We start from the raw sequence: 129,061 nt of genomic DNA on the forward strand, positions 1-129,061 counted from the left end.
GAATGTTGCTACTCTTTGGGATTCCGGAATCTTGCTACTCTTTGGGATTCTGTATGGAATGTTGCTACTCTTTGGGGTTCTGGAATCTTGCTACTCTTTGGGATTCAAAAATATTGCTACTCTTTGGGATTCTGGAATCTTGATACTCTTTGGGATTCCGGAATCTTGCTACTCTTTGGGATTCCGGAATCTTGCTACTCTTTGGAATTCTGCACAGAATCTTGCTACTCTTTGTCCTTATCCCTTATTTGTCCTGTTTGTCTTGATTAGATTGTAAGCTCTGTTGAGCAGGGACTGTCTCTTATGTGTTCAGTGTACAGCACTATAGAAATGATAAGTAGCAGTAGAAGTAGGCTTGTTGTGGGCCAATTCGGCACTACCGCCAGGCCTACCACAAGAGCCAGGTGATGGTTTCTGCCCCCACCGTGTGCCATTTCCAGTGCTTGAAAAATATTTTTAACACTGGGGGCTTACCCAGCAGTAATGCCTTACTGCTTCCTAAATAGGTGACGGTAAGGGCTCCCCCAGGAAATGGCAACACAAGTATTTAACTTGCCACATGGCCATTTCCTTAAAAAAAAAGCCCTTTATCCACTGCGGTAAAAGGAGGCCACCAGTTGGGTGGGAGGTTTCAGTTTTGGGGATGGGATATTTAGTACTTGGTTGTACAATTGTCATGGTTCTATGTGCACTCTTTGGTGAGTTTGAAGGGATACTTTTGTCATTTGCATTGGAAATAACCCCCCTCCCCCCCCCAAAAAAAAGGATGCCACCGCAGGGCCCCTATTACCACAGCTTAGTAAAAGGGGAGCTTAGTAAATCATTTCTTAGTGCATTCCATGTAAACACTATTACAGTAATCGAGTTGTGTAAAAATATGCGATTGAATTAAAAGCTTAAATCTGTTAAGAATGAAAATAACTTCTAATTCTTTGAAGATTTGTTAGCTTACAAAAACATTTCCTGGTCAGAACAGTTATCTGTAGATCCATAGTTAATAACGGGTCAAGAATAATTTGTAACATTCTCAAAGATGTCTCAAACGAGAAGTGGCTCTACTGATTAGAATATGCGAAATTTGAAGAAGCCCATTCAGTTTCCTTGGCATAAAATGAGCTTCTTAGCATGTGCTAATTTCACTAGGGGATCTTTTATAAAGCCACACTAGCGTTTTTAGTTCATGGTGAAAATCAGCTGGCAGTAAATGCCGAGATGCCCATCCCGATGATCAAAGGTAAATGCAGGGGCCAGAGGCCACTAGCGCTGGAACAACACCTGCATTTTACCTTCGCACACAAGATCATTGGGCAAACAGCGCTCGCGCCAGGCAGTAGCACAGAGCTCACTTAAATTAGATTTAAATGAGCTCTGCAGTATTCCACCCCTATGATCAGAGAACAGCGCTCTGATTGTAGGGGCAGAATAGCGTCTTAAGCCTACGTCAGCTCAGAGCTGGCGTTAGGGTTAAGGCTCTGTTCCCGTCTCCCCCCTCTACATCAGAGTCAGCCTAGGTTGGACCCCCGTCATTGCTTTAGCCCCTGGTGGCCTAGTGCCCCCCCCCCCAGACAGGGACATGGGGGCTGATCTACAGTCCCCATGACCAACCCCTGACACAGGGGGCCCTTTACCCCCCCCCCCAAAAAAAAAAAAATCCCTGGTGGCCCGATAGGCTGCAAACCCAACCCCCCTCCCCCATGATGGAAGAGAGAGTAGTGTACTCCCTCATCTTCCAGCGCTGCCTTCAAAATGCTGGCGCCCTGCCCATCCTGGGCTTCCTTACCATGCTCAGGCACAATCCTCCTGCATTTTTCCCCTATGATCAGAGTGTGTCTAAATTTGCATGCTATTAGCTCTGATCATTAGGGTGTTATTGCCCCTTGCTGTTCTGGCACAAATTTTAGAGCACTAATTTTGGAGCAGTGAGGGTCTTCTGATCACTGGGGCCTAGGAGCTGCAGTGGGAATTGTACCCAGTTCACCAGGATCAAAGCCTGCTGCACTAACCACTAGGCTACTCCTCCATTCCAAGGTTGAAGATCATATGTGTAACAGACTGCCAAAATGCTAAGTCATTACAGAGCTACCAACAAATGCTATGGTACAGACTCTGATCCAACAGGCTTCAAATAGGAGTTTCAGGAAGGAACTGAGGAAGAAGGGCAACCTTCGAAAGCTAAGCAAGAAATGTATTAAGTTATGTCCAATAAAAAAGGTATCATCTTATTTTCTTTTCCATGTTTTATTTTGTTTGATTTCTATTGATAACCTTAAGAGTGGACTAAATACAGGGGAGAAGCAATGTCCTTCCTTTCTAAGAGGCAGTCCAGCTTACAAGGACCTACAGGAGCAGTGAGTGGGGATCAAGGAACAGAGGGCCCGGGCTTACGTTTAATTTAGATTGGTTTTAGCCAGTTTAAATGAAACTTTTTTTTTTTTTTTGCTGCTAATGCACACAGTCTTTCTGGCCACTGCTTTACTGTGCACGGAAGCAGCTCCTGAGCTGTCGGTAAGCTTTAGTTGTTAGGGCAGGGTGACTTTTACAGCTATGCTTGCCTCCTAGCTTGTGAGGCAGCAGCGGCAGGTTTTTTTCTCTCCCTCCGAAAAGTTTTCTTGCCCCCCCCCCCTTCACTGGACATGTGCACAAGATCTGTGTCTACCACACAGCTCTTGTGGGAATGCGCCAGAAAGTTCAGAGCTCTTTACTGACCAATGCTCATCACTAACAGCGTGCATATAAATAGCGCTTAACCAGCTATCTGCCGATATTCAGCAAGGGATAACTGGCTACCCCCCCACTGAATATCCCTAGTTAGTGGCTAGCAGATAGCTGGTTATGTTGCATGATATAACCAGCTATACGCTGAGTTTAGCAACCTACATGAAGCCATGGAGCATCTTTGGGCGGTTTCAAGATAACCTTGTAAGTCTGAATACCGACCTAGCCGATTATCTTGAAATCGCCCCAAAAATAAACTGGATATTCAATGCCGCTCACTGGAAATATGCAAGCTCGGTGTGAGAATAGGTCAGACAGGGCACCATAAAGCAGAAGTTTGGGTCAAGGCTTTAGAGAAGAGCCAATAAAAGCGCCAAAAATGTATTATGTCCAATAAAAAAGGTCTCATCTTATTTTCTTTTCCATGTTTTGTTTGATTTCTATTGATAACCTTTAAGAGTGGACTAACACGGCTACCACACCTCTCTACTTGAGAAGAGCCAAGAGTGCCATCTTCCCATCTGTGTCGGGGCATATTTCAGCCACCTATTCCCAGATCCAAGCAAGCACTCAGCAAACTCATAGCAGGGGAATCATACTCCAGCACCTGATCACTGGGATGGCCAGACCCCCCTCCCCCTCCCCACCATGAATGCGCTTGACCACATTAACCCTTTGGTGCCCTGGCATGACCCAATTTCAGCCACCCCTCCCCCCTGCGCATGCACGTGGTTCCTTCCGGGACGGGGGGGTATTAATCGGGGCCCTCCCCCGGCCCTTTAATTGCGCTGCTGCCATCTGTTTGCTGTTCACCCGGTCAGCAGGTGAGGTTTTTGTTCACAGGTATTAGCTTTGCATTAAGTTATTTAACGCATATGATTATAATCCTTAAAAAAACATATTACAAGGTCTGCACTAATTATTAGAAGCTATTAAGAAGCAACTTGTTGCACCCGGGAGGACAGCGCGTGCTACCACGTGCACACAGTTCCCTTGTAATATTTACAGCGCTAGGGCTATTCTTCTGTTCTGACTTCTGATTTGTCGAGATGGCGATCAATCATGTGTGGCCTTTCAGCCATTGGTGAAGTCTTTTTTTTGGTCGTCCCACTTTGTAGTAAAAAAAACGAGAACGACGTTGCGCCAGAAGCGTCGGCGAGTGCCCGCCCTGTAGTGTTTTCTTTTGCAACGCTGTCAATCAACATCAAGGAGAAGCCAATAAGAAATGAGGTCAGTAAGGTCACGACTTCATTCCAACCAATAAGAAGTGAAAGCAAAATAGAAGTAGCGGAAGCCTAAAGTCCAGGAAGAATTGGGTCACGCCTGTCGCTCGTGATTGGTGGAGGCGCTTCGTGGCCTGTAAAGGGAGGGGGCGGTGCCCGCGGTCGGTGTCGGCTCGCGAGCCGGAGGAGGAGGAGGGGGGAAGCGAAAGCTGAAGTGTCGCGCAGCCTCCCCTCCTCAGCACCGGTAAAGTAAGTGAAGCTTTGCGACCTTCCCGTTCCCCTTCCTCCCTCCGACCCCCCCCCCCCCCAAAGACCACTCTCTCCACTGCTCCACCCGCCACTCTTAGCCCAACTTACACCGTCGTCTGCCAACACCCCCCCCACCCCACCATCATCTCCCTCACCTCCTTAGTCCCCCCCAATCTCTATCAACCCCCCCCATCATCTCCCTCACCTCCTTAGTCCCCCCCAATCTCTATCACCCCCCCATCATCCCACTCACCTCCTTAGTCCCCCCCAATCTCTATCACCCCCCCCCCCATCATCCCACTCACCTCCTTAGTCCCCCCCAATCTCTATCAACCCCCCCCCCCCATCATCCCACTCACCTCCTTAGTCCCCCCCAATCTCTATCAACCCCCCCCCCATCATCCCACTCACCTCCTTAGTCCCCCCCAATCTCTATCAACCCCCCCCCCATCATCCCACTCACCTCCTTAGTCCCCCCCAATCTCTATCAACCCCCCCCCCCATCATCCCACTCACCTCCTTAGTCCCCCCCAATCTCTATCAACCCCCCCATCATCCCACTCACCTCCTTAGTCCCCCCCAATCTCTATCAACCCCCCCCATCATCCCACTCACCTCCTTAGTCCCCCCCAATCTCTATCAACCCCCCCCCATCATCCCACTCACCTCCTTAGTCCCCCCCAATCTCTATCAACCCCCCCCCCATCATCCCACTCACCTCCTTAGTCCCCCCCAATCTCTATCAACCCCCCCCCCATCATCTCCCTCACCTCCTTAGTCCCCCCCCCCACCTCCCCACCTCATCTTCCTACTCACCACTCCTACCCCAACATACTACATATCATCTGCTTACACCCCACATCCCACTCCCCCAATCTACATCAACACCCCCCACCCCATCATCTCACCTCCTTAGTCTCCCCAATCTCTATCAACCCCCCCCATCATCCCACTCACCTCCTTAGTCCCCCCCAATCTCTATCAACCCCCCCATCATCCCACTCACCTCCTTAGTCCCCCCCAATCTCTATCAACCCCCCCATCATCCCACACACCTCCTTAGTCCCCCCCAATCTATATCAACCCCCCCCCCCATCATCCCACTCACCTCCTTAGTCCCCCCCAATCTATATCAACCCCCCACCTCCCCACCCCATCTGACCTACCTCATCTTCCCACTCGCCACTCCTAACCCAACTTACTACACCTCCATCTACTTACACCCCACATCCCACTCCCCCAATCTACAGCTACCCCCACCCCATCATCTCACTCATAACTCTGTTTATACTCCCTAATCCATCAACCCCCTTTGCCACTCCTACCCCAACTTACTACACCTCCATCTACTTACCCTCCCCCCCCTCTAGATCTACCCACCACACCTTCACCTCATCAGCCCATTCACCACTCCCACCCAGGGCTGCCCTCAATGCCCTGCCCTACCCCACCCCATCCCCCCCCCACTCAGGCTTCTGTTGCCCCTGCACCTCCTCCTCCCCCCCCCCCCCCCCCATCTTCTCCTCTCTTGGTCTGCAACTCTCACCGCTTCTGTGTGCCAGGACCCAGGTTATTGCGTTAAATCATCTGGGTCCTGACACACAGGAAGAAGAGACACGGACCCTGGGAGGCTGGGGCCCCCCCCACCCCAACTTACTACACCTCCATATGCTTACCCCCCCCCCCCTCTCTAGATCTACCCACCATACCTTCACCTCATCATCCCATTCACCACTCCCACCCAGGGCTGCCGTCAATGCCCTGCCCTACCCCCCCATCCCCCCCCCCCACTCAGGCCTCTTGCCCCTGCACCTCCTCCCCCCCCCCCCCATCTTCTCCTCTCTTGGTCTGTCATTCTCGCTGCTTCTGTGCGCCAGGACCCAGGTTATTGCGTTAATCATCTGGGTCCCGACACAGGAAGAAGAAAGTCACAGACCCTGGGAGGCTGGGCCCCCCCCCCCCTGCTTCCACCCACCCCAACTTACTACACCTCCATCTGCTTACAACCCCCCCCCCCCCATCTACATCTACTTACCACACACCCTTCACCCTATCTGTTTACACCACTCGCCAGGCCTACCTGAATTTACTATGTCTCCCCAGTCTACCCCTATCTGTCAGACCCCTTCCTCTTATCCATCTGCTTACGCACCCCTCAGTCTACATTCCATCATCTTCCTCTCTACACCCCCCATCTGCTTACATTCTCCCCAATCTACTACCTACCACACACCCTGCTGTCGTCCCCCCATTCACCACTCATCCCCCCACCTTCATCTATCTGCCCAGACTACACAACACTCCTTGCTTCTATTCCCCTGCCCACAACTCTCCCCTCTCTCTCCATCTCTTAATGTTTCCATCATCTTGTACTCCCTCAGCATCTGCTAAACCTTCATTCACTACTCCTGTATTCGTGTTTACATAAACTTTTTATTTGCATGTGTTGCTGAAGTTATGTAAAATTAAATTTACCTAAAGGATAATTGTAAAGAACTTCCGGCTTCTAGTTTTGCCTATATTGTCCTTGGTCAGGTCACACTTTTCCTGCTGTTTTTATACAGTTTTCTTTTCTGCTGTTTCTTCTGTATAGGCTTTGGGGGTTTTTTTGTTTTCCTTGTGACTTAGGGGAAATGTGCAGCTCTTGCAGTTTCTCCTGCACATTGCAAAATTCAAAGATAATCATGTGTTTGTCATTTCTCGTTAATATTTGACATGCTGCTTTTACCGTGGGAATTGGAGGTTTTGGTTTTTTTTTTTTTTACAGTAAAAGAAAATATTGAAATACAATGAACTGTAACTCTCCCCCCCCCCCCCCTCCAGTTAAATAGCATAAAATATAATGACTAAAGCCTTTAAGGTCACAGCCTAATGTTGACATTGGAACATGCACATAACACACAGTCTGTGAAACAGTTCAAAGGGGGTAGAAAGCCCTGATGTGAAGTAAGATGCTGCATTTCACAAGGTATCTGGCAGGACTCTCCAAAGCGTGAATCTGACAGCAGATCAAGACCTCCTCTGAGTGTTTTGCATATGTGACCGAGGGTGGGTATTGGTTTTGCTTTCTAGTGTGTGCAGGTTGCCTGTTTGTAGACAGGAATTTATTTTTTTTAGGGTTTTGTGTCGAGGTCCTGTTAGGAAAGGGGATTTCTCATGTACGCTGTGAGTAGTGGAGGCTATTCTATGAAATTTAGGACTAACGATTAGACTAGGATTGCTTGAATTATGCCATTGAATAGGAATGGAATCTATCTTTAATTCTAATTGTAGCTTTTACTGCACAGCATCTTGTCCAGGGTTTGTTTTCTTAGAACCTTTTGCTGGAAAGTTGTAACTTCTTCCTGTGTCTTAAACTCTGTTTGTTGAGGAGGGATAAAATACATATGTTGTTTAAATGTATCCCAGTCTGGGAAACCACCTGAAAGTACATTTCTACAACACACAAAAACCCCCACCTTCTAAATCATAACTTATCTTATTTATGGGAAGTACCTTAGTCAGTTTAAAACTTGCAGATGCACTTAATAAATATTATTATTAGCATTTGTATAGCGCTACCAGACGCACGCAGCGCTGAACATCTGACACAGAGAGACAGTCCCTGCTCAATAGAGCTTACAATCTAAAATAACACAGACAGACAAGACAAAATACAGGCCAAGGTCTGTGTTATCAATGTTATCCATTTAGGAAGAACTTGAAACTGGAGACTTGGTTTGAGGTTGTTTTCTGGGAAATCATAATCTAATGCCCTAGTCCCCACATAATCTATTTGGTAACAGCCCTGTCCTTTTACCTGGTACCCTTCTCACCCCTCAAGTCCCCCATCCCACTCTGTTTTTTTTTTTTTTGTTGTTTTGTTACATTTGTACCCCGCGCTTTCCCACTCATGGCAGGCTCAATGCGGCTTACATGGGGCAATGGAGGGTTAAGTGACTTGCCCAGAGTCACAAGGAGCTGCCTGGGCCTGAAGTGGGAATCAAACTCAGTTCCTCAGGACCAAAGTCCACCACCCTAACCACTAGGCCACTCCTCCACTGTTGCTACTATTTGAGATTCTACATGAAATGTTGCTATTCCACTAGCAACATTCCATGTAGAAGTCGGCCCTTGCAGATCACCAATGTGGCCGCGCAGGCTTCTACATGGAATGTTGCTAGTGGAATAGCAACATTTCATGTAGAATCTCCAATAGTAGCAACATTCCATGTAGAATCTCCAATAGTATCTATTTTATTTTTGTTACATTTGTACCCTGCGCTTTCCCACTCATGGCAGGCTCAATGCGGCTTACATGGGGCAATGGAGGCTTAAGTGACTTGCCCAGAATCACAAGGAGCTGCCTGTGCCTGAAGTGGGAATTGAACTCAGTTCCTCAGTTCCCCAGGACCAAAGTCCACCACCCTAACCACTAGGCCACTCCTCCACTAAATTGCCTTCTCCCTTTCTTACCTAGGCACACCTTCAGACCATCTGGTCTGTCCATTCTGCCCATCCAAACCACCTGCTAAGCTTTACAGTCCCTTCCCTTCTTCAGAGATCCTCTGCTTGTCCCATGCTTTTCTTTAATTCATCCACCACCTCCACTCGGAAGCCGTTCTATGCATCCATCGCGCTTTCACTCTTTCTGTAATGAAATAATTCCTTAGATTAATGAGGTAAATTCAGGACTAAAGAGCTGCCTTTCCACTGAAGGGGGTTCATCACCTGCATTTATAGCTTGAAGGTGTTTAAATCTCCTGCTTCCTCACAAGTGAGCTTGCCATCCATTGCCGGTCTCGCACTGTCTGATATGGAAGAAGATTCTGCTGGAGCTTTTTGGGGAATCTTGCTTAACACCTGGGTTTTAACAGGTGCCTGTCAGGTGCTAAAAATGCAAAGAGACCATCAGAGCGACGTGTCCCATTCACCTTAGAATAAAGAGGAAAATTATTTCACTACTAAGCAGGCTTGGGGGGCGGGGGACCCAGTAAGGTTGCATGCAGTGGGCTAGGAACTTGGAGAACCAGGTTCAATTGCCATTGGGCAAGTCACTTAACCCTCCTTTGTCCCAGGTACAAAAACCGCTAGGGACGGAGGAAAGACCTGCATCTGATAATGTGGTCTTATCAAATCCCATTTAGTGCTGGTTAAAGGCTGTCCTGTGTCCTTTTAGGTTTCAGGATGTTAGGACATGAAAAGAGCTCCCCTCCTCTGTGCTGTCATGGGGGAGCCTTTACTGTTTCGGTTTGTTCCTTGTATGATCTTCAGCCTGCTTAAAGCAGTTTTGTTTTTTGTCTTGTCTTCTGCTAATGAACGTGTTTGTGTAAGATTGTGGTGCAACAGCCGTGGTTTCCAAACTGGAGCGGTGGGTCTCGCCTCAGGCCCCAGTTCCTCTTGAACAGCCATTGCCCAAGGCAGCAAAGAAGGCTTAAATCTGATGAGAAATGTGTGCAAAGCAGGGAACACAGAGTACAGGAGCAACAAGTTGTCTTTAACTTTTGAAACTTCCATTTTAGGACTCGTGACTGCTCTGGCACTTAGACATTTGCTGGAATACTTTCAAAATGTACGGTGGGGGGATCGGCTTCAGATTGTTACATCGTGAGACTAATGTTGGTGAATTTCATATAAGTAAACCTTAATTAACCAAGTCCCCCTTATCTCATTTTTTTTCATGTTTTTTTTATCTAGGACTTCTGTAGATGGGGAAACAAAAATCCCACTGATGTTCCTTGTGGCCTTGGGCAAGTCGCTTACTTTCCAGTGGAATTGTAGTACTCAGATGACAAGCAGGCTGTAGTAATCCTACATGATATGAACAGAGCCTGTGCAAGAGTGAGCTTGAGTTTGTTTACAATTCTTAGAACATGCATTGCGCACGCCTGCGTGCTTTCCTTCTGGCACTGTTGCGCACCACCTAGCGTTCACCATTTTTTTTTCTGCGGAGGCAAAATGGTTGCACTTTTCTGTGCTCCTCTCAGCTTTGTCTCAAATTGGTTAATCTTGGTTTTCCTTTCATCAAGGATGTAAAAGTCCTGTCAGTTGTCATGTGAGAACCATATGGAAACGCTTTTATTTTTCCTAGAAAAACTTTAAAGGCAAATTTTAAAATCTTACTTGATCAGTTTTACTATTTAGGCCTTGGGTACCTGGCTTGGTAACTTCCCCCCCCCCCCCCCCCCCAACATTGTTAGATTTTGCTGTGGCTACTTTTTTTGTTTTGTTTCATTTGTACCCCGCGCTTTCCCACTCATGGCAGGCTCAATGCGGCTTACATGGGGCAATGGAGGGTTAAGTGACTTGCCCAGAGTCACAAGGAGCTGCCTGTGCCTGAAGTGGGAATCAAACTCAGTTCCCCAGGACCAAAGTCCACCACCTTAACCACTAGGCCACTCCTCCACTTTTCTTGATATATCCTAGAAAACAGTGATATGATACAGACATTCAAATATTTGAAAGGTATTAATCCGCAAACGAACCTTTGCCGGAGATGGGAAGGCGGCAGAACTAGAGGGCATGAAATGAGATTGAAGGGGGGCAGACTCAAGAAAAATGTCAGGAAGTATTTTTTCACTGAGAGAGTGGTGGATGCTTGGAATGCCCTCCTGCGGGAGGTGGTGGAGATGAAAACGGTAACAGAATTCAAACATGCGTGGGATAAACATAAAGGAAGGAAGGGATCCTCAGGAGCTTAGCGGAGATTGGATGGCAGAGGCGGGGCTGGTGGTTGGGAGGAGGGGATAGTGCTGGGCAGACTTACACGGTCTGTGCCCTGAAAAAGACAGATACAAATCAAGGTAAGGTATACACAAAAAGTAGCACATATGAGTTATCTTGTTGGGCAGACTGGATGGACCGTGCAGGTCTTTTTCTGCCGTCATCTACTATGTTACTATGTTAAAGTGTGCCTGGTGTAACAACATAAGAATAGCCATCCTGGGTCATACCAATGGTCCATCTAGCCCAGTATCTTGGTTACTGACAGACTCCCAAGTAGTAGTAACATTCCATACTACAAATCCCAGGGCAAGCAGTGACTTCCCTTTGCCCATCTCAACAACACATTATGGACTTTTTTCCTCCAGGAACTTGTCCAAACCGTTTTTTTAAATGCAGATACACTAACCGCTATTACCACATCCTCTGGCAAGATAGTAGATGACGACAGAAAAAGACCTGCACGGTCCATCCTGTCTGCCCTACAAGATAAACTCATATGTGCTACTTTTTGTGTACTCTACTTTGATTTGTACCTGTCCTCTTCAGGGCAAAGACCACGACCTCCAGAGCTTAACTATTCTTAGTGAAAAAAAAAATATTTCCTCCTATTTGTTTTAAGTGTTTCCATATAACTTCATTGAGTGTCCACCCCCCCCAGTCTTTGTACTTTTTGAACGAGTAAAAAAAATCGATTCACCTCCACCTGCTCCATACCACTCAGGATTTTGTAGACCTCAGCCATCTCTTTTTCTAAGCACTTGCACCCCCTCTATCATTTTGGTCGCTGTTCTTTGAACCTTTTTTTTTTTTTTTTAATTCTACTATCTTTGAGATACAGCGACCAGAATTGAACACAAAACTCAAGGTGAGGTTGCACCATGGAGCTATATAGAGGCATAATAAATATTCTTGGCCTTATTTTGCATCCTTGTCCTAATAATTCTAAGTATCATAAGTACATAAGCACTGCCACGCTGGGAAAAGACCAAAGGTCCATCAAGCCCAGCACTCCGTCTCCGACAGCGGCCAATCCAGGCCCCAAGAACCTGGCAAAACCCCAAAATTTAATAACGATCAATGGACTTTTCTTTCAGGAATCTGTCCAGACCCCCTTTAAACTCAGCAAAGCCAGCTGCCGTCACTACCTTCTCTGGCAATGAGTTCCAGAGTCTAACTATGCGCTGAGTAAAGAAAAACTTTCTCCAATTTGTTTTAAACCTACCACATTCTAATTTCATCTTGTGTCCCCTGGTTCTATTATTGTTAGAAAGCGTAAACAAACGCTTCACATCTGTCCGCTGTACCCCACTCATTATTTTGTAGACCTCTATCATATCACCCCTCAGCCGCCTTCTCTCCAGGCTATAGAGTCCTAGCCTTCTTAACGTCTCCTCATAAGGTAGTCGTCCCATCCCTTTATCATTTTCGTCGCCCTTCTCTGCACCTTCTCCAATTCCTTTATATCTTTTTTGAGATGAGGCGACCAGAACACAATACTCCAGGTGCGGTCGCACCATGGAGCGATATAACGGCATTATAACATCCTCATTTTTGTTTTCCATCCCTTTTCTAATAATACTCAACATTCTGTTCGCCTTCTTAGCCGCTGCCGCACACTGGGCAGAAGATTTCAGTGTATTGTCTACAGTGACACTAGATCACTTCTTGACTCCTAAAGTGGACCCTAGGATTAGATGATTCGGAGTATTCTTCCCAATGTGTATCACTTGCATTTGTGCTCATTAAATTTCCATCTGCCATTTGGATACCCAGCCTTCCAGTTTCCTAAGGTCTTCCTGCAATTTTTCACAATCTGCAAGTGTTTTGACAACTTTGAATAGTTCTGTGTCATCTGCAAATATTATTACCTCACTTGTTCTGATTTCTACATCATTTATAAATATGTCAAATAGCATCGATCCCAGTACAGGCACCAGATAATCATAACTGGTGCCTGGGACCCGATCATATGATTTCTCTTGTATTTTGTTTACATGTGTCCAAAAAAGAGGAATCTGAGGTTGAGAAACGGTACAAAGATTTTTGACATTGAAAGCACTGGTCTCGTGGCTCTGGGAGCTGCATCTGACACTGGGGACAAGAGCATGGCGAGTGCTTTGATCACACTTCATACAAAGCACAATAGAAGCCCTTGGGGGTTAAGTTATCTGATCCCCTTCCTCAGGAAGAAGGATTTGTCCTGATTTCCCTCTGCAGTAACATCAGTCTCCGCTGATAGCATCAAGGCACTGGCATTGCCCCTGGAAAAGTTTTAATCTTACTTTTCATCTATGACCATATGAGAAATTTAAACCACCTCCTTTTGCGCCCACCTATCAAAGGTAGAGGGGGGGGGGGGGGGTCAGTCCTGGAGCAAACGCACCATTACCATAGCATGGAAGCAGTGACATAGTAGATGACGGCAGAAAAAGACCTGCACGGTCCATCCAGTCTGCCCAACAAGATAACTCATATTTGCTGCTTTTTGTGTATACCCTACTTTGATTTGTACCTGTGCTCTTCAGGGCACAGACCGTATAAGTCTGCCCAGCACTATCCCCGCCTCCCAACCACCAGCCCCTCCTCCCAACCACCGGCTCTGGCACAGACCGTATAAGTCTGCCCAGCACTATCCCCGCCTCCCAACCACCGGCTCTGGCACAGATCGTATAAGTCTGCCCAGCACTATCCTCACCTCCCCACCACCAGCCCTGCCTCCCAACCACCGGCTCTAGCACAGACCGTACAAGTCTGTCCAGCACTATCCCCGCCTCCCAACCACCAGTCCCGCTTCCCACCACCGGCTCTGGCACAGACCGTATAAGTCTGCCCAGCCCTATCCCCGCCTCCCAACCACCAGCCCTGCCTCCCAACCACCAGCTCTGGCACAGACCGTATAAGTCTGCCCAGCCCTGCCCCCGCCTCCCAACCACCAGCCCTGCCTCCCAACCACCGGCTCTGGCACAGACCGTATAAGTCTGCCCAGCACTATCCCTGCCTCCCAACCACCAGACCCGCCTCCCAACCACCAGCTCTGGCACAGACCGTATAAGTCTGCCCAGCCCTGCCCCGCCTCCTGATCTTGACTAAGCTCCTGAGGATCCATTCCTTCGGCACAGGATTCCTTTATGCTTATCCCACGCATGTTTGAATTCCGTTACCGTTTTCATTTCCACCATCTCCCGCGGGAGGGCATTCCAAGCATCCACTACTCTCTCCGTGAAAAAATACTTCCTCACATTTTTCTTGAGTCTGCCCCCCTTCAATCTCATTTCATGTCCTCTCGTTCTACCACCTTCCCATCTCCGGAAAAGGTTCGTTTGCGGATTAATACCTTTCAAATATTTGAACATCTGTATCATATCACCCCTGTTTCTCCTTTCCTCCAGAGTATACATGTTTAATTCAGCAAGTCTCTCCTCATACGTCTTGTAACGCAAATCCCATACCATTCTCGTAGCTTTTCTTTGCACCGCTTCAATTCTTTTTACATCCTTAACAAGATACGGCCTCCAAAACTGAACACAATACTCCAGGTGGGGCCTCACCAACGACTTATACAGGGGCATCAACACCCCCTTTCTTCTGCTGGTCACACCTCTCTCTATACAGCCCAACAATCTTCTAGCTACTGCCACCGCCTTGTCACACTGTTTCGTCGCCTTCAAATCCTCAGATACTATCACCCCAAGATCCCTCTCCCCGCCTAACACATACGTCTCCCGTGGATTTCTACTTCCTAAGTGCATCACTTTGCGTTTCTTCGCATTGAATTTTAATTGCCAAACCTTAGACCATTCTTCTAGCTTCCGTATGTCCTTTTTCATGTTTTCCACTCCCTCCGGGGTGTCCACTCTGTTACAGATCTTAGTATCATCCGCAAATAGGCAAACTTTACCTTCTAACCCTTCGGCAATGTCACTCACAAATATATTGAACAGAATCGGCCCCAGCTCCGATCCTTGAGGCACTCCACTACTTACCTTTCGCTCCTCCGTGCGAATTCCATTCACCACCACCCTCTGGCGTCTGTCCGTCAACCAGTTCCTAATCCAGTTCACCACTTCGGGTCCTATCTTCAGCCCATCCAGTTCATTTAAGAGCCTCCTGTGGGGAACCGTGTCAAAAGCTTTGCTGAAATCTAAGTAGATTACGTCCATAGCTCGTCCCTGATTCAATTCTCCTGTCACCCAATCAAAGAACTCAATGAGGTTCGTTTGGCACGATTTCCCTTTGGTAAATCCATGCTGTCTCGGATCTTGCAACTTATTGGCTTCCAGGAAATTTACTATCCTTTCCTTCAGCATGGCTTCCATTACTTTTCCAATAACTGAAGTGAGGCTTACTGGCCTGTAGTTTCCAGCTTCTTCCCTATCACCACTTTTGTGAAGAGGGACCACATCCGCCGATCTCCAATCCCTCGGAACCTCTCCCGTCTCCAAGGATTTATTAAACAAATCTTTAAGAGGACCCGCCAGAACCTCTCTGAGCTCCCTCAATATCCTAGAGTGGATCCCATCCGGCCCCATGGCTTTGTCCACCTTTAGCTTTTCAAGTTGTTCATACACACTCTCTTCCGTGAACGGTGCTATATCCACTTCATTCTCATTTGTACTTTTTGCAGTCCATAGCAGTCCTTCTCCAGGATTTTCGAGTGGAGAAACTTGAGCTCACTCCAAGCATTCGGCATGGACGTTTTTAACGAGAATTTAGAGTAAGTATGTCCATTGTACCTGCAGAACGGTGAAGCTTTGTCTTTCTTTTTAAGCAGCAGGGGAGACGGTGCTCCAGTGTGTTCCGAGCCTTGCTCTGGCGTCACCAGAGATGCGAGTACCTTTCCACCTGTGGTGACTTCTTCCATCCCGCAGGATTCCTGTAGAGCCAAAAGTCAAACCTGCAGGTTTCCTATGGGATCCCCCCCCCCCCCCCCCAATTAAATGCCGCTCTCGATCAAACTCTGAATAAGTTAACTGCCAGATCTTTGAACAAAATTAGTAGGGTCTTCCACTGGTAAACTTTTATCATCAGCCAGTTGAAGCCAAACTTTCTTTATTCTGCAGGACAATAGCTCCTCCTTTGTCCACTGTTTGTATGAAAATGTTGGAATCATTTTGCAGAATTTGTAGAGCTTGCCACTCTTCTGTTGCATTTTGTAAAAAGAACAGGGAACTTTGTTATACCAACTCTGTTGTTTCTTGGCCGATGCCACGTTTGATTTGTGCTGTGAGAAAAGCTCTGATGCTTCCCAAAATACTCAAGCACCCCTTGTTTCACTGAAGCTGCATCAAGTATACAGTGAAGGAAATTGATCTTAGCTTCAGCTCCACTGATGTGAACCAATGGGCGTTATCCCTTCCTGCCAGTAGGTGGAGGTAGAGAAAACTGAAGTCAATCAGTGATGTCACCAGTATAAGTTGTGGTGGTCCTGGAACAAGGCAGTATTTCTCTACCTCTAGCAAATGGTAGGCTGTGCTGATGAGGCTCCGTTCTCTGCTGACCACAGCACAGCTTGGCCTAGCCTAACGGATGCTCCCAGGTTCATAGTTTGGATCTGTTCACAGCCCACAGTCACACTTCTTAATGCCACTGTGTGAGGCTTTGGCTCAGTCCCATGGGACCTTGCCTGAGGGGTGTGGGTCCTCAACCTCCTACCGTGTTTGGGTGTTAATTCCCCACAGGCTCCCCTGATGCTAATTCCCTACAACTCCCTGGCTGAATAAAAACTTAAAAAATAAATAATAATCTGGCCTGGTTAGCTTTTTTCCTGTTTAAGGGGCTAAAGCTTGATTAAGTTGCTATTGCTCCTTCCAAAAGGAAAAAAAAAAAAAAGAGCACAGGGAAATCCTAGCTCTCTATGGGGATTTGTGCCTTGGGGATTTATTTTCTCCACTTAGGCTTTACCTTTCCCAAAATTAAGAAAAACTTATGATTAAAATGTCTGCTTTCCTCTAGTTTTAGCCCTGAGCCCCCCCCCCCCCCTTCCTCATAATTTATTTTCTGCAACTTTTTTAATGACCACAAGATCATACCAAGTAACAACGAACGCGGATAGATCACCCCCATGGATACCTGAATGTGGAGTCCCCCAAGGATCCCCCCTCTCACCAACCTTGATGATACCTTTAGCCAAACTGCTAGCCAATCAAAACCTCAACCCCTACATATATGCAGATGACGTCACAATTTACATCCCGTTCAAACATGATCTAAATGAAATCACCAATGAGATCAACCAAAGCCTCCAAATAATGCACACCTGGGCAGATGCATTCCAACTAAAACTTAACACAGAAAAAAACACAATGTCTTGTCCTCACCTCACAACATAACACAAAACACTTCACCACCATAATCACACCATACTGTTCTCTTCCTGTCTCACAAAACTTGAAAATTCTTGGGAGTCACCATTGATCGAAACCTCACTCTCTCATGCTTACGTGAAAAACACGATGAAAAAGATGTTCCACTCCATGTGGAAACTCAAGAGTTAAAACCTTTCTTCCCAAGATACAATCTTCCGTACCCTGGTACAGTCAATGGTAATAAGTCACCTGGACTACTGCAACGCACTATATGCGGGCTGCAAAGAACAGACTATAAAAAAAAACTCCAAACAGCCCAGAATACTGCCGCCAGACTCATATTTGGAAAAACTAAATATGAAAGTGCAAAACCCATAAGAGAGAAGCTCCACTGGCTACCACTTAGGGAACGTTGTGCACAAAATCATTCACGCAGACGCCCCAATCTACATGCTAAACCTCGTGGACCTACCTCCCAGAAACGCCACAAGATCATCCCGCAAATTTCTCAACCTACACTTCCCCAGTTGTAAAGGACTAAAATACATGCATGCTACTACCTTCTCTTACATAAGCACGCAATTATGGAATGCACTACCTACAGACCTGAGAACAATCGACAAAACAACTATCTTTTTGCAAATCTCTGAAGACATATCTCTTCAACGAGGCCTACAACGAGAACCGATAGCCACACTAATCCACCTCACAACCCACTCAGTTAAGAAAACTCACCTTCTATAATTACCCTAAACACACCCTTCCTCCTTTTTTTATTCCCTTACTTAATCTCTGCACTATACTAAATGTATCTGTTATCCTGTAATGACAATGTTAACAAAACTATGTAAGCCACATTGAGCCTGCAAACAGGTGGGAAAATGTGGGATACAAATGCAATAAATAAATAATATATCTCTACACAGTGAATCTAAGCAGAATCGGCTGTTTGGCTTTTTGGTGTTAGATGGCATTTTTCCTGCTGCCTGAATCTGGTGTGTTTGTGGTAATTTAAAATGATCCACTATTATACTGTTGGCAAAACTGTTTTCCTCTTCTGTTTGTGATCCATTTTTTATATACTGTGCTGTTGTTGTGTGTTTTTTTTTTTGTTTTGTGTTCAGTCTATTAGACATGTTCAGTTTTACTCAGGACTGTAAAGTGAGAGTAAGTTCGATTAGTCAATATGTCTCTCTTTGTACCCCAATAGCAATACAAGCCTGAAGAGGACGGAATAAGATGTTAAGATATGCGCCGCTCATGGCTTGAAAGCAACCTTCACGGAAAATGGATCGAAAGAAACGTAATTCAATTGCTGGCTTCCCACCGCGCATTGAAGACTTTGATGGGGGTGGAAATGACGGTGTTTCTCCAGTGGGCAGAGTTTGTCCCTCGTCCTACAAAGCCTTGATTAGCGCCTTTTCCAGACTTACACGACTTGATGATTTCACGTGTGAAAAAATTGGCTGTGGTTTCTTCTCTGATGTGTTCAAGGTGGGTGTTCTGTCATTATGTGGTCACAACTCCTCGCAGTCTGAAGTTTCCCCTATTTTATTCTGCCTTGCGTGAATTCCTTCAAAAAGGCGGTAAATATATTGTAAAGAGCCACAAGGATTGAGATGCTCTGGTTCGTGTCTAATTTAAAAAAATAACATGGGAGAAAGAACGTATGCCACTCTCTCCTTAGAGGCAAACCTTGCAGTTCTCGGGGGGGGGGGGGGGGGGGCATTGCCCACCGGGCCTTTTGAGCAGGCCTCTACAATGGTGGCTGAATTTAGTACAACCAGTGAATGGATGCAGTTGTCTAATTGCTTTGGGCTAAAGAGTAAATCTAACTGCATTATAAACAGTTTATACAAATTAGTGACTCTTTGGGCTCTGGCAATATAATCTATGCACTTTTGCGTACTTATAGAACCAGAAGCAAGATGCTTCCAAAACATTGGACATCACATTGCAAAAATAAATGCACACTAGATCCGTTGGGTGTGCCTTCGTGAAAGGACCCACCCCTAAGCCTGTTTTCCACCATTACAAAAATTGAATCTATTCATTTTTATGTGAAACGTTACCTCTGTTTCAAACAAAATGCCCAAAATCATTCCAGACCTCCTGACACCCACAACAAAAAATCAGAAAATAACCACTTTGCCACAAACCACTTGATGGGGGTCTCCTTAACAGGTATTCTTTACCTCCGTTTCCCAGTCGGCGACAAAAACACCATTTTTACCTAGAAAATCCACTTTACTTGACTTTCAAAGCCCTCAGCACAGCTTCCCATAAACTCACCAACCTCTGACTGCTATTTAAAATTTTCCCTGAGCCCAACATCCAAAACTCACAAACATTCAAATTTTAAAATTTGATCCCCAGAGCCCACTGACCCCGGATCAGATCTGAAACAAGATCACTCGCTGATGGCATTAACTGTAACTACTCAAAGTAACATAGTAAATGACGGCAGATAAAGACCTGTACAGTCCACCCAGTCTGCCCAACAAGATAAACTCATTTTACACGGTATGTGATACTTTGTTTGATTTGTCCTTGCCTTTCTCAGGGCACAGACTGTAGAAGTCTGCCCAGCACCGGTTTGCATTACTGGTGTTGCCACCCAATCTCCACTAAGATTCCGTGGATCCATTCCTTCTAAACAGGATTCCTTTGTGTTTATCCCACACATGTTTGAATTTCATTACCGTTTTCATCTCCACCACCTCCTGCGGGAGGGCATTCCACATATCCATCACCCTCTCTGTGAAAAAATACTTCCTGACATTACTCCTAAGTCTGCCCCCCTTCAACCTCAATTCATGTCCTGTAGTTCTACCACCTTCCTGTCTCCGAAAAATGTTTGTTAGCGGATTAACACCTTTCAAATATTTGAACATCTGTATCGTGTCGCCCCTGTTTCTCCTTTCCTCCAAGGTATACATGTTCAGGTCAGCAAGTCTCTCATATGGTTTGCAACACAAATCCCATACCATTTTTGTAGCTTTTCTTTGCACCGCTTCCAGTCTTTACATCTTTAGCAAGATACGGCCTCCAAAACTGAACACAGTACTCCAAGTGGGGCCTCACCAATGACTTGTAGAGGGGCATCAACACCTCCTTTCTTCTGCTAGTTATACCCCTCTCTATGTAGCCTAGCATCCTTCTAGCCACGGCTGTCGCATTGTTTCTTCACCTTTAAATACTCGGACGCCAACACCCCAACCCCAAGGTCTCTCTCCTGAGTCGAGCTTACTGATCTCTCCTCTCCTATCTGGTATCTCTCTTTTGGGTTTCTGCACCCCAAGTGCATCACTCTATACTTCTTGGCATTACATTTTAACTAAATACATAAAAATAGAAACCTATTATATCTCTGCCTATAGTGACTAAAAACCTTATGTGATTAGTGTAAAACAATATAGCTGTATACATATATTTGAACAGTGCTCAGAACTGGGTGCGTGAGTGAAGCTATAGACCAGCTTGTGGACACAACACCACTTCCTGCATCATCGCACCGTCAGCCCTCCCTTCCTGCCTGAATCACGTTTAAGATCTAATTTTACTGATGGTCTAATATTTACTTTGCAAGCAAAAACATCGTCCAGTAGACCAATATCAGTACTTAGCTTGGGCTGGCTGGGTGCGGCAAGAGTGGGGTGCACTGAACCGCTATGCTTTGAACCCAATTGTGTATTCTTTTTTTTTTTTTTTCTTTTTCCTTATGCAGTGATAAAAACCAAGTGGTATTGCCACGTTTTCTTTTCCTTCTCAGGGGAATACACAATTGGGTTCAAAGCATAGTTGTTCAGTGCACCCCACTCTTGCCGCACCCAGCCAGCCCAAGCTAAGTACTGATATTGGTCTACTGGACGATGTTTTTGCTTGCAAAGTAAATATTAGACCATCAGTAAAATTAGATCTTAAACGTGATTCAGGCAGGAAGGGAGGGCTGATGGTGCGATGATGCAGGGAGTGGTGTTGTGTCCACAAGCTGGTCTATAGCTTCACTCACGCACCCAGTTCTGAGCACTGTTCAAATATATGTATACAGCTATATTGTTTTACACATCACATAAGGTTTTTAGTCACTATAGGCAGAGATATATAATAGTTTCTATTTTTATGTATTTATTAAATATTTGGAGAAACCTTACAGTTTATAGGTCCCCAGACTTACTTTTTTTAGAATTACATTTTAACTGCCAGACCCTCGACCATTCTTCTAACTTTCGGAGATCCCTTCTCATCGTTTCTACTCCCTCCAGGGTATCCACTCTATTGGCTATCTTCGTGTCATCTGCAAAAAGGCACACCTTTCCTTCCAACCTTTCAGCAATATCTTCCACAAATATATTAAACAGAATAGGCCCCAGCACCGACCCCTGAGGAACTCCACCGCTCACCTTCCTTTCCTCCCAGTGGATTCCATTTACCACCACCCTCTGCCACCTGTCGGTCAACCAGTTTCTTATCCAGTCCACCACTTTCGGTCCTAAGTTCAACCCTTTCAGCTTATTCACGAGTCTTCTGTGGGGGACCGTATCAAAGGCTTTGCTGAAGTCCAAGTAGATTACATCTAGCGCACGTCCCTCATCCAGTTCTTTGGTCACCCAGTCAAAAAAGTCAATAAGATTTGTTTGGCAGGATTTTCCTTTGGTAAAGCCATGTTGCCTCGGGTCCCGTAACCCATTGTCTTCTAGAAAGTTAACTATCCTTTCTTTCAGCAGCGACTCCATTATTTTTCCTACCACTGACATAAGACTTACCGGTCTGTAGTTTCCCACTTCTTCCCTGTCTCCACTTTTGTGAAGAGGGACCACATCTGCTCGTCTCAAGTCTCGCGGAACCTCTCCCGTCTCTAAAGATCTATTAAATAAATCTTTAAGAGGTCCTGTCAGGACTTCACTGAGCTCCCTCAGTATCCTGGGATGTATCCCATCTGTCCCCATAGCTTTGACCACCTTCAGATTCTCAAGCTGTATAAACTTTCTTCATTAAACAGCGCAGTATTCGCTCCATTCCCAGATGTTCCCTCGGCAGCCAACCACGGTCCTTCTCCAGGATTTTCCTCCGTGAGCACCGGAGAGAAATAATTGTTTAGCACATTGGCTATGTGGAGAGTGATGAAGATAAAGCGATTCTCATTATTTTTCAGTCTCGCAATTCCATTCCTATCTTTCTCCTTTCTCCCAATATATATGAAAAAGGTCTTGTCACATCTCTTTACACCTTTAACCATTTTTTCTTCTGCTCGCGCTTTCGCTAGTCGTATTTCCCTCTTCGCTTCTTTGAGTTTAATCCGATATCTATTCTGTGATCCTCTCGTTGCATTTTTTTTTATTTTTTTATTTCTTGACTAGAGAGGTGTGGTAGCCGTGTTAGTCCACTTTTAAAGGAAATAAAACATGGAAAAGAAAATGATACCTTTTTTTATTGGACAGACATAATACATTTCTTGATTTAGCTTTCGAAGGTTGCCCTTCTTCGACAGATTGAACAAAGCCTCTTTTGCTCTTATTTTTTTCAGCTACTTGTTTGGAGAACCATTTAGGCTTCCTGCTTCTCTTGTTTTTGTTTACTTACCTCGCATAAAGATCAGTCACCATATTTATAGTAGTCTTTAGCTTGGACCACTGTTTTTCCACATCTCCTATGCCTTCCTACTCGCAGCAGACCTGCTAGACTGCATTCAGATTTAGTCCAGGTCTGCATTCTAGGCCTACTAGAGCTCTGGAGCATCCCAAGTGCACATGCAGAAACATTTGTGCATTCTCCAGCAGCCCAGCCCCAAACAGCAATTGCTTTCCTGGCTCTTTCCTAGCATTGCTGTTCTCTCAAGCCCAGTGCACTGACATAGTTTCACTGCTGGCTGCCTCCTCTCATCCCAGACCCAATTGCAGTCCCAACTTCAGCCTGGCCACCCCAGAACAGGCAAAATCTGCCTTGCTACCAGCCCAGGACCAGATTTCCCAGGCAAGGTAAAAATAAAAATTTAACCCTGCGGGTTATAAGAAGTTCATGGGAGGGAAAGCCAGTTGAGTTGTGATTTAGGAAAAACTTGTGGCATTTTGTGAAATATCTAAGGTGGTGATATCAGAACGAATAGTTAAGCTCTGGAATTCTTTGCCAGAGGATGTGGTAACAGTGGTTATGATATCTGGGTTACATAGAGGCATATTTTCAAAGCACTTAGCCTTCCAAAGTTCCATAGGTTTCTATGAAACTTTGGAAGGCTAAGTGCTTTGAAAATATGCCTGATAGTAACATAGTAGATGATGGCAGAAAAAGACCTGCACGGTCCATCCAGTCTGCCCAACAAGATAAACTCATATGTGCTACTTTCTGTGTATACCCTACCTTGATTTGTACCTGTCCTCTTCGGGGCACAGACCGTATAAGTCTGCCCCGCCTCCCAGCACCGGCTCTGGCAAAGACCGTATAAGTCTGTCCAGCACTATCCCTGCCTCCCAACCACCAGTCCCGCCTCCCACCACCGGCTCTGGCACAGACCGTATAAGTCTGTCCAGCACTAGCCCCGCCTCCAAACCACCAGCCCCGTGCTTCCCACCACCGGCTCTACCACCCAATCTTGGCTAAGCTCCTGAGGATCCATTCCTTCTTGACAGGATTCCTTTGTTTATCCCACACGTTTGAATTCCGTTACCGTTTTCTTTTCCACCACCTCCCGAGGGAGGGCATTCCAAGCATCCACTACTCTCTCCGTGGAAAAAATTCTTGTCCAAAAAATGTTTGGACAAGTTCCTGGAGGAAAAGTCCATAGTCTGCTATTGAGACGGATATGGGGAAGCAACTGCTTGCCCTGGGATTTGTAGTGTGGAGTGTTGCCACGATTTGGGTTTCTGCCAGGTAGCTGACCTGACTTGGCCACTGCTGGAAACAGGATCTGGGTTAGATGGACCATTGGCTGACCCAGTTCCTTTGGATGTGGAAGAATAAGTGCATATAATTTAATTTCTATTATCTTTGGATGATAGATGACAAGCGAATGTGTTGACAGTATTTGAAGATCTAGTGGGTGTAGTTTAGTGCCAGCCACTGTGTACAGTGGAAAGGGCCTACAGTTTACTGGCACCGTCGGCATGCCGCAATGAAGTGGGAAGTAGACCCACTTCCTTGTGTTTTGATCCCGTGGGATTTCGTGTTCATCCACTTAGGTGGATTGCCTACCCCGTTACTTTGTTCACTGTCGGCATGCCAACATGTGTGCTATGTATAAAACAGGAAATATAATATATATGAACCATGTTGAAATATGTCAATAGAAACATCAAAATAAATATAAATTATAATCACATGAGCCATGTATGACCATATATAAATAAAATCCAAAATACATATGAACAATGTATAAATTAAAACGGGTATAAACATTTATATAAAAAATATGCGTTATCATAAAAGTACTTTGTGTAACACAGCAACGAAAAGTTTCACAGTAACATAAACAAAAGTATCACGTCATATTGACCAGTACCTAAATAGAATGTATTTCAAAAAAATAGAAGCTATTATAATTCACAAAACCTTTTATATCTTGATATGGGATTTGCATATGTTTAGACAATTAACTGTAATGAATGGAAACTAGCAGTATTTTACGACATACGGTTCAATGTGATATGTAAACTATAGGTGGCGAATCATGTAAAGGACGGACCTGCAAATGAAGTTAAAAATCAAAACTAGACAAATTAACAAACCTTTGGTCTTGATATGGAAAAATAATCTCAGTATAGGCTGGGCTGGAATGAAAATGAAAAGTCTGTGCGTATGGGTTCTAGATAACTATACAGGGACGATGTGCACGCAAATTACTGAAGACCCATCTGTTTGAAACAATTTATGGCAAGAGCCAAAACACATAGAGTCCACACTCGCTGATCATCAATGCATCATACATCCACTTCTAACCCTCATCCCCCGTAATTCCACATCACTCATACATCTGCTCACAGGAATATGTACACCATATATCTCTGTGTCTTAACACTGCCCTTTAAGCTTCCCATTGACTCTTTCCAACGTTTCAATGTTGATGTCCCATTGTTATATTCTTAATGATACTTCGATGGTTTCACATAACTTGTACAACGTAACCCATAACCAAGTTGTAACAAATGTATTTCCATTATTCATATCTTATTGTAAGCCACACTGAGCCCGCAAAGAGGTGGGAAAATGTGGGATACAAATGCAATAAATAAAATAATGCGGAAGAGTTAATAAAAAAAAAAAAAACTGCAAACAAAGTGACTCTGCAGGAATGATATCCTCTATAAAATGTTATGTGGTGGTCAGAGGTTTCTCATCTAAAGGGTTGCAATCTTATCACGGAGTTTAAAAAAAACCCCACAAAAAAACGCTATATGAATCGAGAGATGGTTGTGACCGTATTTGTAGCGCAGTAGTAGCTCAAGGTCTAAATGTAGCCAGAGGATGTGGTAAAAGCAGACAGTGTAGCTTGATTAAAAAAAAAGGTTTGGAGGGATGGGGGTATAGTCGCTATTGGTCTGTCTAAAGTGGAGATGACAATTTTTTTTTTTTTTGCAGCTCATGTTTGTTGGTTTGTCTGACATTTAAATGCTGGAAAACAGTAGTACAGTGGACTGAAACTAGTTTTAGTAGATGAAGTTTATTTTACTGTTCAAAAAGTAAATTTTTTTTTTTTGAATTGTGTTTTTTGTCACTGGTTTATCAATAAAGACCTTTTAAATATAAAATAAAAGGCTAAATTCCTGGAAGAAAAGTCTATAAAGGACTTTGGGAAGGCTACTGCTTATCTCTTGGAAGTGAGCAGTATAGAATCTTCTTTTTGGGGTTCTGCCAGGTACCTTTTTGATCTGAGTTGTCCACAAGATACTGGGTTTGAACCTTTTTTTGGTCTTACCCAATGTTTCTTCTGACAATATTTTTTAAATTGTATTAAATTCTGTAACAAAACACACACCTAGTACATACCGTGACTTTGGTACATTGCCTAGGCCCTAATCACTAACAAAGATCAACGAATACCTTCTCCTATACCCCTCTTTCCTTGCCAGTCGTCCTCCTCCTCCCCCCCCCCCCCCCCAATCAACTGTAGAGGACAAACTGAGGTAATGAAATGGCACATCTTATAATGGCCAGGCAAGGGTTGTACTCTTGTGTCTTCCATTTGCCACACAAGTCCCACACTTGCAGCCCTTGTTCTCTGCAATGCTGTAAGTTAGACATCAGATATACAAAAATTGGTTTTAGCAATCACTTGTTGAATTGTCGGGCCTTAGTTTGCTTCTAGGCAGAAGCTAGCACCATTCAGCTCACAGTAGTTATATTGCTAACAGCTCCTTTTAGATTGTAAGCTCTTTGAGCAGGGACTGTCCTTATATGTTAAACTGTACAACGCTGCATAACCCTAGTAGCGCTTTAGAAATGTTAAATAGTAGTAGTAGTAGTTTTTCAGTAACCTTCCATATAAACTCCAAAAGCAAGTCCCAGGAAGTTTGTACCTTAGGGCAGGACCACAAAATATGAAGGAAGATACCCCGCTCACCACAGGCTCCCCAGCACAAGTCATTCCCACTTCCGTACCAGTCTCAATTGGACTGGGATATAATACCAGGTAGATCATCTGGTATCCATTCTCCACCAGGCTGCTTGCTATGGATACCCTCTTAACTTGTTTTGCTTCTCATCTCTTTATGGGAGTTGAGTCTTTTAGCAAAGCTTAATAGAATCTAGCTGTTCCCCCGTTCACAGCCCTTTCCAACAATCTACAGCTGATTAAAGAGTTTATAAAAAGTCATAAATCTCTGTATGTTCTAAGCCATTGTCTTCTACAAGTTAATTAAAATAGACTTCCTCTACCAAGTGTCCTATGGTTCCTAATTCCCATTCAATTTTTGTAAATTTGAATCTGTCCTCCCGGAGGTAAAGCCCTCGGCATGCTGTTTGGGTGTGGCTCCAAAATGTCCTGTCTGTCAGGAGCATAACCTGAATCTTAACCCACAAATGAATGAGTTGCACATCTGGATTGACCTTACGTGGAGTAATGAATGTTCTTATTTGTAATCGTCTTTATAGATTCAACATATGGAAACAGTAAATGTTAAATACAAGAGTTTGCACATATTTTCAGTCAATACTTTAACATCTCCTTTTGGCAGCCAAGGGGCCAATGTAGAAAGACCTGCAGTAAAACCAGCTCAGGGTGCTAGTTGTATCACAAAATTACCAACGCAAAAATTCTGCAGCTCACTGCAAAATGTCACCCTTCCCGTCAACGATGATATGAAGAGAGGCTTGCTGACCTGAACATGTACACCCTGGAGGAAAGGAGGAACAGGGGTGATATGATACAGACGTTCAAATATTTGAAAGGTATTAATCTGCAAACGCACCTTTTCCGGAGATGGGAAGGCGGTAGAACGAGAGGACATGAAATGAGATTGAAGGGGGGCAGACTCAAAAAAGATGTCAGGAAGTATTTCATTACGGAGAGAGTGGTGGATGCTTGGAATGCCCTCCCGCGGGAGGTGGTGGAGATGAAAACGGTAACGGAGTTCAAACATGCGTGGGATATGCATAGAGGAATCCTGTGCAGAAGGAATGGATCCTCAGAAGCTTAGCTGAAATTGGGTGGCGGAGCAGTTGGGGGGAAGAGGGGGTAGTGGTTGGGAGGCGAGGATAGGGGAGAGCAGACTTATACGGTCTGTACCAAAGCCGGTGATGGGAGGCGGGACTGGTGGTTGGGAGGCGGGAAATACTGCTGGGCAGACTTATATGGTCTGTGCCCTGAAAAGGACAGGTACAAAGTCAAGGTAAGGTATACACATATGAGTTTGTCATGGGCAGACTGGATGGACCATGCAGATCTTTATCTGCCGTCATCTACTATGTTACTATGATATGGCTCAGGCACGGACAGGAAAAGTGACCTTGCTGGACATGTGCATTGGCCCCAGTCTCTGCCCCCTCCCAGCCTAACCCTTCCTTCCTGACTAGCAGTGTGTGTTGACTTCTGTAGTCCCTGCCTCCTGTCAAGTCCACGCAGGCTAACATAGCTGTTATTTTTAGTTTATTCTTTGCAACCCTGGTTGTGGCCCCCATATAGGGTAATGACTCCCAGTTTGGGAACTGCTGGTCTTAAAAATCTGTTAGTACTTACACACTATCTGCCAGTTGCACAGCATTGGAGTAGTGAGGCCACTGAGGACTTGCTGACTACAGCAAATCTTCACATTGAACAGGGTATAATGGTAGATCTGACTTTTTGTTTAAAAATGGTTTATAAAGATACTAGTAAAAAAGGCCCATTTCTGGAGCAAATGAAACGGGCGCTAGCAAGGTTTTCCTCCCCACCCCCCCCCCCCCCCTTCATTGTTGTGAAGCCACTGACGCCATTGCTCTGCACCTCGTCAACGCACCTTCATCACCTCCTTCGTTCTGAAGCCACTGATGCCATTGCTCCGCCCTCGATGTGTGATGCCATTGCTCCGCCCTCGACGTCATCACGTTTGACGCGAGGGCAGGGCCCAGAGACTTGGTGATTTCGGTGGCTTCACCACCACAAACCCTTCATGAAGGAAGTGACGTCAGTGGCTTGGCTTCAGTGACATCAGTGTCTTTAGAACATTGAGGGTAAGTTTTATTATATAGATTGGTGGGAAAGAGGAACATGAACTGTAGCAAGGTTTTACATTAGGAGTTGCCACCCAGGAAAAGGATCAAAGTGTAATCGTTGACGATACGTTGAAACCATCTGCTCAGTGTGCAGCGAAGAAAGCAAATATTTATTTATTAGGATTTATTTACCACCTTTTTGAAGGAATTCACTTAAGGCAGTGTACAGTAAGAATAGATCAAACGAGCAATAGGCAATTAGAGAAGTAAAAATATTCGAACAATACAAAGTATGGCATGGTATACTACTTGCAATGACAATGCAATATGTACTAGAACATTTTAATTGGTAGTGAAGGGTAAAGCAAAGTTGTAACATATAGATTAGGAAGAATTAGAAAGTAAGGTGATTTGAAGGAAGTTGCACACGAGGTCAGAGAGATGGTTAAATAGAATGCTAGGTATTGTAAAACAAAAATGAGGATGTTATAATGCCTTTGTATCGCTCTATGGTGCGACCGCACCTCAAATATTGTGTTTAATGTGTTGAATTCTGGTCACTGCATCTCAAAAAAGATATAGTGAAATTAGAAAAGGTACAGAGAAGTGCGACAAAAATGATAAAGGGGATGGGACAGCTTCCCTTTGAGGAAAGGCTCTTCAGCTTGGAGAAAAGACAGCTGAAGGGAGATATGATAGAGGTCTGTAAAATAATGAGTGGAGTGGAACAGGTAGATGCAAATCACTTGTTTACTCTTTCCAAAAATACTAGGACTAGGGGGCACGCAGTGAAGCTAGAAAGTAGTAAATTTAAAACAAATCGGAGAAAATATTTCTTCACGATGTATTAAGCTCTGGAATGCATTGCCAGAGAATGTAGTAAAAGCAGTTAGCTTAGCAGGGTTTTAAAAAATGTTATAGCTTCCTAAAAGCTAAGTCCATAAGCCATTATTAAAATGGACTTGGGGAAATCCACTTATTTCCAGGATAAGCAGCATAAAATGTATTGTTGTTTTGGGATCTTGCCAGGTACTTGTGACCTGGATTGGCCACTGTTGGAAACAGGATACTGGGCTTGATGGACCTTCAGTCTGTCCCAGTATGGTACCGCTTTTGTTTTTATGTTCCTTTAATGAACTGGTATTGGGTTGGATGCCAAGACCTGCCTTGGTTGGAGGAACATAGCAATCTTCTGCTGCCCCACTCTTCACCCTCACAAGGGGCTACTCAAAGCTGGGATTTAGCCCATATCGGGGTGAGAAAGCTACGGTGTGTGTCTGAGAATCCATTACAGCATAGACTTCTGGATGTAGACAGTAGCTGAGTAATCTATGCACAGTGAGCTGTCATTATCTAAAGGCACTTGTGGTTCCTGCTCCTCCCAGGTATTGAAGCGCGGTCTGTGGACACCTAGAGGCAGATGCACTAAACGTTTTTCATCGTTAAATGAGCCCTCAGGGAAGAATTTCCTATCCTTTCCATGCACTTAAGCCTATTTTCCGACGACAGTAGCAGCTAACGAAAACGGAATGGAGATGAGCAATTAGTGTGAAAACCCCATTGAAACGACATGCACTAACCTTTTTCCGATTGCCTTTACGCAGGAAAAAGGCAGGAAATCTAACGAGAGGTCTGGACCTCTCGTTAGGACAGCTCCGTGCCAGGAAAAATCATTAAGTGAAAAAATAAACAAACTTTGAGCCAATCCCAGCGCATTAGCAGAGCTAAAAGCGCTGTGATTGGTCCAAAGGACGTCAGAAAACACATAAAAAAATAAAAATAAAAAAGGGTCGGGAGGGGGCAAGGGCGCTCATCAGGAGCGTCCTGTACGGATGGCCTTGCCCCCCCCCCGCTGCTCCCCACTTTCCGCCGCTCCCCCACCCCGAAAAAGCAAAATTCAAACAGCCCCTGCCCCCCTCCCTTCCTCACTACTCTCTCACCTCAGCTCCGCCTCCCGACATCCTCCGCCCTGTGCACCGCCCCCTTTTGGGGTCGTCGCCGCCATTCCCCTCCTCCATCGGGCCCGCCCCTGTCTGACGTCAGTAACCTACGTAGGTTACTTTCTCCTGCTGTGCCCGCCCCTGTCTGACGTCAGTAACCTACGTAGGTTACTTTCTCCTGCTGCGCCCGCCCCTGTCTGACGTCAGTAACCTACGTAGGTTACTGACGTCAGACAGGGGCAGCAGGAGAAAGACGCGCGACCGAAGGCAGGCATCAGCTTTCTTCTTGCCCGTGCAGCGCCTTCGGACAGAGGAGAGAGGCGCTGCACGGGCCCGGTAAGAGGGAGGGGGGCCCGATGGAGGAGGGGAATGGCGGCGACGACCCCAAAAGGGGGCGGTGCACAGGGCGGAGGATGTCGGGAGGCGGAGCTGAGGTGAGAGAGTAGTGAGGAAGGGAGGGGGGCAGGGGCTGTTTGAATTTTGCTTTTTTGGGGTGGGGGAGCGGCGGAAAGTGGGGAGCAGCGGGGGGGGGGGGGGGGCAAGGCCATCCGTACAGGACGCTCCTGATGAGCGCCCTTGCCCCCTCCCGATCCTTTTTTTTTTTATTTTTGTTTTGATTTGGGAGCCATGTGCTTGTGATTTGACTGTGTTTTGACTGTTTGTGGCATGCGCAGAGCAGCTAACATAACGCTTGGCTGCTCTGCGCATGATTAGGGGGCCGATTAACGATGTGTATTGTGATTCTTTGATACATTGTACGTTTCAATACCGATCTCAGCATGTGTGACTTTTTTTTTTTTTGGTGCATTTTTCGTTATTTTAAAATCGTTAGGGACTTTAACGATTTAGATTTTTTTACGTTTGGTTGCTGCATCTGCCTCCTACTGTTGTAAAGAGACACTGTTAACCACCTAGAGCAGTGTTACTGTTTTGATGGGCTTGGGATGTAGACTTTAACAGTCTTTCTATGGCTGTTTGTTTTCCTTTTAGGTGTGTCACAGGGCATCAGACCAGGTAATGGCTCTGAAGATGAACAAGCTGAGCAGTAACAGAGCAAACATGCTGAAGGAGGTGCAGCTTATGAACCGGCTCTCTCATCCTAACATACTGAGGTACCTAGGCAGCAAATTGGCCTTCATTATTCAGCTGTGCATATTTTCATTCTGTTCCCCTCCTCCCTTTTGGGGGGGGGGGGGTTAAATAAGGTGTTTAATGTTGACAGGAGAAATGGGAGGGGGGAACGTTTGATCAAATTCCTATGACTGTGTTGTATAAGTGGACTTCTGGTCTGGACGCCTGGCTGTGGTATTGGAAGTTCTCTTGGGATAGACCTCCAAATGGGTTCGTTTTTTGCACATATAACAGAAATGAGCTGCCCTTGTGATTTAAATCAAGTTTATTCTTTTTCCTTTTAGAAGTGTGGATTCAAAAGCATTATTTAAAGCTGAACAAAGATATATAAAATGACATTTTTAATGATTGGACAGACTAATAATATCTGGAATGATAGCATAATAAAGGTAATTAATCCAGAATTTCAATTTGAACTAAGTTAGTTATTAGGATTTCTACATTTTTCCTAGATTCCCACATTAGTGCATTAGTGATCAGATAGTTTCTGCTGTACATTACATTGGCTTCCAATTGAGGCTTTCATTCAGTTTAAATTATGTACTATCCTATTTTATATCATTCATGGAACTGTTCCTTTATGCATGGTAAATTTAATAATCGTTTGATATTCCTTAAGATCAAAAACCTTCAATTTCTCTCTACTAAAATTTCCAAATCCCAGAAGAATTTGCTCACATTTTGCTCTACTGGCTTTGCTTATGTAGTGGCTAAAACCTTTGACCTCTTTGCTACCCCAGATCAGGCAACTTACTAAAAAATTTTTTTCCCAAAAACTCTAAAAGCAAATTTGTTTGAAAAATACTCTATGTAAAAGTATTCTTGATCTCTTGCTATTGTATAATTTATGACTTGTAAATCCTAGAGTTTATCTAGTCTCTTGATCATTGTAATCCACTTTTGAAACCTAATGGATATTACGGAATATAAGAATCAAACTCCATCATTATTATTATTTTAGTTCTCTGGGTGATTTTTTTTTCTTGCATATTATCTTATGCAGATGATATTTTTCTTCTTTGCCCTGTGAGGGTGACTTCTGACTGTATTTTGAGCATTTATTAAACATTACTAGCCGTTAAGCCCGTAAAACGGGCAGGTATTAGTGCAGACCAATTTGATAGGGCTCCATCTTAGCCCTGCCCCACCCTAGCTCCACCCACCAAGCTCCTTCTGAGCTCCAGGGCTGGCTACCCCTCCCTCCGAGCTCCAGGACCATCCTCCCTCCCCAACTCCAAGGCCCCCCTCCCTCCGTATTATAAACGTCATCTTACCTCGTCGGGTTACAGCAGCAGGCAGCAGCAGTGAAACACATGCGAGCTGTGTGCTTCAGGAGCCTTCCTTTCTCTCTGCTCTGGTCCCGCCCAGGAAGGCTCCTGAAAACGCCGAGCAGCTCGCACGCTTTTCACTGCTGCCGTCTGCCACAATAACCCCGACTACGTAATTTTGATGACGTTACAATTCTGAGGGAGGGGGAGTGGAACTCGGGTGTTCGGGGCGGAGTTGCCCCGCCTCTAGACTGTTGCTCTTTCAACGTTCAGACTCTACTGCGCATTTGCAGGTGAGTCGGTCACGTCTCATTTATATGTTTGACTAGCCGTTGAGCCTGTTAAAACGGGCTGGTGGGTCGCCGCCAGTCTCTTCGCTATTCAACTTACATCTCCGCAGCAGGCAGAGATCAGCTGAGCTCCCGTTGGCCTTCCTTCTCTGCCTGTGTCCTGCCCTCGTGTGACGTAACGTCAGCGAGGGCGGGACACACAGGCAGGGAAGGAAGGCCAACGGCAGCTCAGTTGATCTCTGCCTGCTGCGGAGATGTAAGTTGAATAGCGAAGAGACGGCCAGGTGGAGGGGGGGGGGGTAGCGATGGCGACCTCGGGGGTTCCCTCCCCTTCGCGCAGTTTCCCTCTCTGTCCCGCCCTCCCCCCCCCCCCCCCCCCCCCGTCATCACGTATTGACGTGGGGGCGGGACAGACAGGGAAGTCTCTACTGCGCATTTGCGAGTGAGTATGGTCACTCGCCGTTTATATGTTTGACTAGCCGTTAAGCCCGTTAAAACGGGCGCGTATTGGAATGTTTTTTTTTCCCAAGGCCCCCCTCCCGTTGCAGCTGCAAGGCCCCCTGCCATCCTCCTTCCCTGCCAGCTCCAAGGACCCCTCTGTCCCTCCATCCCAGCTCCAAGGCTGCAGTCCTCCCCCCTTCCCAGCTGCAAGGCCCCCTGCCGGCCCTCCCTCCCTCCCTCCCAGTTCCAAGGCCCCCTGCTCTCCCTCACAACTGTAAGGGGCCCCATTCCCTCACAACTGTAAGGGGCCCCCCCCCCCCGTGCCTTCTTCCCAGCCAGCTGGAAGGCCCCCTTCAGTCCAGCCCTCCCAGCTCCAAGGCCCCCCTTCTTCTGAGACCTCCCATGTCCCCCCCCCCCCCCCCCAAGGTAGCCGCTACCGCCCCCCCACCCCGGAGTCGCCCCCGCCCCCCCTTCACCCGGCCCGGGCCCTCTCTTCGTTATTCAACTTACAGCAGCGCCAAAACAGCAGCAAGCAGCAGCTCCCGTTGGCCTTCCTTCACTGCCTGTGCCTCGCCCTCGTGTGACATCACGTCGGCGAGGGCGGGGCACAGGCAGGGAAGGAAGGCCGACGGGAGCTGAAGCTGAGCTGCTTGCTGCTGTTTTCGTCGCTGCTGTAAGTTGAATAACGAAGAGAGGGCCCGGGCCGGGTGAAGGGGGGGTGGTGGCGACTCCGGGGGGGGGGGGCGGTAGCGGCTACCTTAGGGGGGGGAGCGGTAGCGACGTCAGCGGTTCCCTCCCTCCACTTCTGCGCAGTTTCCCTCTCTGTCCCGCCCCCCTCCCCTCGTCATCACGTCTTGACTCGGGGGCGGGACAGAGAGGGAAGTCTCTACTGCGCATTTGCAAGTGAGTACGGTCACTTGCCTTTTATATGTTTGACTAGCCGTTAAGCCTGTTAAAACAGGCGAGTTTTTTTTTCTATGGGCTCCCCCCCATCCATCAACCGTGTTCTCTCCCCTGCCCTTCCCCCATGTCCTGCAGCCCTCTCTCCCCTGGCCTCCCCCCCCCCCACCAACCCTCCTCTCTCCCCTGCCCTCCCCCCATGTCCAGCAACCCTGTTCTCTCCCCTGCCCTCCCCCCATGTCCAGCAGCCCTCTCTCCCCAGGCCTCCCCCCGTCCACCAACCCTCCTCTTTCCCTTGGCCTCCCCCCCTACCCCCACGCGAAACCACAGCACTCGATGTCCGCGTCCGGGGCCACGCCTCTCGGGGTGAAACGTCACCGCCGCCATGGCTCCTCCCCCCGAAACCGCAGCACTCGATGTCTGCGTCCGGGGCCACGCCTCTTGGGGTGAAACGTCACCGCCGCCATGGCTCCTCCCCTCGGGGCTCCGCCAATCAGAGGAGAGGAAGGCAGGGCGCTGGCCGGCTGTGGAAGTATGAATGGAAGAGTCGCGTGGGTTGGCGAACCTCTCGCATTTGTGTCGCGCGCAGCGTAATTGTTATCCCGTTGCACTTGACTTGATTGTGGTCTCGGCCGTGTTGTATAGGTGTTACTGTGACAGGGAGGCAGGAGCAGCGGCATCGGCAACGTCGGGGAGGGGGGCCTTCATTCGTTCCTCCTTCCCCCTCTGATTTCCACGCCCCCTCCGATTCCCACACCCCGTCCTCTCCACGTACCTTTGGGGCTGTTTAGTGTACTCTCCGCCCCTCGCCCCGCCTCTGACTCCTCCTCCTTTCTGGTTCTGGAGCTGTTGGAGGCGGGGCTTGGACTTTTGACGTCTCAACGTTCGGGCTGTACTGCGCATTTGCAGGTGAGTCGGTCACTTGCCATTTATATGTTTGATATTTCTTCTGTTGATAACTGGGCAACTAGGCATTTTCTGTGCTTCAACAAACAAAAGAAAATTATTCCAAATAGTTCCGTAGTCTCGGTTTCTGAGGGTTGCTCCAGAGTTTTGAGAGTTATTTTAGATTCTAGTCTTGCATTTAAAAAACCAGTTTGTTACTCTGTGTAATTTTTTTTTTTTTTAAAGATTAGACAATTGCGTGCGATTAGGTCTTTACAAAAAGAAGGCTTTAGAACTTTGGCACAAGCCTCTCTCCTTCCCCAATTAGATTATTGTAATGTGAAATCTTATCTACAGCTAGTGCAGAATACGGCAGCCAGATTGATTTCTTGTCTGGGTCGCTTTGATAGCGTTTCACTTGTATTGAGGGAGTTACACTGGTTACCTATTAACACAGCATATTAGATTTAAAAGATGTCTAATTTTTAAACCAATATTTGGGTTGAATGCAGAAGGGCTGGTGGATTTGGAGTATCCCTCTTCCAGAAGAAATCTGTTATTATCGGACATTAACATTAGGTTATCCTTCTTTGAGAAGAGTTAGATTACCACCTATTCTTGAGAAATCACTTCCTTTTCAGGGGGCATGTCAGTGGAACGCGCTACTTATGTTCTTGAAAGCACAGCTTTCCTATAGATATTTCAGGAAGATGCTTAAGTCCTCTCTTTGAGGATTAGGACTTCAGTATCGGCAATACCGCTCAGACAGCCACTAGCATGGCTTTGGAAAAGGAGGGGGTAAGTTTGTAATTTCTTCTCTTTAATGTTGAGAATTTTGATATTTTGTGAACTGCTGTGAAGCCAGTTTAGGAATAACGGTTGGTATACAAGAACTCGATAGAATAGAATTGCATTGGATTTGGCTTTTCAAGGTGTTACATTCAGGTGCAGGAGGCATTTCCATGCTGAAGACTGTTGTCCGAGGTCACAAGGCATATCGATGGGTGAAGGATCTCAGCCTGACTTCATAAGGTCAATGCCTAATTTTCCAAGTACACCTGTACATATCTGCCATATTTGTTGGCACTTAAGGATCTCTTCTTTCTAAATGTCATTTAGTGTGGATTCTTATGCTTTGTAATACAATGTCTGGTTTTCTTGTAATGAAAATGTACAAGGTGATGCCAACTCCTTTCTCCACAGTTATAAGGGTTGTGGGGGGTGTGCGTGGGGTTTTTTTTTTTCTTTTTTCAGCAGCAATATTGGTGTGTCCAGTGGTTGAACCATGCTACCATGTGCCTTTTCAGTACACTTCAATGAAATAAGCACGTCACACCCAGGAACAAGATATGCGTTTACAGTTCAGTGCTAGAGAATCTTGCATTAGTTTTTCACCATTCTTTCTATCATGGCTGAGAGCCATCTTGTTTATAGTCCACCGACCTGTGCTAAGTGTTCACTCGTGTAACATTGAGTATCTCAGAGAAGGGGCTACACAGACTGGGCTGCCTGTTTGGATGGGGCAGACTGGTTAGACTGTATGGTCTTCGTTTCCTCTCTTGTGCTTTTTACCAATGTTTTTTTTACTGGTCAGATTCTTCCCCCCCCTCTGATTTTGTAAATTCCATTACATAACTTCCCACTACTTCAGAACCTGTGGGATAGTTGTGTCTAGCCAGCAGGTGGAAATAGAAAATACTGAAGCGCTGGGACTGGATGTCGAGAGATGTCTCTAGCTCCAGCAGGTCGATGGGGACACTTTTTTCAGCCTCTGGTTCTGAGTATTTTTGCTTCTGGTCCAGTTGGTCAACTGGTCCCTAGTTGAGCTTTGCAGGTGACTCAAGTCTCCAAAGTCATATCTGGAGGTCTTCCCGAGCCTGTACGTCTAGCCCCATCTTTGGCCTTTTTCCAGGCTAAAAGCTCACCTCTTTGACATTGCTTCTAACTCCTAACCACTACTCACTTGCCCTACCCCACCTCTTTAATTCCCTTTCCTCTTAATTGTTCTGTCTGTTTACCAGTCTTATTTAGATAGTCCCTGCTCAAAGAGCTCAGTCTCTTTGTGTATGGTGTACAGCGCTGCATATGCCTTGTAGCGCTCTAGAAGTGATAAGTAGTAGTAGTAGGTCTTCACATCCCTGTCTCTGATGCCCCGTGAATTTACTTCTTCCCTTCCTTCATCTCCCCCCTGTTTCCTGTGGAGCTCTCCCTTTAAGGTTGTTGTGCTGGAAAAGAGAGGTTTGCTAGAGAGTGTGGGACAGAGTATCCATCCTGAGCCTTTTTCATCTGTTGTGGAGACTGAGCTTGGGGGGAGCAGCCGGCAGTGGCAAGTATGACCTAGGGCTGCAACTTCCTCTTGGTGCAGGGGAAGGATCCTGACTTACTGCTTGGGACACGTTGTGCTGGGCTGGTGACATTTGGGCCGAACTCCCACAGAGGCAGTTAAGTGGTGGTCTTGCTGTGGGCAGTGTTGGGGTGTTGCAGTGCATGCAGGTCGAGAATCCCACAGGATGAGGAGGAAACAGTTGGCAGCAGCACATCTTCGGATTTGGTGCAGCATCCAAATATGCTGGGGTCATCGGGAACTCCGACAGGGCAGTTTGGTGCAGGAAAGGGTGCAATTTTGTTGGGACTGATTGGCAGTGAGGAGCAGCCTCTGTCTGACCAAGTGCGGAGCAAACCGCCATTTTACAGCCTTGGGGCCTGACAGTGCATTGGGATCTTTGTTTTCTCTGGAGTTTATAGTGCTCTTACACCAGGCCCATTTACTGAAGCAAGGACAGTCCGTTTCTGCTTCCCCTCCAGCTCCTAAGAGATCTTATTCAGACCTCCAGGAGTGGGCAGATGAGGCTCTCCTTCTCCCTCCTTATCTGATGTGGGCTCGGTCTATTCAGAGGAGCCATCATTGAAGGAGGGAGAGGATTTCAAAAGTACTGAGGTTGTTTCGTAAGAGGAGCTCAGTACTCTTATTTCTGATCCATGTCCCTTTGGTCTTATGGCTTGGCCATTGAAAGGGCTTGTTGAGATTGAATCAGAACAACCGTTTCGTCATTGCTACCTTTGCTTCAGGCTCTGAAATGTTGTACATCCATGGCATATGCTAGGGTGTGGAAGAGGACTGGTGTTCTGAGCACAGATTTTCTCCCTTCTCTGCTCAGATTGTGTAAATCCTAACTTTTCTCCAGGCAGGCCTTCAGAAAGGTTGGCTTTGGGTTCTCTAAAAGGTCAGGCTGTGACTTAGGCCTGTTTCAGGGGCCGACTACAGGAGATGTCTCTTGCGGCTCACCTGGATATCATTAGATTTCTTGTGGGGAGTGGGCTGCTTGCAGCTTCCCATTCCAGACATTCTAGAAGGCCTCCTTGAAAGATTGTACACTAAAGACAGTGTTCATGGTGGCTCACTCAGCATGTAGTGTTTCGGATCTTCAGGCTCTTTTGTCGGGATCCCTTTGTTCACTTTTCGGAGTCAGGGGTCTCCCTGTGCACAGTTCCTTCTTTTCTTCCAAAAGTGGTATCAGTATTTCATCTCACCAGTCTATGGAGCTTCCATCCTTTTCACAGAGAGGACTAAGACTCTGTATTCTTCCTTAAAGTCTTGATATGTGTAGAGTCTTCGTTAGATATCTGGAACTCATGAATGAGTTTAGCAAATCAGATAGACTTGTGCTTTTTTGGTAAATAGGGGCTTGGCCTCATGGCTTCCAAGCCCACAATTGCTAGATGGCTGAAGGAGACTATCGCGCCAGCTTATTTGCTTGTGGGGAAGAAAGTTCCTCAGGCCTTGTGGACTCATTCTATGAGCATACAGCGATATCCTGGATGGAGACTACCTTACTGTCTCTGGATATTTTCAAGGTGGCGACGTGGTTGACACTGCATACTTTTGCCAAGTACTACATAGTGGATGTTGCGGTTTCGTTCAGAGGCCAGTTTTGGGGCTCCAGGGTGGTGGTGGTATCACCAAGATTCCACACACTCTAGAGATTTGTCTTTGAACATCTCACAGGTTCTGGATTAGTGGGAAACTACATAATAGAAGGAGAAATTTAGTTCTTACCTGACAATTTTCTTTCCACTAGTCCTTCCCACTAAGATGCTTTCCTGAGATCCCAATGTCCTGGCCTAAGAGAACAGCAGCAGCATTGGGGGGGGGGGGGGGGCCTTCCTCGGCCCAGGAGTCCAGTAGCCCTGCCATTTCCTGACTGTCGATTCTGAAAGCAGGGAAATCCTCATAGAGTGATAGGATTTCCCTGTGCGCCTTTTTTTTTTTGTTTTTTTTTCCTTTTAGAAGGAGCAATAGCAACTTTAATCAAGCTTTAGACCCTTAAACAGGGGAAAAAGCTTTCCTTCAGTTGAAAAAGGCTCACTTTCTGTACGTTAATGCCCTTGAGATATTTAAACGTTTTATCTACTACTACTACTTAACATTTCTAAAGCGCTACCAAGGTCATGCAGCGCTGTACAATTTTAACATAGAAGGACAGTCCCTGCTCAAAGGAGCTTACAATCTCTAAAGGACAAGTATGCAGTCAATCAATTGGGGCAGACTAGGTTCCTGAATAGAGGTGAGCGGTTATGTGCCGAAAGCTACAGTGAAGAGGTGGGCTTTGAGTAAGAATTTTGAAGATGGGCAGGGAGGGGGCTTGGCATATGGGTTCAGGAAGTTTATTCCAAGCATAGGGTGAGGTGAGGCAGAAAGGGCGGAGCCTGGAGTTGGCGGTGGTGGAGAAAGGTACTGATAGGAGGGATTTGTCCTGTGAGTGGAGGTTACGGGCAGGAACGTATGGGGAGATGAGGGAAGAGAGGTAACGAGGGGCTGCAGATTTAGTGCATTTGTAAGTTAGTAGGAGAAGCTTGAACTGTATGCGGTATCTGATCGGGAGTCAGTGAAGTGACTTTGAGGAGCGGGGTGATGTGGGTATATCGGTCCATGCGGAAGATAAGACGCGCGGTGGAGTTCTGGACGGATTGGAGGGGGGATAGATGATTAAGTGGGAGGCCAGTGAGTAGAAGGTTGCAGTAGTCGAGGCGAGAGGTAACGAAAGAGTGGATGAGAGTTCGGGTGGTGTGCTCAGAGAGAAACGGGCGAATTTTGCTGATGTTATAGAGAGAGAAGCGACAGGTCTTGGCTGTCTGCTGGATGTGCGCAGAAAAGGAGAGGGAGGAGTCGAAGATGACTCCGAGGTTGCGGGCAGATGAGACTGGGAGGATGAGGGTGTTGGCAACTGAAATAGTGAGTGGAGGGAGAGGAGAAGAGGGTTTGGGTTGAAAGACAAGGAGTTCGGTCTTTGCCATGTTCAATTTCAGGTGACGTATGGACATCCAGGCAGCAATGTCGGACAGGCAGGCCGATACTTTGGCCTGGGTTTCCGCCATGATGTCTGATGTGGAGAGAGAGAGCTGGGTATCGTCAGCATAAAGATGGTATTGGAAACCATGAGATCAGCGAGCCCAGGGAAGAGGTGTAGATTGAAAAAAGAAGGGGTCCAAGGACAGATCCTTGAGGGACACCAACAGAGAGCGGGATGGGGGTGGAGGAAGATCCATGAGAATATACTCATGGAGGGAGAGAGAGAGGAGAACCAGGAGAGGATGGAGCCCTGGAATCCAAATGAGGACAGTGTGGCAAGAAGTAGATTATGATTGACAGTGTCGAAAGCAGCGGATAGGTCGAGGAGGATGAGGATGGAGTAGTGACCTTTGGATTTGGCGAGGAGCAAGTCATTACAGACTTTAGAGTGCTGTTTCTGTCGAGTGAAGTGGGCGAAAATCGGATTGAAGCGGATCGAGGATGGCAAGAGAGGAGAGAAAATCAAGGCAGCGGCTGTGAACAGTGCGTTCAAGTATCTTGGAGAGGAAGGGTAGGAGGGAGATGGGGCGGTAGTTGGAAGGACAGGTAGGGTCTAGTGATGTTTTTTTGAGGAGTGGTGTGACTATAGTGTGCTTGAAGGTGTCAGGGACAGTTGCAGTGGAGAGAGAGAGGTTAAGGATGTGACAGATGGAGAGTAGGGATGACAGTAGGAGAGATGGTGTTTAGTAGGTTGGAGGGGATGGGATCAGAGGAACAGGAGGTGCTTTTCGATGAGGAAAGAAGGCGGGCAGTTTTCTCTTTGGTGATATCAGGGAAAGTGGAGAATGAGGCCTGGGTTGGTTGGTTGAGGGAGTGGGTTAAAGAGTGGAGAGGAGGAGGTGGCTTGGTAGTGAATTTGAGACATCGGTCTATCATGTCTCCTCTCTCCCTCCTCTCTTCCAGTGTATACATGTTGAGGTTCATAAGCCTGTCCCTATATTGTTTGTGTTCAAGACCGCTTACTAATTTTGTAGCCACCCTCTGGACAGACTCTATTCTGTTTTATATCTTTTAGTAGGTGCGGTCTTCAGAACTACACACAGTACTCTAAATGGGGCCTTACCTCCTTTTTCCTGCTGGTCATCCCTCTTTTTATACAGCCAAGCATCCTTCTGGCTTTGACCTTCGCTTTTTCTACCTGTTTGGAAGATTTAAGGTCATCAGACACAATTGCCTCCAAGTCCCGCTCTTCCTCCGTACACTGAAGCACCTCACCCCATATACTGTACCGTTCCCTCGGATTCTTGTGACCCCAAGTGCATGACCTTGCATTTTTTAGCATTAAATCTTAGTTGCCAAATATCTGTCCCCCATACACAAGAATAGTCACCATACCTGCAGGCATATCGGTTCCCTGAGTTCTTAAAGTCCCGGAAACCCTGGGCACACTTACTATGAAAAGCTGTAACACTTTCACCCTTCCGTTTTAGGGACATCAGTTTGCTCCAGTCACACACTGGTGTAACCTAGTATTAATAGATTCCAAGAAGTTATCAGTAACAAAAGTGGCCAATTGGGTATGGGTGGCAGGGGAGTGCAAGGGGTCCTCTGCAGGCCTACGTCAGGGGTGTGCAGCCAGAGATGTTGGTTTTAGCTCTACCAGGGCTCCCCGACACCACTGGCTGGCCTTCTTCAGGAAGGACCTCCCTGGCATCAGATAGTGATCTGACCTGGTGCATGCAGTCATCTCTGTAAAACACCAGAGCAAAAGGATGTTTCCATTGATACCGGATTCCCAGCTTGCGAAGCCTCCCTGTAACAGGCTTTAGCTCCACATGCCGCTTCAGGGTAGCCACAGCCAGATCTTGGTATATCTCCACATGATATGAGTCGAGCTGCTTGTAACATCTGCTCTTTAAGCTTAAAATCTTGGAAGCAGGCGATAATGTCCCTAGACAAATGATTCCGAGCGGGGCCCAAGGCTCTGTGAGACCACTCAATCAAAATCTCATTAGAATCCAAAGGAGTTCCAGCTTCCGTCAAGATGGCACTAACCACACGTTTACCACCGATTCACAGTCTATATACGTCGGGGTTTCTGGGAGACCCCTAAATCGTAGGTTATGCCTGCGGCTCCTATTTTTCCAAATCTTCTATCTTGTCAGCTAGCTGTTGATATCCGAAACCTTTCGGATCAGGGAGCCCACCTGCCTGCTCTCCATCTCTTCAAGCCTGTTGCTCAGATCACGGATCTCTCCTCTTAGTTCTGCCCCCAATGCGGCCAAGTCAGATCGGACCGCTTTCAAATCTGAGCGAATTTCCTGTAGCTGTTCTTTTAACTCCGTCAAAGGTGCTGTCTCTGCTTCTTCTGGGCCCTCTCTCGATGTAAATGGGTCTCGAGGTGCGCATGGGTTGTGGTTCCGGGTCCGCCTTGTGGTTTGCCGTCAAGCCACCAGTGTATGCAAACTGAGACAAGTTTAACTTGCAAGCTCATCGTTGCCAAACGCCCTGACTCCCAACCAGGCTCTGCTGATCAATAATAGCTGAAATAAAAACTCAGATGCTGGGGAATCGCTAGGAAAAACAGAGTGGGTGAGCGGGAGCAAGTTCTCTAAGTAGCCATACTACTTGGTGATGTCACTTCCCCCCCCCCCCCCCCCCCCTTTTGCGATAATCTCGGGAATTACTAAACAGACAACTAATGAGAGGGCAGATCTCTCTAGTTCTCTCTGTAAAGCTGGTTAAATATTTCAAACATTGCTCAGCTTCATTAGGAAATACTTTTCTATCATCTGTTCATTCTTTCCCATTTACTGTTTTTTGTAACCAATTTAAGACTCTTCTATTTTAAGAAATATGTGAAATGATCTATTATGCCGTAATCCTGATTTTTGTACATTCCCAGTTGCTTTTTTTTTTCTCCTTTACGTAATCCTCATTGAACTGTGAAGGCTATTGCGAAATAGAAGACTTAATATTCCGTAAACTGATGCATGTAGAGAGAAATAGTTGGGATTCTTTAAACATGATGGAAGAACCCAGTTTTTTTTTTTTAGTTCTTCCTTTTTCTGCAGCATATATAGGAGTAAACTAATTCTTAAGTTAACAAAAACAATAAATGGTGTACAATGCCCCACCCCATACCCTTTCAAACAATATGAGACCATTTAACTTTGGGTGTTCTACTGAAGTTTGTAATTTGCTGTTTACCGGTCTAATAGCCTGACCTGACCCTGATTATTATCCATTAGTAATCTCTGTTAGCACAGTTATCATAGTATGCTATTTGCCTGATTACATAAAGATTTCTTTCCAGGGGTAAAGGGATACCTTAGTTTTGATTTTCCCTAAGGCTGCTCTGATTAATCTTCTGAGGGATTAAGATTAAAATTTGCCACCACTTCTCATGAACCCACCTGCCAAGATTTATTTCACATCACATTGCTCCTGCTGCCCAATATCTGGGAAGAAAAAAGGTAAGTCATTAGATTACCTATAAACTTAGTAGAATAGTTCAAGTTGAAGAGCTATAGAAAGTATGCTCAAAGGGTGGGGGCCAAGAAAAAAGAAGGCAGAATCTAGTTTGATTGAATCAGTGTAGTCTAATGTTAGATCTTGAGAAGCGAGAACGTTCGATGTGCAGGGTAGGACAGGCAGCCCGTGTAATAACTCAGAGAGAGGACCTTGACCTGTATCCCAAATTTTATAGGCAACCAATGTTGCTGAAATGAGTAAGGGTATAACGAGGTTAAAGCGTTTTGGCATGAGAAGAGATCCAGATGGCAGTATTTTTGAAGACGTCCAACTGAAGCACAAGTAGTACCAGCATAGACGTGTTACAGTAGTCAAGAAGGAATATGACATATTCAAGAAGTACGGTAATTTCCTGCAGATAGGTAAAGAAGAGAGCGAGTGGAATGATGTATCCACCATTCTCCGTACCCTTCACTTTTATGAACCAAGATTGGGCTCCTCACCATTTTAAACACCTTGGGGTATTCCTAGGCACAGAAACCAATTACTGGATAAACTCTCTTATCCTTTAGGCCTGCCAGAATAATATTCAGACTAGCTGTTCCTCCTGATTGCACGTTTACATAGTTTTGACATACCATTAAGTGAAAACAAGGTATTGGGCACAGAATTAGTTTTGTGGTGGGGGTTTGCAAGTAGGTTGAGCAGGTTGATTCGTCCCACCCATGATATACTCAGATTCATCCAGATCTTTACCGAGTTTTTTTGTGGCTGCTTTTTTTTTTTTTTTTTTTTTTTTTAAATTATAAGAACATAAGATCGTAAGTATTGCCATACTGGGACAGACTGAAAGTCCATCAAGCCCAGCATCCTGTTTCCAACAGTGGCCAATCCAGATCACAAGTACCTGGCAAGAAATAAGCAGTGGATTTTCCCCAAGGCCATTTTAATAATGGTCTATGGACTTTTCCTGGGAGCATTATTGTAGTGGTTTTGATGGAATATGTTTTATAAGAGAGAGATTGGTATCATTGGATGGAATTGAGACCAATTTTTGCTTTTCATTGCAGGTTTATGGGAGTGTGCGTACATCAGGGACAGCTGCATGCACTAACAGAGGTAAGAAGTGGATGATTGGGGATTCCTATAGTCACTCGCTTTTATATAAAGCAGTTCTAGGAAATAGAATACCATGATTACATATAATGGCACTCCAATACTTATCTGGCATTTTTCTGTCCGTTCTCTTATTAAAATAGGCTGAGGATTGTTCTCCCTCCCCCCCCCCCCCCCCACCCCCGAGAGAAGTTTTCCTGTTATGTCCTGGGACAGCAGTTGAGGTCTCAGCAAGGGACTTTTCTGCTGGTGCCTACTTTGGAGTGCGTTGCAAAGGTTATACAGTGGAACCCCAATTATCTGAACTCAGACTTTCTGGCTGTCCAAGTATCTGGACTGGTGCTGGAGTTTACAGTTCTGTATTTAAATTCGAAACAAAAACTTTACACTGTATATTCTGGAAACTAGAAGCAGGTTTTTAACAGCCTCTTAAAGAAAAATACAGTGTAGAACATTTGAAAACTGTGCTATTGAAATACTGTACAGTCCCTGTACTGCAGTGGCACGGTTACAGGTGGGCCTGGGTGGGCATAGGCCCACTGAGCAGCAGCACCCCCTTCTCTCTTCGTCCCTTCTCCCTCCGGTGGTCCGGCATCCACCCCCGGTGTACCTCCAGAGGCTCCCAGTGGCTGCAGTGATTCGTCCTCACGGCCTGTGCTGGCCCCTGCTCTTTCCTTTTTCTCTCAACTCCCATGTGGAAAGGTTTCTACAGTACAGTGCTGTGTTTTCTTTATAACAACAAGAAAATCAAAATGCTGTCAAAGCGAAAAAGGGTTCTGCTTTTAAAAGACAAAACAAACATTATGGAGACACTAAAGGGAGTATCAGGGGGGAAAAATTGGCAGAGGAATGTGGTGTAGGAACATCTGATGTAGAAAGACAATGATGCTGTTGTCAACTACATTTTGGTTCTTGAAAAAGAGGAAGGGAGTTTTTCTAGAAAAACCATGAAAAGGTCAATTAATGAACAGGTAGATAAAACTCTATATCTGTGTTTGTTTGTTTTTTGCAAAAATAAAAAAATACCTAGGCCTTCCAATTTCTGGTTCGATTTTAGTTTATTGTTACTTGATATACTTCCCTTCTATGGGAGTCGGAATGGTTCACATAATCTGTGAAAAGAAATAACTACAATTTAATACTAAATGCTGTTCGAATTTAGCCAAAAAGGCAATGCTTTTAAATCAGCAGCTTCATGGGGATTCCAAATTCAAAGCCAGCATGGGATGGCTTTGAAATTTTAAACATTGCCACAAAATTAGGCAGATTGAAATTCATGCTGAGAAACTTTCTGCAAGTTTGTCAATGGCTAATGACTTGTACAATTTTAATGACATTAAACACAATTAGGATAATAGTTTTTGATATAATACAGATGAAATGGGTCTGAGTTGGAAATCACTTCCCAGTAAATCTCTGGTTACTTGTAAGGAACAATCTGCTCCTGGTTTCAAGACATCCAAAGAACATTCCGCTGTTGGTGGTGGTGGGTGGGGTGGGGGGGATGCAACTGGAAGTCATAAATTGGAGTTATTGCTAATTGGTAAATCTAAAAACCCTCATACTTTCAAAAAATACATAACTTACTGCTGTTATACAGAAGCCAAAAAAAAAAAAAAAGCCTGGATGAATTGCAAAAGTTTTCTTCAACTGATATGACAGTTGCATCATACCAGAAGTGAAAAGATTTCAGCTTCGTACAGGAAAAGATGGAAAGGTCATTTTATTGATGGACAATGTGCCGTCACAGCCAAGGGAAGTCTTGCCTCGCCAATTTGCTTCATTTCTTTGAAGGCATGAATAAAGGTGTCACTTAAAGGTGAGCTGGTTGATTCAGCGTACCTAGATTTTCCTCAAGCTTTTGACAGTTTCTCATGAGACTTTTGAGAAAATTAGTCATGGAATAGGAGACTGTTCTATTGTGGATTAGGAATCGGTTACTGGACAGAAAGATGGTAGGATTAAATGGCCATTTTTCTCAGTGGAGGAGGGGGAAATGGTGGTAGAGGAATCTGTACTGGGTCTAGTGCTATTTAAATTTGCAGATGAGACAAAACTATTCAAAGTTGTTAGACTGAAAAATTGCTGGAAAACCTTAGGAAATTTGAAGACTGGGCATCCAAATAGCAGATGAAATTTAATGTGGACAAATGCAAAGTGAGGCACATTGGGAAGAATAATCTGAATCAGTTACCTGACCTTAGGGGTCAGCACCTAAGAAAGATGTAGGTGTCATTGTAAACAATACATAGTAACATAGTAGATGACGGCAGAAAAAGACCTGTACGGTCCATCCAGTCTGCCCAGCAAGATAAACTCGTATGTTGAAATCTTCTGCCCAGTGTGCAGCGGTGGCAAAAAAGTAAACTGGATGTTGGGCATTATTAGGAAGAGGTAAATTAAGACTGAGAATACTATAATTGCCTCTTTATCGCTCCATGGTGGGACCACGCCCTGAATATTGTGTTCAGTTCTGGTCGCTGTATCTCAAAGATACAGCAGAATTAGAAAAGGTTCAAAGGAGAGCGACCAAAATAACAAAGGGGATGGAACTCCTCCCATATGAGGAAAGGCTAAAAAGGTTAAGGCTCTTCAGCTTGGAAAAGAGACCGCTGAAGGGAGCTATAATTTGAGGTCTACAAAATCCTGAGGGGTGTAGAATGGGTAGAAGTGAATCTTCTAATTTTTTTTTTTTTTTTTTACCCTTTCAAAAAGTACAAAGACAGAGGACACTCCAATGTTTGTAACAACCATTAATTCTGTTCCCCCACCCCCCACTGGACAAATCTCAGAGAGCATAGCTATGAAACAGCTCGTGGCTGCTGAGACACAGAGGGGGGAGGGAGGGAGGGGGCTGCATACTCTCAAACAGCTGTAATTCAACAGAGTTCTTAAAAGCAGACGGACCTAACTCAGTCCAGCTTAAAACAAACACACACACAGCTTTGGTTTAAACAGCACGGTATACTTCTTTAGGTAGGCTCTAGGCTAAAATGCCTATTTTCTTTTCCTATGAGGGGGGGGGAAGGTAAAGCCGCATACATTCCTCCAAGGCTGTTGAGGGGGGTGTCAGGGGCTTTTGTCCCTTCCTGTCACTTGACCCCATCCAAGATGGTGGCGAGTGGTTATGTCTAGTGGTTGCCACCGTCTTGGAGAAGAAGCGTGGCTGTCACTTCTGTGATGTCACTGAAAGGAGTGGGGTTTGGGACAGTAATGCAAAAAAAGGGGGGGGGGGCAGGGTTCTTGGGCAGGGCCATGCAGATAATGTGGGCCAGGGGCATTGGCGGGGCTGACACCATATCCAGTGACAGCATCAAGGGCTTTGTACGTGTGCTCTATTCTGATTGGCTGACATGACGAAGTGGACATGGCTACCTGTCAAAAACAATTTGAATTGGCTTTGATGGAAGCCGGTGAGGTATACTACTGAAGTCTTTGCAGAGCAGATGGTCAGCCTAGTGGTTAGTGCAATGGACTTTAAACCAAGGTTCAGATTCCACTTCAACTTTTTTCTGAGCCCTCCAGGAACAGAAAAAAATACCGACGGTATCTAAATATGACACCTGCAAGCCTAAAGGCTATTGAAGTGGTATACGTTCAGTCACAGTAGGTATTTTTCTGTTCCTGGACGGCTCACAGCTTTAAAAAGATGTTGAAGTGGGCTTTGGAGTTGGCTTGGTCCACTGCACTAATCACTAGGCTACTCCTTGGACCTGCTTCCTACTCTGAGTGCCCGTAGTACCTGAAGCGGTCATACAGCCTGGTATCCTCTTCTGGTTTCACTTTCAGGGGAGAGGGAGGGGGATAAACAAGGTGCCATGCCTTAATCCCTCCAGTGGACAGGTGCTCTGAGCACCTTTCTGTAACCTGGGCATTCTGAAACGGGGACGTCCTTTTTTTTTTTTTTTTTAAACATGGATGGTTTCCCCCCTTCAGTAAGTTTTCAGGCCCTCCCTAGTCCCATCCAAAACACACTCAGAACACACCCCCTTGCTATTTGGACATATTTGCCTTTGCAAAATCGGGAGTTTGAACATTTTTAAGCAGACATCCATTTTTGCCTTTTCAAAAATGAGTTCCGTAGCATCCTGTTTGATTTAATGAAATAGGCGGTATAAGTACATAAGTATTGCCATACTTGGGCAGACCAAAGGTCCGTCAAGCCCAACATCCTGTGGTCAATCCAGGTCACAAATACCTGGCAAGATCCCCAAACAGTACAATATGTTTTATGCTGCTTTATTCTAGAAATATAACAAAATATTTAAACACACATGAATACAAGTGTATTGCTTCTTCAGCTTATTGAGAGTGGAGTAGTCTCATATGTAACACACGATAGAGGTTATTTGATTTTTCACCCACTGACTGGGTGTATTATCTGTGTGTATTGTCTAATCATTGACTGAACCTCCACCACCCTTTGCTAATCTTATATATGAAGATATATTTCTATTTATCAATATGCTAACATCTAATTTTATGTAGCACTTAGCTTGAACAAGTTGGTGCTCTTAAAACCCCGACAGGTCCCCGTTTCGTGGCTACTTTTTCAAGGGGGAGTCACCAGTTCTAAAACCAAAAACAAGATGCAGCACAAAGTTACTTACAAGTGCACCAAGTTTAACATTTTTTTTCAATGTTTTTCAATTTTCTCCATTTCCTAATATATAGAAAAATCTTTTGATATGTTAAAACTTTTGCCACAAACAAATGGTTAATCAAGGAGTGCTTGCTCGAGACATACAAGATGAATATCAACAGTGGCAGTTTTCTATACTAGTCTTAGACAGGGCTTTTATTTAGTTAGAAGACTGTGTTAAGGACTTTTATTTTGAAGCTAGCTTCACAACCAGCTGGCATGGCTGAGCACTAACAAAAAGACGCCGTGGCCATTTTTGAGAGAGACAGAGTAATGCTGCAGTTGCACTTGAGACTGTTACTTGAACTGGTGACTCCCCCTTGAGAAAGTAACCACGAAACGGGGACCTGTCGGGGTTTTAAGAGCACCAACTTGTTCAAGCTAAGTGCTACATAAAATTAGATGTTAGCATATTGACAAACAGAAATATATCTTTATATATAAGATTAGCAAAGGGTGGTGGAGGTTCAGTCAATGATTAGACAATACACACAGATAATACACCCAGTCAGTGGGTGAAAAATCAAATAACCTCTATCGTGTGTTACATATGAGACTACTCCACTCTCAATAAGCTGAAGAAGCAATACACTTGTATTCATGTGTGTTTAAATATTTTGTTATATTTTGATGCTCGACAGAGCATAGGCACAATTGTTTATTCTAGAAATAAGCAGTGGATTTTCCCCTACTCCATTGTAATAGTGGTCTATGGACTTTTCCTTTAGGAAGCCATCCAAACCTTTTTTTTAAACCCTGCTAAGCTAACTGCTTTTACTACATTCTCTGGCAACAAATTCCAGAGTTTAATTACACGTTGAGTGAAGAATATTTTCTATGATTAGTTTTAAATTTACTACTTTGAAGCTTCATTGCGTGCCCCCTAGTCCTAGTATTTTTGGAAAGAGTAGACAAGTGATTCATGTCTACCTGTTCCGCTCCACCCAGTATTTTATAAACCCCTCAGCCGTGTTTTTTCCAAGCTGAAGAGCCCTAACCGCTTTAGCCTTTCCTCATAGGGAAGTCATCCCATCCCCTTTAATCGTTTTTGTTGCCCTTCTCTGTACCTTTTTTTAATTCCACTATATCTTTTTTGAGATGCGGTGACCAGAATTGAAAACAATATTGGAGGTGCGGTCGCACCATGGAGTGATACAAAGGCATTATAATGTCCTCATTTTTGTTTTCCATTCCTTTCCTAATACCTAACATTCTATTTGCTTTCTTAGCCACTGCCGCACACTGAGCAGAGGGTTTCAACGTATCAACGATGACGCCTAGAATCCCTTTTCTGGTCGGTGACTCCTAATGTAGAACCTTGCATTACTTAGCTATAGTTTGGGTTCCTCTTTCCCACATGCATCACTTTGCACTTGCTCACATTAAACGTCATGTTTGTATATATTTAGCTCTGGAAGGCCTCTAAGATGTAAAATGTTGCAACAAGATCTATTTTCTACATCTTGAGTTTTGTCAAAATTTGAGACGTAAGAGTTTCAAAGTCTTGAACTATATGCAAATTCACAAGCAATTCCCCCCTGTTATATGCTAATAATCTCCACCTCATCAACACAAGTAAGTTCAGTTTTTAGAGTTAATCGAGCCGAGGACTTCAGTCCTCATTGCTACAAAAATCAGCCCTTCTATCCGTAAACCAACCTCTCTCTCATTTGAGTGAGGCTGTTATTGCTGGATCTCCGTCTTCATTCTGCATCTGGAATTTGTTCACTTGTTCAGTTCAAGCCAAGTCTTCTATAGGCTCCATATCCACAGTACTGAAAAGAATCAATCCCGCTAATTCTTGTATAATAGAAACGGGGGTAAAAACAATTTTTAAATCAAGGTGTGTATTTTTAATGACAAAAATAAGGGAAAATCCAGTATAGGCTGTACAATTTCAGCTGAGCTAGATGTCTGTGAGAAATGCTGATTCTTTTGGCTCATTTAATTAGCTCTATACATCATTAACCTCCTAAAGAGCTTTCTTTCCTAATATTGTGATTTTTTTTTTTAACTTCTTTTAACTTATTTTCTAATATATATTTTTTTGAAAACCACCAGCTCCCCAGTGTCTAAAAATTCTCTTGTTTCAAATAACCTTTCTCAATCCAAAGTGGGTGCCAATCCTACACAGCATGATGCTGAACGCCAGTAAATTTTAAAGCAGTATGAAATGTCTTATGATGATGTTTCACTCAACTGTCAAGTGATCCATATCCACCATGCAAGTTTTGCCAGTTGGTAGGCCTATATTTAGAAACCATGGTGCATACTAAAAAGTCTTAAAATGAAAGGGAAAAAAAGATAAGTCTACAGGTTCTGGGAGCTGGAAGATGGCATCAGTCTGCGAGTCGGTAGAATGTCGTTTTCCTCTTCCTTGAGCTTTGGCCTTCTATCTAGAGCAGACTAAAGCTCATAGACCGTTCACAACTCTTTCTTTTGACCCAAACAGGATGGTGGCAGCCATTGGTAAATGCACTTTGTCCAATTGCCTAGCAGATTGCATCTCCACTTGTGTCCAGGCTGGGTTGACTTGGAGGGTCATATTGTGGCTCACAATGTTGGAGCCATGGCTGCGTTGGGAGCCTACTTGAGGTCCGCCTCCATTGAAGAGATTGCAAAGCTGCAGCATGGTCTTCTGTCTGTACATTCACATCTCACTGCTGCCTTGAGCAGGATTTCTAACATGACTGTCTGTTCAATCAGACAGTTCTGCAGAATTTGTTTGGAGTCTAGAATCCAATTCCACCCTCCTAAGCCCGTTTTTGTTCTGTTCCATGCTGCATCGCACAACAGGATGTATATAAGTTATAGTTTAGTTGGTTCCTCATTGATCTTGCCTGTTGCAAGTACCTATTGTTTTTGGTGATCTTGGTAGCTAGGGATTCCCAACTGTGGTAAGTGCTGTCCTGCTTAAACTCGGAGAAAGCGAAGTTACCTGTGTTTTCCAGAGACAGCAGGGGACACATTACCAAAGATCCTCCTTCCTCCCCTGTGAGGCGTTCGCTGAGCTTTTGTACTCACCTCCTGGTCCTGCACAATTAAGGTAGGTGAGAAGGCAACTGCGCATGCATGGTGCAGCTGCCAAAGACTTCGGAAACCTGGGTAGCCGTGCTGGGGCTCCGTCAGATGTCACCCAGCCATGGTAATGTGTGTCTTGCTGTCGTAGCTACAGGGGAGGAACAATGTTTCAATTATCCGTTGAATCATCAACATAATGAATGAGTATCGCTGAAGTCTAGACTATTGGCATGGTGATGTGATATAGTGTCGTCTAGAACTGCCTATATGTGGTAGTAACAAATTTCCAACGGCTCTGATTGTGATGCTAATGTGAACTGTACAGTGGTGGATGTGGGTCTGGCTACGTTGGCTACGTTGTTGAGCAGACTTCATGGACCGTGCAGATCTTCGACATTTATTGTGTTACTGTGTTTACATGCAGAGGGGTTGGAATGAATTCCGTGAGTCATGCTATGTATGCTTTCTCTACTTCCTCTTTGCAGAAAAACCTTTTGTTCAGCTCTGTAAAAACCGTTTGTTTTTTTTTAAATGAACCCAAACAGTTACAGAAAAATGCAGCCTTGTGCCTGTAAATACAGTACCACACGTTTATCAAGCCAATCTAGCTACAGATCTGTGATATTGTCTAGTTAGTGGCCAAGCAATTATCAGGTAGAATAAGAACTGCACTGCGGTGGTTTTATCTCGCCCATCCCTCTGATGTACTTTGTATATTATATTTTTGTTTTTGGTGTGAATGAGAGATTAAAAATCTGATTGAGAAATATAGGATAATGAAATGAGCTATTCACTGTTCACAACCTGGTTTGATTTTTAGCTTTAGGCTTTCTGTTTCTGTGATTTCTTAGAGATATAGGTAATATTTTTGAGGAGGGAGAATTCAGTATAGGCTGCTCCCGCAGCAGAGTCAGTTTCAGTGAACCTTGCCGTGTATCACAGCTCATATGAACGCTCATACATCACTGTTCCCTCTCTATTTGGAGTGGTAATGTGCAAAAAGAAACTTATTTAGCCTTTTGTATATACCGCCCCAAAAGTATATGCTAATGAAGTCTCAAATCAACTGTTAAGCTTTCTAAATTTGTAATAATCCAACTGCTGAAAACCTATGAAGCGCTATTAAAGAATCAGTCAGCAGAGGCAACCACTTATCTCAACTGCCCGCTGGAGTATATCGTCCAACGAGCACCTTGTTTCAGAAACTCCTGGGACCAAAGGTGCAGTGCAAACCCATAAAGGCAGCAGTCTCTTCAAATTGCACAGTGGATCCACTTTAAGTCAAGAGTGTTTTATGTAAGGTTCATTGAAATTGGCTCTGCTTCGGGAGCAGCCTATACTGAACTGTTGCTCCTCACAAATACTTATTAAACCCCTAAAGATATATACCTTTAGTACTACTACTATTTAGCATTTCTATAGCGTATGCCTTGTAGCGCTATAGAAATGCTAAATAGTAGTAGTACTAAAGGTATATATCTAACAGGTCTTGGTTTTGTTTTAAGGATTGGTTTCTTATACATTTTTGCTAGTAGTTGACCTCATCTTTGTGGTGGTTTTCTGTTGAGAATCATATCTATGTTGTACAAAACACAGCATTTGTAAAATATAAAAGGTAATCTGTTCCAGTTGTAGGAGTTGTTGAGAGAATGGATAACTGGTGCTCAGTACCAGAATTTCCTTGTTAAGAGGAAATTAGTCTTCTCGGCCACTTCGGCTGCTGTTCAGAACTTTGAGCTTTGGACAGCTCATGTAGCAGATGTGGCCGTCTGGCTGACAGTTGAGAGAACGGGAAGGTACCTTGCGCTCTTGCCAGTTGAAAGATGGGGAAGGGGTTGGTGGATGAGTACATTGGGTCAAATCTTGGGTAACAATTCCTACATTCCATGGTGATTTAATAGCCAGGATTTGACCAGTCCTGTAGTCACCCATCTATGAAGCAAGTGAGCACAGCTGTATCTACAATCTGCCACTAAAATATGAACGGAAATATAGCAAAATAAATGAAGTATTGGGACAGGAGCATAAAGCAATAAATAATTTTCTGGATTTGATTTTAATTTGGGAGCAATGAATTTGTTTTCCTTTACTGGTAGTTGATGAGAAATGCTTACATGTGCTGTAAAGGACTTTGTACCATCAATTGCAATTAAAACGCGTGTTTTATTTTTCTTGCAGTACATTAATGGTGGGAATCTGGAACAGTTGTTAGACAGTGACCAGCATCTCCCATGGCAGGTTAGAGTGAAACTGGCCCATGACATCGCTTTGGGACTTGCCTACCTTCACTCCAAAGGCATCTTCCATCGAGACCTAACTTCTAAGGTAGGATAACAAGAAGAAGACGTGAAATTTTAGAGCTGATTAAAAACTTTCTATACCACCTTAGTTGAACAAAGCAGTGAACGGACTAGTGAAAAGAACTCCATTTGTTGATAGGAATTACAAACACATTTGCCACAACGTTCAAACAAAACTCAATCAAGATTACATATCCAGGGTCATAAACACAAATACAAAAGCAGGAAACTGTGTAAATGTTTAGTGAGTGAGAAGTCTCAGTATAGTGCACACACTTGGCTTCATTCTTGTAATACAGAAGCTTCAGAGGCTCATTGCAAGGATTAGACTTACACTTCTGTCCTCCCATCTTTTCATTTCGTGCTAATATATTTTTGTATGCCTTCAGTAACATTCTCTGATAGTATGTATGTTAGATATTTAGGGCCCCCTTTACTAAGGCACGTTAGTATTTTTTTTTATTTTTTTTTTTATTTATAACAATTTTATTACAATAATCAAGTATTCAACTTGTTTGAAAAGTGGTACATTTCAAATCATATATCCAATTTAAATTTTTAAAGTAACAAAAGGAAACTTTGTAAATTGAAATCCCCACTCAAGTCCACAATATGGGATTCAAGGATAAAGAAAGTGGAATTAATAGAAAGAAAAAGAAAAACATTAATAGCAGTCACTTGAGAAGTTCGCAGGTTACAAGTTCGGTGTTATAATTTTCTATATTCTAAAGGGAAGATGACATTTTCAAGACTCCGTATTTTGTCTAGACACTAAGAAAGCTGTTAGTTGAGCTGGTTCATAAAATACGTATTTAAAGGATTGGTATTTTACTACACATTTACAAGGAAATCTTAAAAAGAAAATTGCACCCAGCTGTAACACAGCTGGTTTCATCAAAAGAAACTGCCTTTGCTTTTTTTGCGTCTCGCGAGAGACATCAGGAAATATCTGTATTTTTTGTCCTAGGAACATTTTATCTTTATTTCTAAAATACATTTTCATTAACCATGATTTATCCGGTGGCAAAGCCACCGTCACCATCAATGTTGTTGGAATTACAGGATCATTGTCCGAGGATTCTAATATAGCAGAGATGTTAAGATCTTGTTTTTGCTTTTCCTGATTTAATGTTGGTAAATAGTAAATCCGAGAGAAAGGTGGAATCAACTCTTCTTTCACTTCAAGTATTTCTGTTAAATACTTATTTAACATTTCCCTTGGAGATTTAGACAGTTGTCTTGGGAAATTTAATAAGCGGAGATTGTTGCTCCTAGCAGAATTCTCCAATAACTCAGTTTTTCTTCTAAGGAAAATTAAATCTTTAATCATAGATTCTTGTTGAGTTTGGAGTTTTTTAACTTCCAAAGTCTTATCATTCTCCGTTTGCTCCAATTTTTCAACTCTAATGTCCAAGTTTTTAGTTTTTTGTTCAAGAGTTACAATGTCCTGATTCAATTTATTTATTTGTGGGGCAACAGTTTTTCCTAGGTTAACTATCAAAGTCCACAATGAGTCTAACGTTACTTCAGCTGGTTTTGCAATATCAAAGGAAAATTGTGTAGGTATTACCTTTTTCTCCAGGCAATTCTCCGGCATCAAACTCCCAGTTTCTTCCACAGTCGATGGAATAAGTGTTTGTGTCTGGGTCTTCTGCTCACTTACATCTGGATCTAATGCCTCCCGGCTCTGTATACTTGCACCACTGTGGGAAAGCAAGTCCAGGGACGCCTCAGTTGGTGTGCTATACCCCGCTGGTTGCGGGGGTGGTTCCCTTAAGTCGGGGCTGAGCGTAAGCTCTAGTCCTGGAGAAGCTTCCGGGCCTCCACTCGCTCCGGCGCTACTCAGCGGGCTGCCATCCGACTGTTGAAACACCGACGTAGTTGGAATCGACGCTGCCTGAAGAAGCGATCGTATGTCTTGTGAGGTAAAAACTTGCCGTTGCGGAGCTCTGGAGGCAGGTCGGCCCCGTCTTTTCGGCATGTTAAATGTTATAGTTCAGAGAGCCGTCGAGTGCAACCTGCTAGCGTCTCAGGAGTGCGGCCATCTTGAATCCCGGCCTCGCACGTTAGTATTTTTAACGTGCCTACAACTAGCGCACTTATAGGGATATTGTAGGCGCAATCATGGTTAAATGTGCATTAAAAACGCTAACGCACCTATAATACGGCTTAGTAAACAAGGCCCTTGGTGACTTTTTAAAACAAAGTAAATGAGAGGATTTGATTTGGGGAGGGAAGGGTAATTGAGTGAACTTTTGTAAAGCCTGTTTTTACACGCTCAAATTGCACGGCCACACTTTTTTGGATGTCCACTTCTAGCCTTCTGTGCATAGATGGTTCCAGGGGCTTGAAAGGAGCGGGACTTCTGACAGACACACTTATTTTATACAATTTGCAGATACTTGCATACATTTCCACTTCTTTTTTTCAAGTATGTGTAAACGTGTGTGTGTGTGGGCATTTCTGTGCTGTTAGGTCTGGTTCTGGGACCTTATTTTATAAAGGCAGGTAGGAGTCTCTTTGTTTTGATACTATATCCGTGACCAAGTAGTAATCATCCTGGCTGTGTGATAAAGGGAAAGCCTGACGGCAATAGAAGGGTTAATATCTATCTATATATATATATATATATATATATATATATATATATAAAAGGCAACCCCAACGTTCTGAAGCCTCCACGGAAGTTGAGGCGCCCGAGATATCCGGTGTGCCCTGGAGTGTCTGCACCGCCCTCGCGTCAAAACGTCATGACGCGTCAAAACATCATGACGTCGAGGGCGGAGCTATTGACACTCGAGGGCCGAAACGGCCCACAGCGAACAAGGCAAGTAGCTTCGAGGGACGGAGGGAGGGCGAACAAGGCAAGTAGCTTCGAGGGACGGAGGGAGGGGGCCCCTTGCTAGCGCCCGTTTCATTCCGCTCAGAAACGGGCATTTTTTCCTAGTAAATGATAATGTAAGGTGTTTTTGTATAGTTTAAAGCCATTTTTTTTTAAATGAACACCTTGTATTGCTGTGAAGCCACTGACTGTATGTCTGAGAGAATATACCAGTTTTTAATAAAAGCTTGTAGAACATGGAATCCACCTAAACGTTACTAAAACTGAATTTTGTGACATGAACACACTGATATACATCTCCTCTGTGACATTGGGCCATCTCGGTCAGTGGATTCTGGCTGGCGCTGACTATCTAGGTATAATCTGACCGCCAGCAGTTATCTGGGTCACAAATTGATCCTGGGAAGGGGATTGAACGTTGCTGCTCTCAGGCTGCAGTGCTTGGATAGTTCAGAGCATTCAAAGGACTTTCACCGGCACAGAAAAGCCAGTTATTGCCTTGTGAGCGGCAATTATCTGAGGAGAAGCTGCTGTTAAGGTTTTTTCTTATGCTCTAGGACTAGAAGCCCTACCTATAAAATGGCGCATTATCTAAAGTGCTTCAGAATAAAACAATGACCTAGATTGTACACTAACCCCTCCTCCACTGCCAGAATTTGTTTTGGCTTAAGCCTGTTGGAAAATAGACCCTGTATTGTGAAGACGTGTAAACTGCAGAGGGAAAGCTGACTGTCAATGTGTGTATTTGTTAGTCTGATGTTTACTCACCATTGTGTAAGCCACTTTTTCAAAAGGACAAGCTCCTAGTGGCACAAGGCTGTGCTTTATTTAGGACCCAATTACTAAAATCTGTCATAATGTGAAATTGTTGGCTGCCATTGCATATCGGGATTTAGGGAAGGAGAGGTAGACTGTTGTACCTCCATGGTCAGATATTATTTGTAATGGTTGGCACTAAAGGAGGGGGAAACAAAGCAGCAACAGCTATTCAGGGCCTGGGAAAGAAACTGATTGTGATGTTGGCTGAGGAAGGGTTTTTTGTTTTTTTTTTGTTAACATTGGTTTTGGTCACCTTTTAACTGGTAAATTAGTTGTGTGTCATGCTATGCTTAGAGAATAACACAGGGAGGGACAAAGCCTGTCCGTTTCCACCCCATCTACATCACTGCGGGCTCTGCCCTCATCTACAGAAGCCTTGAACACGTATAACTTTATAGTTTTATATATTTTTAATAAAGCATAAAAAGGAACAATATTCTGTTCCAACTGTTTATAAATCACAAATGGAAAACAATAATAATGAGCAAGTATAATAACGCCCCATCCTACCCTCTACCCTTCCATTCCCAACAATAGCTGACTTTTACTACCCCAAGGAGCCCTAATCCACCCTGTTAAAAAGTCCAACCTGCTCTGTGTGCCCTAGCAGGGGAGAAATGTGCCGTACAAAGCAATGTTAACTTTTTTTTTTTTTTAATTGTTGATGATGATTAAGTCATCAATCTCGGGATTCAATCTAGCTCTCTTGTCTTCCACAGTCCTTCCTGCATAATGGCCTTCAAATTAGAGAATGACACAGGAAATGGTAGTTTAAGAATGACATGGGGACAGAGACTATGGGACAAACTTTGTCCCTATTTATTTTAATATATGAAAATGCAAGTGTGACCTAGCTGTCGCTAACTCTCCTAGCGAGCCAACACACATAGAAGGTGTTCTCTCCACAGGAAAACCGCAAAGCAAAGGAAACAGTGGATCCAAAAAAGTCCTCACAAGTGGTGTCTCCTTAAACAAGGTCTTTATTTCAAATCAATAAAACGTTTTTATTGAGCTAACTCTCCTAGCAACAGGTCATGTTTTTTTTTTTTTTCCTTTGACCGTTCAGGGATGATATATGCTCTGGTAGCAGCATAGAAGTGTACAGTATGCGCTCAGGAATTTTTTGGCTTGATTCCCAAAAGGAAGCCAGTGGAGGAGCCGGGAGGGTAGAACTTTAGAGGGAATAGTCCCTTGCCTCTTCTGCCAGACAGAAGCAAGCAGAGCAGCAGCCTACAGTCTCAAGCCCTGTGAGGGTTTTGCCCTGAAGTGCCAAGTCTCAGGACAAAGGAAACAAGTAACACCTCTGAAGGAAGAAGGAGGGATACCATCTACAGATCAGGGTCATCGGAAAGTGAACTTGTATTCCTGTCTTGTCATGTTGCCCAGTTAATGACCTGCCAGAAGCAGCTCCGGCATCAGTGGAGATGGAGGTGCTGGATAAGGCAAAAGGAAAGATTGGGTGCTGTCCTAGCCTTAATAACATAGTAGGAGAAAGGACCCAGGAGAAGGTCACTTGTGAGTGAGATGTTTCCCGAAGAGGAACCAGGTTGAGATGTGTATGACTTAAAAAGCCAAGACACCTGCAGGCACGAGGGAGAGTGGATGTCCAAAGTGGCTCTGCTAACCATGAGAAACTGCATCTATTATTTATTTATAAACTAGTAAAAAAGCCCCGTTTCTGATGCAAATGAAACGGGGGCTAGCAATGTTTTCTTCTGTGTGCATGTGGGAGTGTGTGTCCCTGCCCTCTGCCCTCTCTCCCCTCCCCCCTCTGAGTCTTTTAGTAAAAAAAGCCCTGTTTCTGATGCAAATGAAACGGGGGCTAGCAAGGTTTTCTTCTGTGTGCATGTGGGAGTGTGTGTGTCCCTGCCCTCTGCCCTCTCTCCCCTCCCCCCTCTGAGTCCTTCAGTAAAAAAAAAAGCCCTGTTTCTGATGCAAATGAAACGGGGGGGGGGGGGGGGGCTAGCAAGGTTTTCTTCTGTGGGAGTGTGTGTGTCCCTGCCCTCTCTCCCCTCCCCCCTCTGAGTCCTTCACTGTTACAGAGCCAGCGATTTGATTTCGTGCTCTGCTGTTTTCCTTCACTGACTGTTTGTGTTACAGAGAGGGCGGGGCAGACACTCATGGGGAAACCGGATATCTCTCCCCCTTCACACTTCCGGCTGGAGGCTTCATAGAACGTTGGTGTTGCCTTTTATATAGAGAGATTTTAATACAATTTACAAGATAAACTCTTGAACAAGAAACACAGAAGGCAAGTAATAGAAAAAAGCATAAATTCAAATTATGCATCAAGAAATATTAAAATTTTCCTTAGACCATTATAAAAGAGGGGAGGAGACTAGATATTAAGGGGAAGCAAAGGAATAGTCAAATAAAAGGCCATAACACTACCCAAGCTGTAAAGGACGTAAATACAAATCTACCTACGCATCCAGTTTTTCCTACATAAGCACACAACTGTGAAACGCATTACCAAAAGCCTTGAAAACGACGTACGACCTCCTAAGCTTCTGGAAATCACTAAAAACCAACCTGTTTAAAAAGGCATACCCTACCGATCCAACTTAAATGCCTAATCTCTGCAACACAACCAAACTAAAGCACGTAATGGACATAATACAACTCTTCCGTTCTCTGATTCCCAAATGTGGCTGTGCCACATGAACTTGATCTTACCACATCAACACCCTATATTTGTTCACACCGGAGCCTGCAAAGGCCTCTCCGGTACTATGTAAGCCATGTTGAGCCTACAAATAGGTGGGAAAATGTAGGATACAAATGTAACAAATAAATAGGAAGACTTATCTCTATCTCCCAGTTAGCCACACAATTAATGTTAGATGAGCTTCTTCGCATCTCGTCTAAGAATGAACGCAACTGCTCGGGAAGAAGAAAAATATTTTGTTCCAAGTCTCATGACATATTGCAGACGAAACTTCAGCTTTTGAAAAATGCAGCACCTGTGTTGATGATTAGATCTAAGAAACTTAGGTCTCACCCCTGCTAACAAAGCTCCACTGACTCCCAAAACAAAATAGGATACAAAATCTATCAAAAAGTGAACAGACCGATCTAAGTTTGCGAAGAAGAAAGAACTGGGATTTGCATAAAGCAGAAACCTGCGGTTCAAAAGAACTCGGTATCTGCAGCTAGGAACCGGGGAAATTGGGGAACCAAACAATGAAAGTGGAGCAGTCGGAGCTCGGAGTAGTATGATGGCTATTCAGATTGTGAGCCCTCTAGGGACAGAGAAAAGTACCTGCTTATCTGTACAGTAGTGCTATAGAAATGATGATTAGTAGTAGCATTCAGCCAACAGGCCACTGTCTTGTTAGAATTTAACACAAGACTATCTGCGAACCACTGAGCAATAACTTGCAGTCATTGATGAAGAGGTGACAAATTCATCTTGGAAGGACTAAAACCTTAAACAGGATTTTGTCCGCGTATATATGGAAGGAGATGCATGATTCTTGAATGAGGATAGTAGAGAAAATACCAATAAAGCATTTTTACTGGTTGCACCAATCTAAGTCTGAATTGTCCCTCTTATTCCAGCCTAGGAGTTTTATCTCCAAGAGCTAGTGTCCTGTCCTCCTAGGGGGCAAGGGACGGATGAAAATATTGAATAAGTGGTGAGTGTATGGAGCCCTGTGGGAAGGGTTTATCTGAAGAGGTGGAGTGGTCAACGGTGACATGAAAAGACTGAAACCAGTAACTCTCAGGGATGAAAGCTGCAAGAGTAAAATAAATCTAGCCCCAAATCCAGTTTGGTACTATTTCTGTGGAAGTTAGTCAGTGGCTGGTTTGTAATTCTCTTGGGCCAGGTAATATGGTATGTATATAATTTCCTTCTCTTATTATTTCAGAACTGCTTGATAAAGATTGAGGATGGCTGGTTTACAGCAGTGGTGGCAGACTTTGGCTTGGCAGAGAAAATCCCTGATGACAGGTAATGACGGATCTGCAACTCTGTAATTTTAAGAACATTTTGTTCGTCTGTCTTTATGACAGAGGTACAGGTGCTACAAGGTTGATGGAAGCTGAAGACTCTAAAATTCCCTTGCCCCTTAAGGACTTGAATCAAAATAAATCCAGATCTTTTCATGCACATTCAAAACAGTCCTGAGCAGCTACTGCTCCTGATTTAATGCCACAGAGAAGATGGACAGTAGCATTTCTGCACCATGAATTCTGAGACAGGAATGTTTTTTGTTGGCTAAAGGTTACTTATCAAATTCAACTTTATTAGGTTTTATTGCTCCTCAGGAATTCTAATCCAGGAGTGGAGGAGTAGCCTAATGGTTAGTGCAGCGGACTCTGGGCAAGTCACTTAACCCTTCATTGCCCCAGGTACAAATAAGTGCCTGTATATACTATGAGGCATGTTTTCATAGCACTTAGCCTTCCAAAGTTCCATAGAAACCTATGGAACTTTGGAAGGCTAAGTGCTTTGAAAATATGCCTGTAAACCACTTTGAATGTAGTTACAAAAAATCACAGAAAGGCAGTATGATATAATTACATACGTGTTGCCATACTGGAACAGACTGAAGGTCCATCAAGCCCAGTATCCTGTTTCAAACAGTGGCCAATCCAGGTCACAAGTACCTGGCAAGATCCCAAAACAGTACAATATGTTTTATGCTGCTTATCCCAGAAATAAGCAATGGATTTTCCCAAGTCCATTTTAATAATAGTTCATGGACTTTTTCTTTAGGAAACTAGCCAAACCTTTTTTTTTAAACCCTGCTAAACTAACTGCTTTTACTACATTCTCTGGCAACAAATTCCAGAGTTTAATTACGCGTTGAGTGAAGAAATACTTTCTCCCAACGTTTTAAATTTTACTACTTTTGTAACTTCATTGCGTGCCCCCTAGTCCTAGTACACATCTACCGTTCCACTCCACTTAGTATTTTATAGACCTCTGTATCTCCCATCAGCAGTCTTTTCTCCAAGCTGAAGAGCCCTAGCTGTTTCAGCCTTTCCTCATAGGGAAATCTTCCCATCTCCTTTATCATTTTCATAATCTCTGTACCTTTTCTAATTCCACTATATCTTTTTTTTTTTTTTTTTTTTTTTTTTTTTGAGATGCAGTGACCGGAATTGCATATAGTATTCAAGGTGCAGTCGCAACATGGAGCGATACAAAGGCATTATAACATCCTCATTTTTATTTTCCTTTCCTAATAATACCTAATATTCTATTTGCTTTCTTAGCTGCAGCAGCACACTGAGCAGAAGGTTTCAACGTATCATCAACGACGACACCTAGATCCCTTTCTTGGTCGGTGACTCCTAATGTGGAACCTTGCATGACATAGCTATAATTTGGGTTCCTCTTTCCCACATGCATCATTTTGCACTTGCTCACATTAAACGTCATCTGCCATTTAGACGCCCAGACTCCCAGTCTCGTAAGGCCCTCTTGTATTTTTTCACAATCCTCCCGCGATTTAACGACTTTGAATCATTTTGTGTCATCAGCAAATTTAATTACTTGACTAGTTATTCCTCTCTCTAGATCATTTATAAATATGTTAAAAAGCAGCGGTCCCAACACAGACCCCTGGGGAACCCCACTATTTACACTTCTCCATTGAGAGTACTGACCATTTAACCCTACTCTCTTGTTGTTTTTTGGGGTTTTTTTTTTTTCACCAGTTTTTAATCCACAATCTACCTCCTATCCCATGACTCTTTCCAATTTCCTCTGGAGTCTTTCATTAGGTACTTTGTCAAATGCCTTTTAAAATCCAGATGCACAGTATCAACCAGCTTACCTTTTATCCACATGTTCACCCTTTCAAAGAAATGTAGTAGATTGGTGAGGCAAGATTTCCCGTCACTAAATCCATGTTGGGTTTATCTCATTAATCCATGCTTATGAATATGCTCTGTAACTTTGTGGTTATCTGAAGGGTTTTGATGAGGTTCATTTGTAGAGGTAGATTTTTAGATGTGGGACGTTGATGACGTGTGTGTTTGGTTGTCGAATATTTTTTGAAGAGGTAGGTTTTCATTTCATTCCTGAATTTAAGGTAGTTGGTGACGCTTCTTGTGGTTTTGATATTGAGTTTCACCATTTGGAGCCCTGGTAACTAAATCCTGCTGTGTACATGATTTTATAGGTGATATGTCTGCAGTTGGGTAGGTGAAGAAGTAGGTAGCCTCTGCTTTCTAGACTTGTGTTTCTTGGGGATAACTCAGTCATGTCTAGCATATATTCTGGTGCCATGCCAAATAGTATTTTAAATATGATGGTGCTTGTTTTGAAGTGTAATCTTGCCTTGCTTGGTAGCCATTGCAATGTTTTGAGTAGTGAAGTTGCTCTTTTATATTTTGACTTCTTGAATATCAGTCTTGCTGCAGTGTTTTGGACGTTTTGCAGCGATTTTAGTGTGGTTTCTTTGCAGGCTGTGTATGCTGCATTGCAGTAGTCTTGTTGTGATAGTATTGTTGACTGTATCGTTATTTGGAAGGATTGTCTTGGAAAATAGTCTCATCTTAGTTTCCATAGTGTGTTGATGCATTTTGATATTATATTTATATTTTTTTACATTTGTACCCCGCGCTTTCCCACTCATGGCAGGCTCAATGCGGCTTACATGGGGCAATGGAGGGTTAAGTGACTTGCCCAGAGTCACAAGGAGCTGTCTGTGCCTGAAGTGGGAATCAAACTCAGTTCCTCAGGACCAAAGTCCACCACCCTAACCACCAGGCCACTCCTCCACTGTCTATTGATGTTTATCTAGAATAATTCCTAGTATTTTAGTTGTTTTGATTTGATAATGTTTGATTGTGAAGTTTTGGTAAGGTTGTGTGGTCTGGATAGGACCAGAAATTTGGTTTTGTCTGTTTGTTTGAAAGTTGTTACCCAGTTTTCCATGAGGTCCAGCGCTTTTTTTTTTTTTTTAATTTACTCCATTATTTCTGTGATACTTTTGTGAAAAAGTATGTAGGTGGTGATGTCGTCTGCATATAAATGGGTGGAAGCCCAATGATTCCTTTTTTTTTCCCCCCCGAGTGGTGCCCTCATTGTTTTGAACAGTGTTGTTGAGATTGGGGATCCCTGTGGTACCCCACATTAGAGATCCATGAGGTTGATATCAGGTTGGACATTTTTCACTGTGTAGGATCTGGTCTTTGGGAATCCATTGAACCATTCTGTTACTGCTCCGCTGATTCCCATATTGTCGAGCAGGGACATTAGTATTGTGTGGTCCTCTAGATCGAACGCACTTGACATGTCGAATTGTAATAGTAGTATGTTTTGCCCTTGGCATATTAACGAAATTCAGAAGATTATCAGGGTGGTTATGACCGTCTTTGTGCTGTGTTGTGGTCTGAAGCCTAACTGGGAGTTGTGAAGGATTGAAAATTGTTGGGTATTCCATTAGTTGTGCTATGAGGCCCTCCATCGTTTTGGTCAATAGCAGTATTGATACCAGTGGTCTGTAGTTTGTGATGTTGCTGATTTTGCGTTTTGGGGGATTGGTGTTATGTCCTTTTGCGATGTGTTTGAAGTGCTTTTGTGAACCAGTCCGGTGGGTCTTTCATCATGTAGTTAGGGCAGTTGTCTAGCATGTGGTATTTAATCGGTAGTTTCTTTTACTGTGTTTGGTTTGAATGTAGTCTAATATCTGTCTGCCGTGGTGTAGATGTTTTGTTTTATAGGAAGTGATGTTTGTGGCGATGTTAAGTTTGCTCTTGTGTCCACTATTTCGTTTCTGAAATATCGTGAAAGCTCTTCTGCTTCTGGTGGTGTTTCAGTTGATGCTAATATGTCTTGGGTTTTCAGTAGTTTGTTCATGAGTTCAAATATATATATATATTTTTTTTTTTGTATTAGTCTATTCAGGGTTTGTATATGTGCTTTAGCTTTCTTTATATTGTTTGTGTATTTTCTTATGGCTTTTCTCCATATGGTTTTTTGTCTATTTTGCTTTTTGGCCCATGTTCTTTCAAGCTTCCCTATGTGTAGTAGCTTGTTAAACCAGGGGGTGTTTTTTTATTCTTGTTTTCGTTGTATGTGGTGCTATTTTGTTTAGTGTTCTATTGCGTGCTTCGTCCCATTTTCTCATGAAGTGTATATCCTTGGTTGTTACATTGCTCTGTTCATTCATTGTTATTGTCCAGAAGGTGTGGGTGTTTACTTCTGGTCGTGAATGTGTGTGGTGGTCTTGGCTCTCTTTCCCCCCACCCCCATTGTAGTATGAAAGTCAGTTTGCTGTGGTCTGACCATATCACCTCTTCCAATTTGTGGTTTTCTAGTTTGTGATTGTTTGTTGTGCATCTGTGAGCTAGTATCTCCAATTGGTGTCCTTTTGTATGAGATGAGGTGCCTTGTGCTATTTTGAAGTTCATTAGGGTTCTTCTGTTGGTGTCATTTTTTTTCAAGGTGCAGGTTGATGAATTCTAATAGTAGAATGTTTTGTTGATTGGTGCAGATGTTTGATTACAAAGTTCATGAATTCATCTTGTGCATTTGACCAGTTTCCTGGGGGACGGTAGAACAGTGTGATATATATGTTGTATCTGTGATTTTTGCATGCCAGAATTTCAATTGTTGAGGATGTGTGTTTAGCGACAGGTTCTACTGTGAAGGAGGAATTATATATTATTGCAACACTCCTCCCTTCTTTTTTTTTTTTTGTTCTGTTGATGTGGATTGTTTTGTATCCTGGTGGGCATAGGTCTATTAGTGTAGGGTCGTCTTTGAGGTGTAGCCATGTTTCAGTTACGAGCAGTAATTCAAGTTTTTTTTTTTTTTTTCTGTTTCTATCCAATCTCCCAGTCTCTTAGTAATGCAGATTTATTGACTGCCGATCTCGCGTTTATATATCCTACAGGGATCCCCAGAAGCTTAGCCGGCGGTGGGAGGTGGGGATAGTGCTGGGCAGACTTATACGGTCTGTGCCCTGAAAAAGACAGGTACAAATCAAGGTAAGGTATACACAAAAAATGACACGCGAGTTTATCTTGTTGGGCAGACTGGGTGGACCGTGCAGGTCTTTTTGTGCCGTCATCTACTGCTACTACGTTATATGTTTCATGATTGATGATGGCGAGTTTTGTAGTTTTCTATGTGGTTCTTTTGATTGGAGGTTGTGATCTTGTTTTTTTTCTAGTGTTTGGTCTCTGTATTGTTGTTTGAGTTCTGATGAGGTTCTTCCAGTTGTTGGTGTGAGCGTTATCTTTCCGTAATGTGTACTGGAATTTCATTCGTTTTTCGGTGGTGCAGCTGCTATTCTCATTTTCCCCAGTATCCATATTGCTATGTAGTACAGGGCCCATGTCCTCAGGTTGGCCATGCTGTAGGTTGTTTGTGGGTCAGGAGATAGACTTTCTGTTCTTTTGTGTGTGTGTGGTGTTGGATGGTTCTTGTTTTTCTTCCTGGGTAGTGGCTCTTGTCCGTTTAGGCTCCTGGAATTCTGAGTCATTTGGTTCTGCCTCAGTAGCATGGTATAACTCTTCTCTTACTTGGCGCTCTCCAGGTGGTTCTGTGCCTCTAGAGGACAGAAGTGCTCTGTTCATCTGTGGGTCTAAGTTTCTCCCCGCCTCGATCCACTGCTGTGGGACTCCATCGTACTGCTGTGGGACTCTGGATTCGTGTATACGGACCGCTGGTCCAGGTCAGATTGCGATCCCCAACCGTGTCAGGTGCCACAGGAACACCTCTCCTGCTGGGCTCCGGTCACGACTCTTTCCCTATGTCAAGGAGGGGCACGATGTGTGCCCTCCACCACATGGTCGCAGACGATCCCTGTTGTTCTCCCCTTCACTATTCTCGGTACATGGGGGGGGTTTCGCCTGCCAGGAGTGGTGGTGAGTGGGATGGGTCAGTGCCTCCGTTGCCGTTGTGGCTTGGCGGAAACCTCTCACCAACACTGGTGCCAAGTTCCTCCAATTCTCGATCAGCCAGCAGCAGCCTCACTAACCCAGGTCCTCCCAGGGTAGTCTTCCTGCCGATATTGTGGATACAAGTCAATGAGGGGTCTGCTTGGCCAGATCAGACCGCTCCCCAACCGTATTGGGCACCGCAGGAGCACCTCTCCTGCTGGGCTCTGGTCACATCCCTTCTCCCCATCACAAGGAGGGCTAGTTCAGTCCTTGGCAGGACCAATTTTCTCTGCCTTGTGGTCGCAAGAATTCTTCTAACCATCCATTACCCCAGGTACAAAATAAAAAAATACCTGCATATAATATGTAAACTGCTTTGATTGTAACCACAGAAAGGCAGTGTATCAAGTTCCATCCCCCTTTTCTTTCTTCGATCTGCATAGGAGCTGGTTCTTGGTGCTTTCGTAACCTTAACCTTCTATTGCTCCAGATACAAAAAGCTTAGTGAGCTCAATAGGGCCAGAGGAGGTACCTGTATAGAATATGCAAACAGCATTGGTTGTACCACCAAAAGATGGTCTGTAGAATCCAGGATAGATGTATAAAAGTGCCCCCTTATTATATAAAACCTGGTGAAGTGGCACAAAATATAGACTGCTTGTGAGGGGATATTTTTTTTTTCATATTTGTGGGAGTGTATTTGTACCAAACTGACCAGTAGAAACTAGCTCCCCATGCCCGGAAATCACACGAAAGCATAAGCTCCAACCTCTTAGCTCATGATTCAAGGTCAAGACATTCTTGCTAATACATCTAATGCAAGACCACCTAAAGACTAAGATATATCCTCTAGATACAACTGTGTGTGAGATCTGACATTACTCATGAACCCTCTTAGTTTGTAAAGGATTATATGGCAGCTGTGACCTGTGGGGCAGTCTATGAACGTTACCACTAGACTATGATGCTGCTCCTGAAAGTGGCTTTGAGTCTCTAGCAGACAGTGCAGCCCAGGGTAGATCTGCCACTTTGAATTTCAAATCCTTTATTAAGTCTCAAAGAATTTTCTCATCTGAACAGAGTTGCCCTACGTATTAGTAGTTGGGCTCAATGACGTGGAACAGGTATTGTAAACAACTGGACACAGATGTGTTGCAACATTTCAGCTACTTAGGGTTAACTCCATGGATGTGCCTCTACATCCCCAACACCAGCTCCCACCACCATCCACCAGGTGCATTCCTGCTTGCCTCTGGACAAGTACCCTGCCCTATAAGCTATTCCATACTGGTTTGAAGGGACACTGAGACCCCACAAACCTAGAGGCACCATAGTTCCTGGAAATACCTTTGTAGCCCAAATTAAAAAGCAAGCCAGGATCACTGATGGGTGGCAGACGCAACTGAATAATCTATTAGGAAAATGAGTGACCAAACAAGGAAGAGAGAAATGTACTTCACTGTCTAACTAGCCAGTGTCCCAAGGAAGGTCTGATAAGCCTGCCCACACGATGCTGTTCATTTGTGCTGGTCAGGAAAGCCTGAAAATTCTGTGCTAGGTCTCAAGGTGGAAGCGCAGAACTAGTTCTAACCCAGGGCAATGGCTTTCTGATCAGTAACATTGCATAATCTTAAACACTTGCAAACCTTCCAACGCCTTCCTTGGAAAAGCTAGACAATGCCTCCATGTTGTGTCAACTTCAGTCCTGGCTGACGGGTATATGAGGTGCAGTTTCAAGCTTTACCATCTAGCAGCAGAAGGTGCAGGACCACTTGCTAATGTGTCTGGGGTATTTTTCAGCATGGAGTGTGAGAAACTATCAGTGGTGGGATCTCCGTATTGGATGGCCCCTGAAGTCCTGCGTGATGAGCCCTATAATGAGAAGGTATGTGTGTAATGTTTCAGAACTGTATATAAGGATATGCATTCGTTAGTGCACCTTTTGCTAAATCAATTTAATGTGCATTGTCAATTTGTATGTGTTTAAAATTCTTTATTTTAAAATAAATATATGAAACGAACTTCAATGGGAGAAAAGCCCAAATGGGCCGAATGTTTGCCCTCTTCAAGGTACAGAATTTTTATCTTCATACTGCTGTTGACATCTCTGCTATAAAATGCTTGAATAATCAATTCCAACAAAGCAGACTGGCTACCAAACATTCTAGGCTGTACATCTAACTATCTCAAGAGTGTGCAGTGCTGAGCTCTGCTACTCTTTGGAATACAAGGAAAGCTGTATTCCGGTGAATGGTGCCCTACTCAGGGATGTTAGCTTGGATTTGCATTGGAACATAGAGCTTTGCAAGCATCCACCCTTATCTTACTGCTCTTTGCATTCATCTTGATAAGGGGGAGTCTGCCCTCTTTTATAGTTTGGTTGGGTTGTGTCTCCATTGCAGGCTAATAAGATGTGGAAAAATGGGACAAGGCAGGATTGAATGCATATCTTGGACCTCATGCCCTCCTCTTTCAAAAGCATATGCTGTCTGTGTAAATTACTTTGGCTCTGTTCAGCATGTAAAATTGGCAGATCCTAACTGGTTTGAGTTCCAGATTATGCTATGTAATGAGTGAAGTAGAACAGGTAGATGTGAATTGCTTGTTTACTGTTTCCAAAAATACTAGGACTAGGAGGCATGCGATGAAGCTACAAAGTAGTAAATTTAAAACAAATCTGAGAAAATATTTCTTCATTGAATGTGTAAATAACCTGGAATTCGTTGCCATAGAATGTGGTAAAAGCAGTTATCCAAACCTTTGTATGTAACATTTTACATCTAATTTTATAATATATTTGGATCTGTTTATTTAAATATTATGCTTTTGATATTGATATTTGTTATTGAAACCATACAGTATTAAGATTTATCTGACGGACATGTGTACAAAAACATTTTTTTTTTAATTTTCTGATTAGTTTTTAATATGGAACATCTTACATTTCAATTTGGTTTCAGTATAAATGTCTATAATATTTGATACCTCCCTTCCAGATTTTATATGTGACATCCTTCTATTTTGATTATTATAATTTTACTATTCAACAAATTTGGGTTATAATTATTTTATATATTTCTTACGTAGATATCTCTGTTTTGAATACATTTGATTGTGAGTCATCTGTTTTATCAGTTTTTTCCCATCAAAGATCAATAGGTACGTTTCTCTTTAAAATACACAGATCTTGTAATTGTGTGTATCTTTGACAATTTTGAAGTCTGATCATTTTATATATTTATATATATATGTACATAATTAGATCAATGTAACTCTTTTATATATACATATATGATTTTTGATTATTATGTTTACCCATAGACCCCTGAGGGAAACACGATTTGTGTCTGGTTGTTTTTATTGATGTGAATAAAGACCTTGTTTAGGAAACACCATTTGTGAGAGGACTTCTTTTTGGATCTACTGTTTGTCTATTTGACTCTCATTTCTCCTGTGGAGAGATCACCTCCTGTAGATCTATTGGGTCAATCATGTATCCTGGTATTACGCCGTAGATGATTTTATGTACCAATGTGCAGATTTTGAAATGGTCCATTCATTGATTGGGAGCCAGTGCAACTTTTGTCGTAGGGGTTTAGCACTTTCGAATCGTGTTTTACCATATATTAATCTGGCTGCTGTATTTTGGGCGGTCTGGAGTTTTTTTGTGAGTTGTATTTTAAATCCTGCGTAGATTCCGTTGCAGTAGTCTACATGGTTTAGGACCATTGATTGTATTAGATTTTGAAAAGTTTCCCTCGGGGAAGAAAGGTTTTATTCGTTTGTGTTTCCACATTGCATAGAACATTTTCTTTATTACGGTATTTACTTGGTTCTCAAGTGTGAGGTTGCGATTGAGTGTAACGCCGAGTATTTTTAAGCTATCTGAGGTAGGGAGTGTGTGTCCTGGGGTGCTTATAGTTCCGGGTTTGTACTTGTTGTTTGTACTTGTTGTGTTGTGATGAGAGGATGAGGCAGTGTGGGGTTTTTTTCAGTGTTTAGTTTCAGTTGGAATGAGTTTGCCCATGAGTCCATGATGTTGAGGCCATTAATTTGATTGGTTATTTCTGTCAGGTCCTGTTTGAAGGGAATGTAGATTGTAACGTCATCTGCATAAATGAGTGGGTTGAGACCTCGACTGGACAAGGACTTTGCCAGTGGGATCATCATCATGTTGAAGAGTATTGGTGATCTTTGAGGTACTCCGCAGGTTGCTTTCCACAGAGGTGATACATTTGAGTTTGATTTTATTTGGTATTTTCTGGTGGTGAGAGAGCCCCTGATCTAGTTAAGTACGTTTCCATCAATCCCAAGGTGGCCAAGGAGTCTCAGTAATATGTTGTGGTTTACCATGTCGAATGCGCTCGACATGTCAAACTGGAGAAGTATGCTTTTACCCATGGCTATTTCCTGATTGAATTTGGCCAGGAGAGTGACCAGTACGATTTCAGTGCTATGGTGGGAACGGAATCCTGATTGTGAATCGTGCAAGTATTCCGTGAGCTGTTTGGTCACTAGGCTCTCCATCAATTTTACTACTAGAGGGATAGATGCAACTGGTCGATAGTTGGTGAGATCATTTTTTTTTTCTTGGTGTCTTTGGGTATTGGGGTAAGTAGTATGTTGCTATATTCCTTGGGGAAGGAGCCTTGTTGTAGGATGTGAGGCCTTCTTCTATGAATCGGTTAGGGGCGTATTTAAGTGACTGGGACAAGTGTCCAATTTGCAGTGGGTGCTGGCGAACTTATGAGTCGCTTGTTTGATTCAGTGGTGATTTGGGTTGAATGTTGTCCAGATACGGTCAGCTGGATATCTGCCCGGGATTAGGTCCAGGTTGTTGAAGACGTTTTCGATATCGGTGTTGTGTTGAGGAAGGGTGCTGCGAGTTTTGTTGTTTTGTCTTTAAAGTAGGTGGCCAGTTTGTCTGCAGGTGGGATGTCTGTGTTGGATGTGGTGATAGGGGTGGTGTCTAATAGCTTATTTACAAGTTGAAATAGTTTCTTGGGGTCTTTATCTGGTCCTAGTTTGGTTTTATAGTAGGACCTTTTGGTTTGTCTAATTGCATATTTGTATTTTCTGTGGATTTGTTTCCATGCATTGTGTGTGTTTATCTTTTGTTTTGTTTTTTTCCATGCTTGTTCTAATTTTCTGGTTTGCGTTTTGAGGTTTGTTTTTTTTAATTCGTCGTTGTACCAAGGTATTGAATACTGTTGTGCTAACACAGTATCTATTAAGTTAATAAGTCAAAATAGGGCAGCCTTCAACTGTGGGATTCCCCACTTGTGTGGCTAGATTCATCCTGCTTGTCAATGAAGAAGACAATATTGCTGGCTTGTAATTGGGTATTTCATAAACAGCAGGATACGTTGGAGAAATGTAGCCCTCTTTCTGGGGAATTGACTCCTAAGTGCTGCATTAGACTGAGATTCATAACTGCAAGTACTTTGAACAACCTCCTGTATTTTTCTGAGCTCTGTCAGGTATCCAGATCAGTGCCACTAGACTGTCACCCACTTCTGATTTTTATTTTTTGTTTTTTATCCTGCTGTCTGTGGAGAATCTCTGTTACAAGTTAGCAATGTCACTTTACACAAGTACTGAAGTATTGCCATACTGGGACAGACCGAAGCCAAGTATCTTGTTTCCAACAGTGGCTAAACCAAGTTGCAAGTACCTGGCAAGATCCCAAAACAGTACCATACATTTTATTTTGCTTATAGAAATAAGCAGTGGATTTTCCTCAAGTCCATTTTAATAATGGCTTATGGACTTTTCTTTTAGGAAGCTATCCAAACCTTTATTAAAACTCGCTAAGCTAACTGCTTTTACTACATTCTCTGGCAATGAATTCCAGAGTTTAATTACACGTTGAGTGAAGAAATATTTTCGCCGATTCGTTTTAAATTTACTACTTTGTAGCTTCATTGTGTACCCCTTAGTCCTAGTATTTTTGGAAAGAGTAAACAAGCGATTCATGTCTACCCGTTCCATTCCACTCATTATTTTATAGATCTCTATCATATCTCCCCTCAGCCGCCTTTTCTCCAAGCTGAAGAGCCCTAGCCGCTTTAGCCTTTGCTCAGAGGGAAGTCGTCCATCCCCTTATAATTTTCGTTGCTCTTCTCTGTACCTTTTCTAATTCCTTTAATTTTTTTTTTTTTTTGAGATGCAGTGACCAGAATTGCACACAATATTCTAGGTGTGGAGGCATACAAATGCATTATAACGTCCTCAAGTTTGTTTTCCATTCCTTTCCTAATACCTAACATTCTGTTTGCTTTCTTAGTTGCTACCAAACACTGAGCAGAGGGTTTCAACGTATCACTAATGCCTAGATCCCTTTCCTGGTCAGTGACTCCTAATGTGGAACCTTGCATTACGTAGCTGTAATTTGGGTTCCTCTTTCCTACATGCATCACTTTGCACTTGCTTACATTAAACATCTGCTATTTGGATGCCCAGTCTAGTAAGGTTCTCTTGTAATTTACAATTCTCTTGCGACTTAACAATTTTGAATGACTTTTGAGTTGTCAGCAAATTTAATTACCTTACTAGTTACTCCCATCTCTAGATCATTTATAAATATGTTTTAAAAAAGCAGTAGTCCAGCACAGACCTCTGGGGAACCCCACTATCTACCCTTCTCTAGTGAGCATACTGACCATTTAACCCTACTCTTTTTATCTTTTAATTCACAATAGGACACTACCTCCTATCCCCTGACTCTCCAATTTCCTCTGGAGTCTTTCATGAGGTACTTTGTCAAATGCCTTTTTAAAATCCACAATATTGACTGGCTCACCTTTATCCATATGTCCGTTCACCCCTTCAATAAAATGGATTGGTGAGGCTTGTAGAAGGACTGCTTTAGTACCGTTTGTGTTGGATGAGAAGGGATGTAACACTGAGTCTTTGTTCCACCAGTAGAGCCTGTGCTGCTATAGGTCATACATATGTCCTTATAAAGAAGACAAAATGCTATAAATTCTCTAATGAAAAATGCAGATATTAAGACCTCCCAAAAGGCTGAACCACTGGATAATAGTGGGATACAAGAATGCATAAGTAAAAATAAAATGTGTGTCCACAATCAAAAAGCACTTGGTGTCAGTTTTGATTTGTCAGATTGAAGAATTCTGAAGTGGCCCAATTTTTCTTTCACACGGTTGGGCACTTATTGAGCTGTTATTGAAATTTGCTGTATGTTGTCCCAAGGATGTGGAGTTAACTACAGCGGTAACCATAGAATCCTCGTGGGGTTCTATATGGAAAGTGATCAGTGCAAGTTACCATTGAGTTCTCATTAATACACTTGTATATACACACATGCACCCCTTTATAGAGTGGAATAAGTTAGCAGTTCAGCCCATTTTTCATCGGAGTATATAATATTTTGTGACATACTTTCTCTCTGCAGTTTGTTAGATTTCTCCTTTATAAAGAAGACAGCAACGATAACCAAATTGAATAAATGATGACGCTGCATTTCTTTGTGTGCTGTTTTCTTTCCTCAGGCAGATGTGTTTTCTTATGGAATCATTCTCTGTGAGATAATAGCCAGGATCCAGGCAGACCCTGATTATCTCCCTCGCACAGAGGTAAGGATTCTACATTTGTAAAGTTTGTAGATATGGGAAAACACTGAAGTGATTGGGTAGGGTTTGGTGAGTAGGTTGTCTGGAAGTTATGGTTAAAATGTGTTCATGGTGAGGAAAAGCTGCTGTATAAGAGCAGGAGCAGACCGTGGCTCTCTGATTTTAGTTCCTGTCTGCTCAGTTACTGTTCTTGTACTTTTATCATTCTGGTGTGTCCTCCTCCATTACTTTCTGGTACCATTCTAAAGTTAAAATGGACCTGCATACTGTCGGTGGCATGCAGCTGATACTGACAGCAAATGTACATGAAATCAAAACCTAAAAGATCCCATCTCCCCAAGCTTCTAGTTTCCATGTGCACTCCACTGCTGGGGTGGCACATAGCAATAAAACTTTATTTTTAACCTACTGGGAACAAAGGCTCCACTTAACACAAGACTACCTCTACTTCAGGAAGCAGGTGAAAGCTTGGATCTTCAACTAGGCCTTTAATGGAAGAAGTAGCTAACTTGTTAGTCTCACTCACACACACAAGGAGTGACCTGGGCTGCACATACTGCAGCGGGACATGTTTATCCACTCCTACCCTAGCTGAGATAATATTTAACCATCTCTCTGACCTCATGTGCACCTTTCTTTAAATTTATTTTCTAACCCCTCTTACTCTTACCTATCTATATGTTCCATTTGTACTTATACCCTTCACTATCAATTAAAATGTTCTATTACGTATTGTGTTGACATTGTAAGTAGTATACTATGCCATACTTTGTACTGTTATTTGAATATTTATACTGCTGTAATTGCCTATAGCTCATGTTTCATCTAGTCTTACTATATATACACTGTCTTGAGTGAATTCCTTCAAAAAGGTGGTAAATAAATCCCTATAAATAAAGAACATACATAATAAAATCTGGATCAACAAACGGTAAATAATAACAAAACAAATCATACATAACTACTAGTTAATACAAACTTATCCAAACTAAAAAAAAAAAACCCCAGTATCTTTCCTATGATAATGCATATGCTCGAGTAAACGGGTCTTTAAGTCTCTCTTAAATAGAGAAATGTCATGCATTGAATGAAGCTCCAAAGGTAACACATTCCATAATTTAGGACCAGCCACACACAATGCAGAAGATCTGTTTTTCTAAACGCAACTGCTTAAATGATGGCACTTCAAGTAACTGTTTCTGGGAAGATCTTAAGGAGCAAACAGGTTGATAATATCTAACAGTGACACTAAGTGTTGGGGAAATACAACTGTTCATGATTATTAACAATAAAAGGTTTTGAATTCAATTTGAAACTTCACAGGAAGCCAATGAAGGGACTGCAAAATGGGAGTCACATGATCGTAGCGTGACTCTTCTCTAATCACTCTTGCTACTGATTTTTGAGCAATTTGTAAAGATCTTAACCCTTTAGTGTCCAGTGTTCCTGTAATAAGCCAGATGGGAACAGATTGATGGGAACATTGCACACTAAAGGGTTTTAATGAACCTCCTGTAGCACCTATTAACAACCCATTACAATAATCAAATAGAAGACAAACCTTTTGTTACCGTTAACAATTGGTCTAAGTCCCATGTTGTCGAGCAGGGTCATTAATGTATTTACAAATATCAAAATATTGGTATTCCGTAATTATTCTTTAATTTTGATTCTGAGCACAAAATGTGTTAAAAATATTTTTACAAAAAATAGTTGTTAAGAATACTGATATTTTGATATTGGTAAATTTGAAAGAATAAAACTTGATGTATGGTAATTGTAGATCTTAATGTAGACTATAAATTATTCATTGGAGACAGCTAGCTATAGATTTTCAATAAAGATTTTATCATCTGTATCCAATGAATCAAGGAGTCAAACACCCAAGAGGAAAGATCACAGGGTCATTTTGGATAATACAGTGATACCTTGGTTTTTGTTGATAATCCGTCCGAAAACAATCAATGAAAACCGAAACAGACTAAAACCAAGGCAATTACCATAAGAATCAATGTAAATCCAATTAATTGACACTCCAAACTACATACCAAAAACACATTTTATAGAGAATAAATAGTCCCATGATGGAGCTAAAGGGAAAGGGTTAACTTATTAGCAAGGGAAACACTTAACAGGGAAAATGAGATTTGAGCACATGTGATTTTATCTTGTGTGCGTTGCGTTAGACGCGCGGGGTGATGCTCACACAACAAGAAACAACGCCACAATGAGCAGGAGAATGCGTGGGTCGCCCTTTGTTTTTGCAAAATTAGCAGTGAAAACCGAGGCAACCAATGAAATCCGAGGCAAAATTTTCACTGAAAAAAATCAACGAAAACCGAAACCGACGATAACCGAAGTCAACGAAAACCGAGGTTTCACTGTACATTGAAATTTTTAACCTAGTGTTCCATGATCTGTCAAAAATGCAAGTAAAATGTTGAAGATTATTGAAAAGGGATGGGGAACAAAATGGAGAATATTATAGGTCTGTAATGTCATTCTGGTCGCCCCCATCTCAGGGGATATGGTAAAGGGATCGCCATCTGAGCTTTATGAAGCAAAGCTGAACTGGTGTTATTGAAGAGCCTCGCTCTTCAGCTCAGAAGAAAGATGGCTGAGGGGATATAATGGTTTATAAAATCATGAGTATGGTGCAGAAGAAAAAAAAGAGCAACTGTTTAACCTATCAAATACAAAAACAAGAGTAACACTCCATGACATCAATAGGCAGCAGACTGAAAACATATTATAGAAAGATGAGAAGGATTGAGTTCGTACACATAGTTGGGCGACATTCAGCACTGGGATGGAACTGCTTTCCCAGATCTCAAAACTTAGTGTAACGTTTAGAGTAAGCACAGCCCTTCCCATACACCCTCTCCTCAGGTTTGTTTCATTCTGCCCAATGGACACGTGACAAATCTCTCCCAGTGCATTATTTCTCCTTCGATTCATTATTTTTGTTGTGCTGTCAAAATTTTTTTTTTTTTTTTTGCCATTATCAAGTTATATCATAAGAAATTCTTCTCTTAATACAATGGTTCCAAAACCTGGTCCTGGTGGTACCCCAGCCAGTCAGGTTTTCAGGATATCCACAATGAATATTCATGAGAGATTTGCATATTGTGAAAGCAGTGCTTGCAAATCTCTCTCATGAATATTCATTGTGGATATCCTGAAAACCTGACTGGCTGGGGTACCACCAGGACCAGGTTTGGGAACCACTGTCTTAATGTGTTGAATCTTTGGCTATGCCCTCTTTATACTAGAAACTTCCATAGGGGGGACATTCAGCCTTTGTTTAGGCTGCCAAGAGCTGTATAATGATACAGAAAGCTTATACTTTGCTGAAATAAAAGGCTCACTGAAACAAACATGGAGGACAAAAATAACACTCTGGGAAGTGTGCTTGTTTTTTTTTCACTGTCTGTTGGTGGGGGGGCAGTATAGCATCATCTTACTACTATATTGGGGGGTTCAAACCGATAAAGCCAGAGGTGTGCTCGTTGATCTTGCTTGGATCAGCAGTGGCCGTCTTCATTAAGAGAGAGATTTTGATTCAGTGGGTGGATGAATCGCTTCCCAGTCTCATGCTTTGGTGCATTCACTGTTCTCTTTATGCTGATTAATGGATTCAAAATATATCCAATACCTACCCCATGTTTCTTTATAGATAGATATATGGACACTTGATTAAAAATAAGTATCATCCATTAGTTTACTCTTCAATTAAAACTACTACTACTATTAAACATTTCTATAGCGCTACTAGACCTACGCAGCGCTGTACAAATTAACATGAAAAAGACAGTCCCTGCTCAACAGAGCTTACAATCTAAATTGGACAGACGAACAGACAGCTAGGGGTGGGGAAATTGCAGTGGTAGGGGTGATAAGTGAGGGCGTTGAGTAAGAGAGTCATGGTTAGGAGTCGAAAGCAGTAGCAAAGAGGTGGGCTTTAAGCCTAGACTTGAAGACAGCCAGAGACTGACAAAATTAAAAGACAAAATTTGTGTACTTTAAATTAAAAAAAAGGTGTCTTCACAAGTTACAACAAAAAGAATATTATTCTGACATAGTTCTACATTTTGGTCGGGGAAGATATTCCTGTGAAAGTTATAAGTCCGTATTCACAATTTTAAAAATTAATTCACAGTACATTTTATCAATATACCTGAGGAGCTTGGTTTTGCATTTCAGCATTGTGGTATTAATGAAACACATGGCTCTGCTGCCTGTGAGTTTATCCCACTGTGCATTGTGTTAAAACTGAAGGTTCCAGGAATGTTGCTGATAAAATGTGCCATGAAGTAAATTTAAAGTACTAATATGGATTTATAACTTCACAGGAATATCTTCTCGTTGGCAGCCAAGTGAAACATAGCACATATGTCCAGCACACGCCTCACCCCCCCCCCCCCCATTAGCCGCAACTTTTCTGCGCATAAAATTTGCATGCCATGGTGCAGTAGAAGCCACACTCTCAAACATCCATGCGCAGATCTACCGCAAGCCTATCTGTATTGGCCCCTTAGATTGAGGCCTCTAGGGACACACACATAACACAGTTTCGATAGCTTTTGGGCTTGTAGGCAGTATATAAGAAATACAGTAAACTTAAATCTGTTTTTACATACGTTTTCTTATGGCACCCGGACAAAATAGCCCTTCTGAAGTATAAGTATAATAAAAACTTATTGAATAACCTTAAGTAAATACCCTGTTCAACAATTTACCGGTAAAAACATTCAGGGATGGGGGCCCTATTGTCAGGGTCTATATTGTTGGGGGCTTTTTTGGCAGCTTTTTGTCAGGGCTAATTGGTGTTCAGGCTATTTTGACCTGGTACCGCTTCTTATTTTTTCACACTCTTCCCTAATGAACCTAGCTTAAAGCTTTTGCCCCTTTAGGTTGACTAATTTGAAGAAAGACTTAATATATACCACACTTTCACTGAATATTAAACTGTGAGCCAGGAACCTAGTCATATTCATCTCCCGAATAAGTCTTCTGGCCTTACCTAAATGAGAGAGAACCTGAGGCCCTACCTCTTTCACCAGTGCTTTATCTGCTTGGCCATACTTTGCCTGAAGAGAGTAGCATGGAGTAGTACTGAAAGGGCCTGATGAGGTTTGGCAGACTTGCTGCACAGTTCTGAATTTGAGAATAAAATTTCAAAATGTGTAAACCGAGGATACCCAAACCAGATGCCAGAGCAGCTGCAGCTCCCAGATGCACACCGCAGTATGTCTGCCTTTTCGTATTGACGTTGATCTACACTACTAACTAATGTATTGAGTCTGTAGGGTGTGCTCTGTTCTGTATATAGATCACTCATTTTTCCTGAACATATGTAGACAAGAATGAAGGGTTTTCTTTATATTTTGCTTTCTAATTACCAACCTTTGTCCGTGCAGAATTTTGGATTGGATTATGACGGATTCCAGCGCATGGTCGGGGACTGTCCCCCTGACTTCCTTCAGCTTAACTTCAATTGCTGCAATGTAAGTTTCTCGTTCTATAGTGTGTGTGTGTGTGTATTGTACATCTTGTACAGGTCGCATGCAAGTCTACCTGCCTTTATTTAACAATCTGTTTTGTTAGTTTTGAAGTATGTTGGTATATAATGGTTTTAGCTTGCTTGTATTTCTTTTCTATGGTTACGTATGTATATTTATAGTCAAGTGTTATGGGTGGAATAATAAGAGAAATACATGGAATTAAATGTCTTACTGCCCCCCCCCCCGAGACAGCCAATCTGCCAAACCCCAGACCTTGGGGGGGGGGGGGGACCCCATTCTAGCAATGCAAGGCTATCTTCCAATTTGCAGTGATTATGAGAAGTAAGCTTGCCCGCACACTTCTATACAAGGGCAGGGCCTTGAGTGTAAATTTGGTCCCTTTTATTGCAATCTGAGGATAGAAGCATGTCACTGGAGTGGAGATCCTGGGGGGAGGGGTGAAGAGGTGGTAGGGAAAGTCTTTGGGGGGGGGGGTACAGTGGTGGAAGCCCCTGATGCTGCCTAGGAGCAGCTTTATCTGAAATTTATCACTGCATCTCACTCAGGCCTGAATATACAGTGTATGCGCATTGCACATCTCTTACAGATCTACTTATATATGTGTAAATGGGGAGCAGGGTGTGCAAGTCTTACTTTGTGCAGTTGGAGGAGCAAAATGTCTTTAGAGCTAGCTGAAGAGTATTTTAGTACAGGGTGTTAGAGGCTCAAAAGGAGGATGAGACACATCCGAGAGAACCAAATTCAGCTCCCACAAGGGAAAGATCTCACGCTGGAGGCCAAACGAGACCCACACCCCTCAAAAAAACGAATCACATCCAGATGGGAGGCCAGGGACTTACCCTGAAACAAGACAACGTGGCCACCTGACTTTTGAGAGCACAGGGCCAAGCACATTTCGAGACCCCCGCTGCAAAAAAATCCAAAATTTGGCAACAGAGGGCCAAAAGGGAGAAACTCTGATCTCATCACACCACGTCTCAAAAACTCTACATGTCCTGATATCGATAGCTACTACTGCTGCCGAATAACCCCTCTCGCCTGCCCAAGAGCCAAGTCGTAAGACAAAATCGACCGGAGTCCGATGACATACCGACCCCTGAACCGACATCCCGGGATATTCCGACAACCTGAGAGGAGACTCGACGAGCAAATTCCGAAGGTCGGCGTACCAGGATCTGTGAGGCCAATCAGGGACTATCACAGTTACCAGACCCTTATGCACCTCTATCTTTTGGATCAGTCAACCTAATAGAGGCCACAGAGGAAAGGCATACAGGAGGTCCCCGGCCATGGCTGTAGAAGCGCATCAATCCCTTGAGCCTTCGCGTCTCTCCAGCGGCTGAAGTACATCGGCACTTTCGCATTGGACGCTGAGACGAACAGATCCATGGTCAGAAGTCCCCAGCGACGCACTACTCTCAACTCATCGTCGCTGAGGGTCCACTCCCCGGGATCCAGAGTGGTGCGATCGAGAAAATGCGCCTACACATTTTCTACCCCTGCCACATGAGCCATTGAAAGACGGAAGATGACTGTCCGCCCAGAACATCAGCTGGGCCACTTCTTGCTCTAACTGAAGACTTTGTTCCCCCTTGGTGAGTGACATATGCTACCGCCGTGGCATTGTCTGACAAGTTGCGTACTGAGCGGCTGTCCATTAGGGGGCAGAAGGCTCGAAGTGCCAAGCGAATTGCTCTCCTCTCTAGAAGATTGATCGAGCTGGCTGCCTCCTCCTCCTGCAACCATATTCCTTGTGCATACTGTCCTAGACAATGGGCTCCCCAGCTCTTCAGATTGGCATCCATTGTAACCACGATCCATTGGCGAGCTGGAGAGGTTGGATGTCCAAAGCCACCAAAGGAGGCTGCCTCTCTCCCGCACTGATAGCAGACGTTTCTTCCAATCCCTCTGAGGAGACCACCTGGACAGTAGGGATCTTTGCAGCAGTCTCGTATGAGCCCCGGCCCAGGGCACCATCTCTATTGTCGCCGCCATGGAACCCAGAACCTGCAGGTAGTCTTTCACTGACAGAAGAACTGATGTATGAGAAACTGCAACTTGAGAATTTGAGCCTCTGTCAAGAACACCCAACCCTTTTGAATTTAAGCGTACCCCAGGTAATCCAGGACCTGAGAGGGCTGTAGGCGGCTCTTCTGGAAGTCGACTACCCAGCTGAGGGACTGCAGAAAGTGAACTCTCTCTGTGACCTGCCAGCTCTCCTGGAGTGGAGGAGTAGCCTAGTGGTTAGAGTAGTGGACTTTGATCCTGGGGAACTGAGTTCGATTCCCACTGCAGCTCCTTGTGACTCTGGGCAAGTCACTTAACCCTTCATTGCCCCTGGTACAAAATAAGTAAGTATCTGAATATATGTAAACCACTTTGAATGTAGTTGTAAAAACCTCAGAAAGGCAGTATATCAAGTCCTATTTCCCTTTCCCTTCCTGGTAGGACTTTGTCCTGATGAGCCAATCTAGGTAAGGATGACCCAGAATCCCTTCCTTTCTGAGGGCTGCCGCTACCACCACCATCACCTCTCAGCAGGGAGACTCCAGAAATGTCGGACAAGGGATATGCAAATTCTAAGGCGTACCCTTCTCAAATAACCTCCAAGACCCACTGGTTGGTGGTAATCTGGGCCCACCTCTGGAAGAACTGCGCCAAACACACTCCTACAGGAACCAGAAGCTGGGCCCCGACACCTTCATTGAGAGGGACGAAAGGACTGAGGCCATTGGGGAAAAAAACACTACCATTGCGCCAGAGCTGGCTTGCCCAACGCCGAAAATCACGCCCTTGACAGCAACTCGAAAACAGGCTTCAACCTAAGCCAGTCTTCTGGAAGGCACGGAACTTTAGTCTCCCCTAGACTGCAAACCAGCTTGTCTAAATCTTCACCAAATAACAGGGAACCTCTGAAAGGAAACTTGCTGAGCTTAGACTTAGACTCTGCGTCTGCTGACCAACCTCTCAGCCACAGAGAGCGTCGGCTTAAGTCTCTGCCATAGACTTAGCCTACGCTCGCAACAGATCGTACAAGGTGTCTGTCAAAAAGGCTGAACCCATCTCTGCATCAATAGAGGACAAATCATCAGAGGACCTGTCCAGCACTTTCTTGGACCACCGGAAACGGGCTCTAGCTACCAAGGAGCCACGGATGCCTGCCTGAACAGCTAAGGCTGAGACATCAAGACTACTTTTGAGTAACGCCTCCAGATGATGATCTTGTACATCTTTAAGCCGTACCCCCATCTATGGGCACTGTATTTCACTTCATGACCGCAGAAACCACTGCGTCCACTAAAGGGGGCTTTAACAGGACATTATCAGCTTCAGGGACTGGCTAGAGACGAACCATGGACTTGGCTGGTCTGAACGCTGCATCTGGGGCATCCCACTGATCCTGAATTACATCCCTGATATCCTGATGCATGGGAAAGGTCTTACCTTGCTTGCGGACTCCTTTTAATAAGAGATCCACCTTGTGAGGCTCAGAAGCCAGAGGATCATCTTCCTCAAAATGCAAAGTGGAAGATACCCTTGTGGAAAATGCGCATTAGAACAATTATCCACCTTTCGTTTCCTTCCCTCCACCCCTACCAACCACCCATAACTTCTTATCAAACATGCTATACCCCTGTAGACCCTATTGCAATATGATGGATAAAACCAGAACATTCTTCTCTGTTTTGCTCCCCCACTTCTCTCCATCATTCATTCCGCTGCAATAGGAGCTTGCGTCATCTGTTGAACTCCTTGGGAATGACACACACACAAAAAAAAAAAGAAAATGCCCCATCGTGAATATAGCTATCTGCTTCCCATTCCCTCCACCGCTCTCCAGCACCCATTTATGTCCTACCATGTGTGCTGCACCCCCATAATCCTCCTTGAGTCATAGTTGATGAACCAATGTCACATCTGATCATGGAGCGCACTGAAGATTAGCGTCCCCTTTCCAGCAGTCCCTACTACTACTTATTTCTAAAGCACTACTAGATGTACGCAGCGCTGTAAAAAAATGAAAAGTCGTGGGGAGGGGGGGAAAGGAAGTAAAAAAAAAAGGTTAAATCTACAAACATTCTACCTTCTACTGGCAATCCAGATCTTCATGCTCTCCCCCATTTGCCTATGAAAGTCCAACCAAAATTTGTATATATTATCCTTTGGGCTCCATCGTGAACATCTCCTCTGATGCGTCTGTCCGTAAGCCATGCACATATGACCGCACTTCTTCAACTGTAGCAAATAGGTGAACGTGCCCATTTTCGATTATCTTGAGCTTCGCCAGGTAGAGTAGGCTGAATCAGACTTTCATGCCAAACAACTTGGAACACAATGGGGCAAAAGCTTTGCGTGCATCAAAACTTTAGCTGAGTAGTCTTAAACACAGAACACGAGCTCCCTGGTACTCCAATTGTGCTCCCGCCCGCAGGGCCTGCAGTATCGCCATTTTGTGAACATAATTTAACACCTTGAAAATTACCACTCGGGATATATCCACTACTTCTTTTCGCTGCCGCAGCCTGTGAGCCCTCTCGACCCGAGAGGGGCCTGCCTGCTCTGGTAACTGTAGAACTTGCAGCAGCCATGATTCCAGAAACTTTCTTACATCATTCTCGGGGAGCTTTTCTGTTAAACCCATTAGGCGAAAGTTGTTGCGTCGGGATCTGTTCTCCAGATCCGTTATGCACGCCAAGAGCACAGGCTGCTCCGCTGCTGCCTGTTGCTTGGAGTCTTGAATGTTACCCAACTGTTGCTGTACTGTCTGGAGCTCTGCCGCCAAAGTTGTGTACCGCTCTTCCATACCGTCTGATTTGTCCAAAATTAGCTGTAGTTTTCTGCCCAACGTTTGCTCTACAGCTGCCTTCACCTCTGCTGTGATCTCAGCTGTCCACTGTGAGGGCGGCATGCCTATGTCCGCCATCTTTGCCTCGTGCATTCGACTTTTCTCCTTGGTGTCTCTCCTTGCTACCTTGGACGCCATCCGTCCCTTGGACCCAGTCAGGAGTTGGTGGGACCCCCTCTCTCCGGGGGCTAATCGCCAATTTTTAGAAGGGGAGGGAAAAGGCATTCTATAGCAGATTAGTGCAAGTTACTCAGGAGCAATGGTCTCTCACTCCCTCACTTTTTCCATGACCAACCGGAAGTCAAAGATTGGAGTTTAAAGGAGGAATTGTAGGTTAGTGATTAGGCAGAATAAAAAAAATATAAATAACAAATGCTTCTAGAAAAGGTTTCTGGGGGTACTGTGCTTCTACACTAAATTTTGTTGGTGATGTTACCCATGCATGTGATACAGGTAACTAATTTTTTCTCGATGAAAAACAGCTTTTCATTTGAATTATTCTCCTCTTACAGATGGACCCAAAGCTGCGTCCTTCGTTTGCAGAGATAGTTAAAACACTGGAAGAGATAATGGATCGTCTGAATAAGGAAGAGTTGGAAAGGGACACACAGCTGCTTCTTCTCGACAGCAATGAAAGAAAAGCACCTTTTCCAAAAGGTGGGCTTGCTTTGGGGTGTCTGGAATCTAGTGTTCTTTAAAGCAGTTTGGAATATGATCTTACCATTGATTAATCCTACATTATTCTGGTCTGCAGAGAGCTCTGCTTCTACCAGGGGTCATTAAGGATGCCTAATAAGCTAAGTAGTTACCAGATTAATGTCATTGCTTCTGGAAATGTTAAACATTCCAAAATCTGATATTACAAATGTGAGAATGATACTGTTTGATCTTCATCTATCAGATGTGGATTGGGGTATCCCATCTGGAAAGTAGAAAGATCATACATTTCTTACAAGGGACTTTGCTCAGTGAGAAAGCTGCCTGGGAAGGACTAACAAATGGAGAAAGTATGTCTAATGTGCGGGTGGGTGTCCACCTGAATGACAGTGCTTATGACCTGATGCAATCTGATATAAAAGCTAAGGTGGAATTCAGTCACACCAAACTCATTCCTGGATTTCACACATGCTGACTTAATGAAATGGCGAAGTACCTGAAGGAGCTTAATAAGGAGTGAAAGTAAAGAAAGGGGCTATTAAAAGAACTACAGAGGTGCATGTAAGGAAAGAAAATAAAAGCAAGAGGAAAGGGAAACAGGTTTGGGTTTTCCAAAGTGGCTGAAGAAACGGTAGTATCACAAAAACAAATACCACATCAAGCTGAAAGACAGGATGGCAAAAGCATAGGCAGAAGATGAAAATGGGTAATGATGAAAAGTGAGGTGACCAGATTCTTTCAGGCATATTGAGGCGAGTAGGAAGGCCAGAGGTTGAATTTACAAAAATAAAAGGTGCAGAGGGCAGATGTGTGGAAGTGATGAGAGAAAGACGGAAAAAGTCCACAGACAATTGCCAGATACATATGGGAATGACATAGATGGCATACCATTCATGGAATAGAAGGTTTATGAACAACTTGCAAAACTGACAGTGGACAAAGCCATTGGAGCAGATGAGATGCTGAAAGGTTCTGGATGATCCTCTAAAGCAGGGCTTCACAAGTTTTCACTAAATATAAGAACCAGTAGCTGAGCCCCCTCTCACTGCTTAAGAACATAAGTGTTATCATACTAGGAAAGACCGAAGCAAGCCCAGCATCCTGTTTCCAACAGTGGCCGATCCAGAAACAGTACAATACATTTTATGCTGCTTATCCTAATAAGCAGTGGATTTTCCCCAAGTCCATTTTAATAATGGCTTATGGACTTTTCCTTTAGGAAGCTATCCAAACCTTTTTTGAACCCCGCAAAGAATTAGTTTAATTACACATTGAGTGAAGAAATATTTTCTCTGATTTTGTTTTAAATGTACTACTTTGTAGCTTTATTGCATGCCCCCTAGTCCTAGTATTTTTGGGAAGAGTAAACGGGCAATTCACGTCTACCCGTTCCACTCCACTTATTATTTTATAGACCTCTATCATAGCCGTCTTTTCTCCAAGCTGAAGAGCCCTAGGCACTTCAGCATTTCCTCATAGGGAAGTTATCCCATCCCCTTTATCATTTTTGTCACCCTCCTACCTTTTCTAATTCCACTCTTTTTGAGATGCAGTGACCAGAACTGAACACAATATTTGAGGTGTGGACGCACCCTGGAGCGATACAAAAGCATTGATATCCTCATTTTTGTTTTCCATTCTTTTCCTAATACCTAACATTCTATTTGCTTTCTTAGCTGCCGCCATACACTGAGCAGAGGGTTTCATAGTTATCGATGTTGTCTAGATCCCTTTCCTGGTTGGTGACTCCTCCTAACATGGAACCTTGCATTACGTTGCTATAATTCGGGTTCCTATTTCCCACATGTATCACTTTGTACTTGCTCACATTAAATGTCATCTGCCATTTAGACGCTCAATCTCCTAGTCTCATAAGGTCCTCCTGTAATTTTTTTCACGATCCTTTTGCGATTTACCAACTTTACATAACTTTGTCAGCAAATTTAATTACCTCACTAGTTACTCCCATCTCTAGATCATTTATAAATATGTCAAAAAGCAGCGGTCCCAGCTCCCTGGGGAACCCCACTAGCTACCCTTCTGAGAATACTGACCATTTAACCTTACTCTCTGTTTTCTATCTTTTAACTGGTTGTTAGTCCACCATAGGACACTACCTCCTATCCCATGAGTTTCCAGTTTCCTCTGGAATCTTGCATGAAGTACTTTGTCAAATGCCTTTTGAAAATCCAGATACACAGTATCAATCGGCTGACCTTTATCCACATGTTTATTCACCCCTTCAAAGAAATGTAATACATGGGTGAGGCCTAAATCTGTTGGCTTTGTCTCATTAATCCATGCTTTTGAATATGCCTGTACTTTTGTTCTTTATAAACAGACTATCTTGACCAAGGCACAAAACTAGCTCTCAGGCCACTTCCCCACCAAAGGGAACCTGACCGAGGCACCAAAAAACTGGCTCGCCAAGCCATTTCCCTACAGCAGGGAGTATGACCAAGGCACAAAATAGTCTGCACTCTCTTTAGTACTAGCACTGAAGGACACTTGCCTATCTCGGGGGGAAAAGGTGAAAAACAAAAGAGGCACAAAACAGTCTGCAGACAGCATCAACATATAAGGAAAACACTGTGTACGCTGCTGGCTGAAACAAATTACAATGAACCACTGTACGATTGAACCACCACATCAGCAGCTATTGGAGGGTGCTGAGCTAGAGCTCTAACCAGCAGGAGGTAGGGCCTAATCACGGTCAAAACTTCCAGAAGGGAATTGGAAAACATGCCAGAGAGCATGACAAACTGCAGTGCTCACCTAAATCCTAAATGTAAGATGTAGAGGCCAGCTGTATTATGATCTCTTACTCAAGGTACCTCATCTTCTGCAAGGAGAAATGCCAAGTCTATGAAGGAAAGAGTTTATTAAACCCTTGAGGGCAAAAGTTGACTCAATCAACCTAGGTAGGGCAAAAGGGGGGGGGGGGGGGGATTAAAGTGCAAAAAGGCAGTTGGCTACCAAAAGTGACATTAATATAATATGTATAAACACCTACTAAGAAATCCCAACTCCTCTCTAACAAAGAAGAAATGTGTCTGTCCCCTGGAGCTCTACCGAAGAGCAGAATCAAAATCTAGCTTGTACTAGAACAAGATATGAAATTGTTGGGCTTAAGCCACTTGACAGGGGAAGTTGAGAAGAGAGGATGAAGGAGACTGAGAGGAACCAAAAGGTTAAGGCCCAGTAAAGTTGTGAAATTAAGATCAGGTGAGCCCATGAGTTTAAAGACAGAATAGACTAGGAGGTTAAGTGCAGCAATGTTGCAGAGCTGCAAAAGCATTGGGCTTCTGGAAAAGCGAGCTAGGGTGGTGAGCTGGGAATGAATTAAACTATGCTGAGAAGATTCTCAGTGGAACCTATGATGTTAAGCTCAGTTAATAAGCCCAAATAAGGTGAGACGAAGGTGGCAAAACTATCTGAAACTGCGAGACTAAAAACTCTCTTGAGCCCATGAAAGCCATGAGAAATGAAAAGCAGGAGAGGAGTGGCCTAGTGGTTAGAGTGGTGGACTTTGGTCCTGGGGAACTGGGTTCGATTCCCACTACAGGCACAGTCAGCTCCTTGTGACTCTGGGCAAGTCACTTAACCCTCCATTGCCCCAGGTACAAATAAGTACCTGTATACAATATGTAAGCCGCATTGAGCTTGCCATGAGTGGGAAAGCGTGGAGTACAAATAAAAAAAAAAAAATGAAATTTCCCAAGCTCAGGAGTACTACTTATTTCTATAGCGCTGCAGGACATACGCAGCACTGCTCACATTATATGCAGGTACTTTTTCTGTCCCTAGTAGGCTCACAATCTAAGGGGGGGGGGGGGTACCTGGGGCAATGGAGGTTAAGCGACTTGCCCAGACTCACAAGGAGCTGCAGTGGGAATTGAACCCAGTTCTCAGGATCTCTGTTCACTGCACTAACCTTCAGGCTACTCTTGCCAATGCAGCAAGCTGCGTACCAACTGGCACTGCCAGGAGGAGACCACGTACATCCAAAATGTAGACCAAAGCATGAACCTGTGTTATAGGAAGCAAAACTCAAGAGAAAAGGAAATAAAGAACATATCTGAAAGCTCTTTTCCAGAGACTTCTCTCTGTGCCCCTGTGATAATGCTCAAAGGCAAACTGGCCTCGATATCTCGAAGACACCAGCAGAGAGCTGAAACGGTCCTATTACAGAGGGGCCGAGTATCTGAGAATAGCAGGCCAAATTTCATCAGAGAGAGCTCCAGAGGACCTCAAAACACCAAGCAACCTCAGGAGAAAGCAAGCAAAATCAATGTTCTGTGATGAGGTGTAAACTGGAAACAAAGGCACCTTTGCAAATCAAAGGACTAAAGCCACACTGAATTTCACCTGAGAAGGAACTGAAGTGTCTCTAAGACTAAATCATTGGGTGTTAATCACAAACAAGCATAAGCCAGTGAGGTTATAAGGTAGCCGTCACTCTAAAAGGAGCTACTGGCCTTGTATTGTCTATTCATTTATTTATCGTGAAATGTAACTGCTTTAACGCACTCCACCCAACCTGATTCAGTGTCCAGAGAGCAGCCTAAACGTCTGACCAAGTTTGGAAAACATGATACTGGGTTAGATGGACCACTGGTCTGACCCAATATGGCTACTCTTATGTTCTAAGATTCCATCTCCCCCCTCCTAAGTTCCTGCCTCATGTGCAGCACAAACTGGGGAACTGTCGACGGTTTCCATGGAACTCTGAAAATTCTAGAACTCCATGCACTCGCTCACAGAAGCCAAAAGCCAAGGGACTGTCGACGGTTTCCTTGGAAACCTGAAAATTCTAGAACTCCATGCACTCGCTCACAAGAGTCAAACACTGCAAAGCTGAGGAACTGTCGACGGTTTCCTTGGAAACCTGAAAATTCTAGAACTCCATGCACTCGCTCACAAGAGTCAAACACTGCAAAGCTGAGGAACTGTCGACGGTTTCCACGGAAATCTGAAAATTGTAGAACTCCATGCACTCGCTCACAAGAATCAAATACTGCAAAGCTGAAGGACTGTTAATGGTTTCCTTGGAAACCTGAAAATTCTAGAACTCCATGCACTCGCTCACAGAAGCCAAAAGCCAAGGGACTGTCGACGGTTTCCTTGGAAACCTGAAAATTCTAGAACTCCATGCACTCGCTCACAGAAGCCAAAAGCCAAGGGACTGTCGACTGTTTCCTTGGAAACCTGAAAATTGTAGAACTCCATGCACTCGCTCACAAGAGTCAAACACTGCAAAGCTGAGGAACTGTCGACGGTTTCCACGGAAATCTGAAAATTGTAGAACTCCATGCACTCGCTCACAAGAATCAAATACTGCAAAGCTGAAGGACTGTTAATGGTTTCCTTGGAAACCTGAAAATTCTAGAACTCCATGCACTCGCTCACAGAAGCCAAAAGCCAAGGGACTGTCGACGGTTTCCTTGGAAACCTGAAAATTCTAGAACTCCATGCACTCGCTCACAGAAGCCAAAAGCCAAGGGACTGTCGACTGTTTCCTTGGAAACCTGAAAATTGTAGAACTCCATGCACTCGCTCACAAGAGTCAAACACTGCAAAGCTGAGGAACTGTCGACGGTTTCCACGGAAATCTGAAAATTGTAGAACTCCATGCACTCGCTCACAAGAATCAAATACTGCAAAGCTGAAGGACTGTTAATGGTTTCCTTGGAAACCTGAAAATTCTAGAACTCCATGCACTCGCTCACAGAAGCCAAAAGCCAAGGGACTGTCGACGGTTTCCTTGGAAACCTGAAAATTCTAGAACTCCATGCACTCGCTCACAGAAGCCAAAAGCCAAGGGACTGTCGACTGTTTCCTTGGAAACCTGAAAATTCTAGAACTCCATGCACTCGCTCACAAGAGTCAAACACTGCAAAGCTGAGGAACTGTCGACGGTTTCCACAGAACTCTGAAAATTCTAGAACTCCATGCACTCGCTCACAGAAGCCAAAAGCCAAGGGACTGTCGACGGTTTCTATGGAAATCTGAAAATTCTAGAACTCCATGCACTCGCTCACAGAAGCCAAAAGCCAAGGGACTGTCGACGGTTTCCTTGGAAACCTGAAAATTCTAGAACTCCATGAACTCGCTCACAAGAGTCAAACACTGCAAAGCTGAGGAACTGTCGACGGTTTCCACAGAACTCTGAAAATTCTAGAACTCCATGCACTCGCTCACAGAAGCCAAAAGCCAAGGGACTGTCGACGGTTTCCACGGAAATCTGAAAATTCTAGAACTCCATGCATTCGCTCACAGAAGCCAAGGGACTGTCGACGGTTTCCATGGAAATCTTAAGTAGATTCTTAAAACTACCTCTCGCTTGCAACTTTATATCTAGAACTCCATGTACTCGCTCACAGGAGCCAAACACTGCAAAGCTGAATAAAGCAGTGATGAAATATAGCTTACCGTAGCCCTGTGTGCAGAGCACTCTAAGCTGAGGGATTCGTTGACAGTTTCTATGGAAATCTGAAAAATCTAGTTCCACGAACTCTGCTCCAATTCTAGAACACCAAATACTGCTTACTTCTGTACAGTTTAAGAAAGCAGTAATAAAATACACCTTACCGCAGCCAAAAGGGAAGGGTACTTTGGGAGGTTTTGAACTATCTTGTCAATCAAATTTGCCCCAGGAAAAAAGGAAACCACCGTTTTCATACTTGAAAAGAGGGCAGAGGCATGTGCACACTCTGTGGCATAGTATTGACATTAGGGCAAAACCCCCCCAGAAATGCCAGAAAATAACACAGCACAAACTCACCATGCTGTCTTTGAAAGGAGGGTTTAATGGTCTGGGTGGAATGTGGGGTTTGGGGAGGGCAAGATAAAGAATTTAGAGATCCCTGAGATGTACTTCGGATCCACCTTTTTTTTCTTTATTCATTGCCAAGCATTTCCATTGAAAGCATAAAACATGCACATTGTAAAATGCAATATTTTTAAGCCCAGTGCACAACTAGTTCCTCCAACCCGCCCCCATCTCCTACTGCCTATTAAAACTAACAGGGCACAGAGGATGCAGAGGCTTAGGGTAAACCATCTATTTTTTTAATAGTTTAAACAGGAGCTAGAGCCAACGAGACACTCTCAAACCCAGGTATTGGGTCAGGAGAGAGAGCCCAAAGGCACCCCCAACTTGACAAACACAGTAGCAGTACTGGTTCAGAAATTAAAAAAAAAAAAGCAGCCAAAAAGGCCAACCCAAGGCAAATGGAGCTCAGAATAAAAGTGGCTTAGAAGAAAGCCTCTGGAGAAGGAATTAGAGCTCACTTGAAACTAGTAGAAACAAAAGCAAGAGACCTTTTTTTTTTTTTTTTTAACACACTGAGCATTCAAGGCTCCTAGACAGCTCCAGGGGCTGACCCCTCAGGGCCAAAGAACCAGGTGATAGAGAGGGAAGGATCCCACCCCCCTCCCCGGGCAGTGACCCTTATGGGCCACAGCCCCAACCAGCAGTCAAGAAGCCCTGGGAGAGAAGCCAGAATGAATAAATTACAAACACTGTTGACACCCAGTTACACCCACCCCCCTTTTAGGACTAAGAATCCGCAGGTCTACCAGACCAGTCAAGGCCGCACAGGATCCCACCTCTACCACCTGCTGGGAGACTGAGAAATACTGAATCTGGGAGGAATGTCACAGCTTAGGGTCCAGCAGAAGTCTGTAGTTCTCAGTCTCAACCCATCTGTCTAGACTGGTCTGGAGGGACACTAAGGAAACAGGTGATTTCTGTTCCCAGGTAGAGGAGTGTGGTAGCCGTGTTAGTCCACAAGGTTATCAATAGAAATCAAACAAAATAAAACATGGAAAAGAAAATAAGATGATACCTTTTTTATTGGGCATAACTTAATACATTTCTTGATTAGCTTTCGAAGGTTGCCCTTCTTCGTCAGATCGGAAATAAGCAAATGTGCTAGCTGATAGTGTATATAAGTGAAAACCTTCAAGCATTACTATGACAGTCTGACAGGGTGGGAGGATAGGGGTGGGTCGGAGGTATGCATGGGGACATCAAAGCATATCATTGATATTCTAACAGGATGGGTGTGGATAGGTGAGGGGAGGGTGATCAACAGAGACATACAGCTTTATGGTTTATAATGGGCTAGGAACCCCAGGTCCTTGTTAAGTCCTTTCTGTTGGGTGTTAAAATATTCAATCATTCTGACTTCAAAGGTCTTACGTTCTGGTATGCTTTTAAAGTTACCTTTCAGTATTCTGTGAAATCACTGGTACAGTGTCCTGGTTCTGTGAAGTGCTGTCCCATCGGGGTGGGGGCCCTACTGGCTGTATTGTTCATATGATGTCTATGTAAATTGAATCTTGTCTTAAGCATCTGGCCTGTTTCTCCAATATAGCATCCTTCGTTACATTTTTTACACTGAATGATATATACCACATTGGAAGATGAGCAAGTGAAAGACTTAACAAGGACCTGGGGTTCCTAGCCCATTATAAACCATAAAGCTGTATTTCTCTGTTGGTCACCCCACCCCTCACCTATCCACACCCATCCTGTTAGAATATCAATGATATGCTTTGATGTCCCCATGCACCTCCGACCCACCCCCATCCTCCCACCCTGTCAGACTGTCATAGTAATGCTTGAAGGTTTTCACTTATATACACTGTCAGCTAGCACATTTGCTTATTTCCGATCTGACGAAGAAGGGCAACCTTCGAAAGCTAATCAAGAAATGTATTAAGTTATGTCCAATAAAAAAGGTATCATCTTATTTTCTTTTCCATGTTTTATTTTGTTTGATTTCTATTGTTCCCAGGTACAAAGTGCTGCAATAAAATTCCTTGGCAGAGAATATTCCCCAAATAGTCTCTAAAAAGAGAAACCACAGGTACAGACTTCTCTCTCTCTCTTAAAGAGGCAGGAGAAGCCCCAGGGAAGGGAGAGGTGGTGATGGGGGAGGGAACTGGCACCACCAGGTTTACACCCCAAAGGCTAGTATATAAAGCCTTTGCCCCAGAATCTCACACTGAGCCCGCAAAAAGGTGGGAAAATGTGGGATACAAATGCAATAAATAAATAAATAAACCTCAAAGGAAACAGGAGCCCATCACAGGAACCTGAGACAGAGCTGCACAGCAGGGTTCTACCGCCTGCTGGAGATAGAGATAATGAATGGAACCTAATGCACAGCAGCCTTATGTGGCAAAGTTGTGATTTACACTCTCTCTCCCCTTGCTGGTAGATGGGCATAAGCCAGAAGTATGGACTAATCCTTTGGAGACACAAAGGAAGATCCACTTTTGTAACTGGTGACCTGCTTTCTTCAGAGAACACCTGTTAACAGGCATAGTAGGAGGCAGCTCAGTTGAGCAAACTCCTTTGCTGTATCAGAGACCATGGGAAGTATATATAGAAAATATCATTAACCAGAGTTTTGGTGACTTCTAAATACTGTTTTTCGTAAATATTTTTCAGAATAGTCACTAGCAGTTTGTCCATCATTTTATTTTTACTCGCTAATCTGGCTGTGGAACTCTGTATTCTGGTACCGAGACTATGTAATTTTGTGACCTGCTAGGATAGTATTGATTAAATTTATGCCCTGGGTACAAGGCCAAGACCATGATGATTCACGAAAGCTCCTGTGGTGATGGGGGAATGCTTCAGGAGATAACTGTTCTCCTGGAGTATATACCATTTTATTGTTTTCAAGACAGGGCCTAGTCACAGTGCATGTGCTAAGCATGTCCCACAGCACAATCTTTGTGTGGGTGTCCAAATGTTGCTGGTGCTAAGTGTTTCTTTTGTCATTTCTTGTTTAGGACTGAGTGAAAAGGGGCAAGCATTGAAGCGTCTGACTTCACTTGGACTCCAGGATGAGAAGATCCCTCTCAAATCACCTCGGCCCCGCAGGAATATCTGGCTGTCTCGCAGTCAGTCCGACATCATCTCACGCAAACCTGTGCGCAAGATCAATGTACTGGACCCCTATTACACCCCCAACAAAGGGGCAATGAGCAAGGTGAACCCCTTTAATGCCAGGGAGGATCTGAAAGGTGGCAAAGTCAAGTTCTTTGACATGCCCAGCAAGTCTGTGATTTCTCTAGTATTTGACCTGCACTCTCCAGAGGCAGGTGACTGCATGGTGTCCTGCCAGGCTGGACATTATGGGCAGGTATATAGCACAGACTGGCAGGACTCTTCTTTACTGCCTGGCAGGCACTATCGCTCCCTTCCAGTCTCCCCAGAGCTCATGCATAAAGACTATGTACCTTTCCCTATCCTCTCTTCCACTGTAGCAAAATGCAACCCTATGCACCAGGGTGTGGAGGTACGACGGAAACCTCTGTGCAGTATCAAGTATGGTGTGCCTGAGATACCACCTTTCCGCATCAAGTCAAATGGGCTAGAATCACCTTCCTCGGAAGACATGGATTTTTCAGCCAGCTCGGCCATCAGCAGGGAGAATGAATTTGGCTCAAAGAGAACCCCAATCAAAGGGGAGCCCAGCTACTTCAGGGAACGATCTACAATGAGCTTGGTGAATTCAGATGAGGGAGCTTCCTCAGGTGTTTTTGTGAATTGCACCTTCTCAGAAGACCTGGAAGAGCTGCAGAGGAGCCCCTTGGCCAGTGCAAGTGACTTTTCCCTAAGTGTCACTTCCTCCCCAGGGCAGGAGGCCACAACGTTCCTTCCATGTGAAGCACTAAACAGGCCCAGAAGTGACTCTGTGTTCCTGCCCTGTAATTTGACCTCATTGAGCAGGTAATCGGTCCGCTTGTAAGTCAGGCTGCTGCTGCTGCCACCATCCTCTGATTGGAGTGGGGGAAGTGGGATGGGTACCTTTTAATGCCTTAAAAGAAATCCAGTCTCAAGTGCTTCTGCACTCTGAATGGCAAGTCTTTGGGGTAGCTGTAGGTGGAAGTGACCCAAAGGCACACAACTTGGATTTGTTGAGTTAGAGGGGCATTTGCAGAGTCAAACTGCAAGTGCTTTCTGTTTCAGGCTCCTTTGGGATTCCTAAAGTCTGCATCAGTTGCTGTAGAATAAATGTGTCTTCTGACACCGATAACTGTGTTCTCTCCTGAGCTGCCCCGAGCTTCATAAGTTACATTTATGAGCTTAGCATGCAGCAAACTGAGCATTAATGAAATGTCCCAAATAGGGTAGCAGACACATTTTCCTTTGAGCTAGGCTTTGGCCAGAGCTGTCTGTCTTAATCAAGGCTGGACCCACTAGGAAATGACCCCAGATTTTCCTTGGCTGCCTTCATAGGCACCTGCTCACCTTATTCCCTTTAATTCTTACTGTGAACCAGGCATTAGCTGCTTTATTACTTGCCTGGAGTTGAGGGTGGTCTCTAGTGTTTTACACATCCACTGCCAAGTTACAGATTTTGATACAATTCAGTCCCATTAGTGTTTCTATTGCTTGGCTGCTAGTGAGATATTGTAGATGTGAATTGCTGATCTGAGCTTTTGTTAGCACGAGGGTGAAATGTAAGGACCTGAGCAGCAGTGAGAGAGGACTTCAGCATAATCAGTGTAAATGTCCTAGCCTTGTGCATTTCTGTACTGACAAATCCCCTGTCCTGATTACAGAAGGGTTTACCGGCAATTGCAAATGCATACATATACGTTTAATATTGCTACCAGAAATTTTTGAGGTGTACCAAGAATGCTGAAGGACTGTAAAAATCAAACAGGCTTTGCCTACTCCAAGAGAGTCATTAACTAGTTTGGTTTCTGCATTATCGCCAGCCAATGTGCTTAATGTGGAGCTAGCTGGTAAGGCATGCAAGTCATGGCATAGTATAGCTCCCACCTGCAGAAGATGGAGCCTGTTTTTTATAAGCTGTAGCAATCGCTGGGGAACCCTGCCTGTGTGCAGCAGTCATACATGTCCTTTCCTATAAGCACTTCTGGCTGAGGGAGCAGGCACTTAACCTTCATTACGCTTTCTCAGCAAGTGTTAAAACTTTCTAGAGTGAGACGAGGGGAACATGTTAGTGGGTGCTTCCTGCTCATTCTTAAAGGCCCTATGTCGGGTCCAGGGTGCTCCATCTTCCATAGGCAGGTTTGTTCCCCTTGTTTATTGCCAGCAGAAATGTTTTTTCCACTCTAGCAGGTAGGAATGAGTCTTAAACTTATTGACCTCCTTAGTGTAGAATCAATGGTATTTATTTTAATGTAGGAAGGTTCCAATGCTGAACCCCCTTTTTAATTCCTGTAACTGTTGCTCATTTTATATCTTGTGCACCCTCCATTTCTATGCAAGCTGGCAGAGAGCCAGACAAAGACACTGGTTTTTGTAGTGATGAAGGGCTTTTATGTCTTAATATTTGTAAATAGCTAATGTGATTAAAAAGGTACTGAAGCACAAGGAGACCTACCTCCTCTGTAAACAAGTCAAATAACATTGCTGTGCCACTTTCCACTTCTAGTATTTTGTATATTTGAGTCTATAAAGATTAGGACCTTAACTTCAACCAAAGAAATGGGCTGAAATATATTTTCATAACGTGTAAATTCAGTCTCTGTAAATGATTTTCTGCTCTTTCACATTAAAATAATCAGATGGTACTACAACCTTAAAGCTGCTGTTTGGGGCGTTCTCTTATTTACATGACCAATGCAGGGCGGTCTTTTAACCTTCCCTTTGTCATCTCTACATTCCCTTTCATGTGCTATTCTGTTCAGCTGATTTCATCTAGCACTGCTCATATGTCTTTCCTCTAAATTGGAAGTTGCCTGTCTGCTCTCTGATAAGAAGTTTCTGCTAAGACAGAATCTCACAGCATACACACACCTCTCATTAAGCTGTGCTCTACCCTTTGACCAGGCGAAGGCCACTTTTACCGGAGCAGTAAAGGGACTGGCTTCCTTTTCTTGCATTTATTACCCATGCTCTTGCGCACACAGCCATTTAAAAAAAACAATTTAGTACGTTGGCGCTTACAGCCACTGATCTTGCAGCATGTGCAGGCAGGTACTTTCCACAGTAAGCACACATGTGCACTGACTGCAGCTTAGTTAAAAAAAAAAAAAAAGACACCCCCCCCCCCCCCCCCCCCCCCCCACATATGACTATGGGTTACTTAAAACTCTGCTGGTTTGAACAGAGGTACTACTACTTCTAATGAAGTTTAAAACCATCCACTTAAAGCAGTGCTAAGACTGACACTGAGGAATACGAAGCGGGGGCAGGAGAATAATGGAGACTGTATTACAGCCATACAGCTTATTTATTGGTGGTAGAGAATGCAGGCTTTACCTGTCTTTCTTCCCCTGACCTCCACTGCATAAACATCACAGGAAAAGTGACCCCTTTCCTAAGCTAGACCCTGCACCAGCTTTAGCTTCTGACTGTGGGCTTTGGAGGACTTGGCGAATATGCTTTTCACAATGTGCAGTGGCACCGTTTTCCCACTTAAATAAACTTTATTATGACAGTCTGGCAGCCAGGGATTCTCTGCTGCTTCCCTGGTTGGTCCTTGCTTCTGCATACACACATATGCCATAATATAGCCAGTCATGAAAGCATCAAAGCCAGCTCGATGAATACCCCCCTCCCCTCGCTTTCCGCTTTCCTCTGCCTCTTGGTCGCTGGGGGCAGACGTGGACTTGGCCCTGGGAGCTTCTGGTGAGAGTACTGCAGGAGCTGCTGCTTCCTCTTGCGTGTGGGCAGAGTCTGTTTCCTGCTCTCCCATTGCAACTGTGCTGCTGTTAAGTTCTTTTTCTGTTGGGACATTTGACTCTGCTGTAGAGACTTCCTGGGTGGGGGCACAGCTCTGTTTCTCAGGCGGGCTACCATCCTGCTCTACGAACATATCTGCTACTGCCTCTACGTTCTGTTTCCGCTTCCTGCGGTGCCGCCGTTTTTTCCGTTTTTCTCCTTTTTCATCTTCATCAATGATGAGGTCGATGTTGTGAGATTGAGCACAATTCTGCCCTTGTGGGCACCAGCCATAGGCCTTTAAAAGCAAAGAAATAAAACATGAGCTTCAGCTTAAGGACCAACAACCCCAAAGGACTCCCATGCAAGACTCTTCCCCCCCCCTTACCGAGAAGGTCTCGCAAAGTAATACAGCTTCTGTGCCAGACTTGCTGCTGGCTGTGGCCAGGGAGCAGTAGCGATAATCAATGTGTGTCGACATGCTGGCAGGGTAGTTACAGAACTCAATAGATAAGTACTTGCCACTAGCATCCATCTGCTTACAGTTCTCTCGTTTGCTGAAACACAGAACAGAAATCCCTCTGCTAATGACACAGAACGTAAACACGGCTGTCTGCACCAGTACCTCAGTGAGGTCCGGGCAGCACAAGTAGAAAGCAAAGTGGAGCTGCATTCCAGCTTGTTCATGCCAACCCTGCTTTCACACACAGCAGGCTCATTTATCACCTCTGTATGTACGAGCAGCATTTGAGCATATCAAAAGTGAAGAAAACTGGTACTAAGTGTGCACAGCTAAAAGCAATAGGTTTTCTTGGAATCACCTTTCCGCTATAGGCTGCTGAAACTGGCCTGAAATTCCAACACAGCTGTGTTTCAGTTTGGGCTGAAACTGCACCCCCTGGAGCAGAACAAGGGGCTCCCATGCTGCTGCCCTAGACACTTTCTGTCTTCACAGTATTTACCTTGGTTGGCCAGCAGGTGGTGTTTGACCTCTGCATTATAGCTTCATTTCCCACAAGAGAAAAGTAACCTACAGAGTGGCACTGCTGAAACATGCTTAGTGCTAGTACTTTATACCCTGAGGGAAGAGGCCCTGTTCAATTCCTGCGAGTAGTTTTTTTTTTCCTGACCTCCCTTACTTCTTAGGTAGTAAAAAAGTGTTCAGCTAGCTTTAACACTAAATCCTTGTTATCTTACCTGTTCCTGATAAACCTAGTAGTTTGTTAGCGCTGTTGTCCTGGACTGACTAAGCATCCTGGTAGTTTGTGTGCTTGCTAGGAACGGTGGGACCCCCTTAGGCTTGTGGCCCCAGTGTCCCTAGAAACCACTGGGGAAATAACTTGCAGGTGGAGGGTATACCAGCATGTGCTAGAGCATTACGTGACAACCCCTCCCCAAGAGTCCCACCCTAGAAGCCCTGGTGGGGCAGGAGCCATTCCCACTCCTGCCCCTACTGTCAAAATAGCTACCACTGAAAGCAGAGACAGAAGAGCCCAGAGAGACTGAGGATTGCTCCTGTCCCAGTTAAGCCACTAGCCTACCAGGCCTTAGAGTAGGCCTTGGGGGGGGGGGCACTTGTTAGCCTCTACCTTGAGTCCAATCCTGCTGTCTGAGCCCAGTTCTTCATGACTATTTTTCTATGGATCTACTCAAACTTCTGGCCACTCACTCCCCGTACAGGGCACTTCTGTTAGACATCTTAATCCTTAATAACTCCACCATTTTGGATAGATGAGCACATGCATCTCACCTCCCTGCTCATGTCTTACCAAACGTACCTTTGGCTAAAGCAAGTAAGCCACTCCCAAAACAGCAGGCTGCCTCTCGCCTGCCAACCAGACATAGGTGCATTTGTGCCTGCAGAGCCAGGACTCATTACTGTTCTTTTGTAGCTTGACTGGCTCAGCTGCTAGTTTCAACTGTACCATTTCAGCCCACAACTGTAAATAATGACAGCAAATTACAGTTCAGCCCCAGTGCACGCAATGCTAGAAAGATACCCACATTCTTACCATTTCTTGTAAGCATACTCGAGGTATGAAGCCACAAAACGTGTCTCAAACTCTGAGGCATACTTAGTATCATAGATCCCAGCAGGGAACATTTCCGAGAGATCAGCCGTAAAGGTGCCCAAACTGTCAGGCAGGTGTGCATAGAAGCATTGGTAGAGGAAGGCCAGGTCAATCAGCCCATTGTGAAGAATCAGAGGCTTCTGAGCACGAAGAATCTCTAGGAAGAGGCTTCGTACAGTCTGCCCATGGCTCACATCACCCTGAGAAACCAAAAGAACATGGCATTAAGCTCTGAGACGCAAAAGCATGGGGCCCACTGCCCCCTTCAAGCAGCTCTAAATTACAGCATTTGTACACCAACCCTACTGTGCTAGTGTGGTCACAGTTCCAGGCCAACTACGAGACTATGCATAAGAAATCTGCATGAAGTGCAGAAACTCTCTCATTTCCACAGACAGCCTAGGAATCTGGCAAGTATAATGAACACCTTCCTGCTGGTGATTTGGGACCAAGGCACAGACTGAGCTGCTTCTGTTTAGACTTTTTTTCCCCCCCCTGGCAGAGCAGGCTACAACTGCATTTTAGTCACATACTCCTAGCTGCCCCGTAACCAGCGTGTTGTCAACACATTTGACAAAGTACCTCATGAAAGACTCCAGAGGAAATTGGAGAGTCATGGGATAGGAGGTAGTGTTCTATTGTGGATTAAAAACTGGTTAAAAGATAGAAAACAGAGAGTAGGGTTAAATGGTCAGTATTCTCAATGGAGAAGGGTAGTTAGTGGGGTTCCCCAGGGCTCTGTGCTGGGACCGCTGCTTTTTAACATATTTATAAATGACCTAGAGATGGGAATAACTAGTGAGGTAATTAAATTTGCTGATGACACAAAGTTATTGAAAGTCGTTAAATCACAGTGGGAAAGAGGAACCCAAATTATAGATACGTCATGCAAGGTTCCATGTTAGGAGTCACAGACCAAGAAAGGGATCCAGGTGTTGTCGTTGATACGTTCTGCTCAGTGTGCTGCTATGGCTAAGAAAGCAAATAGAATGTTAGGTATTATTAGGAAAGGATTGGAAAACAAAAATAAGGATGTTATAATGCCTTTGTATCACTCCATGGTGTGACTGCACCTCGAATATTGTGTTCAATTCTGGTTGCCGTATCTCAAACAGGATATAGTGGAATTAGAAAAGGTACAGAGAAGGGCGACAAAAATGATAAAGGGGATGGGACGACTTCCCCATGAGGAAAGGCTAAAGCAATTGGGCTCTTCAGCTTGGAGAAAAGATGGCTGAGGAGAGAGATGATAGAGGTCTATAAAATGAGTGGAGTGGAACGGATAGACATGAAGTGTCCGTTTACGCTTTCCAAAAATACTAGGACTAGAGGGCATTCAATGAAGCTACAAAGTAGTAAATTTAAAACTAATCAGAGAAAATGTTTCTTCACTCAATGTGTAATTACTTTGGAATCCGTTACCAGAGAATGTGGTAAAGGTGGTTAGCTTAGCAGAGTTTAAAAAAAGGTTTGGACGGCTTCCTAAAGGAAAAGGCCATGGACCATAAATTGAACTTGGGGGAAAATCCACTATTTCTAGGATAAGCAGCATAAAATGTTTTGTATTTTGGGGGGGATCTTGCCAGGTACTTGTGACCTGGATTGGCCACTGTTGGAAACAGGATGCTAGGCTTGATGGACCTTTGGTCTGTTCCAGTATGGCAATACTTATGGTACGTGTGCCTAGAAAGCCTTGGCAATGCATAGGGAGAGGCTGGTACAAGCACAGATTTACCTTATCATTGCCCTTGTGGTAGGGAATGCCCTGAGAGTACTGTCTGTTGAAGTCAAAGCCGTGCTGTACAAGGAATTGCACCGATTGTGGCTCGATTACATATTCATCCATGCACAGCAGGGTTAGGTTGTAGATCTGTGAGAGGTACGTGTGTTCAGCCTGCGAAGAACACAGGTTACTGCCATTAATGCAAGCAATCCCCAACCAACAGCCAAAAGAATGGTTTCTAGAATTGTGAATATTCAACTCATGTACAGCACATGTAAACCAATTTGTCCTGTGCGATTCATGCAGAAACATCTTAGCACTGCACTTGCTACTGCAAAATGTTTGGAACCAGTGAGCATGTGAAACAACAAGCTCACCGGCTCGAAATACTAACAGCATGCAAACGCATGCTAAACAGGGCCATTAATATTCCTCCCCAATGCTCACCAAGCAGTGCATCAAAGGGTCTAGCAGGGCACTGGGGAAGAACGGGAAAACCCTTCTTGCAGCCCCCCCCCCTGTGAATACAGAACCCTGGTGGTCCAATGGGACCCCAGCCAGACCTGGCCCAGCCTCCCCTCCACCCCTGAAAGCTAACTGGTGGTCTACTGGTTTCCCCCCCCCCCCCCCCCCCCCCGTACCTTAAACATGACTCCAGTCTCAAAACAGGAGGAGAGACTAGGACTCCCTTCCCGCCTCCTGCAGGTGCCACCTCAAAATGGCAGCGTCCCAGGATGCACTGGGAAAGGCGCTATCAAAAATCCGCAGAGGCAGAGAACACAAGGATCCCACGGAGATACACAAATGTTGGAGAAAGTGAGAGATGGACTGTGGTTTCCAGAGACAAATGAGAGAGTCTTGAAATGTGAACTTTGATAAAGATAATCATATAAATGAAGAACAAATCAGAGTATTTAAATATACTAATGCCAATTACCTGATTTTATTGGGAGTGTTCCATACTTAATCTAAAAGTTAACATTGCATATCATAAGGTTAGTAAGTTCTACATCACGTGTTATTTTGCACTTTTTTTTTTTATAATTATAGCTGTCAGCTATGGATTTTCCTCACACCTTTTCAGTAGTAGCTCAAAGTGAGTTACATGCAGGTACTCTGGATATTTCTCTGTCCCATATGCTTTATGTATTAGTCAACTTGTATGCAAATTTGTTTTATTTCTATACTAGTAAAAAAAGGCCCGTTTCTGACACAAATTAAATGGCCACTAGCAAGGTTTTGCTCGGAGTGTGTGTGAGAGAGTGACTGTGCAAGTGTGTGTGTGTGACAGAGTGAGACCGCTGGGTGTGAGTGCGTCTCCTCTGTCCCCCTGCCCCCTGCCCCCCAGGCACCCAGCGATTCTCCTCGCTCCCCTGGCCCCCCCTCCTGCCACCCAGAGATTCTCCTCGCTCCCCTGGCCCCCCCTCCTGCCACCCAGAGATTCTCCTTGTTCCCGTTTACCTCCGTCAAAGCGGCCACGTCTTTGAAAGCCCTGCCCGGCTGTAGCCTTCCCTTCGACTTCATTCCCTCTGAGTCCCGCCTGCTGACGTCATTTCCTCTTTCCGCGAGGGCAGGACTCATGACGTCAATTCAGGAGATGGATACAGCGTTAGAGGCACGAACCCTTCAAACTTTCACTGCCATGGAGTCAGCTTCAGAACATTGGAGGTGCTTTTTATTATATAGGATATTTGTTCTTCATTTATATGTTTATTATTTGAAATTTATCCACTTTGTTACATATTCTGTTCCTTTTGTCCCAAATGTTATATTATTTTAATACTAATAGAGAGAGACTCCCGAGACAGGCCTTGTGGCCAAAACACCCAATGAAGTTTACATGTCAAGACTCTCGTTTGTCCCTGGAAACTGTGGTCCATCTCCCACTTTCTCTGACATCTGGGCGAGGTACTGCCATTTTGAGGCAGTGCCTGCAGGAGGGAGCAAGCCCTAGTTCCTCCCACCTGTTTGGGACTGGTCATTTTTTTTATGTGGTTTGGTGGGGGGGGGGGATGCTAAACCACTATGGCTAGCTTTCAGGGGTGAGACCAGGCCTTGCAAGGGTCCCACTGGACCAACAACATTCTCTAGGTACAGGCCCATGTTTTGGGGGGGGGGGGGGGGCTTCAAGGTCCACCAGGCCTCTGGTTTACGTGTGTGGTTTTTTTTTTTCTTTTTTTAACAGCCTGGACCCGTCAAACCTCTTCTGTGGAAGGATCTTGCCTCAAGAGCATGCCCAAGCACAATCCTCCCGCAGAAATCCCCCTATGATCAATGCTAAGAATTCACATGAATTTGCATGTTCTTAGCTTTGATCATTAGGGAGTTAATTCCCTGTGCTGGGAACTGATCATCGGCACCTTTAGTGACTGATGTCTAACCCTCACTGGATAAGAATAAGAAATGCAGCTGGTTAATTACTGTGTAAGAAAGATGATTCAACAAACAAGACTAAACCAGGAGCTTTGACCACACAAGACCCTTCCTCAGATGCAAATCTAAGTCTGAAAGGAGGCAGCACTGTTGGAAAGTTATCACAGGCAGAGACAGCTGCAACTGAAGAGGTGCTGCCTCAGGCCCAAAGGTTTCAGCATAAGTCAATCTACTGAATTTGAATATACTTCAGTTCCCATGTTCTCTGTTCCTTTATGTTTTTAAAATCGTCTTTTATGTGTTGATCAACTACGCTAGAGCTTGAATGGACTAGTCAGGAGCAGTACTGCTTTTGGGATTAGCACTACCCCCTTACAAAAGTAAAAACCCAACCCAGAGAGGCTGATCCAGGCCGGCTTCTGCCTCATTTCATATGTCTAGAGCTTCTTCACAGTTGAGACTCACCTCCAGTGCATTTACGCCGCACGTATTTAAATGTCTCATCTCCATTCTCCTGCCTTGATCTTTTATTCAATTTTAATATACCGCTTTTTTTTAAGGACAAATGAAAGTGGTGTACAAAGTCTGAGTTCTTTACATACATCCCCATATACTTTATGGAGTGTGTGGACCATTTTAAGAGCTGCCTTCAGTCAATTTTCCCCCATGAATATGCATTAAGATCTAGTTGTATAGAATGGAGATGGTGCATGCAAATCGATCTCATGCATATGCATTGGGGGAAACAACTGGGTTGAGGACTGAGGTTGCCCATCCCTGCTCTAGACCAACTCCAGCCTGTTTCTCTGGTTTTGAAGGCATCTCCAGAGGCTGATGCACCAGCATTATCAGCGCCTTTTCCCTGCCTTGATACCAAGCACCTCTCTCGCTTTAGCTGTTGTCTTTCCTACCTTTTTGACCATCTTAAGTTCATATACAGAAAGGCAACTAAAATGATAGAGGGTGGATTGAGTCTCCTCTGAGCTTGAAAAGAGGTCTACAATCTTGAGCAAGGTGGAGCGAGTAGACAGGAAATAGTTAATAACCCTTTTAGCTAATTGAGGGAAGATGCCACGTTAGCTCCAGGTACAGTTAGGGGCCACAGGGACTCAGAGCTATTTTGTAGCTAGGGCTCCCGTGGTACTTAGTGTGTACTAAACTTTAGTACAAGTACCCTTAAGTTTGTCCCTGAGGCAATGGAGGGTCAAGATCACGCAGAGCAGCAGCAAGGTTTAACTGCTCTGCCCTAGGCGACAGTGAAGACATTTTTTCACTCAAGCTGTGGAACTTGTCGAGTTTAAAAAGGGGTTTAGACACATTCTTAGCTGACAAATCCACAAGCCAGTATCAGCCAGGTACATTTGGGAAAGCCTGTTAGTGCCATAATCTTGGGGTACCCCCGATCTAGGGTTACTATATGTCCGGATTTACCCGGACATGTCCTCTTTTTGAGAGCATGTCCAGGCAACCGGGTGGGTTTTGCCAATCTGCCCGTTTGTCTGGATTTCTGGACAAACAGGTAGGCTGGTGGGTGGGGCCGTCCGACGGGCCGCCCGCCAGGCTGCCCGTTTGTCCAGAAATCCAGACAAACGGGCAGATTGCTAGCCTCCCCTCCCCTTACTTACTAGTGCCCTGGTGGTCTAGTGACCTCTTCCGCCTTTGGGGCAGGAAAGAGCCCCCTCTTTCCTGCCCGGAGCGCTGCCCTGCATGCATCCTTCCTTCCTGTTGGTGGTCCTCGGCGCCAATTCAAAATGGCCACCGAGAGTTGAAGTCTCACAAGGTCATTTCAAGTGTCGGCGGCCATTTTGAATCAGCGCCGAGGACCACCAACAGGAAGGATGCATGCAGGCCAGCGCTCCAGGCAGGACAGAGGGGGCTCTTTCCTGCCCCGAAGAGGTCACTAGACCACCAAAACAGTAGTAAGGGGAGGGGGTGACAGGGGGCGGGGCATGTCCTTTTTGGGGGACAAAATATGGTAACCCTACCTCAATCAGCCACTGTTGGAGGACAATATCTATACACCTCGATGTGCCACAGTGGGTTTAAGTAAAGGTCCACCTTCTGATTTATCTTCTACTCTCAGTCCAAGTGAGGTATTACCTTAATATCCTTTTCATGAGATGTCTAGTATCCTACTGTCCTTAACAGAGGATTATCCAGTTCAGCTAACAGTGCTTCTGGCCCTCAGAATCACATCTTTGGAAAGGAACCAAGTGGTCTCAAACGCTCATTTAGTATCTTTTGTTAGATCAACACAAAGATTGTTATCAGCCTACAAGAATCCCAGTTTTCTCAAGGACCACTCTAGTGACTAGAACTCTGCTCTACCTTCGGATCACGGCTCTCATACCTTGTCTGGCATCTCCCTGAAGCAAGCAATACCCAAAGACAGGATGGAGCGGGTCCTAGCCGCATTGCAAATGGCTTTGTATCGCTCCTCAATGCATCTGGATCCCAAAGGAAAAAAATAAATAAATTCAGCACAGCAGCTTAAGACATGCAAATGCTCTCACGATCAAAGAGACTAGAGGAGGGGATTGTGTTTTCCTAGCCCAGCGTGAGAATAGCCACAGCTAACTGCTAGTCACCTGGCAAAAGTTCTCATCCTCATGTGTAGAGCAGAAGCTTAAAGGATGGATCCCAAAAGCACCAGTCTTCCTAGCCAGCATAGATTATTTCTACAGCACTGAAACTGGACCCGAAGAATCCAGGCCAGGAAGACGTAATTCAAACTATTCAGGGACCACAATCACCACCTACTCCAATTAAAAGTACTAGATTAGCTGGTGTGTATGACCCCCCCCCCCCCCCCCCCCAATAAACTGTAACTCAAGCTCTGAAGTTGGTAGCAGATTTTCTGCTCTCACTTAACCTCATTTCCAATCACATGCAAGTACTAGAACCTCACGTGCACCAAGTTAAATACCCAGCCCACTGCTACTGTCACAAAGAAGGGACTCTTCATTTAAAGTCCCAGGGCCTCTCATGCGATTTACTAAGTAAGCCAACCAGTTCTTTCACTCCCATGTTTAAAAGTTAGTTTAAGTCCGTATCTGAAGATCTAGTTTGAATAAAACTGCCAGGGCAGTTTTCAGATTTTCCGCTTTGCATTTCTGCTTCTCCCTCTGCATCAGTGGGACTGATGTTGCCAGTGCTAAAGAGTGAAAATGGTGTGAGAGGTCCAGAAGTCTTACCAGAAGTGAAAGGAAGGTATCATGATTGCCTAAATCTTAGTAGCCGACCAGGAAATTAAAAATGCTTTGAAAGGAAACCCGAGGAAGTTGTCCTTTTTTTGGATCTGCCTCTAGGAGGTGCTGCTGTTCTAATCCATAGAGGAGGAGCAGCAGCAGCCCCTCCCAATCCACTGAGCACCTCATTCACCCACAGCTAAACACGATTACTCACTGGTTTAGTAAACTCTTCCGGGCTCCCAAGCCACTCAGTTCCTGCAAACATAAAGAGGTCAGATGTTACTTTCCTATTATCAGTCTCCAATCCCACTGAGGGTTTGATAAAGAAAGATGTGCTAAATCCTACTGAAATAAACTTTGTTTCTCATGCTAATCTTAGTCCTGCAGCTGGAAGAAAGATTAGGGTAGGGTAGTGTAGGGGGCATACGAAATACAGGCAAGCCGCTGCAGAAAATATTGCTCTCAATGTAAAAAAACACAAGCTAAGATATAGCACTTTTTTTTTTTTATAAACTTCTTGTAGCACTGAATCTTTGCCCCCCCCCCCCCCCCCCCCCAACAACTGTTCCTGGTGGATTAAGTAGACTCCCTAACCTCTCCATGCCCACAGCGCCATCATACAAAACGCCAGCAGCTGACCCCTAGCAGTACACTAGGGCCACCAAGGCATTATGGGATGAGAGTTGGAGAGTACAGCCCTTTTCTGATACATGTTAGCTCCCTTCTGCTCAGTGCATGAACCAATCCCTGCTCACAGTGACAAAAAAGGGAAACAGTTGTTCCCAACACAGCAACTGACAGGATATTACCGCAGTGGGCTGCGCAGTTAGTTATTCTTAGAGCACTTGTATCCCACATTTTCCCATGTCTTTTCAGGCTCAATGTGGCTTACAATACATCATGGATTGTGGAAATATAATAGAAAAATAGGTATTTAATGTTAAAGAAAATGTTTGGTAACATGATAATGATAAGACATGATAGTAGTCCGACAAGCAGATATTATAAGACATTTCTAACTACGTTTGGAGGATTTATGTATATTCACATTGGTTGATCTCTGTGGTAAGCCTTGCTGAAGAGATGGGTCTTCGAAGTTCGCAGGTCATTTTTAAGTTGACAATTACACACGTACTGTAGGTGCATCCTAGCACCTAATTCTAGCAGGTAGTTATGGAATTACGGTGGGGGGGGGGGGGGGTGGCAAGTTCTCCAAATGGCTTAGTTTTGCAAGCAGTACTTTGCCCCCTTTTTGTTTGTTTTTTTTAAGCGGAGCACTGAACGTGTAACGGGTACTTATGAACCATACAATATAGGACCTGAATCCACCAGCACTCACTGTTACATGTTTACAGGTTTGCTGACCCCTGAGGCAGGCTGACACACTGAAACACAACCATGTCGGGTCTTAGATTTGCAGAATCTGTGATTTCATTAAAGGTCCTAAAAAGTTGTTGTTGTTTTTTTAATCATTTTTAGAAAATTTTTATTAAATTTTAATGACAGGGGTAGGAAATACAAATTACAAGAAATAATCAGGTAATGACACCAAAGCACATCAGTGGACAGATAACCTGCGCTCTCAGGACAAATCACTCCTATCTGTACCCTTCAACACCGCTAATTCCAGACTCCACCCCTTCTGCCTCGCATCACCTTATGCCTGGAACAGACTCCCTGAGCCCATACGCCATGCGCCCTCCCTGCCCATCTTCAAGTCCTTACTCAAGGCCCATCTCTTCTCCCTTGCTTTTGGCGCCTAACCACCTTCCCCATTCATGATACCTACACTGACTACATAGCTTGTTACCGTGTTTCCCCGAAAATAGGACATCCTCCGAAAGTAAGACCTAGCAGGGGAGGCCTTATTTTTCGGGGAAACATCGGGGTCACCCCCCCACCCAAGATTGCCGGCTCCCCCCGCCCTCAGTCGCTCCCGGAACTAACCTCTTAACCGCTTCCTTTCACCTTCGCACTCGCCGCAAGCAGCAGGGCAGGCCACTCCTTCCTTCCGTGTCCCGCCCTCGCCTGACGTCGTTACGTCAGGCGAGGGCGGGACACGGAAAGAAGGAGTGGCCTGCCCTGCTGCCTGCGGCGAGTGCGAAGGTGAATGGTGAAAGGAAGCATTTAAGAGGTTAGTTACTTCCGGGAGCGACTGAGGGCAGGGGGAGCCGGCGATCTCAGGGGGGGGGGGGGGGGGTGACCCCGATGTTTCCCTGAAAAATAAGGCCTCCCCTGAAAATAAGACCTAGCAGGTCTTGGGGAGTAAAATTTAATATAAGACAGTGTCTTATTTTCGGGGAAACGCGGTACCTTTAGATTGTAAGCTCTCTTGAGCAGGGACTGTCCTTCCCCATGTTTAAACTTGTACAGCGCTGCGTAACCCTGGCAGCGCTATAGAAATGCTAAGTAGTAGTAGTAGTCTTTGGGGTTCTACATGGAATGTTGCTACTCTTTGAGATTCTGCATGGAATCTTGTCACTCTTTAGGATTCCAGAATCTTGCTATTCTTTGGGGTTCTACATGGAACGTTGCTATTCTTTAGGATTCCAGAATCTTGCCCATTTTCAAGTCCTTACTCAAAGCCCATCTCTTCTCCCTTGCTTTTGGCGCCTAACCACCTTCCCCATTCATGATACCTACTCTGACTACACACATTGTTACCTTTAGATTGTAAGCTCTCTTGAGCAGGGACTGTCCTTCCCCATGTTTAAACTTGTACAGCGCTGCGTAACCCTGGCAGCGCTGGAAGCAATTTGTGAATGCATTGAAAGCAAAACCTACTATGAAGAGCTGTTAATGTCAGTAGCCAACGCAGAGACGTCAGTTACTCACCGTGTCCAGAGCGATGAAGCTGGAGCACTTGATGGCCAGCAACAGGGAGGGCCAGAGCTCCCGGAAATTGTCACTTTGCACGTCAATGACCGGAACCCTGAAGCAGCTCATGGTCAGGGCAAAAGAGAGACAAGGACGAAGCCAACTCCTCCTCCCCTCCCCTCCCCTCCCTCTTCTTCAAAGGCCGCTGCAAAATCCTCCGGACTCCGCTCACTCTCAGACAGATGCAGCGCGGCGGGAACTCAACCGGAAATGACTTCACATCCCCTACAACACCAGCAGCAGCCAGCCAATCAACTCCTTCGGCGACCTGGCATCACGACGCACGCCCAAGGCGGGATGACGTCACAACGCTGAAGCCAATTTCATTCGTAGCTGTTTCCCATATACCCCGCCCGCGGAGTCGTCATCTAGTACACTCAAAACAAAACGAAAACCTTTGAGCTGCTTCAAGGAGGTTTAATAGACAGGAGTGGAAGTGAGTCTATCTAGTCCACTGTAAGCGAGGAAGCCAATTTGGTAAATCTCTGTTTCTACTACCCCTGAGCAGCCGTCATCCAGTACACTCAAAACAAAGCAAGCAAACCTACGAGCTGCTGCATGGTGGTTTAATAGACAGGAGTGGAAGTGAGCCTAATCTCTGTTTCCACTCCCCCGCGTAGCCGTCATATCTAGTACACTCAAAACAAAACAAGCAAACCTATGAACTGCTGCAAGGAGGTTTAATAGACAGGAGTGGAAGTGAGCCTAATCTCTGTTTCCACTCCCCCGCGTAGCCGTCATATCTAGTACACTCAAAACAAAACAAGCAAACCTATGAACTGCTGCAAGGAGGTTTAATAGACAGGAGTGGAAGTGAGCCTAATCTCTGTTTCCACTCCCCCGCGTAGCCGTCATATCTAGTACACTCAAAACAAAACAAGCAAACCTATGAACTGCTGCAAGGAGGTTTAATAGACAGGAGTGGAAGTGAGCCTAATCTCTGTTTCCACTCCCCCGCGTAGCCGTCATATCTAGTACACTCAAAACAAAGCAAGCAAACCTATGAGCTGCTGCAAGGAGGTTTAATAGACAGGAGTGGAAGTGAGTCTATCTAGTCCACTGTAAGCAAGGAAGCCAATTTGGTTAGTCTCTATTTCCACTCCCCCACGCAGCTGTCATCCAGTACACTCAAAACAAAGCAAGCAAACCTACGAGCTGCTGCAAGGAGGTTTAATAGACAGGAGTGGAAGTGAGCCTAATCTCTGTTTCCACTCCCCCAAGTAGCCGTCATATCTAGTACACTCAAAACAAAGCAAGCAAACCTATGAACTGCTGCAAGGAGGTTTAATACACAGGAGTGGAAGTGAGCCTAATCTCTGTTTCCACTGCCCCGCGTAGCCGTCATATCTAGTACACTCAAAACAAAGCAAGCAAACCTATGAACTGCTGCAAGGAGGTTTAATAGACAGGAGTGGAAGTGAGCCTAATCTCTGTTTCCACTCCCCCACGTAGCCGTCATATCTAGTACACTCAAAACAAAGCAAGCAAACCTATGAACTGCTGCAAGGAGGTTTAATAGACAGGAGTGGAAGTGAGCCTAATCTCTGTTTCCACTCCCCCGCGTGGCCGTCATATCTAGTACACTCAAAACAAAGCAAGCAAACCTATGAGCTGCTGCAAGGAGGTTTAATAGACAGGAGTGGAAGTGAGCCTAATCTCTGTTTCCACTCCCCCGCTTAGCTGTCATATCTAGTACACTCAAAACAAAGCAAGCAAACCTATGAGCTGCTGCAAGGAGGTTTAATAGACAGGAGTGAAAGTGAGCCTGTCTAGTCCACTGTGAGAAAGGAGGCCAATTAGGACAATCTAAGTTTCCCCTGCCCAGCGCAGCCGTCATCCCCATTCACTCAAAACAAAGCAAGCAAACCTATGAACTGCTGCAAGGAGGTCTAATAGACAGGAGTGGAAGTGAGCCTTATCTCTGTTTCCACTCCCCCGCTTAGCTGTCATATCTAGTACACTCAAAACAAAGCAAGCAAACCTATGAGCTGCTGCAAGGAGGTTTAATAGACAGGAGTGGAAGTGAGCCTAATCTCTGTTTCCACTCCCCCGCGTGGCCGTCATATCTAGTACACTCAAAACAAAGCAAGCAAACCTATGAGCTGCTGCAAGGAGGTTTAATAGACAGGAGTGGAAGTGAGCCTAATCTCTGTTTCCACTCCCCCGCTTAGCTGTCATATCTAGTACACTCAAAACAAAGCAAGCAAACCTATGAGCTGCTGCAAGGAGGTTTAATAGACAGGAGTGAAAGTGAGCCTGTCTAGTCCACTGTGAGAAAGGAGGCCAATTAGGACAATCTAAGTTTCCCCTGCCCAGCGCAGCCGTCATCCCCATTCACTCAAAACAAAGCAAGCAAACCTATGAACTGCTGCAAGGAGGTCTAATAGACAGGAGTGGAAGTGAGCCTTATCTCTGTTTCCACTCCCCCGCTTAGCTGTCATATCTAGTACACTCAAAACAAAGCAAGCAAACCTATGAGCTGCTGCAAGGAGGTTTAATAGACAGGAGTGGAAGTGAGCCTAATCTCTGTTTCCACTCCCCCGCTTAGCTGTCATCTCTAGTACACTCAAAACAAAGCAAGCAAACAAACCTATGAACTGCTGCAAGGAGGTTTAATAGACAGGAGTGGAAGTGAGCCTAATCTCTGTTTCCACTCCCCCGCGTAGCCGTCATATCTAGTACACTCAAAACAAAGCAAGCAAACCTATGAATTGCTGCAAGGAGGTTTAATAGACAGGAGTGGAAGTGAGCCTAATCTCTGTTTCCACTCCCCCGCATAGCCGTCATATCTAGTACACTCAAAACAAAGCAAGCAAACCTATGAGCTGCGGCAAGGAGGTTTAATAGACAGGAGTGGAAGTGAGCCTAATCTCTGTTTCCACTCCCCCGCTTAGCTGTCATCTCTAGTACACTCAAAACAAAGCAAGCAAACCTATGAACTGCTGCAAGGAGGTTTAATAGACAGGAGTGGAAGTGAGCCTAATCTCTGTTTCCACTCCCCCGCGTAGCCGTCATATCTAGTACACTCAAAACAAAGCAAGCAAACCTATGAACTGCTGCAAGGAGGTTTAATAGACAGGACTGGAAGTGAGCCTAATCTCTGTTTCCACTCCCCCGCGTAGCCGTCATATCTAGTACACTCAAAACAAAGCAAGCAAACCTATGAACTGCTGCAAGGAGGTTTAATAGACAGGAGTGGAAGTGAGCCTAATCTCTGTTTCCACTCCCCCGCGTAGCCGTCATATCTAGTACACTCAAAACAAAGCGAGCAAACCTTTGAGCTGCTTCAAGGAGGTTTAATAGACAGGAGTGGAAGTGAGTCTATCTAGTCCACTGTAAGCGAGGAAGCCAATTTGGTAAATCTCTGTTTCTACTACCCCTGAGCAGCCGTCATCCAGTACACTCAAAACAAAGCAAGCAAACCTACGAGCTGCTGCATGGTGGTTTAATAGACAGGAGTGGAAGTGAGTCTATCTAGTCCACTGTAAGCAAGGAAGCCAATTTGGTTAGTCTCTATTTCCACTCCCCCACGCAGCTGTCATCCAGTACACTCAAAACAAAGCAAGCAAACCTACGAGCTGCTGCAAGGAGGTTTAATAGACAGGAGTGGAAGTGAGCCTAATCTTTGTTTCCACTCCCCCGCGTAGCCGTCATATCTAGTACACTCAAAACAAAGCAAGCAAACCTATGAGCTGCGGCAAGGAGGTTTAATAGACAGGAGTGGAAGTGAGCCTAATCTCTGTTTCCACTCCCCCGCGTAGCCGTCATATCTAGTACACTCAAAACAAAGCAAGCAAACCTATGAACTGCTGCAAGGAGGTTTAATAGACAGGACTGGAAGTGAGCCTAATCTCTGTTTCCACTCCCCCGCGTAGCCGTCATATCTAGTACACTCAAAACAAAGCAAGCAAACCTATGAACTGCTGCAAGGAGGTTTAATAGACAGGAGTGGAAGTGAGCCTAATCTCTGTTTCCACTGTCCCGTGTAGCCGTCATATCTAGTACACTCAAAACAAAGCAAACAAACCTTTGAGCTGCTGCAAGGAAGTTTAATAGACAGGAGTGGAAGTGAGCCTAATCTCTGTTTCCACTCCCCCGCGTAGCCGTCATATCTAGTACACTCAAAACAAAGTAAGCAAACCTATGAACTGCTGCAAGGAGGTTTAATAGACAGGAGTGGAAGTGAGCCTAATCTCTGTTTCCACTCCCCCGCGTAGCCGTCATATCTAGTACACTCAAAACAAAGCAAGCAAACCTATGAACTGCTGCAAGGAGGTTTAATAGACAGGAGTGGAAGTGAGCCTAATCTCTGTTTCCACTCCCCCGCGTAGCCGTCATATCTAGTACACTCAAAACAAAGCAAGCAAACCTATGAACTGCTGCAAGGAGGTTTAATAGACAGGAGTGGAAGTGAGCCTAATCTCTGTTTCCACTCCCCCGCGTAGCCGTCATATCTAGTACACTCAAAACAAAGCAAGCAAACCTATGAGCTGCTGCAAGGAGGTTTAATAGACAGGAGTGGAAGTGAGCCTAATCTCTGTTTCCACTCCCCCGCTTAGCTGTCATATCTAGTACACTCAAAACAAAGCAAGCAAACCTATGAACTGCTGCAAGGAGGTTTAATAGACAGGAGTGGAAGTGAGCCTAATCTCTGTTTCCACTCCCCCGCTTAGCTGTCATCTCTAGTACACTCAAAACAAAGCAAGCAAACCTATGAGCTGCTGCAAGGAGGTTTAATAGACAGGAGTGGAAGTGAGTCTATCTAGTCCACTGTAAGCGAGGAAGCCAATTTGGTAAATCTCTGTTTCTACTACCCCTGAGCAGCCGTCATCCAGTACACTCAAAACAAAGCAAGCAAACCTACGAGCTGCTGCATGGTGGTTTAATAGACAGGAGTGGAAGTGAGCCTAATCTCTGTTTCCACTGTCCCGTGTAGCCGTCATATCTAGTACACTCAAAACAAAGCAAACAAACCTATGAACTGCTGCAAGGAGGTTTAATAGACAGGAGTGGAAGTGAGTCTATCTAGTCCACTGTAAGCGAGGAAGCCAATTTGGTAAATCTCTGTTTCTACTACCCCTGAGCAGCCGTCATCCAGAACACTCAAAACAAAGCAAGCAAACCTATGAGCTGCTGCATGGTGGTTTAATAGACAGGAGTGGAAGTGAGTCTATCTAGTCCACTGTAAGCGAGGAAGCCAATTTGGTAAATCTCTGTTTCTACTACCCCTGAGCAGCCGTCATCCAGTACACTCAAAACAAAGCAAGCAAACCTACGAGCTGCTGCATGGTGGTTTAATAGACAGGAGTGGAAGTGAGCCTAATCTCTGTTTCCACTGTCCCGTGTAGCCGTCATATCTAGTACACTCAAAACAAAGCAAGCAAACCTATGAACTGCTGCAAGGAGGTTTAATAGACAGGAGTGGAAGTGAGCCTAATCTCTGTTTCCACTGTCCCGTGTAGCCGTCATATCTAGTACACTCAAAACAAAGCAAACAAACCTATGAACTGCTGCATGGTGGTTTAATAGACAGGAGTGGAAGTGAGTCTATCTAGTCCACTGTAAGCGAGGAAGCCAATTTGGTAAATCTCTGTTTCTACTACCCCTGAGCAGCCGTCATCCAGTACACTCAAAACAAAGCAAGCAAACCTATGAGCTGCTGCATGGTGGTTTAATAGACAGGAGTGGAAGTGAGTCTATCTAGTCCACTGTAAGCGAGGAAGCCAATTTGGTAAATCTCTGTTTCTACTACCCCTGAGCAGCCGTCATCCAGTACACTCAAAACAAAGCAAGCAAACCTACGAGCTGCTGCATGGTGGTTTAATAGACAGGAGTGGAAGTGAGCCTAATCTCTGTTTCCACTGTCCCGTGTAGCCGTCATATCTAGTACACTCAAACAAAGCAAGCAAACCTATGAACTGCTGCAAGGAGGTTTAATAGACAGGAGTGGAAGTGAGCCTAATCTCTGTTTCCACTGTCCCGTGTAGCCGTCATATCTAGTACACTCAAAACAAAGCAAACAAACCTTTGAGCTGCTGCAAGGAGGTTTAATAGACAGGAGTGGAAGTGAGCCTAATCTCTGTTTCCACTCCCCCGCGTAGCCGTCATATCTAGTACACTCAAAACAAAGCAAGGAAACCAATGAACTGCTGCAAGGAGGTTTAATAGACAGGAGTGGAAGTGAGCCTAATCTCTGTTTCCACTCCCCCAAGTAGCCGTCATATCTAGTACACTCAAAACAAAGCAAGCAAACCTATGAGCTGCTGCATGGTGGTTTAATAGACAGGAGTGGAAGTGAGCGTAATCTCTGTTTCCACTGTCCCGTGTAGCCGTCATATCTAGTACACTCAAAACAAAGCAAGCAAACCTATGAGCTGCGGCAAGGAGGTTTAATAGACAGGAGTGGAAGTGAGCCTAATCTCTGTTTCCACTCCCCCGCTTAGCTGTCATCTCTAGTACACTCAAAACAAAGCAAGCAAACCTATGAACTCCTGCAAGGAGGTTTAATAGACAGGACTGGAAGTGAGCCTAATCTCTGTTTCCACTCCCCCGCGTAGCCGTCATATCTAGTACACTCAAAACAAAGCAAGCAAACCTATGAACTGCTGCAAGGAGGTTTAATAGACAGGAGTGGAAGTGAGCCTAATCTCTGTTTCCACTCCCCCGCGTAGCCGTCATATCTAGTACACTCAAAACAAAGCAAGCAAACCTATGAACTGCTGCAAGGAGGTTTAATAGACAGGAGTGGAAGTGAGCCTAATCTCTGTTTCCACTGTCCCGTGTAGCCGTCATATCTAGTACACTCAAAACAAAGCAAACAAACCTTTGAGCTGCTGCAAGGAGGTTTAATAGACAGGAGTGGAAGTGAGCATAATCTCTGTTTCCACTCCCCCGCGTAGCCGTCATATCTAGTACACTCAAAACAAAGCAAGCAAACATATGAACTGCTGCAAGGAGGTTTAATAGACAGGAGTGGAAGTGAGCCTAATCTCTGTTTCCACTCCCCCGCGTAGCCGTCATATCTAGTACACTCAAAACAAAGCAAGCAAACCTATGAACTGCTGCAAGGAGGTTTAATAGACAGGAGTGGAAGTGAGCCTAATCTCTGTTTCCACTCCCCCGCGTAGCCGTCATATCTAGTACACTCAAAACAAAGCAAGCAAACCTATGAACTGCTGCAAGGAGGTTTAATAGACAGGAGTGGAAGTGAGTCTATCTAGTCCACTGTAAGCGAGTAAGCCAATTTGGTAAATCTCTGTTTCTACTACCCCTGAGCAGCCGTCATCCAGTACACTCAAAACAAAGCAAGCAAACCTATGAGCTGCTGCATGGTGGTTTAATAGACAGGAGTGGAAGTGAGTCTATCTAGTCCACTGTAAGCGAGGAAGCCAATTTGGTAAATCTCTGTTTCTACTACCCCTGAGCAGCCGTCATCCAGTACACTCAAAACAAAGCAAGCAAACCTACGAGCTGCTGCATGGTGGTTTAATAGACAGGAGTGGAAGTGAGCCTAATCTCTGTTTCCACTGTCCCGTGTAGCCGTCATATCTAGTACACTCAAAACAAAGCAAGCAAACCTATGAACTGCTGCAAGGAGGTTTAATAGACAGGAGTGGAAGTGAGCCTAATCTCTGTTTCCACTGTCCCGTGTAGCCGTCATATCTAGTACACTCAAAACAAAGCAAACAAACCTTTGAGCTGCTGCAAGGAGGTTTAATAGACAGGAGTGGAAGTGAGCCTAATCTCTGTTTCCACTCCCCCGCGTAGCCGTCATATCTAGTACACTCAAAACAAAGCAAGGAAACCAATGAACTGCTGCAAGGAGGTTTAATAGACAGGAGTGGAAGTGAGCCTAATCTCTGTTTCCACTCCCCCGCTTAGCTGTCTTCTCTAGTACACTCAAAACAAAGCAAGCAAACCTATGAGCTGCTGCATGGTGGTTTAATAGACAGGAGTGGAAGTGAGTCTATCTAGTCCACTGTAAGCGAGGAAGCCAATTTGGTAAATCTCTGTTTCTACTACCCCTGAGCAGCCGTCATCCAGTACACTCAAAACAAAGCAAGCAAACCTATGAGCTGCTGCATGGTGGTTTAATAGACAGGAGTGGAAGTGAGTCTATCTAGTCCACTGTAAGCGAGGAAGCCAATTTGGTAAATCTCTGTTTCTACTACCCCTGAGCAGCCGTCATCCAGTACACTCAAAACAAAGCAAGCAAACCTACGAGCTGCTGCAAGGAGGTTTAATAGACAGGAGTGGAAGTGAGCCTAATCTCTGTTTCCACTCCCCCAAGTAGCCGTCATATCTAGTACACTCAAAACAAAGCAAGCAAACCTATGAACTGCTGCAAGGAGGTTTAATAGACAGGAGTGGAAGTGAGCCTAATCTCTGTTTCCACTGTCCCGTGTAGCCGTCATATCTAATACACTCAAAACAAAGCAAACAAACCTATGAACTGCTGCAAGGAGGTTTAATAGACAGGAGTGGAAGTGAGCCTAATCTCTGTTTCCACTCCCCCGCGTGGCCGTCATATCTAGTACACTCAAAACAAAGCAAGCAAACCTATGAACTGCTGCAAGGAGGTTTAATAGACAGGAGTGGAAGTGAGCCTAATCTCTGTTTCCACTCCCCCGCGTGGCCGTCATATCTAGTACACTCAAAACAAAGCAAGCAAACCTATGAGCTGCTGCAAGGAGGTTTAATAGACAGGAGTGGAAGTGAGCCTAATCTCTGTTTCCACTCCCCCGCTTAGCTGTCATATCTAGTACACTCAAAACAAAGCAAGCAAACCTATGAACTGCTGCAAGGAGGTTTAATAGACAGGAGTGGAAGTGAGCCTAATCTCTGTTTCCACTCCCCCGCGTAGCCGTCATATCTAGTACACTCAAAACAAAGCAAGCAAACCTATGAGCTGCTGCAAGGAGGTTTAATAGACAGGAGTGGAAGTGAGCCTAATCTCTGTTTCCACTCCCCCGCTTAGCTGTCATCTCTAGTACACTCAAAACAAAGCAAGCAAACAAACCTATGAACTGCTGCAAGGAGGTTTAATAGACAGGAGTGGAAGTGAGCCTAATCTCTGTTTCCACTCCCCCGCGTAGCCGTCATATCTAGTACACTCAAAACAAAGCAAGCAAACCTATGAATTGCTGCAAGGAGGTTTAATAGACAGGAGTGGAAGTGAGCCTAATCTCTGTTTCCACTCCCCCGCATAGCCGTCATATCTAGTACACTCAAAACAAAGCAAGCAAACCTATGAGCTGCGGCAAGGAGGTTTAATAGACAGGAGTGGAAGTGAGCCTAATCTCTGTTTCCACTCCCCCGCTTAGCTGTCATCTCTAGTACACTCAAAACAAAGCAAGCAAACCTATGAACTGCTGCAAGGAGGTTTAATAGACAGGAGTGGAAGTGAGCCTAATCTCTGTTTCCACTCCCCCGCGTAGCCGTCATATCTAGTACACTCAAAACAAAGCAAGCAAACCTATGAACTGCTGCAAGGAGGTTTAATAGACAGGACTGGAAGTGAGCCTAATCTCTGTTTCCACTCCCCCGCGTAGCCGTCATATCTAGTACACTCAAAACAAAGCAAGCAAACCTATGAACTGCTGCAAGGAGGTTTAATAGACAGGAGTGGAAGTGAGCCTAATCTCTGTTTCCACTCCCCCGCGTAGCCGTCATATCTAGTACACTCAAAACAAAGCGAGCAAACCTTTGAGCTGCTTCAAGGAGGTTTAATAGACAGGAGTGGAAGTGAGTCTATCTAGTCCACTGTAAGCGAGGAAGCCAATTTGGTAAATCTCTGTTTCTACTACCCCTGAGCAGCCGTCATCCAGTACACTCAAAACAAAGCAAGCAAACCTACGAGCTGCTGCATGGTGGTTTAATAGACAGGAGTGGAAGTGAGTCTATCTAGTCCACTGTAAGCAAGGAAGCCAATTTGGTTAGTCTCTATTTCCACTCCCCCACGCAGCTGTCATCCAGTACACTCAAAACAAAGCAAGCAAACCTACGAGCTGCTGCAAGGAGGTTTAATAGACAGGAGTGGAAGTGAGCCTAATCTTTGTTTCCACTCCCCCGCGTAGCCGTCATATCTAGTACACTCAAAACAAAGCAAGCAAACCTATGAGCTGCGGCAAGGAGGTTTAATAGACAGGAGTGGAAGTGAGCCTAATCTCTGTTTCCACTCCCCCGCGTAGCCGTCATATCTAGTACACTCAAAACAAAGCAAGCAAACCTATGAACTGCTGCAAGGAGGTTTAATAGACAGGACTGGAAGTGAGCCTAATCTCTGTTTCCACTCCCCCGCGTAGCCGTCATATCTAGTACACTCAAAACAAAGCAAGCAAACCTATGAACTGCTGCAAGGAGGTTTAATAGACAGGAGTGGAAGTGAGCCTAATCTCTGTTTCCACTGTCCCGTGTAGCCGTCATATCTAGTACACTCAAAACAAAGCAAACAAACCTTTGAGCTGCTGCAAGGAAGTTTAATAGACAGGAGTGGAAGTGAGCCTAATCTCTGTTTCCACTCCCCCGCGTAGCCGTCATATCTAGTACACTCAAAACAAAGCAAGCAAACCTATGAACTGCTGCAAGGAGGTTTAATAGACAGGAGTGGAAGTGAGTCTATCTAGTCCACTGTAAGCGAGGAAGCCAATTTGGTAAATCTCTGTTTCTACTACCCCTGAGCAGCCGTCATCCAGTACACTCAAAACAAAGCAAGCAAACCTATGAGCTGCTGCATGGTGGTTTAATAGACAGGAGTGGAAGTGAGTCTATCTAGTCCACTGTAAGCGAGGAAGCCAATTTGGTAAATCTCTGTTTCTACTACCCCTGAGCAGCCGTCATCCAGTACACTCAAAACAAAGCAAGCAAACCTACGAGCTGCTGCATGGTGGTTTAATAGACAGGAGTGGAAGTGAGCCTAATCTCTGTTTCCACTGTCCCGTGTAGCCGTCATATCTAGTACACTCAAAACAAAGCAAACAAACCTTTGAGCTGCTGCAAGGAGGTTTAATAGACAGTAGTGGAAGTGAGCATAATCTCTGTTTCCACTCCCCCGCGTAGCCGTCATATCTAGTACACTCAAAACAAAGCAAGCAAACCTATGAACTGCTGCAAGGAGGTTTAATAGACAGGAGTGGAAGTGAGCCTAATCTCTGTTTCCACTCCCCCGCGTAGCCGTCATATCTAGTACACTCAAAACAAAGCAAGCAAACCTATGAACTGCTGCAAGGAGGTTTAATAGACAGGAGTGGAAGTGAGCCTAATCTCTGTTTCCACTCCCCCGCGTAGCCGACATATCTAGTACACTCAAAACAAAGCAAGCAAACCTATGAACTGCTGCAAGGAGGTTTAATAGACAGGAGTGGAAGTGAGCCTAATCTCTGTTTCCACTCCCCCGCGTAGCCGTCATATCTAGTACACTCAAAACCAAGCAAGCAAACCTATGAACTGCTGCAAGGAGGTTTAATAGACAGGAGTGGAAGTGAGCCTAATCTCTGTTTCCACTCCCCCACGTAGCCGTCATATCTAGTACACTCAAAACAAAGCAAGCAAACCTATGAACTGCTGCAAGGAGGTTTAATAGACAGGAGTGGAAGTGAGCCTAATCTCTGTTTCCACTCCCCCACGTAGCCGTCATATCTAGTACACTCAAAACAAAGCAAGCAAACCTATGAACTGCTGCAAGGAGGTTTAATAGACAGGAGTGGAAGTGAGCCTAATCTCTGTTTCCACTGTCCCGTGTAGCCGTCATATCTAGTACACTCAAAACAAAGCAAACAAACCTTTGAGCTGCTGCAAGGAGGTTTAATAGACAGGAGTGGAAGTGAGCCTAATCTCTGTTTCCACTCCCCCGCGTAGCCGTCATATCTAGTACACTCAAAACAAAGCAAGCAAACCTATGAACTGCTGCAAGGAGGTTTAATAGACAGGAGTGGAAGTGAGCCTAATCTCTGTTTCCACTCCCCCGCGTAGCCGTCATATCTAGTACACTCAAAACAAAGCAAGCAAACCTATGAACTGCTGCAAGGAGGTTTAATAGACAGGAGTGGAAGTGAGCCTAATCTCTGTTTCCACTCCCCCGCGTAGCCGACATATCTAGTACACTCAAAACAAAGCAAGCAAACCTATGAACTGCTGCAAGGAGGTTTAATAGACAGGAGTGGAAGTGAGCCTAATCTCTGTTTCCACTGTCCCGTGTAGCCGTCATATCTAGTGCACTCAAAACAAAGCAAACAAACCTTTGAGCTGCTGCAAGGAGGTTTAATAGACAGGAGTGGAAGTGAGCCTAATCTCTTGTTTCCACTCCCCCGCGTAGCCGTCATATCTAGTACACTCAAAACAAAGCAAGCAAACCTATGAACTGCTGCAAGGAGGTTTAATAGACAGGAGTGGAAGTGAGCCTAATCTCTGTTTCCACTCCCCCGCGTAGCCGTCATATCTAGTACACTCAAAACAAAGCGAACAAACCTATGAGCTGCTGCAAGGAGGTTTAATAGACAGGAGTGGAAGTGAGCCTAATCTCTGTTTCCACTCCCCCGCATAGCCGTCATATCTAGTACACTCAAAACAAAGCGAACAAACCTATGAGCTGCGGCAAGGAGGTTTAATAGACAGGAGTGGAAGTGAGCCTAATCTCTGTTTCCACTCTCCCGCGTAGCCGACATATCTAGTACACTCAAGACAAAGCGAACAAACCTTTGAGCTGCTTCAAGGAGGTTTAATACACAGGAGTGGAAGTGAGCCTAATCTCTGTTTCCACTGCCCCGCGTAGCCGTCATATCTAGTACACTCAAAACAAAGCAAGCAAACCTATGAACTGCTGCAAGGAGGTTTAATAGACAGGAGTGGAAGTGAGCCTAATCTCTGTTTCCACTCCCCAACGTAGCCGTCATATCTAGTACACTCAAAACAAAGCAAACAAACCTATGAACTGCTGCAAGGAGGTTTAATAGACAGGAGTGGAAGTGAGCCTAATCTCTGTTTCCACTCCCCCGCGTAGCCGTCATATCTAGTACACTCAAAACAAAGCAAGCAAACCTATGAACTGCTGCAAGGAGGTTTAATAGACAGGAGTGGAAGTGAGCCTAATCTCTGTTTCCACTCCCCCGCGTAGCTGTCATATCTAGTACACTCAAAACAAAGCAAGCAAACCTATGAGCTGCTGCAAGGAGGTTTAATAGACAGGAGTGGAAGTGAGCCTAATCTCTGTTTCCACTCCCCCGCTTAGCTGTCATATCTAGTACACTCAAAACAAAGCAAGCAAACCTATGAACTGCTGCAAGGAGGTTTAATAGACAGGAGTGGAAGTGAGCCTAATCTCTGTTTCCACTCCCCCGCGTAACCGTCATATCTAGTACACTCAAAACAAAGCAAGCAAACCTATGAGCTGCTGCAAGGAGGTTTAATAGACAGGAGTGGAAGTGAGCCTAATCTCTGTTTCCACTCCCCCGCTTAGCTGTCATCTCTAGTACACTCAAAACAAAGCAAGCAAACCTATGAACTGCTGCAAGGAGGTTTAATAGACAGGAGTGGAAGTGAGCTTAATCTCTGTTTCCACTCCCCCGCGTAGCCGTCATATCTAGTACACTCAAAACAAAGCAAGCAAACCTATGAGCTGCTGCAAGGAGGTTTAATAGACAGGAGTGGAAGTGAGCCTAATCTCTGTTTCCACTCCCCCGCGTAGCCGTCATATCTAGTACACTCAAAACAAAGCGAACAAACCTATGAGCTGCTGCAAGGAGGTTTAATAGACAGGAGTGGAAGTGAGCCTAATCCCTGTTTCCACTCCCCCGCGTAGCCGTCATATCTAGTACACTCAAAACAAAGCGAACAAACCTATGAGCTGCGGCAAGGAGGTTTAATAGACAGGAGTGGAAGTGAGCCTAATCTCTGTTTCCACTCTCCCGCGTAGCCGTCATATCTAGTACACTCAAAACAAAGCGAACAAACCTTTGAGCTGCTTCAAGGAGGTTTAATACACAGGAGTGGAAGTGAGCCTAATCTCTGTTTCCTCTCCCCCGCGTAGCCGTCATATCTAGTACACTCAAAACAAAGCAAGCAAACCTATGAGCTGCGGCAAGGAGGTTTAATAGACAGGAGTGGAAGTGAGCCTAATCTCTGTTTCCACTCTCCCGCGTAGCCGTCATATCTAGTACACTCAAAACAAAGCGAACAAACCTTTGAGCTGCTTCAAGGAGGTTTAATAGACAGGAGTGGAAGTGAGCCTAATCTCTGTTTCCACTCTCCCGCGTAGCCGTCATATCTAGTACACTCAAAACAAAGCGAACAAACCTATGAGCTGCGGCAAGGAGGTTTAATAGACAGGAGTGGAAGTGAGCCTAACTAGTCCACTGTAACCAAGTTGGTTATTCTCTCTTTCCACTTCCCCTCGCAGCCGTCATTGCTATTTACTCAAAACAAAGCAAGCAAACCTATCAGCTGCTGGTTGTTCTTTGTTGTTGGTGGCATTTTTATTTCATCTCATTTATATTTTCAAACATACCGGCTTGTGCAGCATACGGATGTGCACAGAGGAAGAGTTGGTTTCATCAGTTACAGTACTTTGTTCTACATTTTAAATCATTGTGTCATTTGGAGGGGCTGGTTACAGAGGCGTTTTCACTTAGTAAAGGTACACCAAAACAGACATCATGTTATGCTTAACAATCAGACTTACTATTTATAAGTACAATTAATTAGGTTGAAACTGGGAGCATTTAACATCTTTTTTTTCCTGTGCCTACATCAAAAGAAAAAGCTGGCATGTGTGAACTTGCTCCTTTTTATTTTGTGGCTGGCAGTGGTATATTATAAAAATGCACTCATTTTTTTTATTATTACTACTATTCTTCAGAGTGGAGGAGTGGCCTAGTGGTTAGGGTGGTGGACTTTGGTCCTGACGAACTGAGTTCAATTCCCACTTCAGGCACAGGCAGCTCCTTGTGACTCTGGGCAAGTCACTTAACCTCCCATTGCCCCATGTAAGCCACATTGAGCCTGCCATGAGTGGGAAAGCATGGGGTACAAATGTAATAAAAATAAATATATTTTGAATAATTAGGTAGGGGTTTCCTTCATGCAGAAGTTCTGTACAGAGACAGTCTAAATGTGCAAACACTGTCCAATTCAGCACATTATTAGCAGCCAAGTTCAAAGTTAATTATGTTAAATGGAAAATAAATCTGTTGGCTCAGGGTGTTTGCTATGTGAATATTCCATCACTGTTACATTACCATGTTTTACATATTAAGAGCATTTGCTGTAAACTTTGTTTTAATTCATTTATCCAGTTCTTACATGCACATAGTTTTGCTTTTTAACCCCAAGGGTGAATCCTAAGGGTGCGTGAACAATTGTTTGTTTGTTTTTGTTTTTTGTTTGTTTTGGACTGCTTTGGGTCCTTCTGAGCTGTATATCTGCTGTCTGGAATTTTGGAAGATGAAAATAAAAATGAAATTTTGGATGTACTCTGTAGAAGTTGTTGCTTATTTTTGCAGTGTGTGTATGGATGCCTG

General features: G+C 44.4%; 2 protein-coding genes across 5 annotated transcripts; one reads left to right on the forward strand and one right to left on the reverse strand.

Annotated features, from left to right (window-relative positions):
- The first annotated feature begins 3,927 nt into the window (after positions 1 to 3,927).
- On the forward strand, positions 3,928 to 100,659 carry TESK2 (testis associated actin remodelling kinase 2). Of its 4 annotated transcripts, XM_030205739.1 has the most exons (12): positions 4,090 to 4,187; positions 9,864 to 10,007; positions 18,408 to 18,691; positions 31,750 to 31,871; positions 45,509 to 45,557; positions 55,396 to 55,542; positions 63,051 to 63,133; positions 70,828 to 70,912; positions 76,542 to 76,625; positions 82,043 to 82,129; positions 87,506 to 87,650; positions 97,461 to 100,659. In XM_030205739.1, exons 3-12 carry the CDS (start codon positions 18,485 to 18,487, stop codon positions 98,405 to 98,407), a joined length of 1,956 nt encoding a protein of 651 aa, XP_030061599.1. In that variant the 5' UTR covers positions 4,090 to 4,187; positions 9,864 to 10,007; positions 18,408 to 18,484; the 3' UTR covers positions 98,408 to 100,659. The 4 variants fall into 4 exon arrangements, with proteins under 4 accessions (XP_030061602.1, XP_030061599.1, XP_030061598.1 ...); XM_030205742.1 differs by lacking the exons at positions 4,090 to 4,187; positions 9,864 to 10,007 and adding an exon at positions 3,928 to 3,945; XM_030205738.1 differs by lacking the exon at positions 9,864 to 10,007 and having other exon boundaries at positions 97,461 to 100,658.
- Positions 100,660 to 100,863: 204 nt separating this feature from the next.
- TOE1 (target of EGR1, exonuclease) lies at positions 100,864 to 113,743 on the reverse strand. The gene is made up of 7 exons (XM_030207188.1): positions 113,508 to 113,743; positions 110,887 to 110,927; positions 109,832 to 109,928; positions 105,121 to 105,279; positions 103,326 to 103,585; positions 101,702 to 101,870; positions 100,864 to 101,611 (listed from the first exon to the last, which is right to left on the reverse strand). Exons 1-7 carry the CDS (start codon positions 113,616 to 113,618, stop codon positions 100,970 to 100,972), a joined length of 1,479 nt encoding a protein of 492 aa, XP_030063048.1. The 5' UTR covers positions 113,619 to 113,743; the 3' UTR covers positions 100,864 to 100,969.
- Between the last annotated feature and the right edge of the window lie 15,318 nt (positions 113,744 to 129,061).

The sequence above is a fragment of the Microcaecilia unicolor genome, chromosome 6, assembly GCF_901765095.1.
Source record: "Microcaecilia unicolor chromosome 6, aMicUni1.1, whole genome shotgun sequence".
Taxonomy (NCBI): domain Eukaryota; kingdom Metazoa; phylum Chordata; class Amphibia; order Gymnophiona; family Siphonopidae; genus Microcaecilia; species Microcaecilia unicolor.

What these genes read in the sequence shown, in the direction of transcription:
- TESK2 (XM_030205742.1), top strand. Translation starts at nt 18,485, where the DNA reads ATGGATCGAAAGAAACGTAATTCAATTGCTGGCTTCCCACCGCGCATT. An exon ending in AGCTGCATGCACTAACAGAG is followed by an intron (nt 45,558 to 55,395) that starts GTAAGAAGTGGA and finishes TTTTTCTTGCAG; the next exon opens with TACATTAATGGTGGGAATCT. An exon ending in GAGAAAATCCCTGATGACAG is followed by an intron (nt 63,134 to 70,827) that starts GTAATGACGGAT and finishes GGTATTTTTCAG; the next exon opens with CATGGAGTGTGAGAAACTAT.
- TOE1 (XM_030207188.1), bottom strand. Translation starts at nt 113,618, where the DNA reads ATGAGCTGCTTCAGGGTTCCGGTCATTGACGTGCAAAGTGACAATTTC. An exon ending in CGGAAGAGTTTACTAAACCA is followed by an intron (nt 109,929 to 110,886) that starts GTGAGTAATCGT and finishes TTTGGGATCCAG; the next exon opens with ATGCATTGAGGAGCGATACA. An exon ending in ACCACAAGGGCAATGATAAG is followed by an intron (nt 103,586 to 105,120) that starts GTAAATCTGTGC and finishes TTGGTTTCTCAG; the next exon opens with GGTGATGTGAGCCATGGGCA.